Source organism: Moschus berezovskii, chromosome 14 (genome assembly GCF_049115385.1).
Source record: "Moschus berezovskii isolate FMDL1 chromosome 14, NW_MosBer_1.0, whole genome shotgun sequence".
Classification (NCBI taxonomy): Eukaryota; Metazoa; Chordata; class Mammalia; order Artiodactyla; family Moschidae; genus Moschus; species Moschus berezovskii.
The window spans coordinates 50,731,096-50,870,636 of NC_142473.1; the positions used below are offsets into that span (position 1 = coordinate 50,731,096).

The 139,541-nt window shown below is 49.5% G+C and overlaps 6 protein-coding genes across 10 annotated transcripts in view; 4 read left to right on the forward strand and 2 right to left on the reverse strand.

Moving 5' to 3' along the window:
- The first annotated feature begins 5,547 nt into the window (after positions 1–5,547).
- On the forward strand, positions 5,548–42,585 carry DCHS1 (dachsous cadherin-related 1). The gene is made up of 21 exons (XM_055423483.2): positions 5,548–5,803; positions 20,384–22,294; positions 28,044–28,232; positions 28,324–28,555; positions 28,664–28,900; positions 29,226–30,251; positions 30,473–30,666; positions 31,347–31,443; positions 31,548–31,705; positions 31,911–32,775; positions 32,865–33,104; positions 33,198–33,323; positions 33,844–34,053; positions 35,906–36,784; positions 36,909–37,022; positions 37,192–37,403; positions 37,492–37,646; positions 37,846–37,976; positions 38,092–38,375; positions 38,717–38,855; positions 39,511–42,585. Exons 2-21 carry the CDS (start codon positions 20,504–20,506, stop codon positions 42,120–42,122), a joined length of 9,891 nt encoding a protein of 3,296 aa, XP_055279458.2. The 5' UTR covers positions 5,548–5,803; positions 20,384–20,503; the 3' UTR covers positions 42,123–42,585.
- Positions 42,586–43,330: 745 nt separating this feature from the next.
- TPP1 (tripeptidyl peptidase 1) lies at positions 43,331–51,537 on the forward strand. The gene is made up of 13 exons (XM_055423485.2): positions 43,331–43,447; positions 43,561–43,632; positions 43,879–44,018; positions 45,265–45,415; positions 45,641–45,768; positions 45,926–46,104; positions 46,287–46,485; positions 46,632–46,820; positions 47,052–47,121; positions 47,548–47,668; positions 47,753–47,911; positions 48,078–48,203; positions 48,402–51,537. Exons 1-13 carry the CDS (start codon positions 43,404–43,406, stop codon positions 48,540–48,542), a joined length of 1,719 nt encoding a protein of 572 aa, XP_055279460.2. The 5' UTR covers positions 43,331–43,403; the 3' UTR covers positions 48,543–51,537.
- Positions 51,538–52,405: 868 nt separating this feature from the next.
- TAF10 (TATA-box binding protein associated factor 10) lies at positions 52,406–53,828 on the forward strand. The gene is made up of 5 exons (XM_055423491.2): positions 52,406–52,675; positions 52,814–52,968; positions 53,209–53,273; positions 53,360–53,474; positions 53,658–53,828. Exons 1-5 carry the CDS (start codon positions 52,444–52,446, stop codon positions 53,745–53,747), a joined length of 657 nt encoding a protein of 218 aa, XP_055279466.1. The 5' UTR covers positions 52,406–52,443; the 3' UTR covers positions 53,748–53,828.
- On the reverse strand, positions 53,796–60,622 carry ILK (integrin linked kinase). 4 transcript variants are annotated; one of them, XM_055423487.2, is made up of 13 exons: positions 60,523–60,622; positions 59,949–60,061; positions 56,389–56,554; positions 56,127–56,222; positions 55,849–55,945; positions 55,673–55,756; positions 55,488–55,573; positions 55,261–55,370; positions 55,023–55,150; positions 54,809–54,930; positions 54,614–54,713; positions 54,389–54,519; positions 53,796–54,207 (listed from the first exon to the last, which is right to left on the reverse strand). In XM_055423487.2, the coding sequence occupies exons 2-13, from the start codon at positions 60,035–60,037 to the stop codon at positions 54,058–54,060; spliced, it is 1,359 nt and encodes a 452-aa protein (XP_055279462.1). In that variant the 5' UTR covers positions 60,038–60,061; positions 60,523–60,622; the 3' UTR covers positions 53,796–54,057. The 4 variants fall into 4 exon arrangements, with proteins under 4 accessions (XP_055279462.1, XP_055279465.1, XP_055279463.1 ...); XM_055423490.2 differs by having other exon boundaries at positions 59,949–60,066; positions 60,523–60,603; XM_055423488.2 differs by having other exon boundaries at positions 59,949–60,128; positions 60,523–60,601.
- Positions 60,623–60,692: 70 nt separating this feature from the next.
- RRP8 (ribosomal RNA processing 8) lies at positions 60,693–75,361 on the forward strand. Its single transcript, XM_055423486.2, has 7 exons — positions 60,693–60,931; positions 62,094–62,463; positions 62,689–63,145; positions 63,227–63,356; positions 63,484–63,590; positions 63,673–63,769; positions 63,996–75,361. The coding sequence occupies exons 1-7, from the start codon at positions 60,836–60,838 to the stop codon at positions 64,113–64,115; spliced, it is 1,377 nt and encodes a 458-aa protein (XP_055279461.2). The 5' UTR covers positions 60,693–60,835; the 3' UTR covers positions 64,116–75,361.
- Positions 75,362–87,202: 11,841 nt separating this feature from the next.
- Positions 87,203–139,541, reverse strand: part of DNHD1 (dynein heavy chain domain 1) — a 67,300-nt gene continuing 14,961 nt past the window's right edge. The window contains exons 7-44 of one of the 2 annotated variants that reach the window (XM_088843118.1): positions 132,406–132,660; positions 132,160–132,297; positions 131,966–132,017; positions 129,002–129,267; positions 128,668–128,911; positions 123,414–123,571; positions 122,801–122,926; positions 122,440–122,716; positions 120,521–120,648; positions 120,223–120,421; positions 119,738–119,832; positions 118,988–119,195; positions 117,074–117,199; positions 116,678–116,775; positions 113,680–116,575; positions 113,305–113,479; positions 112,941–113,133; positions 112,411–112,699; positions 106,389–107,970; positions 105,989–106,197; positions 105,585–105,789; positions 105,406–105,508; positions 101,443–101,592; positions 101,017–101,199; positions 100,454–100,885; positions 99,767–100,238; positions 92,639–92,911; positions 92,276–92,428; positions 91,920–92,098; positions 91,031–91,798; positions 90,836–90,937; positions 90,450–90,636; positions 90,162–90,284; positions 89,872–90,073; positions 89,028–89,119; positions 88,716–88,865; positions 87,714–88,501; positions 87,203–87,553 (exon numbers count right to left, since the gene is read on the reverse strand). In XM_088843118.1, the coding sequence (XP_088699244.1) occupies positions 87,203–87,553; positions 87,714–88,501; positions 88,716–88,865; positions 89,028–89,119; positions 89,872–90,073; positions 90,162–90,284; positions 90,450–90,636; positions 90,836–90,937; positions 91,031–91,798; positions 91,920–92,098; positions 92,276–92,428; positions 92,639–92,911; positions 99,767–100,238; positions 100,454–100,885; positions 101,017–101,199; positions 101,443–101,592; positions 105,406–105,508; positions 105,585–105,789; positions 105,989–106,197; positions 106,389–107,970; positions 112,411–112,699; positions 112,941–113,133; positions 113,305–113,479; positions 113,680–116,575; positions 116,678–116,775; positions 117,074–117,199; positions 118,988–119,195; positions 119,738–119,832; positions 120,223–120,421; positions 120,521–120,648; positions 122,440–122,716; positions 122,801–122,926; positions 123,414–123,571; positions 128,668–128,911; positions 129,002–129,267; positions 131,966–132,017; positions 132,160–132,297; positions 132,406–132,660 (12,627 nt within the window). Of the gene's footprint in view, positions 87,554–87,713; positions 88,502–88,715; positions 88,866–89,027; positions 89,120–89,871; positions 90,074–90,161; positions 90,285–90,449; positions 90,637–90,835; positions 91,799–91,919; positions 92,099–92,275; positions 92,429–92,638; positions 92,912–99,766; positions 100,239–100,453; positions 100,886–101,016; positions 101,200–101,442; positions 101,593–105,405; positions 105,509–105,584; positions 105,790–105,988; positions 106,198–106,388; positions 107,971–112,410; positions 112,700–112,940; positions 113,134–113,304; positions 113,480–113,679; positions 116,576–116,677; positions 116,776–117,073; positions 117,200–118,987; positions 119,196–119,737; positions 119,833–120,222; positions 120,422–120,520; positions 120,649–122,439; positions 122,717–122,800; positions 122,927–123,413; positions 123,572–128,667; positions 128,912–129,001; positions 129,268–131,965; positions 132,018–132,159; positions 132,298–132,405; positions 132,661–139,541 lie in introns of both variants that reach the window. The other variant, XM_088843117.1, reaches the window with a different exon arrangement.

Here is a 139,541-nt window from a genome sequence, read left to right on the forward strand (position 1 = left end):
AGACCCTGAATGCTGGGAAAAATTGAAGGTGGGAGGAGAAGGGGACGACAGAAGATAAGATGGTTGGATGGCATCACTGACTCAATGGACATGAGTTTGAGTAATCTCCGGGAGTTGGTGATGGACAGGGAGGCCTGGCATGCTGCAGTCCATGGGGTCGCAAAGAGTCAGACACAACTGACCAACTGAACTGAACTGACAACCCAGGCAGTTGAAACTGACTCTTGGCCATTCTCTTTTGATCCTCAGTAGTGCAGCCAACGGAGAAGGCAATGGCAAGCCACTCCAGTACTCTTGCCTAGAAAATCGCATGGACAGAGGAGCCTGGTGGGCTGCCGTCCATGGGGTCACTACTAGTCGGACATGACTGAGCGACTTCACTTTCACTTTTCACTTCCACACATTGGAGAAGGAAATGGCAACCCACTCCAGTGTTCTTGCCTGGAGAATCCCAGGGACGGCAGAGCCTGGTCGGCTGCCATCTATGGGGTCACCCAGAGTCGGACACGACTGAAGCGACTTAGCAGCAGCAGCAGCAGTGCAGCCAAAATGATGCTGATGTCTCATCACCTGATCATTTTTACTTCCCTTATTAAATAAACTTTACAATGGTTCAGAGCTTGTACTATATACATGAAATGTAATATCCTCCATGATTTGGCTCTATTTACCTTTCTTGTTTTCTCCTTTCACACTAGCCCATATGCCTTACACCCCAGCCAAGCCAATGTACTCAGGAACTACCAGTATTTACCACCTGTATACCAACCTCCATGGCCAAAGGCTATTTTCTTTCATACCCTTCTGATTTTGAACATGGTGCTATTTATTCTGCCCGAAAGTCCTTTATCCAACTTCTCCCTCTGCTATGCTTATACTCATCTTTCAAGATCCAGTTCCAGCGTCATCTTTGTGACACTATTTGCTGACATCCCAACCCTGGACTGGATTCAGAATCCCCTCTGTGCCCACATTTTCCCCTCTATGTGGAAAATTCTGAAAGAGATGGGAATACCAGACCACCTGACCTGCCTCTTGAAAAATCTGTATGCAGGTCAGGAAGCAACAGTTAGAACTGGACATGGAACAACAGACTGGTTCCAAATAGAGAAAGAAGTATCTCAAGGCTGTATATTGTCACCATGCTTATTTAACTTATATGCAGAGTACATCATGAGAAACGCTTGGCAGGATGAAGCACAAGCTGGAATCAAGATTGCCAGGAGAAATATCAATAACCTCAGATAACACCACCCTTATGGCAGAAAGTGAAGAACTAAAGAGCCTCTTGATGAAAGTGAAAGAAGAGAGTGAAAAAGTTGGCTTAAAGCTCAACATTCAGAAAACTAAGATCATGGCATCTGGTCCCATCACTTCATGGCAAATCGATGAGGAAACAATGGAAACAGTGACAGACTTTATTTTCTGGGCTCCAAAATCACTGCAGATGGTGACTGCAGCCATGAAATTAAAAGATGCTTACTCCTTGGAAGAAAAGTTATGACCAACCTAGACAGCATATTAAAAAGCAGAGACATTACTTTGCCAACAAAGGTCCGTCTAGTCAAGGCTATGGTTTTTCCAGTGGTCATGGATGGCTGTGAGAGTTGACTATAAAGAAAGCTGAGCACCAAAGAATTGATGCTTTTGAACTGTGGCATTGGATAAGACTCTTGAGAGTCCCTTGGACTGCAAGGAGATCCAACCAGTCCATCCTAAAGGAAATCAGTCCTGTATATTCATTGGAAGGACTGATGCTGAAGCTGAAACTTCAATACTTTGGCCACCTGCTGCGAAGAACTGACTCATTGGAAAAGACCCCGATGCTGGGAAAGATTGAAGGCGGGAGGAGAAGAGGACGACAGAGGAAGAGATGGTTGGATGGTATCACTTACTCAGTGGACATGAGTTTGAGTAATCTCCGGGAGTTGGTGATGGACAGGGAGGCCTGGCATGCTGCAGTCCATGCGGTCACAAAGAATCGGACACAACTGAGCATCTGAACTGAACTGAACTATGCCCGCAATCCCATGCTTTCCTCTATCATTATACTACCCAGTGCCAATGTACAAATCTGTCTTCACAGCTTCTGAATGCTCCTTAGTCATATCCTAACAATGTATCCTAAGCATAAACCTGGTACATAGTGGCCATTAATACGTATCTTCAATAAAGAGAGATAAGAAAATTTAGGTTCTCTTATTTGAAAAACTCTGGCCCCCTAAAACACCCGTCCCTTGCCCCTGCAATAGATCTCTCTACTCCCTGTAGTCTGGCCTTTTAAAAGAACAGGCTGTACTGCACGTCTTCAGTTCCTCATCCCTTACCCAACTCCTTTACTGAGTGCTGACTAATTTCCACCCTACCACTCGCCCTACCTTGTTGTCCCCAAGGTCACCAATGCTCTCCCTCTGGCCAAATCCAGTGGATACTTTTCAGTCCTTGCCTCCCTGGCCTCCTCTGTGTCATTCAACCCTGATCAGCACTCCTTGCCTCATGACTTCTTTCATAGCCTTTTACTTGACTTCGTTGGCACTGCATCTTCCCTTTCTTCTCCCTCTCTGGCCACTTCTTCTCACTCTCCTTTGAAGACTGTGATTCTTCTCCTCAACCTTTAAGTGCTAGAACTTCTTAGAATCTGTCTCAGGCCCCCTTCTCTTCCCAATGTACATTCTGTCCCTGGGAAATCTCATTCACTCCCTTAGCTTCATTTACCACTTATCACATTTCCCCTATAAGCCAACCCAAACCTAAGATGACTTCTCATTTTCCCAGTGAGAAAACCCAGAAAGCTTTTTGACCAAACTGAAAACATGTACCTTCAGGGATGAGGCGTAACCAAAATTCTACTTCTATCACTTAATGGACTTTATTATACATATATTTAAATTCATATATCATCACAAAGGGCTTCTCAGGTGATGCTAATGGTACAGAATACTGCCAATGCAGGAGACACAAGAGATGCAGGTTCAATCCCTGGGTAAGGAAGATATCCTGGAGTAAGAAATGGCATCCCACTCCAGTATTCTTGCCTGGAAAATTGCATGGGCAGAGAAGCCTGGCAGGCTACAGTCCATGGGGTCGCAAAGAGTTGGACGCAACTGAGCAACTGAGCACAGCACAGAATCATCATGAAATATAAATATTTATAAATAATACATTGATTTATAAATATGGCTTTCTTTCCATACTCATAATTCAATAAACAATTTAGTGCATCTTTTAACACGAATTACTCAAAACAGTATCTTCCTCATTATTAGGCTCACTTTTTCAGCCATCTTATCTATTTTCCAAAACAGATGACCTTCTCTTCAGTCTAAGTGCAGAATTTGGGCGAGGACACAGCACAGTTTGAATCCACATGTAATGCAGTCATTGGAAACTTTATCCCAAGTTACAGGCCCCATTTGCATCACGCTAAGGCAGTTAGTGTTTGGCTTGCATCCTGCAAGAGTATATTCATGACCTCTAAAAATCACTTAATTTTTTTGCTTTTTAAAAATAACTTTTTAGATTTTTTTTTACTGAAGTGTAATATTCATATAGAAAATGGTCTAAGACATAAGTGTTTGGCTTAATGAATAGCCACGGAGTAAAACATCCATATAGCATCACTCAGGCCAAGAGAATATTTCCAGCAGCCTAGAACCCCTCCTAAATACTGCAGTATTGCTTTTTAAAGCACTGTTTATAAAACATCCTTAGAAACATCCAACACATGCAGTTGTGAAGCTGTATTACCAGGAATAGTTATCAAAGCTAGGACTATCGATTCTGTGGCAAGTGACCTATACAGGCAACCATTATTGAGGACATTTCAGGTTAACGGGTCTTGCCCGAACAGTAAAAATAGATAGCGTTTATGGACCACTTTACTATGTACCAAGTATATTTACATATATTAAATAATTTAACCCTAAGTCCTGCTTTGTAGATGAGAAAACTGAGTCAAAGACAGGTTAAGTGATTTTCTAAAAGCCACACAGCTTGTAAATGGCAGGGTCTGGACCCCAAGTCAGGCAGTCTGGCTCCAGAGTCCACAAGCTTAGTCACCATACCATACTGCCCTATCCAGTGGTTTGTTGTTCAAAATAAAGTAAATGAGAGCAAACCCTGTAATATGAGAGACTTAGTAAGGACTCAAGTATAAGGTTACTCCCTCTTTCCTTTGGTATGATTTTGGAAAAACAAAACAGCAAAAACCTCACCCTATATTCAAGCTTATATGGTATTTGCAGATGATTCCCAAATATTTATGTCCATCCCAGACCACTCTTCTAAGCTGCAGACCTACCTAGCCAACAGGCACCTCAAAGTCAGCAGCCCAAATCAAAAGTCATCATCTTCCTAAACCAGACTTCTGCAAACTAGTCTTCCTCCTTTTGTCCAACGCAGTGAATGTCACCACCAAACCCAGCTGCCCAAGCCAGAAACCTGGATGCTATCAAGGATTCCAGCGTCTTCACTCCTCTTGAGAAAAATCACAGTCCCTTCTGCTTTAATTGAAACTGCTCTCTCTCCCCAGAAGTTCCTGATTTCTTTGTACCATTTGCACAAGTCTCAAGTACAGAATACCTTTAGACAGAGAAGAGTGGTCAAAACTCTTCTAGTTCTTTAACACTATCAACCTCCATCTGATGGACTAATTTTCATTTTCTCTCCCAGTTGGCCCCTCAAGACCCTTCCCACCTCCCTGCCCCGTTTCCATCTCGCTTTCCTTTTCTGAGAAGTATATACCCTGAGTGAGAACACCCACCCTAAATCTCCTCGTTCCAGTCCCTTCCATCTGGACCCTCAACTCTGAAATGAAAGAGGAAGCGAGGAAGGGAGAATTAGGCGACCAAAAAGGGAAAAGGAATAGAGCATGGGATAAACAGAAGTGATCAGGAGAGAACGGAGAGATTCAGATGGAAGAAGAGGATGGGGAAAGAGAGATGACAGAGGAAATTGGGAGGTAAGGGGATGCGGGGAGGAAACACAGAGAAAGGGAGAAGGGGTTGGGGAAGAGAGGTGGGGAGACGGGAAAGGAGAAGGGCAAGCAAAGGACACGGGGAGAACCGGTGCGGAGAAGAGGTGAGGAGAGAGGATCCAGGAGAAGGGTCGGAGGATGAGGGCTGGAGAGCAAAGAATGGGGAGATCGGACGGGGAGAAGGGAGAGGGGAATGGGGAGAAAAGGGTTCAGAGGGGAGGAGAATAGAACAGTGAGGCAGAAGAGGGGACGGTGGGGGAATAGGGGGCGGGAAAGAAGATGGAAAAGCTAGACGAGAAGAAGGGGATGCGGAGAACGGGACGGGAAAGGGGGACCGGGCGCTTGCACCCGGAGAAGGGAAGGGACGGGGACGCGGGGACGGCGCGGCGCTGGGGCCGGCTCCGGCCGGGGATGGGGCCGGGAAGTCGAGGGGCGGAGGGAGGCCGGGCTGGGGGGGCCGCGGCGGGGAGCGCGGGCGGGGGCGGAGGCGGGGGCTCGCGGGCGGAGGGGCGGGGGCTCGGGTTACCGCGCGCAGGCCGGGGGAGGGGCGGGCAGGGGGCGCGGGGCCGCGGCGGCGGAGCTCGCATCCTCCGCGGGGCCGCTGTGGAGGAGGCGGCGCCCCGGCGGCGGCGGCGGCGGCGGACGGACCGACCGACGGGCGGGGGCGCGCGGACCGACGGCCGGGCGCCCGGAGCTGCTCGCGGACTGGGAGACAGCGGCGGCCGACGATGCGCAGCCCCAGGCCCCGCGCGGGCGGGCGCTGCCCGGGGGGCTGACCGCGCCGGACGGCGCCCCGGGACCGGGCGAGGGAGCCCGCGCCGCGCGGAGGTTAGTGCCCGCGGCTGCCCGGCCCGTCCGGCCGCGCCCGCCGGCCCGCCGGCCTCTCCCGGGCGGCGGCGGCGGCGACGGAGCCGGGGGCTTTGTTCTGAGCCGGAGACAATGGGGGAGGGGGGGCCTGGGCCTGCGGGGCGAGGGCGAGCGTGGACGGGAACGTGGGGGCAGGGCTGGGGGTCTGTGTGCTGCGTGTGTCACCGCGTCGGCTGTGTGGCGGCGTGAGTGTGCGGACGTGTGGGCAGGGTGTGTGTGTGCGCCTCCGAGCGTGAGTGTGAGCGCGAGTGCATCGCCTGGTGTGAGTCAGTGCGTGTCACGGGGAAGTTCTGTGTCTGCGTGTGTGTGTCTGGCCGTGTGTACGTGCGTGTCACTGTGATGGGGTGTGGATCAGAGTGAGTGTGTGTTTGGTGAGGGAGTGTGTGTGTGTGTGTGTGTGTGTGGCCCGCCTCTGTGGGAGCCATGTGTCAGAATGTGGAGGATGGGTGTGTGACAGACAAACTGAGACAAAGAAACTGAGGGGGGAGAAGTAAAGAGGAACAGAGAAGAGACAGGCCAAGCCCAAACTGGAGGCCTGTCACCCAGACTGTGTTGAGTTTGTGTCCAGGATGCCTAGATCAGAATCCCGCACAGGGGACAGAGGGAGGTCACCACCAGCCTCGCCCCACGTGGAGGGGGTGGGGAAGGGGAGGTCCAGAAGCACAATGAACTCAGTGTGGCGTGGGCTGGGCCCGCAGCCACGGGGTCATAGGCCAGAAAAATATTGTTGCTAATGTCAACTCCTCAAATACCCACAGGGGACACAGTCACAGTCACAGTCTCTCCACAAGAGATGCCTTCACAGCCATCACACGCCCCCCCCGGAAGCACTGTCAGAGCCAACACACGTTTACAGACGGTGCTCTCAGAATAGCGCACACCCACAGCAGAAACGGTGCAGCCAACACATTCCCACAGGACCTCTGTCAAAGCCAGCACACAGCGTGGGGGACACGGTTGCTGCTAGCACCTTTCCTGAGACACTGCCGGAGCAACATGCATCCACTGGGAACCTGTCACAGCCCACCAACATCTAGGTTGTACTTGAGGGCTGTCTGTACACAGCAGGTGTCTCAGAGACCTGACACTAGCGGGATGCTGTGTTGCAGTCCCTCTTACCCACACCTTTTTGTGCATCCCACAAGAAACACTTCTGGTGTCATGCACATGCCACAGACTGAGCGGTCCCGACTGCTGAATAAACTCCCGTTAGCTTATGGTGCTCACACCAAGGCTTCTCCTCACCCTTAGACCCCCCAGGGTTACCCTCTGGTTCCTTGAAAATGTGGGGACTTAGATCAGTTTTCCCCTCACCCCGCATCCTGCCATGGTTCTAAGTGTCCCTCCAAGTGTAGCCTCACAGTTTCTTGAGTTCTTCAGCTCCTATTATCGTCTCCTCTCCCAGGACCACTCAGTGCAGCTGGTCTGTCTCTGAAATTTTGTACCTACATTCCTCTCTGCCCACAGCCTCCTGAGTACTTTGAGCTCCCTGATGCCCTCACTCCCATTCCACTTACCCTTCAACCTCACAGTGATCCCTTGCCCTTAACCTTTTTGCTTTTTCCCAATCTTCTCCTTTCTGGCTTTATACTCTCCTTCCAGTTTATATGTCCAGGACCATCACGTCACCCACTCTTTGACCACTCTGTTCTGTTGTTATTGTCTTTAGACTACCCATCCCACAAAGTCTCAACCCAGCTGGAATGATTCCCCAACCACACCAAGTGATGCTTCTATAAATTCATGCTTCTAAAAATTGCACCCTCAACTGGGCCCTCCGTAAATAAGCAAATAGATGAAATATTTTCTAGTTTTTTACATCCCTTAACCTTATATCCCTCCCCACTGGATCATTTATTCTGCGAACACCTGTTAAGCACCTACTCTGTGCCAAGCAGTGTGATAGGCGCTAGCATTACAAGGGTGAACAAAATAGACATAGTCCTTGCCTTTATGGAGCTTACAGGCCATGAGTGAGCACTGTGACATGGCAGCACATAGTAGGCCAACCTGAGCCCTTGAAGGGGGAACTAGAAGAGGTTTTTGGAAGGAAGTGACATTGAAGCTTATGCTTGATAGATAAGTAGGAGGCTACCAAGCAAAGGAGAGGCGGTGGTGAGGTGGAGTGTGTGGAGAGTATGCCAAACCAAGGGAGCAGCACTGGAAAACCCACATTAAGGAAGTATTGTATGTCTGAGGGGGGAAGCAATGCAATGAGCCTGGCACTGATAGCACAACGTGAGGGTAGGTCAGAGAGTCTGCGAGAGGTGAGGAAGGGTTCGTTAGGTCGTGCACTTCTCGTAGGTCACATGAGTGCTTACCGGACCCAGGGATGATTGCAAGTCACCAAATCATTTGAAGCTGTGCTGTGATATGATCAGATTTGTCTTACAGAGACCACTCGGACAGCAGCGTGGAGACTAGAGGGGGGCATCTGAAAGGAAGGGGATAGTTGACTGTTGTAGGAACCCAGGAGGGGATAATGCTGGGCTGAACTGGAAGAATGGCAGTAGAGGTCGAGATAATAGGTAGCTTCAAGAATTCTTTAAGCAGTAGGGTCAGAAGGACTCAGTGACAGAATGGATACCGAGGCTGAAGGAGAGGGAGGAAGGAAGGAAGGAAGAGTAGACATGACAAACAGACCTGGTCTGTCGGCCACTCAGAAGGTTGAGGCCATCCAGTTTGAATTCCCTCAGCTGTTGCAGATCCCATCCACTTCGGGCTTAGGGGAAGACCTCACTCGACGAGTTACTCTTGAGTCTTATCCATGTGTCTGGTTTCTCCCTGTGCACTCGTTCCTCCTGTGAGCACATGAAGAGCCTCCAGGCTCTCCTACTTTCCTGCACCCTGAAATACCTGACTAGCTAAGACGCTTTCTCGCTTTGCTTCGCCGCCGTGTTTTGTGAAAAACTCTTCTGCATTGAACTGTTCCTACCTCCTGACCTCCCATTTATTCCTGCCCCATCTATGTAACTGCTCTCCCTAAGAGAACATGACTTCTCATTTGCCAAATTTAGGGACTTTTTTCGAAAGTCCTCAACTGCTTGACCTCTTGGCAGGGTCCAACATTGTTGACTGTTATTTCCTCTTTGAATCATTCATGTCGTATGCCTTTTGAACCACTATTTTATTCTGTCAACATTTGATGAACTCTCATGTCCCAGCCACACTGCTCAGTGGTGAGAATATGATGATGGAAGACACTGTTCCTACCCTCGGCAAAGGAGACAGGCAAATAAGCAGATGATGATACAGTAGGGTGGGATCTGTGCACCCCTCTCTCAAACCACCTCCTGACTGCTCCTTCTCTGTCTACTTTGCGGGCTCCTTTGGGTGGCACCTGGGGCTTCCCTGGTGGCGCTAGTGGTAAAGAACCCGCCTGCCAATACAGGAGACAAGATACGGGTTTGATCCCTGAGTCAGGAAGATCCCCTGGAAGAGAAAATGGCAAACCGCTTCAGTATTCTTGTCTGGAAGATCCCATGGATGGAGGAGCCTGGCAGGCTACAGTCCATGGGGTCGCAAAGAGTTGGACACAACCGAGCGACTGAGCACGCATGCGCGCTGTGTGTGATTGGGTGACCCCTAGGTGTTACGATTTATTAGAGTTCTGACTTGGACCTTCTTATCATCTCACTGTATACACCCCTCTGGGTGATCTATATCATTCATTCCAGGGCTTTAATTATCATCTGAATAAGCTGATGACTCCCAAAAAGCTATTTCTTCCAGATCTCTCTTCAGACCCCCAGACCTGCAGACTTGCTTCCTTTTGGATTTTTACTATTGAGCCCATACTATAGAGTCCCCTAACATGTCCCAGACCTGATCTCATCATTCCTTCCTCCCCAAAACCACCATCTCCACTCAGTTAACAAGCTACAAAGCCAGAAATTAACTGTAGCCACTCCCTTCTCTACATGTCCTATAACCTAGAAACACTGGGACCTGTTGGTTCTCCTTCCTTCCCAGCTTTCTCTGATGTGCCATCCCCTTTTATCCATGGGCTCAGCTACTGCCTTCATCTCACCATCTTTTCACATGAATTACGGCAAGAGCCTCCTAACTTGTCTCCCTAGACGTCTACTCCTCCCTCTTCCAATCCAACCTTTTCCCTAAAATGCAATTCCAGACATAGCATTCCCTGCTTAGCGTTCTTTAGTATCCTTACACTATCTTGGGCGAGATTTCTACATTAAGGAGGCTTCAGAGATCTGTCACGATCTGACTCCCCCCCAGCCTCCCCAGCCTCACAGCCTATCCCGTTTCCATAGTTCCCTCACATTGCAAGTCCCAGCCATACTGAATTCCTTGTCGTTCTCCAAAGACGCTGCATTCTTCCATGCTTCTGGCCCTTTAGACATACTGCTCTCTGCCTGAAAAGCCCTTTACTCCCTTTGTCTCCTGGCTGACCCCTTCCCATCCTCAGCTGTCTTCTCACACTCTCCCTCTCCTGACCACCAGACCAGCTTGGAATCCTCTTGTCTCACTGTTGTCATTGCCTCTTTACTTTTTCTCTCTCTGCCTGGGCTGGGGCGTCCTTAATGGCAAGGTTGCATGTTATTCGTCTTCACATCCCCCAGGTTCCTCTGGAGACGCTTGGCGATGAACAAATGAATGAATGAGGCACCTCACAGCGCCTCCCTCACTCTCATCTGCTCTTCAAAAGACTGACTCCTGGTCTCAGCTGCCCACACAACAGAGTATCTCCACACATGCCCACTCACCCAGTAGAGACGTCTCCAGTCCCTTCCCCAACAAGTTGTCCTTCCTCCCCCTACGCTTTCCTCTTCTCTCTCTTTCACCTGGGCTTCTCTTTTCCTGGATCCTCTTCCTCGCCTCCGATCTGTACTTTATTTCTCTTTCATTCAGCTTCCAAATATTTAATAAACACCAGAAATTTGCAGATCCAAATTTATTGGACCATGTGGTTGTTGGGGTTCTTGGAGGGAGTGGAAGCCGAGGAAGCTGTGACATGCTATCAGGCCACAGGAGTACAGTGCTGCTCCGTCCATTGTACTCCACCAGGCCCCCTTCCTAGGAGGTGTCACAGGCTGCTCCTTCTGCTAACAGCCCCTCACACATACCACTCTGTGCCCTCCCATTCCTGGCACCCAGGCCCTTCCCCATATCAGGTTCCCAGATACTTGTGCCCTCTTCCTCTTTTTTTCTGTCAGTAGGAACAGAAGTAAGATCAGACTTTCTGATGCCCTGGCACCTGCAAGCAGAAGCCCCTCTGATGGGTTCAAGCTATTGGATCCCATCGCCTTCCTGGTTTCCTGCTGCCTGCCCCTCCCTTCAGCTCAGGTGTCTGTGTTTCCAGGTAATCCTCTTCCTTCTGGGCATTTCAGCCTCTGCCACTTAGGAGGGGCTTCTCAGTTCCTCTGTCCCCTGTTGAGAGGGCATCTCTTCCTAGCAGTCCACCTGGAACCCCCGGGCGTGTTGTTTGTTTTTCTGTCTAAGTTGCTCAGTGGAGGGAGCTGTTTCTTCTCAGAGCCTGGACCACACTCTCATATTCTTGGTGAGGAAGGAGGAAAGGGAGGAAAGGAAGGAGGAAAGGAGGGCTATACTTCACACCTTCCAGTCACACCGTTTATCACCTGGATCACCTTAGCTTCCCTGAGCTTCCCTTTCCTCAGTTGCATATGGAGGTAACAGTAGAGTTGTTTCGAGGATTGAGAAAGAAAACAGTTATTAAATGTTCAGCTCTTAATTTAGTTCATTTTACTTCCTCAATCTGAGTCCGTCTACTTCTCTTCTTCTTTTCAACGTCTCATGTTCCCAAACTCGTTCTTCCCTCTACATCTCCAACTTCTCTGCCTTCTCACCGGCCTCCTGTGTAGCCTGGACTCTCCTTGTGAGAGTTAGACTTAAGACCAGGCTCTTGCTGCTCATCCCACCACCCCAGCTCCCTCACCCTGCCCTGCCCATCCCTGCCCAAGCCTCCCAACCTGTGAACACCATGAAGGCAGGGATGAGATCTATCCAGGTACTGCTATGTCTCTACTGCTTAGGATGGTGTTTGGCACATTGTAGGTCTTCAGTAGATACTAACTGAATAAATGTATCAATGAATTATTGCACATGCATGCCCTGGACCCATCCCTCCTATTTTTCCCTTTGTCTTCTAGAAACCTCCAAGCCTCCTCTGGTCATTTCCCCTCTCACCACCTGACCTCACGCCCGCCTGACCCTCAACCTGGACTCGTAGCTCCCTTGTCACTGATCACCTCTGATCCACCTTGTGTACAGGCTGGAATTACTCTCCTACCCAGAGTTCTCCTCAGGCACCTTCCCTGTTCAGTTGCCTGGCCACTTCCATGACGCTTTATCAGGCTGCTCCAGGTCCTCCAGCAGAGAAGCAATGTTGTAGATGAGAAAGCACTAACTTTGGAGTCTGTCGGAGCTGTCTTCCAGATATTTCTCTGCTACCTGCTCTGACTTTTTGTTTCCTCACCTGTAGAATAACACTTATCCCAGGGTTATTGTGAATGTCTGGCACACAGTAGCAGCCAACATTCATTGAGCCTTCACTGTGTGCCAGCCATCATGCTAAGTTTTCGTGGCAGTCTTTCATTTAACTCCCTTATCACCTATATAAAGCAGGCACTTTGATCGCCGTTTTGCAAAAGAGAAAACTCAGGCCTGGAAAGATTAAACAATTTTCCCAGGATTACACCATAAGCGGCAGAGTCTGAATTTGACTCAGCAGAGCCCATCTTCCTAACCGCTGTAGTAATAGCTCATGCTTGTGCACTTATAAAATGCCTACTCTATGCCACACACTATTCTAACTGCAAATACACTGTAGTGGCGTTATTGTTCCTGTTTTATAAACGAGCAAATGGAATTTGAACATTTAAATGGCTCACCAAAGGTTACATAACCAGCAAGTGAGATGCTGGAGAGAAATCCCGGAGTTGGTTTGGCCCAAGTCCAGTCTTCAGCACTGTCCTGTGCTTCCTCGCCATGATGCATTGCCTCTGTTTTCTAGGCGTGCAGTTAGCACATGTTGACGGATGACTCTATGCTGACATCTTGTCTATGGCTAGTTCATTGATTCCCTGTCGTTTCCCATTGCAGGAGGCTTGCTCCCTTAGGAGTCTCCTGAAATGATTCTCCCCAAAATCACTATGACCTTATTACTGCTAAAGCCAACGTTCACTTCTCAGTCTTCATCTGACTTGGCCTCTCAGCAGCATTGGACACTACTGACCCCTCCATCCTTATTGAAATGCTCTCTCCTTAACTTCTGAGATATGGCCTCCTCTTTCTTCTCCAAGAAGAAAAGCTCTCCTTGGCTGCCCCTTGAATGTACTCTTCCCCAGGGTTCTGTCCTAGTTTCTCTTTTCTCTCCACACATCCTAGCTGATGGGTCTCCGCACCCATGGCTCTCAGTTACTCCTTGGTTGGTCTAAATCCATATCTCCAAACAGACCTCTCTCTTCAGCTCCAGACCTTCAAATCCAACTGTGTGAGGGACATCCCCATGGGAAGACCCCAACAGGCACCCCCAGAACAGCTCTCCCTTGTGGTATCCTAATGGCCCCACATTAGTAATCAGACCAGCACTGACTGGAGTCAGTCTGGAGCCCTTCTATTCCCTCACCCATCCTGAAGGGTCGGTGGCCAAGTCTTGTCAACCTCACCTCCTCACATTTTCCTTCTGTGTCTACCCTGTCCCACTGCCACTGGCCTGGGCTACAAACACCTTGTCCTTGGCGCCCCTCCTCCCGTGGGCTCTCTTCTCCAGGTCTCCATTGTCTTGCTAGGTCTCTCCCTTCAGCTCCCCTGTAATTTCTGCCTTGCTCCATCTTTCCCTTCTCCGTGAATCTCAGGCAGTGTGGAGTGCATACTCCTGGGATAAGATCAAGGCTATGTCAGAAGGAGGACAAAAATAATCACTTTAGGTTTTGGTAAGCTAAATCTAGATGCTAAAACTTCAGAGATAACCACAAGAAATAGAGAAATAAAATGGATAACTTTAAAGCCAGTGAAGTGATAAAGACATACTGCTGCTGCTGCTGCTGCTGCTAAGTCACTTCAGTCGTGTCCCCTATGTGTGACCCCATAGACGGAAGCCCACCAGGCTCCCCCATCCCTGGGATTCTCCAGGCAAGAACACTGGAGTGGGTTGCCATTTCCTTCTCCAGTGTGTGAAAGTGGAAAGTGAAAAGTGAAAGTGAAGTCGCTCAGTCGTGTCCGACCCTTAGCGACCCCACGGACTGCAGCCTACCAGGCTCCTCCATCCATGGGATTTTCTAGGCAATAGTACTGGAGTGGCTTGCCATTGCCTTCTCCGAAAGACATACTAGAAATGATAAAAACCTAATTCTGAAGAGTAGCTTTTCAGAAGGAGGGAGAAGCCATGCAACTAGAGTGGGTACAATCCGCAATTAGATTAGTAATCGTTAAATAAATAAATGTTTTATTTTAAAAAAAAGAAAAGGCTGTGTTAACTCAGGAGAGTTGTTTCACTCCCAGCCCCAGTTTCCTCACTGAAAGGTGGGACGCCTCCCTGACCCGGGCTGTTAGGATGATTAAGATGATTAAATAAGGCACCATCTATGAATTGCCAGCACACTAACAGCTCAGAGAAGAAATTTTCCTTCTGCCCTCTCTGCTCACATCCGTCCCAGCCTCTCCCTGAGGTGCCTAATGGGAACCAGTCCTCGGGAGGGACAGAGCCAGGCCCGGGCACTGCCCAGCTGCCCATCCATGAGGTTGTCCAGGGGACATCCAGGGAAGCCAGCTTGTCAGCCTTCTCCTCTTCCTCCTGTCCTCACTCCTCCTTTGCTCTTTTCTGCTCCCCACACCCGCTCCCCAGCCCCAGCTCCTTCCTTTATTCATGCTCCCCCCTCACTCCAGCCCAGCTGTTCCCGGCTCTGACTTACCTCCCCTTTCTGTGTGAACTCCTCACTCTTTCCTTTGCTGACACACACTCACTCTCCCCAGTCATCCCCTGTGGGAATGCTCGCCTCTCTCCCTTTCTCCTTTATGCCTGGCCCTGTACCTCCACCTCCCTTTGCCCAAGGCTGCCCTCTTCTTCCTCCACTTCTGGGCCAGTCTGCCTTTTGCAGCCCCCTCCTCACCCTGTTGTCTTTCTGGTCCCTGCCCCTTCCTGGCCCTGGGACAGGAAGTTGAGGGAGGAGGCCTGCGAGGTGCCAGCTCCCCCAGCCTGCTTCCCCTCTGCACCTCGGGCCACTCCTCTGCTTCCTCCTGGAGCACCCTTCCCTTATGGTCCCCCTGCAACTCCCCCACAGCCCACCTCTTTCCTCTCCCATGTTCCCGCTGCTCCCAGGTCCTATAGACGCACAGGCAGTGTGTGTGTGTGTGTGTGTGTGTTGGGGGGGAGGGTGTGGATTGACATCACATTGCAGGCCCCAATGAACAGTCTCGCCCCTCCCCCTCCTAATGAGAACCAGCTGTGGTTCCAGAGGCCCAGATGTGGGGCTAGAGGGGGAGAGCAGGATGGAGCCAGAGGACAGAGTAACAGGCCCGGGACGGGGCGAGGGCATGTAGCAAGGAGATCTGGGCGGGGGAAGCAGTATGACCAGTCTAGGGGGAGAAAGAAGACAGATCTGGGTAGGAGGCAGGACAGACTGGGAAAACAGACAAGATGGATGGTTTAGACCCGATCTGGGGGAAGGGGTGGGACAGACCTGGAGAGGGAAAGAGACAGGAACAGGGAGGAGGAGCAAGTCTTGGGGAAGAAGCAGTGAGAAACCCTGGACGGATGGGGAGATGGTGCTGAGAAGAGAGTTGGAGAGAGGATGAGACAGTCTCGGGAGAGAGTCTGGAGTTCGAGTTTGGAGCTGGAAGCCCTGGAGCAGGAAGTGATGAGGCACAGTCCAGACAGGCCCCAGGGACCTCAAGGTCACAGCTGCAGCCGCAGAGCTGACCACGAGTGCCCCGGCAGCGTGTGTGAGAGCGTGCCGGCGTGTGGGTGGGTCTGCCAGCGGGAGTCTGTGCAGGGGTGAATGTGGTCTGTCTGTGTCCATGAGAGGAAGGGTGTGTGTGAGTGTGAGTGTGTGTGTGTGTGTCCTTGTCTACGTGAGGCCTGTGGGAAAGTGTCTTTCTGTGCGTATGTGTCTGTGTGGACAAAAGCATGCCTGTGTGTGTCTGTATGTGTGCTGCATGTGTTAGGAGTGGAGGAAGGTTCCAAGTGAATGAATGTGTGTATGTGAGTGATAACCTGCTTCTCTGTATGTGTGAGGAAGGGTATCTCTGTATATGTGAGAGTAGCTTCTGTCTATGTGAGTGTGAGTGTGTATGGAGTGTGCCGGTCTGCCCATACTCGAGTCTGTGCATCTGTGTGCCTGGGTATATGTGAGCCTGTGACTTCATGAGGAGGGCACCTTTGTGCGTCCACTGTGAGGGTGTATGCGGGAGTTTGCATTGGACAGGGACCCAGGATGGCACCAGGAGTGCACTGAGGTCTGCATGACTTGGGAGAAGGGACATCTGCCTGGGCCTGGATGCCTCCTCCTCAAGGCTGATCACTCACCTGAGTGTTAACTCACACCATTCATGCATCTTTTCATTCAGAAAACCTGCTGATCATGTACCATGCCCTGTGCTACACAAAACAGTGATTAAGATACAGTCCTGGCCCTCAAACAGCTGACATTCTGTCTCTAGGTGCAGAGAACCCTAATACAGAATGTAAGAAGTACACTGACCTCACTGTCCCTTATCTTCTCTGCCCATCCTGCTTTCTCTGCACTGACTGATTAAATGAATAGGACCCGTTCCAACCCTTGACCCTTACCCCAGTCTCTAGGCCTAGATTCCCGATCCTGGCCGCTGCACCACCTCTGTACACTGAGCCTCTCCCCTCTCTGGTCAGGCCTGTGTTCACTCCACCCTTCTTGTTCTGAATTCCTCTGATCTGTTATTCTGTCTGCAGCTCCTTAGGCTTTGCAGACTTGAGCTCTGGGAAGATGGGTCTTAGTGAACCCTCCAACTCTGAAGCCAGGATGAGGAGCCTCATCGGGAATGGTGCTGGGAACCCAGGCGAGAGCCCCCACAAAGTGCCCAACTCTGGGCTCCCATTTCCATCACCTGTGATTTTCACAAAACCGCAGATAGTAGGCATTACCATGGCCATTATACGGTTTAGGAAAATAACATTCAGACTGGACTCAAACTGCAGGGTGCCAGCTCTTTTCATTGCCTCACACAGATGGGAAAGATGGGGTTGGAAGTATAAGTAGAGGGTCAGAAGTTCTTATCCCCGGGAAAGACAGGAAGTCCTGGAGCAGAGCAAATCTCGAAAGACCAAAGGACACACTTCAGTAGCCACTTCTGTGGCCACACTTCTGACTGTGGTGCCTCAGGGGCACAGGCTCACGAGGGTCTGTGTGTGGCAGAGTTGGCATGTCCAGGGACATTTCCCTTCTCTCAGTAGGTGAAGGTGGTAGTGTGCAGTTATGAGATTCTGGCCATTCATCCTGCACTGATTGCCGGCTCTCACGATACCTCTACCAAATGCTGGACAGAGACCCTCAGGCTGCTGCCCTTAGGGATCTTCTGATTCAGTGTGGAAGGAGAGGACAATCGGGCAGACACATGAGCAAAACAGGGCTGCTCTGCAGTTTGTTGTCAGTGTGCATACAAAGCAGTGAGAGCCCAGTAGGGTACACAGTAGGCACTGCAGGGAGGTCAAAGAGGTATCACGGAAACCTCCACAGAAGACAGCATCTTGAAGTTCGAGAGGACCTTTAAAGGATATCTCAGGACGAGAGCATAGTTCATACAAGGCAAGAAGTTGCGGGGGGAGCAGGTGAGGGGTTCAGTGTAGGAACGCAGGGTGCGGTGGGGCAAAGTGAGGGTGAGGCATAGTGGAGAGACGGCGGGGCTCAGGTCAGGAAGGTATATTAAGGGGGGTTGGGCTTTGTCTTGTGAATGGACGTTCTATACCTAGTGTCCATGAACCCTTAAAACTGCAGACACAGTTTGGGTGTATGCATCTGCTTTCTTTTTATCCAGAGTGGGCAGCAGTTTTCTGCCATCAGTAACGGCAAACCAGTGGAAACCTTTTGTCAGGGGTGGTTTGGTGAGAGTTGTGAGGATAGCTCCAGTCAGCAGGACGTGGATTAAGGGGTCCAATCCAGGAGGCACAGGGAGGGTAAAGGACTGCAGAAGGAATCAAAAGGAGAGATGACACTGGACAGCAGCAGTGTGAAAACAGGAAAGGGCAGGCTTGAGGCGTGTCTCACTGAGATAGGTTTTGACTGAAGAAGAGCAAGGAAAGCAAGGAGAGTTTCTGAGTGGTGATGCTGTTCACAGGAAAGGGAAGGGAGGAAGAAAATCAGGTTGAGCTGAAGGTTAGGAATACCTTGTAAAGGAGGCTGTTTTCTTGGGGGTTACGTGTCTCCAGCACTCTCCAGAGCTGGAGATTGTAAAGTCATCAGCAAATAGACATAAAATCATCAATACTAAAGCTGAAGCTCCAATACTTTGGCCATTTGATGCAAAGAGCCAACTCATTGGAAAAGACCCTGATGCTGAGGAAGATTGAGGGCAGGAGGATAAGATGGTTAGATAGCATCACCAACTCAATGGACATGAGTTTGAGCAAACTCCAGGAGATAGTGAAGGACAGGGAAGCCTGGAGTGCTGCAGTCCATGGGGTCACAATGAGTCAGACACAACTGAGCAACTGAACAACAAAGAAAACAAAATGACTGATAACATTTTTAATTGAAGGCATGGGAGGGGATAAGACCACCGAGGCAATGTGAAAAGTGGGAAAACGTGCAGCCCTGGACTGAGTCCTGAGGGGCACCAGTTTTTAAGGGCAGAGGAAGAACTTGCCCAGGAGACTGAAGAGTGGACATAGGAGTACAATGGAAGCAAGAGATGGGGTGTCACCATGTGAAGCCAAGAGGGCTAGGCTTCAAGAAGCCAGTGATCAGTGATTCAGTGTTCCAGAATGATGCAACAAGAAGATGAAAAAGTGTCCATTGGATGCAGAGTGCAGCGATGGTTGGAAACTTAGTGAAAGCAGGGTCACGGGAGAGGAAGCGAGGAAGCCTCTCTGCGTAGATGGAGGAGGGTGTGAGCAGTGAGAAACTGGGGGAAGTGAACAAACCTTTCTCCACTGATTCTGCTCTCACTCAGTCACTAAAGGCCTTCCTGGGACTTTAGGCCTCCTTCTCCTTGAATATCAGCAGTATTTGAAACGCTGTCTCCCTTAGCATTGTTGGCACCACCCTTCTCTGGATTTCTTTCTCCCTCTTTGGCCAGTTAAGGATGCCTTTGTTCAGCTAATGGTTCGGGCCAGAAATTTGCCCATCATCCTTGACTCTTCCCACTCCCTCATCCTCTGCCTTCAAGCCGTCGTCAAGCCCTGGCCATTCTACCTGCTAAACCTCCCACAGAGCTATCCACTTCTCCCCATGTTCATTGCTGACACTCATCCAAGTCTCCATCAGAGCCACACCCTGGCTTGGTGTGTTGTGAGGGCTGTCCTAAGATAACTTCCCCATCTGTGTGATCCTGTGTTCACAAAGGGGCAGCAGTGGTGATTTTCACAAGATGTAAATCATGTTACAGTACCCTCTCTTTGATTGCTTTCATGGCTTCCATTTGTCCTCAGCATAAAGTCCAAATCATCAGTATGGCCTCTGAGCCCCTGCCCCATTTCATACCCTCTGCCTCAGCCCTCTACACCTCACACACATGCCCTACCCACCCCCAGACAGACACTCTCAGCCCTTTCTTGACAGTAGACGCTAAGCCTCCCTTTCTGTTCCTTCTTCTGAGTCTTCTCTCATTTCTCTGTTCCCCTTCTCTACCCACCGTTGTCTAGCTAACACCTACATTAAGTAGATCCTGACTTGAATGCTGTTTCCTCGGAGAACCACTTGCTGACTCCGACTGATCAGCCCCTCCTTGCTCTCACAGCTCCCTGCACCTCTCCCTCGAAGCCTACATCACACTAATTACTTGTCCAGTTCCTGGACTGTTTTCTTTATTCACTGGTATGTCTTCAGTTTCTGCACATAGCAGGTACTCAATCTCTTGTTGAATAGAGTAGAGAGGGAAGTAGAGCCAAAGGGGGTGTTTGGGGGGAGTGGCTGAAAGGAGACAGAGAGAGGAAGGGAGAGACTTCAGCATATTTAAATGTTAATAGAAGACTGGCAGAGAGGAAAAGGTTGAGGTTCAGATGATATTGCCAAGCACATGGTAATTGAGGTATTAGTCCTGAATGAGAAGAAAAATGGGAAAGAACTGGTCACATGTTTAAGTCTAGAGATGGAAGGAAGGGAATCTGAAGGCATTCAGACCTGAACAATAGGAATAAAACAGTCTGCTGGGGGATGGTAGGGGGCAGGAATCAGGATGGATAGGACCTGTCAGCTAAAGGCTGCAGTGGATCCTGAGACGCTTCCTGGGCCCAAGATGCTGTGAGGCAGCATGAGGGCCCTGCAGGGGGCTGAACACACTTCAGTCCTGGTGTGGCCTGGACCCTAGCCTCCCTGGACTGTTGATTCCTCCTCCATCATGACTTTTTTCCTTCTGATTTTCTCCCAGGTCAGAGAGCGTGAGCTGGAGCCAGGGTCCAAGTTGGACCTGATCCAAAACCTGAGATCAAGCTGCTCCTGGAGCCTGGCCTGGAGCTGGATCCCAAGGCACAGCTGGACTGGCCCTGCCATGCAGAAGGAGAGGGGCACTGCACCTTCGTGCCCGGGCATGCAGATCCCCAGGCCCCTCCCCCTGCTATCATTGCTGATGCTGCTGCTCCTGGGGGCGGGGGCGCCAGGTGCCTGGGGTCAGGCTGGGAGCTTGGACCTGCAGATTGATGAGGAGCAGCCAGCGGGCACGCTGATCGGGGACATCAGTGCAGGGCTTCCAGCGGGCACAGCAGCACCTCCCATGTACTTCATCTCTGCCCAGGAGGGCAGCGGGGTGGGCACGGACCTGGCCATCGACGAACACAGTGGGGTGGTCCGTACAGCCCGTGTCTTGGACCGCGAGCGGCGGGATCGCTACCGCTTCACTGCAGTCACCCCCGACGGCGCCACTGTGGAAGTTACCGTACGAGTGGCCGACATCAATGACCACGCTCCGGCCTTCCCACAGGCTCGGGCTGTCCTGCAGATACCTGAGCATACAGCACTTGGCACCCGCTACCCACTGGAGCCTGCCCGTGATGCCGACGCCGGCCGTCTGGGAACCCAGGGCTATGCCCTGTCTGGTGATGGGGCTGGAGAGACCTTCCGGCTGGAGACACGCCCTGGTCCGGATGGGGCCCCAGTGCCTGAGCTGGTAGTTGCCGGAGAGCTGGACCGAGAGAACCGCTCACACTACATGCTGCAACTGGAGGCCTACGACGGCGGTTCACCCCCTCGGAGGGCCCAGGCCCTGCTGGACGTGACACTGCTAGACATCAATGACCACGCCCCAGCTTTTAATCAGAGCCGCTACCACGCTGCGGTGTCCGAGAGCCTGGCCCCTGGCAGTCCTGTCTTGCGGGTGTATGCCTCTGATGCCGATGCAGGTGCCAATGGGGCTGTAACTTACGAGATCAACCGGAGGCAGAGCGAGGGTGACGGGCCCTTCTCCATTGATGCGCACACGGGGCTGCTGCGGCTGGAGCGGCCGCTGGACTTTGAGCAACGTCGGGTCCACGAACTGGTGGTGCAGGCTCGGGATGGAGGGGCTCACCCTGAGCTAGGCTCGGCCTTTGTGACTGTGCATGTGCGAGACGCCAATGACAATCAGCCCTCCATGACTGTCATCTTCCTGAGTGCAGATGGCTCCCCCCGTGTATCTGAGGCTGCCCCCCCGGGCCAGCTTGTTGCTCGGATCTCTGTGTCAGACCCAGATGATGGTGACTTTGCTCATGTCAACGTGTCCCTGGAGGGTGGAGAGGGCCACTTTGCGCTCAGCACCCAGGACAGCGTCATCTACCTGGTGTGTGTGGCTCGGCGGCTGGATCGGGAGGAGCGCGACGCCTACAACTTGAGAGTTACCGCCACGGACTCAGGCTCACCCCCACTGCGGGCTGAGGCTGCCTTTGTGCTACACGTCACTGATGTCAACGACAATGCGCCTGCCTTTGACCGCCAGCTCTACCGACCCGAGCCTCTGCCTGAGGTTGCCCTCCCTGGCAGCTTCGTGGTGCGGGTGACGGCCCGGGATCCTGACCAGGGTACCAACGGTCAGGTCACCTACAGCCTGGCCCCAGGGGCCCACACCCGCTGGTTCTCCATAGACCCCACCTCAGGCATTGTCACTACAGCTGCTTTGCTGGACTATGAGTTGGAACCTCAGCCACAGCTAATCGTGGTGGCCACGGATGGGGGCTTGCCCCCTCTCTCTTCCTCTGCCACAGTGAGCGTGGTCTTGCAAGATGTGAATGATAACGAGCCGCAGTTCCAGAGGACTTTCTACAATGCCTCTCTGCCTGAGGGCACTCAGCCGGGAACCTGCTTCCTACAGGTGGGTAAGCCCCCCAGCACACAGCACAGTGGTGCTGTGGGCGGGAGTGGATCAGAGGGTCATAGGAGACCTCAGAGCAGGAACCAAGCCTTGCAAGTGCTAGCTGTTGATGGTGACATTTGCCAGAGGGTTCAGTCTTATTCAGTGAGCTGCACAGTCTGTGCAGAGGGTGAGGGTTACTGAGAAGATGAGGAAGCAAGGTGCAGGAGCTGGGCTAGGTGATCTTGGGACTGAGAGAGTTAAGATTGGATATAGAGAAATGTGTCTTGTTGTGTGAGGAAGTGAGAGGGGACTCTTCAAGGTTTCAAAGCTGTTCTGCAGGGCAGAGATGGAGATTCTGCACACCCACATGGCTCCTGTTCCCCAGGGGCAATGCCAGCATTTACAGAGCCCTCCAACCCTAGTCCAGTGCTGGACTGTCCTGGCAGATACACCCATCCATGCCCTTGGAGCTGAGCCCTAATGCAACTTGGGATCAGGCACAGGGATGAGAAATTCCAGGAAGTATTCAGTGAGATTCCAATATCCAGGAAGACCTCTCAGAGGACGAGGCAGGAGCCCTGGACAGGCTGAGGGAGCCACAGACTTCCTGCAAGTCAAGCCTGGAGGAGATGGGTGGGGAGGCATGCAACTGGAAAGGCAGGCCAAAGCTAGATTGCAGAAGTCCTTGGACACCAAGCTGTGAGGGGTTAGGACTTTACTTGGAAGACAGAGAGGGTCACTGAACTTCTTTGGTCCAGAAAAGGCAAGATCAGATTGTTTTGTTTTTGTTTAAGATTTTATGTTTGGGAGGCAGTTTTTGATTCATAGCACTATTAAGTGGAAGGTGTAGATTTTCCATATGCCCCTGCCCCGACACACACGGTCAGCATCCCCCACCAGAGTGGTACATTTGCGGCAACAGATGAATCTGCATAACCATGATTATCACTCAAGTCCATAGCTTACATTAGAGTTCACTCCTGGTATTGTACCTTCTATGGGTTTGGATAAAAGTATATTGCATGTGTATAGTGGACATATATAATGACATACAGTATAACACATAGAGAGCAGTTTCACTCCCCTAAAAACCCTGTTCCCTCATCCTTCCCTCCTCACTACAGATTGTTTCTGTTTGGTTTTTTGTTTGTTGTTGTTGTTGGGTTTTATTTGGCTTGCCACATGGCACGTGGGCTCTTAGTTCCCCAACCAGGAATTGAACCCATGTCCCATGCAGTGGAAACATGGAGTCTTAACCACTGAACCGCCAGGGAAATCTCATGTTTTATGTTTGTTTGTTTGTTTGGAAGCTAACTTGCTTTAAGGGTGAAAACAGATTAGATCAATGGTAAGTAATACATTGAAAACTTAACTTAGCACTGTAGGCCTGGCGCTGTGCTGGGTCCTGAGAACAAAGAAAGGAGACAGTCTTGTTCCCAGGCAGGTCACAGTCTAGACAAGGAGATACACCAGTAGCTAGTGATGTATCAGGTGGCATATGAAGCGCTATGGAAGCCTAGAGGCAGACCTTTGCAGAAGCAGTGATACTTTGCCAAGGGGATAATATGGGGTGTATGGACAGGAACTCCAAGCCCACGGAAGAAGCTGCAGGACATCATGATATGTGTTCATGGGCAGCATTGTTCAGGTTGGCCTCAACTCTGCTTATGAGAGAGTTATGGGGAGACAAGAGAGTGGACAGGGACCGGATCATCAGCTTTGACTTTATTTTAAAAATCATGGGGAACCAACGAGAGGTTCTAGGCAAATCTGAAATGTCTTCTGGAAAGATTGCTGTAGCTCTCCCACAGAATTATGGATGCAGGAGAGGAGACTGGAGGCAGGGAGGTCTCTTAGGAGGAAATGTTTATATCTCAGAAGACCGCTGAGCATCTTCTAGGAGCTGCTGTTTGCCTAGACTTTCAGGCCAGTGCCTGGGCCTGGCTGACCTCCCATTTTTCCAGACTCTGGGTGCTTGCCTGCCTACTGCTGTCCAGCTTCCACCCACTCTCCCATGTGTTTACTCCTCCTCTTGGCCCAAGACCAATGGGCTGTGGCTTCTAACTTCCCTCCTCACTAGTGCCTGAAGCAAGAGGGCATCTCTCCAGGTGGTTTCCTGGGGTTTTTACTAGTAGTAATCATAGGGAAGCAGGGGTGAGAATGACCACTGGGTGTTTATAACCTTTGCAAGAAGTCTTAATATTTGATTCATTCAATATTCATTTGAATATCTGTCATTAGTGACACAGAATACAGTAATGATTGAGTTACTTCCACCTAATTCATGGAGTTTACAGTTTAGAGGGGAGATTCATATGCAAAGAAACTGTTTTACTGCGATAAAAGAAACTTCCATATGGAGATGTATACAAGTTACAAATGAGAAGTTTGAATGTTTTCCCAAAGGAAAGGACCTTTGAGCTGAGACAAAGGATAAGCAGGAGCTGACGAGGGAACCAGATAAGGGAAGGGTTCCATACAGAGGTGACATGCAGAGAGAAGAGTAAGAGCCTGACCTGTCTGACTTGTTCAAGGGCCTACAAGTGGCTCAGTGTCTCTGGAGTTTAAGGTGTGAGATGGAAGAGTGGGAGATGAGACTGCAGGAGGCCAGACAGTGAGAAGTGAAGCCAAGCCAAGGAGTGTGAGCATTTTTCTTTAGAGGACACTGAAGCTTTTTGAGTAGAGGAATAATTTGATCATATTTATTCTCTCAAAAGATGCTTTTATTAGTGCAGAGCAGTGGTTGACAACAGCTGGTGATTTTGCCCTCTGGAGGGGACATTTGTCAACATCTAGAGACATTTTTGGTCGTCACAACTGGTGGGATCGATCTATACCTAGTGGATAGCATGCATACGAGCTCAGTCGCTCAGTTGTGTCTGACTCTTTGAAACCCCATGAACTGCAGCCTGCCGGCTCTTCTGGGATTTTCTAGGCAAGATTACTGGAGTGGGTTGCATTTCCTCCTCCAGGGGACCTTTCTGACTCAGGGATCAAACCCATGTCTCCTGCATCTCCTGCATTAACAGGCAGATTCTTTACCACTGAGCCAACTGGGAAGCCCATTTAGTAGATAGAGATGCTGCCAAGCATTCTAAAATGCACATGACAGCACCACAACAAAGAAATATTTGGTCCAAAATGTCAGTCACGTGGAGGTTGAGAAGTCCTGGTGTAGAGGACAAGACTGGAGGGTCAGACCCCTATCAAAAGGGGACTGTAGTAGCCCAGGGGAGAGACGACTCAGACCTGAGTCAGAACAGTGATAATGGTAATGGAGAGGAATAGACAAATAAGAAGGATAATGAGGATTTACTTGGTCCCCAGTTGATTGATATGTCGGCAGAGGAAAAGGGAAGAACAGATTTCTGGCTTGAGCAGCTGCGTAGATGGAAGAATCATTAGAGAGAGGTTGGAGTGATCATGAGTTTAGTTTAGGACAGGTTGGATTTAAGGTGCCTGTGGGACATCCAACTGGAGATGTTGAGCAGGCATCTGGATGTACAAGTTGGGAGCACAGAGGAGTGGTCTGGGTCAAAGTACAGATCGTCATCAGAGCCACAGCAGTGGAAGAGAAGGCACTCAGAGAGTGTGTAGAAGAAGACGCCGAGGAAAGTTTCCAGGGAACAACAGTGTATAACAGACAGAGTAAGGGGAGGTGGAGGAAGGCTGGGCAGTGGGGAAGCAGTGACAGGAGAAGCAGGAGAGACAGGAAGTCAGCATGGAGCAGATGCAGTAAGTTTGTGGTCCAGTAGGAATTTTAGAGAGTTCACACATGAAGGTCTTTATTTCCTCCTTGCATTAATGCATTTGATGAGAGCTGGGGTGGGGGGTGGGGGGCATGGAAACCAGAGGAGAGAGGTGGGATTAGTTACAGCTTTCAGGCAGAGCTGGAGAGGGAGCTGACCAAGGTTGGACTGTGAAGAGGGGCTGAGAGCCTGCTGACAATGGAGGCTGTGCCTGTGCAGTGAAACCTCTGAGCAGGGGCTGCACAGGCCAGAAAACTCACTTCTGCCTTGGTCATTTCCAGTCACTGGCCCCTGTGCCTTTTGGGGTCACTTCCTGACAGCCTCCTTGACCACTATTGATTGCTTTCTTCCTGCAGTGAGTCAGAGGGCAGAGGTCTTTAACAGCTTCTGGAGATGGTGCCGCAGCTGTGCTGCTGACCACCAGATGGATGCGGGGGGAAGTTTGTCTCCTGGGATATCCGGGCCCATGGCCACAGTAAAGAGTTGGAGCAGGAGCTGCTTCCAGGGCTCAGCATGGCAAGGTCTTAGTGTCTCTTGGGAGGGTAAACAATGGCACAAATCACTTCTGTCAAGGGCCTGGGCAACAATCAGAAGTCCTTGGCTCGGCTTCTGTCTGAGCAACATTTTCTGGCTAAGAAAGGGGAACTCTCCAGCTTCCTTTTCATAGCATATCATGACCCTGAGGCCCTCATAGCCACAAAGAGTACTTTGTCACAGCTACAGCAGTCTGCACCAGCTAACCTACCGTTGAGGGCCTAATGTGCACCCAATTTATAAAACTTGCTTTGAAAGAAGTTTTTGTTGTAAGGCAGGGCAATCCAAATGTCTGTTTACTCAATGAACAAATTTACATAGAGTACCTACTGTGCGCCTGGCCCTGTCTTAAGCTCTGAAGCTTTGGAATGGCGTTTCCTGCTGATCTGACTCTGAAATGTTCAGAGGCTCCTGACTTTGGTGTCCAATCATAAACCCTACCTGAGCCAGTCTGGGAGATGTTTGAGAACTTAATGACTTCAATATTGCCCTATAGACCTACAGTTCTCTGTCTCTCATTTCCAATGAGATTGGCTCCAGAGATGAAGGGTGCATAAGCCACATCCATAAATGCATAGAGCAGACCCTCAGCAGCCCAGCGATCAATCAGAACCCACTTAATGACCAAACTCAGTAAAGAGCAGGCCATAACTCCATAGGTCAGCCAGTTCTCTGCTTGGAGTGGACTTGGTAATGGTTATTAACTTGCTGTCACCCACCTGAAACTTGCTGTCACAGCCCTTAGCACTTTCCTTTTAAATACAGTTGGTCCTCATCCATCTGCAGATCCTGTATTTGTGAATTCGCCAGCTGTCTAAAATTTCTTTGTAATCCTTGAATCCACACTCATGGAGATTTCACTGTCATTCCCGGACATGTGCAGAAGGATGGAAAATTCAAGTCTCGTTGAGCACATTCCGGCTGAGGTCAAACAAGGCAATGCCCTGCCTTCGTGTTTCAGCTCTTATGCTGTAAACAAGGGTCCTTCTCGTGGTCTATTTGGTGCCACATTTTTCACATTTTTGTGCTTTCTGTTTGGTGATTTTGCTGTTTAAAATGGTCCCCAACTGTAGTGCTGAAGTGCTTTCTGTGTTCTTAAAAGCAAGAGGGTTGTGCTGTGCCTTATAGAGAAAATACACGTCAGTTTCACTTAGATATGAATTGTGCCATTGGCCCTGAGTTCAGTGTTAGTCAACCCACAAAATATATTAAATAAGGTTCTTTTAAACAGAAACACACATAAAACAAAGTTATATATCGATCAGTTGACAAAAATGTGATCAGAGGCTCATAGGAACCTAACACAAGTGGTGAGATTTAAGCTGGGCTTAGAGTTTAGCCCGTGACCTACTAGTCCCTTCTGTGTATCCACCATCCGAAGACTGGGCACCAACTGACCAAGGGTCTGCTCCTTCTAACTACTACTTAACTATGGCTTTTCTGGCCAAAAAGATGGGGCATTACTCACCCCAGCCTCTCCCCAGGTGACAGCCACAGATGCAGACAGTGGCCCATTTGGCCTCCTCTCCTATTCCTTGGGTGCCGGACTTGGGACCTCAGGGTCTCCCCCGTTCCGCATCGATGCCCACAGTGGCGACGTGTGCACGACCCGGACCCTGGACCGCGATCAGGGGCCCTCAAGCTTTGACTTCACAGTGACAGCTGTGGATGGGGTGAGTGGGTAGACTGTGGGCAGGTTGGGGGGAGGGCACTCAGCAGGGCCAATCAAGACCCACCTGGCTTAATGGCTGCATGTCTCACTAGGGAGGCCTCAAGTCTATTGTATATGTGAAGGTGTTTGTGTCAGACGAGAATGACAACCCACCTCAGTTTTATCCACGGGAGTATGCTGCCAGTCTGAGCGCCCAGAGTGCACAAGGCACAGCTGTGCTGAGGGTACGTGCCCATGACCCTGATCAGGGACCCCATGGGCGACTCTCCTACCACATCCTGGCTGGCAACAGTCCCCCGCTCTTTGCCTTGGACGAGCACTCAGGTGAGGATCCTCCCATTCCCAGGGCTTGCCTCCCCACCTGCCCTCAACCCCAACCCTTGCAATGCTATTCTGTTTCCTTATGCATCTCCACTTCTGTCCCTCCTCCAGGGCTATTGACGGTAGCCTGGCCCTTGGCCAGACGGGCCAGTTCCATGGTGCAGCTGGAGATCGGGGCTCGGGATGGAGGTGGCCTGCAGGCAGAGCCCAGTGCCCGAGTCAACATCAGCATTGTGCCTGGAACTCCTGTACCACCAGTATTTGAGCAGCTTCAGTATGTCTTTTCTGTGCCAGAGGATGTGGCACCAGGCACCAGTGTGGGCATAGTCCAGGCACACAATCCACCAGGTATCCCTTATCATCATATCCACGTGGTGCCGTACCCAGACACCCCAGTGTAACCCTCGGGTATCACACCACTGACAGTCCCAATACAAAACACTCTGGTTCTAGTCCCCGCCACCTCCTTGGGTGTGGTGCAGGCACTCTGCTTCATCCCCAGGTACATGAATATCACCCTAGTGCCACCCAGCTTCTCTGGCAACACCTGCCTCTCCCCTAATACTTTGAAAGGCCCAGATGTGGACACTACCTAGCCCTTTTGGGGATCAGAGTCTGGGCTCCAACTTAGAAGGTGTCCTCATCTCTTTTCTGACTGCTCTCTCTTCCCTAGGTCGCTTGGGGCCTGTGACCCTTGCCCTGTCGGGGGGGGATCCCCGAGGACTCTTCTCCCTAGATGGGGCCACTGGGCTGTTACAGACGCTTCGCCCTCTGGACCGGGAGCTGCTGGGACCAGTGCTGGAGCTGGAGGTGCGGGCAGGCAGTGGAGTGCCGCCGGCTTTCACTGTAGCTCGGGTGCGCGTGCTGCTGGAAGACGTGAACGACAACTCCCCTGCCTTCCCTGCGCCTGAAGACACAGTGCTGCTACCATCAAGCACTGCCCCAGGGACCCTCATCTATACACTTCGGGCTCTGGACTCCGACTCGGGTGTTAACAGTCGAGTCACATTTACCCTGCTTGCTGGCGGTGGTGGGGTCTTCACTGTAGACCCCACCACAGGCCACATACGGCTTATGGGACCTCTGGGGCCTCCAGGGGGGCCAGCCCATGAACTGGAGCTGGAAGCCCGGGATGGAGGCTCCCCACCTCGCACCAGCCACTTTCGACTGCGGGTGGTGGTACAGGACTTGGGGACCCGTGGGCTGGCTCCCCACTTCGACAGCTCTACCTACCGTGTAGACCTGCCCTCAGGTACCACCCCTGGAACTCAAGTCCTGCAAGTGCAGGCTCGAGCACCAGATGGGGGCCCTGTCACCTACCACCTTGCAGCAGATGGGCCAGGTAGCCCCTTTGGCCTGGAACCACAAAGTGGATGGCTGTGGGTGCGGGCAGCACTGGACCATGAGGCCCAGGAGTTGTACACACTGAAAGTAATGGCAGTGTCTGGATCCAAAGCTGAGTTGGGGCAGCAGACAGCCACGGCCACCGTGAGGGTCAGCATCCTCAACCAGAATGACCACAGTCCCCGCTTGTCTGAGGAGCCCACCTTCCTGGCTGTGACTGAGAACCAGCCCCCAGGGACAAGTGTGGGGCGGGTCTTTGCCACTGACCGAGACTCAGGACTCAACGGACGTCTGACCTACAGCCTGCGACAGCTGTCAGAAGACAGCAAGGCCTTCCGCATCCACCCCCAGACTGGTGAGCACTGGGACCCAAAATCTGAGATCCCATAGCCTCATCCTCAGAGTGGTGAATACTCAGACACGATCCCTGGAGCCTGGTTGTGGGGAGCAGGACTGAGCCCGGAGTTTTCCCCGGGCATTCCTTTCCACACTCCCCCAACCCCAGCCTCTCACAGACCCCAGGCTCTTCATCTCTGGCTACCCCATACATGGTCTCTGTCTATCCTGCACTTGCAGGAGAGGTGACGACACTCCAGACTCTGGACCGCGAGCGGCAGAGCAGCTACCAGCTTCTGGTGCAGGTTCAGGATGCGGGGAGCCCAGCCCGCAGCACCACAGGCACCGTGCACATCGCAGTGCTTGACCTCAATGACAACAGCCCCACCTTCCTGCAGGCCTCAGGGGCTGCTGGTGGAGGCCTCCCCATACAGGTATGTGAAGGTGCTGGGCCCTGCCTTGAAGAAGTAAGAGAATATGTGGGTGTCCGCTTAGAACTCTGCTGCTGCTGCTGCCTCTAAGTCGCTTCAGTCGTGTCCGATTCTGTGCGACCCCATAGACGGCAGCCCACCAGGCTCCCCCATCCCTGGGATTCTCCAGGCAAGAACACTGGAGTGGGTTGCCATTTCCTTCTCCAATGGGTGAAAGTGAAAAGTGAAAGTGAAGTCGCTCAGTCATGTCCGACGCTTAGAACTCTGCTGCTGCTGCTGCTAAGTCACTTCAGTCGTGTCCAACTCTGTGTGACCCCATAGACGGAAGCCCACTAAGCTCCCCCATCCCTGGGATTCTCCAGGCAAGAACACTGGAGTGAGTTGCCATTTCCTTCTCCAATGTGTGAAAGTGAAGTCGCTCAGTCGTGTCCGACGCTTAGCGACCCCACGGACTGCAGCCTACCAGGCTCCTCCATCCATGGGATTTTCTAGGCAATAGTACTGGAGTGGCTTGCCATTGCCTTCTCTGCTTAGAACTCTAGAAGTAGGTAAAAGAAACTGCATCTTGGAACAGGTGTGAGAGTAGAAAGGGGGCTCTGTCTGCACAGAGGTTAGGGGAACGTATCCTGGGTTGTCTCAAGAACGGAGGGAGACAACTGTAGATGAGTCATGTGTTCCCACAGATACCAGATGGTGTGCCTCCAGGAACATTGGTGACAACTCTGCAGGCCAAGGATCCAGATGAGGGGGAGAATGGAACCATCCTGTACATGCTAACTGGTATATGGGGAGTGCAGAGAAGGGAGTTGGTGGTGGATGGCCTGTCCTCATGACATGCCCAGCTCTGGAATGGAAGTCCTCACCCTTGCTCTGCCCGTCCCCAGGTCCTGGCTCAGAGCTCTTCTCTCTGCACCCTCACTCGGGAGAGCTGCTCACCGCAGCACCCCTGATCCGAGCAGAGCGGCCACACTACGTGCTGACACTGAGCGCTCATGACCAAGGCAGCCCCCCTCGGAGCTCCAGCCTCCAGCTGCTGGTGCAGGTATGGCTGCCCTTCCTCCAATCTGTCCAGGTCTCCTTGGCCACCAACGTGGGCACCCCCTCCCAGAGTGACATCTTCCTAAGCCCTTGTACCCTCTCCTCTAGACAGGCTACTTTGACCGTCCCTCCTGCTACTCAGCAAGCCAGCCCAGATTCCCTTTTACTGGGTACCCCTGATTCCGTCCTCCTTCCCGTGTCCACAACAGGTGCTTCCCTCCACTCGCTCGGCTGAGCCTCCACTGGAACCCTCAGAGCCAGACCCGGTGGTGCCTGTGCCTGTCGTGCTGACCGTGACAGCAGCCGAGGGGCTCCGGCCTGGCTCCCTGTTGGGCTCCGTGGCGCCGCCGGAGCAGGCGGGGGTGGGCGCCCTTACCTACACACTGGTGGGCGGCGCCGACCCAGAGGGTACCTTTGCGCTGGACGCGACCTCGGGATGCTTGTACCTGGCGCGTCCCCTGGACTTCGAGGCGGGTCCAGCTTGGCGCGCGCTCACGGTGCGCGCCGAGGGCCCGGGCGGCGCGGGCGCGCGGCTGCTGCGAGTGCAGGTGCGCGTGCAGGACGAGAACGAGCATGCGCCGGCCTTCGCGCGCGACCCGCTGGCGCTGGCGCTCCCGGAGAACCCCGAGCCGGGCGCGACCTTGTACACTTTCCGCGCGTCGGACGCCGACGGCCCAGGCCCCAACAGCGATGTGCGCTACCGCCTGCTGCGCCAGGAGCCGCCTGCGCCCGCGCTTCGCCTGGACGCGCGCACCGGGGCGCTCAGCGCCCCGCGAGGCCTGGATCGGGAGAGCACTCCCGCTCTGCTGCTGCTCGTGGAAGCCACTGACCGGCCCGCCAACGCCAGCCGCCGCCGCACAGCACGCGTTTCCGCACGCGTGTTTGTCACGGATGAGAATGACAACGCTCCAGTCTTTGCTTCGCCCTCGCGTGTGCGCCTCCCTGAGGATCAGCCGCCCGGGCCCACGGCGCTGCACGTGGTAGCCCGGGACCCCGACCTGGGCGAAGCCGCACGGGTGTCCTATCGCCTGGCAGCTGGCGCGGACGGCTGTTTCCGGCTACACCCCAGCACCGGTGAGTTGGACCGCTGGGAGGGACGGGGATGAGGAGGATGCTAATACTGAGCGAGCGTTTCCTTCCAACCTGCCCTACCGCTCACCCAGGAGCGCTGTCCGTGGTGCGGTCTCTGGACCGCGAACAGCGAGCCGAGTACGTGCTGACTGTGGTGGCCGCCGACCACGGCTCCCCACCGCGCTCGGCCACGCAGCTTCTGACCGTCAGTGTCGCCGATGTCAACGACGAGGCACCCGCTTTCCAACAGCAGGAGTACAGCGTCCTCTTGCGGGAGAACAGCCCGCCTGGAACATCTCTGCTCACTCTGCATGCAACCGACCCCGATCTGGGTAAGCGTGGGGGAATGAGTTGGAAAAGGGAGAGACTGGGTCAAGAAAGGGTATATTCACCCTGTGATCTTACCCCACGCTGGCGCTCCTCAGGAGCCAACGGGCAAGTGACTTATGGAGGCATCTCTGGCGAAAACTTCTCCCTGGACCCAGACACTGGGGTCCTTACCACTCTTCGGGCCCTGGATCGGGAGGAGCAGGAGGAGATCAACCTGACAGGTATACACTGACAGGTTCCCCAAAGCCTGAAGTGGCATAGACACCAGTGTTACATTGGCACGACCCCCAAAGTACCTTCAAGAAACCTCTACCTCTTACAGCACAGCTTGTATTTTTAATTCTTTGGGGGAGTTTGTCAGAGTACAAGGTGAAGGACTTCTAGGCTGTCACCACTGTGGTTACACTAACTGTCAAATACATGTTGCAGCTGTGCCTTCTGGGATTCCCTTAGAGTACACTGTAGCCATTTAACAGAGGCGTCCATGGATACTGAGTACCAAAGAGGTTAGCTCAGGCTAACACAGCTTGGAAGTGGCAGAGCTGGGACTTGAACCCAGATCTCGTTACCTCATTTAGTGCCTTTCCTGTTACACCACCACATATATGTATGCGTGCCTGTGTGCTTGTGGGGTGTGAAAAGGTGGACATATTCTGATTTTTGTGTGTACCTGGTGAACACATGTGGTGTGGATTGCTCCATGGGAGCAGGATAAATCTCATTGACTTTGCTTCCCAACAGTGTATGCCCGGGACGGGGGCTCACCTCCACTGTTGACCCATGTCACAGTGCGAGTGGCTGTGGAGGATGAGAATGACCATGCCCCAACCTTTGGGAGTGCCCATCTCTCCCTGGAGGTGCCCGAGGGCCAGGACCCCCAGACCCTTACCACGCTGCGGGCCTCTGACCCAGATGTGGGAGCCAACGGGCAGCTGCAGTACCGCATCCTGGGTGAGAACCTTCCTGTACCTACTTGCCCAGGGCTACTTCTTGTTGGCCTGGGTCCCCTTTTCCTTCTCTTTAGGTTTCTGGGTCTCCAAGCATCTCTTTCTATGCCCCTCCAGTACTTGATCTCCCTCTTTGTCTCTTTTTACCTTCCTGTATCTTTTCTTTCTTGATTGTCTCTCCCTATAGAGTAGTTGTTCGCAAACCTTTTCATCTCAGGAACCTTAACATTATTTTTTTAACTTTTTATTTTATATTGGAGTACAGTTCTATGGACATGAGTTTGAGTGAACTCCGGGAGTTGGTGATGGACAGGGAGGCCTGGCGTGCTGTGATTCATGGGGTCGCAAAGAGTCAGACACGACTGAGTGACTGAACTGAACTGAACTCAACAGTTGATTAACAATGTTGTGATAGTTTCAGGTGTAGAGCAAAGTGACTCAGTTGTCATATACATGTAATCTGTTCTTTTTCAAATTCCTTTCCCATTTAGGTTATTACATAGTGTTGAGTAGAGTTCCTTGGGCTGTACAGTTGGTCCTTGTTGGTTATCCATTTTAAATACAGTAGCGTATACTTGTCAATTGCAAACTCCCTAACCATCCCCTCTCCCCACCCTTCCCTTCTAAGGTCTCTAAGTCTGTGAGTCTGTTTCTGTTTTGTAAATAAATTAATTTGCATCATTTCTTTTTAGGTTCCACATATAAGTGATACGTATTTCTCTTCCCTGTCTGACTTTCTTCACTCAGTATGACAACCTCTCGATCCATCCGTGTTGCTGCAAATGGCATTATTTCATTTTTAATGGCTGAATAATATTCTATTGTATATACGTACCACATCTTCTTTACCCATTCATCTGTGGATGAAAATTTAGGTTGCTTCCATGCCTTGGCTACTGTAAACAGTGCTGCAGTGAACATTGAGGGATGCGTGATCCTTTTGGACCATATTTTTCTCCAGATATGTGCCCAGGAATAGGATTGAAGGATCGTGTGGTATCTCTATTTTTAGTTTTTAAAGGAGCCTCGATACTGTTCTGCATAGTGGCTGTACCAGTTTACATTCCCACCAACAGTGTAGGACGGAGGAGCCCTTATATCTTAATTTTTAAGAACTGTAAAGAACTTTGGGTTATATGATATCAGCATTTATTTATGTAATAAAATATGATATAATAATTGAACATATAAAATATATAATAAACACATATCATTATTTACCGCATTTGGTATTAAAACTGAGAACATTTTAAAATATTCCAAAACAAGCCGATGAAGCATACCACTTGCTGTGTTTCTGCATAGGCCTAAGGAGATTTACTGTCCATTTTGTTGGACAATAATGAGGTTGCAAAGATTAAAGCAGGTATGACTGAACACAAGCTAACAAAAGTTGAGTGAATCTATTAAAATACGTTTATGCTTTAAAATTTCTACCTAGAATATTCTGGAAATCACAACATTACATAAGCACACATTCCATTAACCATCCAAGTTATGACATCATCACATGTCGTGTAGCATCTGGACTCCACTCTGCATTTGTGAGTTGATGAGAATGAAAAAGTCATATAATGTCTTAGTATTGCTGTGAAAATAGTTCTGACCTTATGTACTCCCAAAAGGGTCTCAGGAGGATCCTTGGGGCCCCCAGACCACACTTTGAGAAAAACTATTTAATAGCCTCTTTCTTTACCTTCTGTGTTTCTCTTTCTCTGCCTTTATTTACTTTCCCTCCCCCGCTCTTCTCCCTCTCTCTCTCCCTCTCTCTCCCTTTCTTTTCCATGGCCTGTAAATCACCCCCTCTCCCATGGGCTGACATATGTATGTTTCTGTGTGCATGCCCTTCTCTGCAGATGGGGACCCCTCAGGAGCCTTTGTCCTGGACCTAGCTTCTGGGGAGTTTGGCACCATGAGGCCACTAGACCGGGAGATGGAGCCAGCGTTCCAGCTGCAGATAGAAGCCCGGGATGGAGGCCAGCCAGCTCTCAGCGCTACGCTGCTTGTGACAGTGACAGTGCTGGATGCCAATGACCACGCCCCAGCCTTCCCTGTGCCCTCCTACTCTGTGGAGGTGCCTGAGGATGCACCTGCAGGGACCCTGCTGCTGCAGCTGCAGGCTCATGATCCTGATGCTGGGGCCAATGGCCGTGTGACCTACTACCTGGGTACAGGTGCAGCAGGAGCCTTCCTGCTAGAGCCCAGCTCTGGGGAATTGCGCACAGCCGCCACCCTTGACAGAGAGCAGTGTCCCAGCTATGCCTTTACAGTGAATGCAGTGGACAGTGCAGCTGCTGGGCCCCTAAGCACCACGGTGCCCGTCACAATCACAGTGCGTGATGTCAATGACCACGCGCCCACCTTCCCCACCAGTCCCCTGAGGCTGCGCCTGCCCCGCCCAGGCCCTGTCCTCAGCCCTCCAACTCTGCCTCTGGCCACTCTGCGAGCTGAAGACCGTGACGCTGGTGCCAATGCCTCCATCCTGTACCGGCTGGCAGGCACACCACCTCCTGGCACCACCGTGGACTCTTACACTGGTGAAATCCGTGTGTCCCGCTCCCCTGTATCTCTGAGCCCCCGAGATCGTGTCCTCTTCATTGTGGCAACTGACCTTGGCCGTCCAGCTCGCTCTGCCACTGGTGTGGTCATTGTTGGGCTGCAAGGGGAGTCTGAGCATGGACCCCGCTTTCCCCGGGCCAATAGTGAAGCCATGCTCCGTGAGAATGCGCCCCCAGGTGGGTCCCTAACCATGTCTCCCAGCTTTGTATCCCTGGATGGGCTGGGGTTGCTCACTGAAAATCCTCCCCAAACTACCTCAGTCTAGTGCTCACACTTCAACCAATGCCCTCCTCTCTTTAGGGACTCCCGTTGTCTCCCCCAAGGCTGTCCATGCTGGGGGCTCAAGCGGACCCATCACATACAGCATTCTCAGTGGGAATGAGAAAGGGACATTCTCCATCCAGCCTAGTACAGGTAAGGGGCAGGAGCAGGGGGCTCTGGGGGACAGGTTCCTGGGGAAGCTCCTCTTTGGGCTCCAGGAGACTCTGGTTGAGGAGGGACTGCCCTGGAGTGGTGGGCCTCAGAGACAGAGGCGCTAGGGCAAACAAGAGGTCTGTCAGTGATCCATTCTGCCTTCCCCTAGGAGCCATCACAGTCCGCTCAGCAGAGGGGCTGGATTTTGAGGCAAACCCACGGCTGCGACTGGTGCTGCAGGCGGAGAGTGGAGGAGCCTATGCCTTCTCCGTGCTGACTCTAACCCTGCAAGATGCCAATGACAACGCGCCCCGCTTCCTGCAGCCCCACTACGTGGCCTTCCTGCCAGAGTCCAGACCCTTGGAGGGACCCCTGCTGCAGGTGTGGGGTGTGATAGGAAGATGGGGGCAGGGCTGGGCAGACTTTGTCTGCCACCAGCCCAGTGCCAGCAGCCTCCTACTCCCACCAGGTGGAAGCAGATGACCTGGACCAAGGCCCCGGTGGACAGATCTCCTACAGTCTGGCCGCATCCCAGCCAGCCCGGGGATTGTTCCATGTAGACCCAGCCACGGGCACCATCACCACCACAGCTATCCTGGACCGCGAGATCTGGGCCGAAACACGGTGAAGCTTAGCTCTGTAGACCCTGAGACTTCTTCCTGGGTCCATGCAGTTTTGAATCCTGCATTAAATCCCCTTCAATTCCTAGGCCACATCCTGAGTTCCCCACTTCCACCCCTGCCACCTGTCCTGAGCCCTCCTGTCCCTGCCCAGGGTTCTCGCTTATCCCAGACCCCACCCCCTGATTGCGCTCTGTGTTCAGGCTGGTGCTGATGGCCACAGACAGAGGAAGCCCAGCCCTGGTGGGCTCAGCTACCCTGACGGTGATGGTCATCGACACCAATGACAATCGCCCCACCATCCCCCAGCCCTGGGAGCTCCGAGTGTCAGAAGGTGAGGACTGGGTCAAGTGAGAGGTATAAAGGGTGGTAGGGAAGCATCATTTCCCACCATGGGGCTCCAGGACTATCTGCGACTATAACAAACACACTCATGCCATGTATTGCAGATACACTGTTGGGCTCGGAGATCGCACAGGTAACGGGGAATGATGTGGACTCAGGACCAGTGCTGTGGTATGTTCTGAGCCCTTCTGGGCCCCAGGACCCCTTCAGTGTCGGCCGCTATGGAGGCCGCCTATCCCTCACGGGCCCCTTGGATTTTGAGCAGCGCGACCGCTACCACCTGCAGCTCCTGGCACACGACGGGCCTCACGAGGGCCGGGCCAACCTCACAGTGCTCGTGGAGGATGTCAATGACAACGCACCTGCCTTCTCACAGACTCTCTACCAGGTGCCAGTGCTCCCACCTCTGGGCCCAGGGTTGTTCATGATGGAGGGAAGTGACAAAGCTAGAAGGAGCTGGGGTGTGCTGTATGTTGGAACTGACTTGGGGATAGAGCTTGGGGGATATAAAGGTCCCATCTCAAACCAGCCTTCTAAGTCCTAGGACCTGTGTCTGGGTTCTGCATCCAGGGCCCAGAAATGGGGAAAGGGGGACAATATTAGGGGTATAAGGGCTCCAAGCTGGAACGGGTGCCAGCAGAGCTCATGGGACCAAGCTGCAGAACACAGGCTGTGTGAGCAGCAAGGCAGCTGAGAAGCTCAGCCGTAAACCCTTGTCTTATACCTCAGGTGATGCTGCTTGAGCACACACCCCCGGGCAGTGCCATTCTCTCCGTCTCGGCCACTGACCGGGACTCGGGCGCCAACGGTCATGTCTCCTACCACCTGGCTTCCCCTGCTGAGGGCTTCAGCATTGACCCCAACAACGGTGTGTCCTTCCTGGCGTCAACCCCTTATCCTTGACTGTGCTGGGGCATATTTTGACCTCATCCCTCAAATTTCTTGCCTGAACTCCTAATTCCTGGATCTCTGACCTAGGGGGGACATTTTCCCCCTTTAGTATCTTTTTTTAAAATTATTTATTTTTGGCCGTACTGGGTCTTCGTTGTTGCTCGCAGGCTTTTGTGTAGTGGCAGTGGTCCGGGGCTACTTTTCATTGCAGTGCATGGGCTTCTCATTGTGGTGGCCTCTTTCATTGTGGAGCATGGGCTCCAGGCACACAGGCTTCAGTAGTTGCATCACGCAGGATCCGTAGCTGTGGCGCACAGGCTTTGGTTGCCCAGGGCATGTGGGATCTTCTCGGACCAGGGATCAAACCCTTCCATGTCCCCTGCATTGGCAGGTGGATTCTTATCCACTGGGCCACCAGGGAAGTCCCCCTTTGTCTCTGTTTTAAGCATTGTCCTGACTGCATGTCTAGAAGCCATTCCCTGAATCCTGGAGCCCCTTCCATAATCTCCCAGCACACAGGCCACTCCCTGGAATCTGACTTCCAAGGCCATTTCCCTGTCCCCAGAGGGTCATTCTGCTCACCCACAGCCTCTGCTGATGGCATATTTCTCTTCATTCCATTTACATCTCAGGGACCCTGTTCACAACAATGGGGACAGTGGCCTTGGGCCATGAAGGGCCAGGCATGGTGGACGTGGTGCTGGAAGCCCGAGACCACGGAGTGCCAGGTCGGGCCACCCGCGCCACAGTGCACGTGCAGCTGCAGGATCAGAACGACCATGCCCCGAGCTTCACGCTGCCACACTACCGTGTGGCTGTGACTGAGGATCTGCCACCCGGCTCCACCCTGCTCACCCTGGAGGCCACAGATGCCGATGGGAGCCGCAGCCATGCGGCCGTGGATTACAGCATTGTCAGTGGCAACCGGGGCCGAGTCTTCCAGCTGGAACCCCGGCTGGCGGAGGCTGGGGAGGGTGATGGACTAGGCCCCCGGGCCCTGGGCTGCCTGGTGTTGCTTGAGCCTCTAGACTTTGAAAGCCTAACCCAGTATAACCTAACTGTGGCTGCAACTGACCGGGGGCAGCCACCTCGAAGTTCGGCTGTGCCAGTCACCGTCACCGTGCTGGATGTCAACGACAACCCACCTGTCTTCGCCCGAGCGGCCTACCGTGTGGCGGTGCCTGAGGACACGCCTGTGGGGGCCGAGCTGCTGCATGTGGAGGCCTCCGATGCTGATCCGGGCCCCCATGGCCTTGTGCGCTTCACCCTCAGCTCAGGCGACCCTCTGGGGCTCTTTGAGCTGGATGAGAGCTCCGGGGACTTGCGACTGGCCCGCCCCTTGGACTGTGAGACCCAGGCTCGACATCAGCTTGTAGTGCAGGCTGCCGACCCTGCCGGGGCACACTTTGCTCTGGCACCAGTGACCATCGAGGTCCAGGATGTGAATGACCACGGCCCCTCCTTCCCTCTGAACTTGCTCAGCACCAGTCTGGCTGAGAACCAGCCTCCAGGCACTCTTGTGACCACCCTGCACGCAATCGATGGGGATGCCGGGGCTTTTGGAAGGCTCCACTACAGCCTGCTGGAGGCTGGGCCGGGGCCTGAGGGCCGCGAGGCGTTTGCACTGAACAGCTCAACTGGGGAGCTACGGGCACGAGTGGCCTTTGACTACGAGCACACTGGCAGCTTCCAGCTGCTGGTGGGTGCTACGGATGCTGGGAACCTGTCCGCCTCAGTCACTGTGTCAGTGCTGGTGACCGGTGAGGATGAGTATGACCCAGTGTTCCTGGCTCCAGCTTTCCACTTCCAGGTGCCAGAAGGTGCACGGCGTGGCCACAGCCTGGGTCACGTGCAGGCCACAGACGAGGATGGAGGTGCTGACGGCCTGGTGCTGTACTCTCTGGCCGCCTCGTCCCCCTATTTTGGTATCAACCAGACTACAGGTGCCCTGTACCTGCGGGTGGACAGCCGGGCACCAGGCAGTGGAACAGGCACCTCCGGGGGTGGGGGCCGGACCCGACGCGAGGCGCCGCGGGAGCTGAGGCTGGAGGTGGTGGCACGGGGGCCTCTGCCTGGTTCTCGGAGTGCCACAGTGCCCGTAACTGTGGACATCACCCACACCGCGCTGGGCCTGGCACCTGACCTCAACCTGCTCTTGGTGGGAGCTGTGGCGGCCTCTCTGGGAGTCGTGGTGGTGCTTGCCGTGGCAGCCCTTGTCCTGGGACTGGTGCGGGCCCGGAGTCGCAAAGCTGAGGCGGCGCCTGGCCCAATGTCCCAGGCAGCACCCCTGGCCAGCGGCTCGCTGCAGAAGCTAGGCCGAGAGCCACCCAGCCCGCCGCCCTCAGAGCACCTGTATCACCAGACTCTCCCCAGCTACGGTGGGCCAGGAGCTGGAGGACCCTACCCCCGCGGTGGCTCCCTGGACCCTTCACACTCAAGCGGCCGAGGCTCAGCGGAGGCTGCGGAAGATGACGAGATCCGCATGATCAACGAGTTCCCCCGCGTGGCCAGTGTGGCCTCCTCCCTGGCTGCCCGCGGCCCTGACTCCGGCATCCAGCAGGATGCAGATGGACTGAGTGACACGTCCTGCGAGCCACCTGCCCCTGACACCTGGTATAAGGGCCGTAAGGCAGGGCTGCTGCTGCCAGGTGCAGGAGCCACTCTGTACCGAGAAGACGGCCCCCCAGCCACTACCACCACCTTCCTGGGGGGCTGTGGCCTAAGCCCCGCACCCACAGGGGACTATGGCTTTCCAGCAGATGGCAAGCCCTGTGTGGCGGGAGCGCTGACGGCCATTGTGGCCGGCGAGGAAGAGCTCCGTGGCAGCTACAACTGGGACTACCTGCTGAGCTGGTGCCCTCAGTTCCAGCCGCTAGCCAGTGTCTTCACAGAGATCGCCCGGCTCAAGGATGAAGCTCGGCCGTGTCCCCCGGCGCCCCGTATTGACCCACCACCCCTCATCACTGCCGTGGCCCACCCAGGAGCCAAGTCTGTGCCCCCCAAGCCAGCCAGCACGGCTGCAACCCGGGCTGTCTTCCCACCAGCCTCTCACCGCTCCCCCATCAGCCACGAAGGTTCCCTGTCCTCGGCGGCCATGTCCCCCAGCTTCTCACCATCACTGTCTCCTCTGGCCGCTCGCTCACCCGTCGTCTCACCATTCGGGGTGGCCCAGGGCCCCTCAGCCTCAGCTCTGAGCGCAGAGTCTGGCCTGGAGCCACCAGACGACACCGAGCTCCATATCTAGGTGTGGCCCGGACCGGGCCCCGACCTGGGATGCGCACAGTGTCCCCAATGCAGGCCCCATCTGAGCCTGCCCGGGCAGCCTCGGACCATGATTGGCCACGGGGGAGGCCAGCTCCCCACCCCAGAGTCCTCCAGTAGGGGCAGGTCTCACGTCTTGCCCCAGCCCTGGCAGAGCCCCAGTACCGCAAGGCCCAGTTGGGCACTGACCTGTGGCCAGGTCCGACGCAGGGAGAGAGATGAGGAAGGAGGCAGCAGCCCCAGGGTTCCCCTCAGTGAGGGCTTCTTGCCCTGTGCCAGCACCCTGAGATGGAGCTGAGACTTTATTTATTGGGGGGTAGGGGAGTGGGGGCAGCCCCTGCAACTTTGTTCGGGCCCAGCTCCTTTGGGTTCCACTGACACCCCTGCCCCTGCCCAGAATCAAGTGCCAATTCTCACTCTGGAGCCTTAATAAACTGCAGTTTGTATCCAGTGTCCGGATCTGTTCTCTGGGCCCATAGGGACGGGGCAGTGATGGAAAGGCTCCTGACACCTTGTAGACGCCTCAGGAGGCACAGAGTGGGATGGACATAGGGGTGTCTAGGGTGGGGATGAGTGGGGATGGCACTGGGAACCCAAGCCTAGCCTGAGGCTGTCACATCTCTCTGCAGTCGACCTTTCCCTCTAACATGGGCAGGACGCCAGATGAAGGCAGACAGCAGGAGCTTGCTTGTGGCAGCAATCTAGAGGAATTGGCTGGCTGGGAAGACCTTGGAGATGACCAGCTCTAGACTTGAGGGTCTTCAAAGAGGTGGGGGTGGATACAAGAGCAGCCAAGTGGTTTATTTGTTTTTCGTGGGGTCATTATATACACTATAATATATTCGTATATAATAACAGCTCACATTTGTTGAGCTTCTGCCACATGAGGCTCTTTGAGGGGTTTGCTTGCTTTATCTCTGTAAATTTTCAGTGCAATCCGCTGAGGCAGAGCACTTTTAACCTAACAGTCTCGTATTCTACACGAAGAAACCAAGGCTCCAAGAAGCTGTGACTTTCCTGATATCATACGTCTTGTAAGGACCTGGATCTCTGGGTCTATGGGCCTCCGGAGCCCCTTTCTTAAGCACTGCCTACACTGTGGTGAGTCCTGGAGTGTTTGACCGTCCACAGAGGGAGCATCCGAGTGGCCGCCCCGCCCCTTCTCCAGCATTCAGGACCACCCATTTGAAGGCGGGGCAAGCACGTCACTAGTTCCTAGGCCGAGGTGGTGGTGGAGGACTACAGGGTTCATGTGATCTGTCACATGACAGTGGACGAGCCGAAAGGCAGAATGGGACCCCGATCCTGGTGAGAAACTGGGGGGCTCTGGGAGAAGGGGATCACATTGGAGGGAGTTTATGTTGGAGGGTGGGAACGGCAGCAGTCCAGCTCCTGCTGAAACCCGTGTGCTGTCCCTGCAGCCTCCTAGGGCTCTTTGCCCTCTTTGTCGCCAGCAATTGCAGTTACAGCCCGGAGCCTGACCAGCAGAGGAGGTGAGTTGACTTAGCACTGACCGCCCCTTCCCCATGGCTTGTCCTGCATCTATTATCCTGGTTCCAGCCTCCCTCACCGGCTTACCAGCATCTGGTACCCGCCTCCATAGTTCCTAGGCTCTGTCTGATCATCCACCTCCTGTGATTCAAATCTGCTTCCGGAATCTTCCCCCAAATCCAGGTCTAATGCTGAACCTTCCCATCCCCACTTTAATAATGAAGGCTGTGTGACCCCTGACCCTGCAGGCTGCCACCTGGCTGGGTGTCCCTGGGCCGTGCGGACCCTGAGGAAGAGCTGACTCTTACATTTGCCCTGAGACAGCAAAACGTGAAGAGACTATCAGAGCTGGTGCAGGCTGTGTCGGATCCTGGCTCTCCTCGATACGGTGCCTGGCGGGACCGCGGGGCAGGATGTGGGAGGCGGTGGAGGGACACGGGGCTGGGCTGAGCATGGGACGGTGCAGGTCATGTCAAGGGCATGCTCTTGTGGCCTGCGGAGGGGGTGGTATAGGACAGATGAATGGCAGTGATCCTCACTGAAGAGTTTCTGAATAAAAAGGTGAATGGGAAGTAGACTGTCCAAAACTAACTCACATTTCTTCCCTCCAAAACTTTCCACCTGTGTTTATCAGGCTAAAAAACTGAAAGTGGGTATGGTTAAGAGCATAGGCTTGGTGATCAAACCTGAATTTAAATTGTGACTCTACTGCTTACCAGCTGCCAGACAAATGGGGAAGTAGCATCCAGTACATGTAAGTTTAGCTCACTACCTCAGATTTCACCTCCAACCCCTGCTAAATTCACTCTCATTTACTCCTCCACTCAAACACTAAAGCTGTCAGTTCCAACTCTGAAAAGTCCAGTCTCTCATCATTCCTTGTTGCCACCAACTCAGCTGATTACTCTCTCACCTGGACTGCTGCCCACCCCCCTCGCTGGTCTGCCATCCCTTCCCCTCCAATCCACTCTCTTTACTTCACACTCTGCTCCAAGAGTTGGTGTTTTGCTCCAGTGGTCAAACTGCACCGTGTGCTTCCTCCGAGGAAACCCTTTGGGGTGGGGAAGGAGAGGGAGTAGTAAGCGTGTAAGGGGGCAATCTAAGGTTCACCCAGGAGGTGTGTGCATGATCCATGCAGAACAGTGACTCACCATCATGATTAGCTTAAAATCAGTAAGTATGAAGATATCTAAATGAGATATCATCTTATAACTGGTCCTGAAAGTTTTGAAAACTTTTATTGGAAATAAACTTAAAATTCCACTGGCAGTCCAGTGGTTAGGACTCAGTGCTCTCACTGCTGCAGCCTGGATTCTATCCCTGGTTGGGGAACTAAGATTCCACAAGCTGTGTGGCATGCCCCCCAACCCCCAAAAGAACATTTTTAATCTATTAATCTCATTTGTTTTTCATGATCATGCGGTATCTGCAACCTACTCTCCTTTAGGATAAATCCATATTCCCCCAAGTTGAGCCTACACCTGTATGGCCTGCCTTTTTACTAGAAGCTTCCCACCCATCCCTCAAGCCCCTGCTCCAATTTCCCTAGGAAGTCCCAGTGTCTCCTGGTTGAAGTCCAAAAAGTTCAATTTGGAAAAGCAATGAACGAAGGCAATTCTCCTGAACCCCTGCAGGCAAGTACCTGACCCTAGAGGATGTGGCTGAACTGGTCCGGCCATCACCATTGACCCTCCACACGGTCCATAAATGGCTTTTGGCAGCTGGAGCCCGGAATTGCCACTCAGTGACCACACAGGACTTTCTGACTTGCTGGCTGAGTGTCCGGTGAGAGGGGATAATTGCCTCATAGAGGGTATTGATCACCCCATCAGGGAGATTTGTCTCCCTACCAGGGGGAGGGAGCCGAGAGTTTGCAGGTGCTGTGCGTGAAAATGCTTGGGGAGATAACAACTAACTACCTGGTGATGCTCAGGCAGCCTCTTCTGCTCTGCTCCATGCTTTCTGACCTGTTTTCTGACCTGTGCTTTCTCCATGTTTTCTGACCTCCAGGCAGGCAGAGCTGCTGCTCTCTGGGGCTGAGTTTCATCACTATATGGGAGGACCTGCAGAGACCCATGCTGTGAGGTCCCCACATCCCTACCGGCTCCCAAAGGCCTTGGCCCCGCATGTGGACTTTGGTAACACCCAGTGGAGCTGGTGGAGGTTGGAGGGGCAGAGCCAGGGATGGGAGAAGTTTAGGTGCCACAGGGGGTGCGAGTGGGGGTGGGATCACAGTGGTAAAATGAGGGCTGGAGTCTAAAAGATCTCTTCCTCAAGCCTGACTCCTCCCCACAGTGGGGGGGCTGCATCGTTTTCCTCCTACATCAACCCTGAGGCAACGCCCTGAGCCACAGGTGCTGGGGACTGTTGGCCTGCACCTGGGAGTGACCCCATCCGTGATCCGTAAGCGTTACAACTTGACGGCACAAGATGTGGGCTCTGGCACAACCAACAACAGTCAAGCCTGTGCTCAGGTGAGCCATGCAGGGAGCCTCAGCATCCTCACAGCCTCCTCAAGGTGCCTGACCAGCCTGGGGCTGACTCTCCGACTCTAACCCCTGGGCTCTCTCATCCCGTGATCTGGGACAGCATTCCCTGACCTGACCCTTGGGGCTGTGTCTTCTGACCCATGAATCTCCTCTGACTCCCTCTGTAGTTCCTGGAGCAGTATTTCCACGATTCAGATCTGGCTGAGTTCATGCGCCTCTTCGGTGGGGACTTTGCACACCAGGCATCGGTAGCCCGTGTGGTCGGACAACAGGGCCGGGGCCGGGCCGGGATTGAGGCCAGCCTAGACGTGGAGTACCTCATGAGCGCTGGTGCCAACATCTCTACCTGGGTGTACAGTAGCCCTGGTACTGCCTAGGGGACTGACTGGTGGGGACAGAATTGGGGGGAGTAGTGATCTTTGCTCCCTCAAGGGAATTCCATGAGCTAGAGGGAGATCCCGATAACTTCCCAAATGATTGCCCTTGTGCCCCCCTCTCCAAAAAACATGCAGGCCGGCATGAGTCACAGGAGCCTTTCCTGCAGTGGCTTCTGCTGCTCAGTAACGAGTCAGCTCTGCCATACGTGCACACCGTGAGCTACGGCGATGACGAGGACTCCCTCAGCAGCACCTATATCCAGCGGGTCAACACTGAGCTCATGAAGGCGGCTGCTCGGGGTCTTACCCTGCTCTTTGCCTCAGGTGACCTCCTACTCCAATCCACCACCACCCACGCCCACTCAGGATGAGAACTTTGACCCCACAGTAACTCCTGGACCTGATCTCTAACTCATAATCTGAACTCAACCTGGACCACTGAGCTGACCTCAACTGTGACCTCTTGCAGTAATAACTAACACGTGAATTTCCTCTTTGACATCTGAACCCACATTCCAAGCTCTGACTAATGAAACTGAATGTTCTCTCTCCCAGGTGACAGTGGGGCCGGGTGTTGGTCTGTCTCTGGCAGACACCAGTTCCGTCCCAGCTTCCCTGCCTCCAGGTAAGCACCCAAGCCCACCACTAACTTGTGACCTCATGGTCTAGAACCTTTGCCTTGACCCCACCAGGTGCTCCTGTGGGTCAGCATTCAGCTGTACCTGCTCTGATTGTGATCATGCAGAATTTTCAGTCTCTGCTCTGGTTCCTGCACTCCCTCTTCTTCCCGAAGTTCCCAGGCCCCGAATCTGAGTAGGACACAGCTCCCAGTGTTCTGGAGATTTGGTGGAGGTTTTGTAGGGAGAAGTGTGCATAGTCACCTCAGACCATGCCTTGAGGGCCACAAACCTCTCAGTCTTCCCCATGTACATACTTCACCAGAGTGCTTTCCCAGTCCCTCCAGCAAGACCCAGGTCACACTCACCCAGCCCTACACATTTTGGAGGTGTCTTAGAACTGCTACATTCTGAGTGCTGTCATCTGCCCTCAGTCCCTATGTCACCACGGTGGGAGGCACATCCTTCCAGAACCCTTTCCGAGTCACAGATGAGGTCGTTGACTACATCAGTGGTGGCGGCTTCAGCAATGTGTTCCCACGGCCTTCGTACCAGGTACGTGTGTGTTTGTGTTGGTGGAGGAGAGACAGGTGGAATCCTCAGTTCAGCAGATGGCACTGACTCAACAGTATCTTTCAGGAGGAAGCTGTAAGCCGGTACCTGAGCTCCAGTGCCCACTTGCCACCATCCAGTTACTTCAATGCCAGTGGCCGCGCCTACCCAGACGTGGCTGCACTCTCTGATGGCTACTGGGTGGTCAGCAACCATGTGCCCATTCCATGGGTGTCTGGTACCTCGGTGAGAATCAGTCTGGCTCCAAACCTCCACCCAGAAATACCCTACCTTCCAACCCCAAGACCTTGCATCCAGAACCCCTGACTCCTCAGAGACCTCCAACCCATCCCTCCCAAAAAGTCCAGCCACTCTGAATCCCTAACCTCTACTTGCACCCTCACCCTTGCAGGCCTCTACGCCAGTGTTTGGGGGACTCCTATCCCTGATAAATGAACACAGAATCCTCAGAGGCCTACCCCCTCTCGGTTTTCTCAACCCAAGGCTCTACCAGCTGCGTGGGGCAGGACTCTTTGATGTGAGTATGGAAGGGAGGGTTGTGGCCATTTTCATATGAAATAACATTATTCATACTTGTAAGAGTATGTTGACTGCTAAGATGAACTTGAGGGCAATTCTGATGGGGTGACATAGCCTCTGGAATGTGAATACACGGTAAGGGGCTGTAGTCTGTTAATATCAGCAGGTCCAGATCTGATGCCCACCCTCTCCCTAGGTAACCCGTGGCTGCCATGAGTCCTGTCTGAATGAAGAGGTGGAGGGTCAAGGTTTCTGCTCTGGCCCTGGCTGGGATCCTGTGACAGGCTGGGGAACACCCAACTTCCCAGCTCTGCTGAAGACACTAATGAACCCTTGACCCTCTCCTGCTAGAAGGGTGGGCCTGTCCTCTGCCCCACAGCAGGTGGCTTGGTCCCTTATTCTGCAGAGTTGGAAGCCCTGTTGAACCCTCAACTGTTGACTGCCACAGACAGCTTATCTCCCTAACCCAGAAATGCTGTGAGCTTGACTTGACTCCCAACCCTACCTGTTCCATCATACTCAGGTCCCCCTTACCCTGCCCCAGGTTCCTCAACAGGTGCCATAACCAGCACTATTTGGGAGCATCCCCTGCATACAACCACTCCCACCCCCACCCCCCGGGGCCCCCTGCTCCGTTTCTTTTCTTTTCAACCAGGCTTTTCCAGCGTGTTTTCTACACTGTCTGTGTACACTATTCCACTGCATCCTCACTCCTCAATTCATTGCCATGAGACCTCTACTCTTATGTTTCATTCTCTCCTTCGCTGAGAACTACTCCCAACCTTTGTTTTGTGGACTCTCTGTCATTAGAAGCCTACTGCCTCTTCTTTCTTCGCTTGCAGGGCTTGGCTTCTTCTCTGAACACTCCCTCTTCTTCCTTCATTCCCTTTTCCCTCTTTCTCTTTCTCTGCTTCCTCATTAAATGTTGTTGTATTTTGTTGGCTTGGTTTTTAACCAAAATTTTATAACTCTTGGTTTTTATTTTATCAAAGTATATGGACACATTGTCAAATAGTTCTTTAAGTCTTACTGCAAAAAAAAATAGCCACCCCTTGTGTATCTACCACCATTTCCTGCTACTTGAAGCAATCATTTCAACTGTTTCTGTTGATTCTTTGGTGCGTGCTAAGTCGCTTCGGTTGTCTCCAACTCTTTGTGACCCCATGGACTGTAGCCTGCCAGGCTCCTTTGTCTAGAGTTCTCCAGGTAAGAATGCTGGGGTGGGTTGCCAGGCTTCCTCCAGGGGATCTCTCTGACCCAGGGATTGAACCTGCATCTCTTAAATCTCCTGCATTGGCAGGCATGTTCTCCACCATTAGTGCCACCTAGGAAGCCCTGATTCTTTGGTATCTACTGGTTTATCTCTAAATAACATGCTCATATTGCTGTTTATTTATCCCCCCCCCAAGTTTTAGCCATTACTGACTTCCTATTAGCTTATGATCATTCTTCTGCCTTGTCCCAATCACTCAAAATCCCCACCACCCATTCTTTCATCCTTCCAATACAATTCTGTTTTTGTTTGAGCTGCATACAGGATTTGCTGCTGCTGCTGCGTCACTTCAGTCGTGTCCGACTCTGTGTGACCCCATAGATGGAAGCCCCCCAGGCTCCCCCTTCCCTGGGATTCTCCAGGCAAGAACACTGGAGTGGGTTGCCATTTCCTTCTCCAATGTGTGAAAGTGAAAAGTTAAAGTGAAGTCGCTCAGTCGTGTCTGACCCTTAGCGACCCCACGGACTGCAGCCTACCGGGCTCCTCCATCCATGGGATTTTCTAGGCAAGAGTACAGGATTTGCTAATCCTGTGTAAATGCTAATCACACCTAATCCATGTAGTATCATTGCTCTGTCCTTTGTCTTTTGCTCTTCTCACTTGACTCACAGTCCACTGGAACAAATCAATAACTGGCATCCACAGCCATCACCATCTCACTAAATCAGACTTTCCATCCTATAGTGATTGATACCTCAAAAGCAAGATGTGTAATTCTCAATATTTCATCTCCCTTCTTCCCAATCCCAAACTGTTCTCTTTTGTTTCTTATTTATAAATGACACTATGTTTGACAATTCCAACTGAGCCAGAAGCCTAAAGTGTCATCTAAAGTTCCCATTTTCTTCACCTCCTCCCATCATCACCTTGTCAACAAGTCCTACTGACTCTATCTCTTAAATACATCTTTATCAACCCAAAAGTTCTTCCAATTTTATTTCCAAAGTGTATCTTGAATTCATCTACTTCTCTCCAGCTCCACTGCTACTTCATTAGCTGTGAGCCATATTCCCTGTCCTCTGAACTGAGGCCCTTGCAAGAAGTGTCCTTACATCCTGCCTTTCCCTAAACCATCTACCAGTTGTTTATTCGATAAATTGTGTCTGACTCTTTCGCGACCCCATGGACTATAGCCTACCAAGTTCCTCTGTCCATGGGACTTCCCAGGCAAGAATAGAGTGGATTGCCACTTCCTTCTCCAGGGTTCTTCCTGACCCAGGGATGGAACATGGGTATCTTGCATTGGCAGATGGGTTCTTTACCACTGAGCCACAACGGAAGCCCCCAAACCAACTACCAGTTCAGTTCAGTTCAGTTCAGTCGCTCATTCGTGTCCGTCCAACTACCAGAGTAAGATGCAAATCTCATGAGGTCATCTACTTGATTAAGACTCTTCAAAGGTTACTGCAGATAGGTCAGGTTTTTTATCGTGACTTACAAACCTATCTCCTTACTTGCTATTTGCTTCCGAGTAACAAACTGTTTATTCTTCCCTGTCTCCCCGCCCCATGCACTTTCATTCACTGTTGCTCAAGATATTCTTCGCCCTAACATTACCCCTGGCTCCCTGTGGCTGGTTGAGGTCCAGAATTATTTCAAGACTCAGTTCACCTTCTCTTGTGAATCTTTTGGCTCCCTGAAGCTAGCTGATGTGAGTATGACAGAAAAATCCTAGATTCTTGGTTCTGATATAGACTAGAGAGAGCCTGGGGCAAGTAAGTTCAACTCTCTGAGACTTTTTCCTCATCTGTTAAGTGAGGATATTGATACCTGCCTCTAATATTCAGGAAATCATTAAGTGGAATAAACTTAATGGAATGCCTAATACACAGATGTAGACAGCAACTATTAGTTCCCTTCCTCCCTTGCACTGCACACCCTGTGTCTACCTCCAGTATTTTAACTCCTATATATTGGTGAAATGGCCAGTTTAACTGTTTGCCTCCCTTTCCAAGACCACAGGTGCCTAGAGGACTAGAACCTTGTCCAACTTAACTTGGTATTTGCAGACCCTAGCTCAGGACTGACAAAATTAAATAAATTTTTGCTGCGTTGAAAACCCCACTCTTTCACTAGCCATGATTTTACATAAGTTGTTTATTAAGACTGAAAGACAGCCATCCCTCTGTATCCTCGGGTTTTGCATCCACAGATTCACCCAACCATGAACTGAAGATATATATATTTTTAAATCCAATTATAAAAAACGAAACTTTTTTCGTTTGACCATGAATTGACCATGCACCAGTAAACTATTTACATCGCACTGGACATTATAAGCAATCTAGAGATGATTTAGAGTATACAGTGCAAATACTATGCCATTTCATATAACGGACTTGAGCATCCACGGATTTTGGTATACAGGGGTTGGGGACGCGAGTGGGGGGAGTCCTGGTTCCGATCCTACCAACCCCTCACCACCTATGCGGGCGGTGGACTGTACCTCTCTCCCCATCTGAAGCAGCACTGTGTCAGCTGTCCGGTTACCTTCACCTTGGGCAGCTGGCGGGGAAAGAGGTCATCCAACTCCACTACAAACCCTTAAAAGGCTGGATAAAGGAGCCAGAAAATATGCAGATTGGCAGGCGACCAACAGTCGGGAAGTGTCGGGGCGATGAGCCCCAAAGCAAGGATTTTAGGCGTCAGGCTGGGTGAGGGGCCCCAAACCCAGAGAAGAGAATTCTCGACATTGAAGGCTTCCCATCCCAGCGGATCCACACTGGAGAACCGCGGATCCGGACGCGGACTGTCCGCGCTGGCGCAGTCCCGCAACACTTGGTCTCCGCCCTCGGCCTTTGTCACGTACCGGCTGGACGGGCGGGTAATAAAGGAAGGCGGCCTAAGGGAGGGGCGAACGTGGCGTGGGAGGGGCGAGTCGTGGGGCGCGTGACGTCTCCCTGGCGTGTGCGTAACGTGAACGGAAGCGGAAGCGGCTCTGTTCGCCGCCTCTCCCACCGGCCCGATGAGCTGCAGCGGCTCCGGCGCGGACCCCGAGGCGGCGCCGGGCTCCGCCGCCTCGGCCCCGGGCCCGGCGCCCGCGGTCTCGGCCCCCGCCGCGCTGCCCGCCGGCACCGCCGCGGAGAACAAGGCCAGCCCCGCGGGGACAGCAGGGGGGCCTGGGGCTGGAGCCGCGGCAGGGGGCACTGGAGCCGTGGCGGCGCGGGCCGGGGAGCCTGCCGAGCGGCGCGGGGCGGGTGAGGGCCGGGACGGGTGAGGCCGAGGGCCGCGCTTTGGGCTGGGCCCAGCGGCGGGTGAGGGCAGAGGGTAAGGCAGACTTAGCGGAGCCCTCGAGCCTCCCACCTCCGTGTCTCAGTTTGCTGGTTTTCCTCCAGCTCCGGTGACGACTGGCGGCGCGGCGCCCCCGGAGGGGGCCATGTCTAACGGGGTTTACGTGCTGCCAAGCGCGGCCAACGGAGAGGTGAAGCCGGTGGTGTCCAGCACGCCTCTAGTGGACTTCCTGATGCAGCTGGAGGATTACACGCCTACGGTGGGCTTCCCGCCTGAACAAGGCTTCTGACTCGCTGTCATGCCAGCTTCTGCCACACCATCTGGATTTGCAGCGTCCTCTTGTGTTTATTTCCCTTCCTAGCTTTTGTTATTTTTCCCTTCTTCTCACCCAAACTGGAAGCTTCCTGATAGCCAGGCCTGCCCTCCATTTCCCTTACCCCGACTCTCAGCCCCGCAGTACACAGAGCTAACGCTAACAGTCGTTTAATTGATTTCTCAGATCCCTGATGCAGTGACTGGTTACTACCTGAACCGTGCTGGCTTTGAAGCTTCCGACCCACGCATGTGAGTAAACTCAGGGCAGGTTAGTGTTGGGTGCTTGTGTAGAGTTTGTTGTCTGTGCCCTTCTCATACCATTTTTTTCTCTCTAGAATTCGGCTCATCTCCCTAGCTGCCCAGAAATTCATCTCAGATATTGCCAACGATGCCCTACAGCACTGCAAAATGAAGGGCACAGCCTCTGGCAGCTCCCGAAGCAAGAGCAAGGTGTGAGGGGAGGCTCCTTGATTCAGTAATTATCTCCTACAGCAGCAGAGACTTAAATTATCCTGAAACCCCTTTGAGGGAAATTAAGCCTTAGGGGAGGTGAAAGACCTACTCAGGGTCACCCACTTGGGATTGAAATCTGGAATTCCTGTGTTCAGCTGGTGTTCTTCCCTCTTCCCTCAGGACCGCAAGTATACTCTAACCATGGAGGACTTGACCCCTGCCCTCAGCGAGTATGGCATCAATGTGAAGAAGCCGCACTACTTCACCTGAGCCACCCAAGCTAAATGTTCTTGTCTGTTCTCTTGTCCCCACACCAGCCTGTTTTCATAATAAACTTTATTGTGACAGGCAGGGCTGATCCCTCCCATGCTGGGAGACACCGTGTGGCAAGTGACAAAGCTTTGAGCCCATTCCCTTTTGGGGCCACGGTGGCAGGGATGGGGGCAGGGGACGGGCCCCACGGCTGGGGCAGTACCATGACTCGTGGCAGGGGAGGTGACCAGAGGCCTGCTGCTGTGGGGGGCACGCTCCCCTAACCGTGTCCTAACGCCTCAGGGGTTCAGACAAGGACTTTCCAGCTCTACTTGTCCTGCATCTTCTCCAGGATAGGCACAATCATGTCAAACTTGGGCCGCTTAGCAGGGTCTTCATTCATGCAGATCTTCATGAGCTTACATACGTGGGGGGAAATGCCTGGTGGGATGGTAGGCCGAAGGCCTTCCAATGCCACCTGCAAACACAAGAAAAAACAAGGTGAGTCTCAGAACTTGAGTCTCATGTGGGGAGAGATGTCTAGCTCTCAGGACAGGATTCTGTATATTTGAATCAATGTGGCAGGAGCCCAGCCCCACTACAATTATTGTCACTACCACCACAATTACCCCCCCAAGTATATCCAGTTATGCTCTCACCTTCATTCCAATTTCCATGTTGGAGAGGTCAGCAAAGGGTACTTCCCGTGTCACCAGTTCCCACAGAAGCACTGCAAAACTCCACATATCTGCTGAGCGTCTGTTTGTGTCTTCAGGCTTCTTTTGCAGAGCTGGAGGGACAGGACTTATCTGTTCCAGCTGCTTGTCCTGTCTCTGTTCCCTTCCATTACTACTGAGCTGCCCCTTCTCTGCCCCATCACTCACCTTCAGGAGCCACCCAGGCAGGTGCATACATGCGCCCGGGGCACTGGAAGGAGAACTTGACGTCGGCCATACTGATTCGAGCAGTCATGTCCTCATCAATCTGAGGAAGAGAAGATAGTTGTGTGGAAGGAGGTAAGTCCTATTCTAGGGAAAGGACCTGTGGGGCTTGGGCCGGGAGTGAAGTTGTGATCTCACCATTACACTACGGCTGTTGAGTGCATGTCGTGGGATGAGGGGCTCTAGTGTGTGTAGGAAGGCCATGCCCCTTGCCATGTCCAGTGCAAACTTCACAGCCTGGCTCTGGTCCACAACGAAGTCTAAGTGAGAAGGCAAGAGTTAAATCATTTGGAGAGGCTCACAGACTTTCTTTCACACCCAGGTACAATGAGATTTGGCACCCCCTACTCACTCGTGCCTTCATGTAGCACATTGTACAGGGATCCGTATGGCATCCAGTGTGTGATAAGGGTGGGGTGAGGAGCAGGTGGAGACTGGCAGGCACCAAGCACTGGGAGCACATTGGGATGTGAGAAAATCCTAGAAGAGGCAGAGAGTGTCCCTGGCTGAGATCCAGCATAAAAGATCTCCCTCTGGGTGCTGGACAGGGTTCCTTGAAATCAAGGCTTCCAGTTTAGGCCTTGCCCCACCTGAGCCGGGGACACTCCTCATTGAAGTCCCTACTCTTCCTCGTACTCCAGTCTCGAACCTTTAGCATCTTCACGACAATGTCATTGCCCTGCCAGCGGCCCTTCCATAGCTGAGGGACAGATAAGGGTTAGAAGGCTTTAACTAAGGCCACTGTTTTCTTGCCCACTAACTGGAGGAGAAAACAGGTGCACAACAGGTAACATGGTGGGGTGGGGTGGGGAGTTACCTCTCCAGAGTGATTCTCGTTGAGCTTCGCCAGGAAGTTGAGCTGTTTGAAGTCAATGCCGGAGTGTTTGTTCAGAGTCCCATTTCCTGAGAGTGTGGGCAGGTCAGGTACCCAGCTTCCCTCTTTCCCAGCCCCAGGAGTCCAGGACTATTCTCTCTCCACCCCTCCCCTCACAGCTGACTCACGGGGCCGAGTGCGGGTAGTCCCCTTCCAGAATGTGTCCTTGTATGGAATACGGTTCAGATTCTGGCCCATCTTTTCTGCCCGCTCTGGGGAAGAAAGACAAAGTCTTGACCTCAGCTGTTGTATGGAAAGAGACAGGCTAGGACAAGACGAGGACAAGCGGTGGGTGGGGACAGACCTCGGAGCAGCTCTCTCAGGGGTGCCTTGGCTTTGTCCACAGGCATTTCTCCATACTTGTTACAGATGCTGACAAGGGCCCCATTCGCCACGAGGTCCTGGAATTAGATGGCTGTGATGATTGCATTCTCAACTAACCATGAATGCAGATGCGGTACAAACCTTGTGAATGTTGTACACAGGACAGTACTCAGAGGATGGGTTGAGGGTTCCAGAGTCTCCCACTCAAGCTCAGACTTCCTTCCCACCCATCCCAGAGCTCAGGGCCTGAGGACTCACCTCTGCCACCTGATCCTGGCCCCAGAAACAGGCGTAGTGCAGGGGCACATTCCCATGCTCATTCACCGCATTGATGTCAGCTTTGTACTGCAGCAGCTGGTCCCCGTGGCCAAACAGAAAGAGGTAGAAGGTACAGTCAGTCCCAAATGAGAGATGTGTACTGGGGCATGCAAGGAGGGAGATGAGTACACATACTTTGTACATTATGTTACAGTGCCTGTGTCTTACTTCCAGGCATGTGCGTCAAAGGGTTCATACGTACCTTCTGTACAATATCACGGTGCCCATGACTGGCTGCCAGGTGCAGAGGGGTATCATCCCCACGGTTCATCACATTGATTCGTGCCCCCCGCATGATCAGCATCTCAACCACAGCAGATCGACCTTCTCGGCAGGCCCAGTGCAAGGGGGAGAAGCCATGATCGTCCCTTTGAGGAAGGCACAAGGGTCATTGATTTGGAAGTAGGATGGGGGCAAAGGCTTTGACACAGGAAAAACTTAATATTCACTCTGCATACTCTCCCTGGGAATCCTTACCTCTAGAACTTTGATTCTCATTCATGCCAGCAACTCCCAAAGCTGTCCAGTCCAGACCTTCCCCTGAGTTTCAAACCCAACCAACCACTACCTGAAATCCCAACAAATTCGTATGATTCACTGTTTTCATTTCCCTCTAGGCTTTCTTCCTTGGCACGTTCTATCTCATTAAATAGTAACATTCTTCATCTGGTTTCCTCTGCACCCCTTTGGCAACATCTGTTGGTTCTTTCTGTTTTCACCACATCTTGTATACTGCCTTACTACATACAGTACTTGTCACACTGGATTGTAAAAATCTGTTAAATGGGCTGTCTTTTCTATTACTAAAGCCTCTTGAGAATTGACAGCAGCTGTTCAGTGCGTGTTAATAGGAAGGAAGGGAAGCTTTGAGAAGAAAAGCCACAGTTTATGGAAGAGGAAGCAAGCTTAATGATTGGTTTTGGTTCTGATACTGAAATTAAAATCTAAAAAGGGAATGGAATTAAAATGATGGTTTGGAGGGGTTTATAATGAAAAGGAGAAATGCTTTGGGTAAATCATTCATGAGGCAGATACAGCCACATAAGACAGGATTCTTCTCAAGCAGTCCTAGGTACAGAAAACAAGAAAATGAGAATGACTTAATTAGAAAGCTGTACTTAACTTTTTTCTTTTCCCAAGAACTTCTCTATTTTATAAAGTTAAAGAAATGTACAAACAACAAAAAAACCACATTTGAGTGGAAGCTAGGCCTGCCTGACAGCCTGGGGCCATAAAAGGAAATTCCCTCCAGTCCTGGGCTGCAGATCCAAGGGGCGGAGCAAGGGGGCGGTCCGTGGTCTGGGCCGTCAGCCTCCGGATGCCTTAGTGTTGCGGTCACTTCCCGTGTGGGGGCTCCAGGCGGGGCCTGAAGCCGATCAGGGGTATGATCACCCCAGGCCATACAGATGTCCCCAAAGCCAAAGTGGGTGGTGGGTGTGACCTTTAACTTACTGATTGCCCTCTACAGCTGCCCTCATCTGTTCACAAAGATAGCCAAAAGCTTTCCTGGGAGGTATTCCCCTCCCTCTTCCTAAAGCAATCACCACCCCTTACTTAGTCAGTTTTGCATCCCAGCTCTTTAATTTGTGCCCCAGTTTATCAGCCTCTGGCAGTCTATGGCCCCAGAGAAGGCCAGAGCCTGAGAGCAAAAGTATGGGCACAAGGGTTCTGCCCACTGCCAGGCTCCGGTCACCTCAGAGCCTGAACTTGAATCTCAAAGAGACCAGCAGGAAACTGACACTTACTTCATATCCAGCATATAGCCAATCGGGGCCCCGAAGCCTATCCACTCATACCTGCACCACTTTCACTAATACCACTCTTTCACCTTTCGGCAGCAGTCTTCCTAGATGCCAGCTTCATTGGAAAAAGTTACCTTCCCTTTATGATGCCACCAACAAAATAGTAGCTGTGCTGTCTGTTTTTATCAGAGCACCGTTTGAAGAATTATATGAAAAATGGAACGAGTGTGAATTATAGAGAAATAGCGTAGAGTCTAATGGGGACCGATAAAGCCTGGATGAAAGTGACAGGTGATCCTTAACTCTCAAACCTAAAATCTATTTTCTCCTCACCTTAAAAAAAGTTCCACCATCCTGAATCAGCATCACTACTGCTTTTCTTGCATTCCTGTCTCAGCCAACCTTAAAGAACTTGCCTACGTTCACTTTCTCTCAACCTGCGCAGAAGACCACTGCCTTGAGGGCAAGCATTATGTCTGATTCTGGATTTCTAGCACCCAGTGCATGTTCAGTATAGTTCCTTAAATGAAGGAACCAAGTACAGTCTGGTTTTTTCACTTGTTTTCCTCTGAAACAGCTCTCACAGAGATCATTAAATATATAATTAACTGTAAATTCAATGGTTACACTGATACTCAAGTTCTTTGACCTCGTAGCGGCCTAGAGTACCACTGACCACTCTCCTTTCATTGAAACTTACTCACTTCTTTAAGCCTTACTAACATATTTTCCTGTTTCTTCTTCAACCTCTAGTTGCTCCTTTTTGGTCTTGTAGGTTTCTCATCCCCTGTTTCATATCCACCTCTTCAGGTGCTATCTACATGTGTCTCTATGTGTGCGCGCGTGTGCGTGTACATGCTTAGTCATGTCTGACTTTGCAACCCCATTGACCCGCCTGCCAGGCTGTGTGTCTGTGTGCATGCATGCATGTGTGCGTACACAGTCATGTCTGACTTTGCAACCCCATGGACCAGCCTGCCAGGCTCCTCTGTCCATGGGATTTCTCAGGCAAGAATACTGGAGTGGGTTGCCATTTCCTGCTCCAGGGGATCTTCCAGACCCAGGGGTTGAACCGCGTCTCCTGTGCCTCCTGCACTGGCAAGTAGATTCTTTACTGCTGAGCCACCTGGGAAGCCCATCTTCATGCTAATATCTCCCAAATCTTTGTCTCCAAGTCAGATCTCTCTCCTGAAATCCAGCAGCTTACTCCACATTTCCACTTTATTGTCACTTAAATGTGTCCAGAGTGGAACTCACCACCCTTCAGCCCTGTCCGTCTCAATAAAAGGAACCACCATCTATCCAAGCCAGAACCCTGATCATCATCTTTGACCTTCCTCACTTTCCACACCAAGTTGCACCAATTCTTTATCTGAAAGATTTCAGGAATTTGATCACTTTTTTCTTTTTTGCCTGCCCCCATTCTAGTTTAAGCCATCATCACTTGAGATGGGCTAGGCAGTTAGTTGCCTCTCTTCACATCACCACTTGCTCTTCACAAAGTATCCAAGATGACACTTAACAAATGGACAATCTCATCGTACCATTACATGGCTCTAAACCCTTGCCCTTGCAATAAAAACATTATTATAGCCTAAATACTCTTCCATGATCTGACTGACCCTTGCAGACCTTTCCAGTCTTAACTTCTGTCATTCTACACTTGTGCTTAGAGCTTTAGCCCACAGAAGCCCAGCGGTTTTCTCTCCACTAGCCATATGGAGCTCTGGACAGTTTCTGGCACTCTGCTCTGTGTCTTGCCCCCTAACTTTTGCCCATGAGGTTCAATGAGGTTAGAAAAGTTCTCTGCAGTCTCTGCCTGTGAAATTCTTATTCAGTCAAGATTCAGCTCAAACAACAGCTTCCGGTGTGGAGACCCTCTGCCCCGCTGACAGGCTGTGCTTAACCCTCATCACACTGAATAGAAAAGTTAGCCGCCCGCACCAGAAGTGAGCACCCCCCATCGCGGAGAGGAGCATGTCTTTGCCCTTCCTCTCGCCCCCCAGCCACCCCAGCTCACCCCTGGTTGAGGTCGTTCTCCGTGTTGTCCAGCCACAGGCGGACCGCAACCGCGTTGCCCTCCCGGCACTGAGTGAAAATGTCGTCCATAGCAGCGTCCCGGCACAGAGTCCCCTAGACTGGGAAAGTGTGGGAACTGCAGAAGGATCTAGGGGGGCGGGTGAGCCCCAGGCTTTGTCCCCTACAGGAGAGAAGTGTGGTGTTGGGCTAGGGGCCTGGGCTCTGCGTCCCCAGCTACTGGATGTCTAAAAGGAGTTAGGGAGGCAGCGGGTGATCCTGGACTGTGTCCCTTGAGCGCGAGGGAAAGGCGGATCAAGCGAAGTAGGAGTTGATTAAAAGGTAGTGTCTCCCGGAGGGATGTCACGAGAGCAAGCACAGAGACCCTACCCGCGAACAGAGCTGGGGGAGGTTGGGGGGGGCGGAGTTTAGGCGCCGTATACCCTGGAGGAGGCGATCGGAGGTCCTTGCCGGGGATGGCCCTCGTTCCCCACTCGGAACCGAGTAGGTGGAGTGAGGGGTGACCGCCTGGTAGAGGTCGAGCCTTGGGGAGGGGGCACGGGGGCCCCCACACTCACCGGGACTCGGGCTAGAGGAGCCTTCTCCGGGGAACTCCCGTCCGGCCGCGCCCGCCGCCCGGCCCCGCCCCTGGCCCTCTCAGGCCCGCGCGGGCCTCCTTCTCCCAGCCCCTCCCTCCCGCCTTCCTTGCCCTTCTAGCCCACCAGTGTCTGAACTCGATGGTCTTCGGCACTGCGCCGGCTGCTCTAGCCACTTCATCTCTCACTCTTTGGTTTCCTGCCCTGTTCCGGAGTCACTCAGCGGTCTGATTCCTAGACTCTGTCAGCACGTGGAGAAGCGCGTGGATCCCGCAACCTTGCGCTCCCTAGCCCCATGTTCGAGGAGCCGGAGTGGGCCGAGGAGGCCCCTGTCGCGGACCTCGGGTCTGTAGCCTTAGGGCTTCGGCCCACGGCAGCCTCTCAAATCAAGGTGAGTGGCCCCGCAGGGGTACTCAGAACAGACTGCTGGATTCCGGAGCTGGGGCGCGCCGCGTGTGTAATTAGGGGGAGGCGGGCCGCCTGCAGCCTCCCCAAATCCGGAACTTCGAAAAGAAAGTGACGTTGGAACTGAGAGAGAATTGGTGAGGAGAAGTTAGTGAAGCAAAGAGGGTTTCTTGGAAGGAAAGACATCTGGAGAGACCCGGGCGCAAGGGAGCATGACACAGAATGAGAGGCAGTGTGGTAGAAATTGGAGGGCTACGTTAGAATATTTGCACATGTTAAAGATAGAAGCCAATGGAGTGTTTTAGCAGGGGAATGATTTCAGATTTGCATTTTGAAAAGGTCACTGGTTGCCGTGTGGAGATTGGAAAGAGCAAAAGTGAATGACAGTGAAGGGCTGTCAGTACTACTGTTCAAAGGGAGCTGGTGCTGAGGGAGTACCGAGAATCTCCAGGATGAGTAACCCGTCCAGTAGGACTTCAATCCAGAACGGCCTCCCAGACAGTAGACCTCCTTTAAGCCTCCGCCGATGTGAGGGCTGCTGCGCTTGTTCAGGCTCTTTCTGTCCTTCAGTCACCCTGTGAAGTGAAATCTGCCTGCTTTATTCCCTCTTCTTCAACCCCTCGACCCATTGCTGTAATCCCCACCACTGGCCTCTGTCTGCAGTTTGTCCCTTTCAGTGTTTTTCTGTTTGTTTTTTTCTCTTTCAGTTCTTTACACTACAATTGGAGACATCTTTAATACACACATGTGTGATCATGTCACTCTTATTTTCAAAGATCTTCCTACTTTTTATAAAAAGGTATTAGCTAGAGGTAGAAACCTGAGATTGAGGGTTGGAACTCCTGGTCACTAGCCTCGGTCCTGTAGCTTGTGGCCTTACAGTGTTTCTCTGGGAACCCCGTCACCTCATGTATACAATGAAGAGAGTGAGGTGGGTGGTTTCTCTGCTCTCCAGCCTCCCAAAGGTTGGGATGGTGATTTTGAAAGTTCTTCAGGCCCTGGCAGTCTTCGTGATAAGCTAGGTAAATTGATTGGGAATAATCCAGATGCCTATAAGCAGCATCTGAATGAAGTCCCCATCTCTCTTCTTACTCCCTAGGCCCCATCCATTCTCCTTGCCCCTGCTTTCATCCCTTGTTTTCCCCCAGGGCTCCAGTCGCCGCCAGCTCTTGGCCACATTACGGGCCCTGGAGGTAGCATCTGTTCCCCAGCAGCCCCCTAGCCTGCCTGGCAGTGACTCGGAGGAGGAGGAGGAGGTAGTGGAAACAAAGAAGAAACGCCCAAAAAAGGGCTTGTTTGCTGGTGCGTCCAGTAAAGTAGAAGAGAAAAGGAAGAAGAAACGTCACACACAGGGCCCACCTAGCAGGGACTCCAAGGAAGAGGAAGTGGAAAGGAAGAACTGCCACAAAGGGGCTCTTCTGGGCCGTGACTTGGCTGAAGAAGAGAAACAAAAGAGGAAATGCCGGAAACAGATCCCTTCAAATCTTGCCCAGCCCCTGGACAGTGTTGACCAAACAGGTAGTATATGTGGGATGGTGAGGGCTGGGGGCGTGGGCGTCAGCTGATCCTACATATGACAGAGTTCCTCTGCCACCAGTAGTTTGGGGTTAGGGAATAAGAAGTACTTTCATGTAGACCACAGTTTCTGTCCTAGGGACAGGGGTATGGCCAGGATGCCGTGCTAAGCCTCTGAATTCAGGGCATCTTGCTCCCCAGTATGCCTTTCTGTCTCTCTTTCTTCAGATTCTAAAGCTTGGAATTCTAGTGCTACAAGTGACCCCACCAAGCCAACCTGTGAGACCCCTTCCTCTAATCCTCCCCATACCTTGAGTCGCAAGCAATGGCGGAACCGGCAGAAGAACAAGCGTAGACAGAAGAACAAGTTTCGGCCGCCTCAGCCACCAGAGCAGGCCCCAGCCCCAGCCCCAGCCCCAGCCTCTGCAGAGGTGCCTTCTGCCCCCAGTCCAGATAGCCATGGAGCCCGGGCAGAGGCTCTTCGAGCCCGCATGGCCCAGCGTCTGGATGGTGCCCGGTTCCGCTACCTCAATGAACAGCTGTACTCAGGGCCCAGCAGTGCTGCTCAGCGCCTCTTCCAGGAAGACCCTGAGGCCTTTCTCCTCTACCACCGTGGCTTCCAGAACCAAGTCAAGAAGTGGCCACTGCAGCCCGTAGACTGCATCGCCAGGGATCTTCGCCAGCGGTTAGTGAAAATTGGGAAGCTAGGTGTGTCAGTCCCAGGCTCAGACCAGACCAGTGAGCTCTTCCTCCCTTCCGTTCCCAGGCCTGCGTCCCTGGTGGTAGCTGACTTTGGCTGTGGGGACTGCCGCCTGGCTTCAAGTATCCGGAACCCCGTGCACTGCTTTGACTTGGCCTCTCTGGACCCCCGGGTCACTGTGTGTGACATGGCCCAGGTAAGCCCCTCTCTCCTGCCACGTAACACACTCTGCCCGCCCTGCATCCTTGTGTGCACCCCTAGCATTCGGTGCTGGCTTTCTCCTTCCCATAAGGTGTGCTCTGTACAACATTCTCACTCCACAGGTGCCTCTGGAGGATGAATCTATAGATGTGGCTGTGTTCTGCCTTTCACTGATGGGAACCAACATCAGAGACTTCCTGCAGGAGGCAAATCGAGTGCTGAAGCCAGGGTAGGTGCTCCCAGGACACAGATGCATGGCTGTGCACATGCGCAAGTCGGTGTACTTACCCAGAACTTTCCGTCCTTCTCAGGGGTCTCCTGAAAGTGGCTGAGGTCAGCAGCCGCTTTGAAGATGTTCGGACTTTTCTGGGGGCTGTCACCAAACTTGGCTTCAAGGTCATCTCCAAGGTAGGACCCCAGGAAGTCTGTCCTATTTTTGTCACATGTGTGGCCCTTCAGGCTAATAATGGTGTTCAGGAAGGAGGTCATTGTCAGACACAGATGTTTGCTCCTTGAAGGCTTGAGTAGTGGGAGAGGGCTGGGAAGCTTTCTGAGCAGGGTTGGGGCCTGGACGGAGGTGATTTGAAGAGCTGGGGTGAGGACTTAGAGCTCACTGGGTCTTTTCTTTCCCTAGGATCTGACCAACAGCCACTTCTTCTTGTTTGACTTTGAAAAGACCGGGCCCCCTCGGGTAGGGCCCAAGACTCAGCTCTCAGGCCTGAAGCTTCAGCCTTGTCTCTACAAGCGCAGGTGACCTTTGGAACCCTCCTTAAACGGGGAGGCAAATCTTGAACTCCAGACTCGGTACTGTGAAGACTGTATCCAGCCAGACTGTGACCCGGGGCCTGGTACCACCCCTACTCCATCTCAAGAACAAAATGTAATGAAATTCTTGGCTCAACCCTGCTGTGATGAAGGCTTCTTGGTTCTAGGAAGCATAAAGTCATTGGGGCTAGCTAAAGAGTAGGGAGTTCATTGTGAGACCACAGGAGTGGTGGGAATTACGGATCCCCTCAGTGTCATGGAAACTACATGGTTTGGAATTCAAGGCATCTTTGGGTTTGGTGTCTGTTTCCATCTCTCAGAAGCCATACAAGCTTTCTGTCCTGGCATCTCCAGTCTCTATTCTGATTTTCCTATCTGCACATCGGATCCCTCTGCTCACCCAAAGCTTCTACGGCTTTGGTCTGCTCGGGCCTTTAAGACTGCAGGCAGGCATTGCTTCTTGGCTCTAGGGCAGCTTGGCTCTAGAGCAAGTGCAGCAGCCCTCACATCAGCAGAGGCAACTTGGCTCTAGTCCACCAACATCATCTGGACATCTCAGTCAAGATGGTTTGATTGTCCTTGTACTGAGTGCTTTTTTCCCCTGATTGTCATCTCCATCTTTGGAGCTGAATGGCCCTAACCCTCCCAGCCTCTGTTATTCTGTTGGGCCCTGGTGTTTGTCTGGCTGAGAGCACAGATATTGGAATCAGGTAGGCCTGCCGTTGACTGCCAAGAGCCTTTGACTCTTTGAATGTCCTGCTACTCATTTGGTAAATGATAGAATTACTGACTCATAGGATTGTTGTATGGGTTAATGAGGAAATCTGTAGCCAAGGCTCGGCACATAGGAGGTGCTCAGTAACTTGCTGTGGCTGTTGTGTGTTGTAAGCCTTACTGTTTCTGAAGACCTTCCCTAAGCAGGATTAAGGTTGAAGAGTAAAGGATGAATTTGTTTGATTGAGGAAGACTCTGGGTGAGCTCAAGATAGGCCTTTCAACAGCCTTATTTTATAAGATTTTTAGAAATTCTTAATTGTGAGCAGTTGTTTGAGTAGGAGTGATGTGGGAGCTGGGTCTCCATAAATCACAACTGACTGATGCCATTTGGGGTGGGAACTGGCAGAAGAGTGTGTCTGTTGTTTCTGTCTTGCAGTGGACCCAGATCAGCACATCCTGGGCCAATCTATGGGCAGAGAAGACTAGTTCTGGGAGAAGATGACTGGGATGACAAGTCCTTGGCCTCTTCCCAAAGGCATCTGCCATGGGCCAAGGAATAAGATGCAGTCTCTTCTGCCGATTTCTAAGGGCTCCCCTGCTGGCTCAGACGGTAAAGACTTATTTCCAAGAACAAGAACTGAGAGGAACCACTGGCACACAGGTTCCGGGACTCTGCACCAGTTGAGTGCCTCCAGTAAGGGGGTGTTTTGAGGCAGGTTGTGCAGGCCAGAGGGAATGTTTGGAGGCTGGGCTGTGAACCATCCAGCAGACACTGTTCAGTGCCTTTGCACGCGCTTCTCGCTGCTGAATACTCATCTGACTAGCAGGGTCTTACTCATCCTTCCAGACAGCCTAGTTGTTTCCTATGCCATTGCTCCCAAAGCAGAACTAATTTCTTCATCTGCATTCTCAAAGCACTACAGGAAGAGGTCAACTGCAGGGTTTAAATACTGTGTGGCGATTGTTTTGTACATTAGGCTGCAGTCTTCTCAGCTCATATTTATCTTTGTATTTCCAGAGCTGGTCACTTGAGATCCGTCTAAGGAGGTGATAAAGATGACAGGGTTCGTGGACCAGTGAGAAGCAGGGGTATTGCAGAAACCCAAGTTTGGCCACATGATGAGGTCACTAGTGACGGTGCAAGGAGTGGGCAGGCGGGAAAACTTCAGTTGGTAGAACTGGTGGGACGTTGAGGCTTGGTGAGAGAAAGGAATCTGAAGCAGATCTTGGGTTTCTGGCTTAAGCAACTGTTTGCACTGGTGATGCCATTCAAAATGTTGGGATTTTGGTACCTAGATGTTCATTTGGAAGCGAGACATAAACTCAGCAGCCAGGGGAGATAATTCAAGTAATAAGATATCCAGAGTAAGAAAACGAGAAGAGAAAATGGCTTGGAAGAGAACTCTGAGGAGCATTTAATGTATAAGTAAAGGAAAATGAACCACTGGTAACAAGAGAAGGTAGGGCCAGAGATGGAATAAAACCAGGAGAGTGGATTTCTTAATGTGGAAGGAATGGGAAGGTTTTTGGCTGTCGGATGCTGTTGAAAGGTCTGTTAAAATGAGAGAGAGGTCAGATTGTGGCAGGGAGAGGATTTCTGCGTAATGTTGAGGGGTTTGAATTTATAGTGGTATTATTCATGAATATATAGCTACACCAGTTGGCCCAATGGTGTGGTTATCTCTGCCTGCTCAGGAATCTAGGTGTAACTGTAGAAAAAATGAGTACGAAGGGATCATCCCAGAGAAGGCAATGGCAAGCCACTCCAGTGTTCTTGCCTGGAGAATCCCAGGGACGGCGGAGCCTGGTTGGCTGCCGTCTATGGGGTCGCACAGAGTCAGACATGACTGAAGCGACTTAGCAGCAGCAGCAGCAGCAAGAGATCATCCAGAGTTGAAACCGTACCACACAATTGAAATTGAGCAAAGGAGTTTCAGACCATCCACAAGTTAGTGATGTCTGTGCTGGGCCATGGAACTTTGTAGAACAACTGAATGGAGTGAAGACAGTAGTAGGTAGTTGCACTGGGGGTAATTTAAAAAGTAACCTGGGAAGATGGAAGGCTATGGTCAGAAACTGGAATGTCTGAATAGTTCATACTGGAAGCAGAGTAGCCCCGGGCAGTGGCCAAGTTTAAGAGGTTAGTTATAGGAGTGAGTGCTTGAGAGGAGTGCACGGGAGGTTGCCTGGAGATTGCTTCTTGCATGGGGGGCTCAGATATTGGGAGTGGGTCTGCATGGACTTTGAAGTTCTCCAAGAAGATGATAGAAGTTAGCAAGGAACAGTGCCAATGTCTTGAAGAAAGGGGCAGATTCAGGAAATCTCCAGACAGAGTAGGAGAGGCTGGTTAGCACGAATTCAGAAGGACAGAGGGTCACACAGCCTATTAGAGAGACTTCCATTTGAGGGATGATGTGAGTCTGGTGAGTGGAGCTGGCTGCCAGGCAGCCATGACAATACCCTGACAGTCTTCTTCAACTTCCCGGAATTCTCTGGGGATTATAGGGGAAGCAACTGTTGCGGCAGCTTCATGGGGTAGGAACCTCTTGGGATCATGGGGAGGCAAGCCATAAAGTCTAAGGACATCTGCCTCATAGAACATACATCACCTTTTTACAGTGTCATATCCCTGTTTCCTCCCAGGTCTTACGTATTTTCTTAGATCTTGATTAGTTTTTCCTGTTTTGTTCTCATGCTCAACAGGACAGCTGGGGTCTGCCTTCCTCGGTCTTTTGCTTTCCTTCCCTTTCTTAAAATTTGGATTCTTTCTTTGCCTGTTCTGGCTCCAGCCACCTGAATAAACATCTTTCTGGGTCTGACTCAGGCCCTTGACTCCCCCTATGTCAGGCCAGCGTCCACCTGCTTTTCCATCAATTCTGAAAGCAGGACTTCTGAGTCTGGGTCATTGCTGCTCCATTATCAGCTTCAGGACCATCTCTCGTTTAAGCCTGGGCTTCAGTGTCTGATGTCTGATATTGAGAGCCTAGACTGAAGAAAGAACAGTGTATGCTCCCTTAAGAAAAAACAGCATACCGGCTGTTTAAGGAACAATGAGATCTGTTTAAGGTACAATTTGAGAATAGGATGAAGGAGTAGCAGTCATAGTAAGAGGTAAATGGGAGTGGGAAAGAGTCTTAACTGGAGACTCCACTGGGAGCATTCAGGAAGCCAGAGGTATTTATTCCTAAAGCCAAGAAATGGTACACCTGGAGACTGACTCCTGCCCTGGAAATGCAGAGGGCAAGCAGAGGCTCACTTTCAGTGGTGGAGCCAGGGGCGTGCTGCTGCTTTTGCAGTGGTCTGTGTTCCTAGAATTTGCTGAGGCAAACCATGCAGGAGTGTATCCTGTGCACCTTGTAGCAGGGGAAGCATCGGGTGGTCTAGAGTGCTGTCCAGTAGGACCATTGAAGAGGTAAGGATGCACAGAGAAGTTCGGAGTGTGCCATCTGGACTAAGGAGGGAATTGTAGGATACCACCCAGAATAAAGCTGCACCCACCAGGGTAAAGGGGACTGCAGAAAAAGGACAGCAAGATGCCCCCTTTAAATCTGTGAGGCCCATGGGACCCAGAAATATCCAACTGGGCAAAAGCTGTCTTATCCTCTTCCTTCTCTGCAGTTGGGCCCAGAGCAGTCAGCAGCTATTAGGTGCAGAGGACATGAGAAGAGCAGAGAGCCTAGAGATCATCCCTGCCCCTTCTCCAGTGCAGGCTTCTTGACGTTAGTGGGACAGAGCTGAGAGGTGAAAACAGCTAAAGCCAGAAGAGGTGCAGGTTATTTATTGTTGCATAGAATTAGATGTTGTAATCACTTGAGATTGGGTTTGTATCTTACACTGATGCTAAGAATCTGTGAACTGAGAATGAGCCATAAGTCACAGGCTTGCCACAGCTTTTCTCTGAATGAAAAAAGGAGCGGTGGTGGGAGACAAGAATAAAGTTGGGTTTGGTTAGCAGCCTGTGCTCATGCTTCCTCAGCATCCGTTTTAGAGGTTGACTACCCCTGCAGTCACTGGTGTGCTCCAGCTTTTGTTCTTGTAACACAGTCCTAAGGGAACACGGTTCCCAAAGAAAAAACATGATCTTGGCAGAGACACAGGTCAGCTCCAGTCACTCAATCGCTTGCATAATTGCACACAGCCCTTTGCAGATTTTCACAGAGACTTCTAGGTTGTCCTCCATCCCCAGTGGCTTCCCAGGCTGGCCGCCTGGTTCTGACTACTACAATCACCACATGACTGGCCCAGTTGCTTCCACTCCTGTTCCCAGAGCAATTCAGTTGCCGCACAGCCAAGTGAGCCTTTTTAGAATGTAAGTCAGGTATGTCACTTCTCTGTTTAAAACTCTTCAATGGATTCTCACTGCTCTGAGAATGAAAGGCAGACTCCTTTCCAGGGCCTCAGTGATCTTGCCCAGGCCTCCCTCTCCAACTGCATCTTAATCTACTCCTTCCACATGAAAAACTCTAGCTGCACAGGCTTTCTTTTCATTCCTCAAGCGTTCCAAGCCATTTCTACTTCTGGGTCTTTATAATTGCCACTTCGTCTTCCCAGGGCAATTTTCCCTGGTGAGTTCATTTTCATCTTCCAGATCTTCACACTAGCATCAAATTTTCCATAAAAAGCAGGCTAGATCTCACCAGAATGTCCTTATCCTGGTCACATAGTTACATTTCCCAGCTCTTTGCCTCAAGGTGAGGCAGTGTGCATAGTCCTTCCCAGTGGAAAGTAAGTAGAAGTGATGTTTCACTACCAGACAGGGCAGTTAAAGAGTGGATGACCCTTCTCTGTATTCTCCACCCCTTCATCTGCCTTTCAAGGTGACCTTGAAGCAGGTGTTTTGAAGATGGAGTCAGAGAGTAGACCTCTGAATGTCTGAGCTGCAGCTTAGAGGAAAATTTCTTGACCAAGAGCATCCACATTGGTTTTTACAAGGAATAGCCTCTTTTGCATGAATTTAGTGAGTTTGGGAACTGTTACAGTCGTTAGCATTATATGCCCTGGCTAATATATCTTCTCTGGACATCCTGTCCACCTTAGTCTTGATCACAAAACAAGGAAACCTGTGTTTCCTTCAGGGTGCTTCAGACATTTAATTATTTTACCAGATGCCAGTTTACACTATCCCTTGTCCTGTGAGTTGAACTCCTAATTGGGGGAAAAATGCTCACGTGAGGAAATTGAGAGATTGATTTTATCAGTTACATTTTGATTGTGAACCCCTTCCCCCAAAAAAAATCCCCCTAAAGAATATCTCAGGTTAGATTTTTTATCTCATAAAACTAGAAACCTGATGGTTGTTGGCACTGGCTCAGGAATTCAAGGATCTTAGCAGTTAGATCTGTGTGGTTCTCTTGGTCTCTTGATTCTCATGGTCACAAGAGACACCTTGTGATTTGATTAATCGGAAACACCCTACTTACTTAGCTTTCTCAGGAGTCTCACAGATTGCCACAGCCCCTGTCTTTTTGGTCTTACTTCAAGGGTCCTTCTACATTGTTAATACTCTGGTGTAAACATGTTCCATTATTCCCTAGAATATGACTGAGATCAGTCTGAAATACTAACATTTTAAATACATTTGTCTTCCCCACCCCTTCCCACATCTCAGTGACTTGTCAGCAACTCCTTCAGTTCAAAGCTGTTCTCCCTCCAGCTCAGTGGGGGCGGGGAAACCTTCACGGTTCTGTTTATTTCATTCATTCTTTACCTCCTCTGTCACGTCTAGGATTGGAATGGGGAAGGGTATATTAGAGGCAAAAAGGCTAAACTTTTGGTTTAGTTTGGCTTTATCAGTGTGTTCTACTAAGACAGGCATTTAAATGTTGGTTCAGTGTGTGAGGTGTTGGGGTTCTTTGAAGCCACCCCCTGCCCCTTGGAGACTTTTGCACTAACTGGCTCTGACCTCAGAGCCAGCCCACACCCCTCAGCTTCTGACCCTGACACTGTATCGCTAGCCCCCTAGTGCTAAAGAACCTCACCCTGGCCGGCAGCCCTCCTGGGAGAGGTCTCAACAAACATCTTAAGAGTGGTTACCTTTCTGGGAGCCCCCAGGAAGCTCCCGCATGTTTGTCCTGCCAAAGGGCAGAAGTGCAGCCCGACTAGCAGCTGACTCCTCTCCCCTCACCTTGCCCCAGCTAGCCTGACTCTGACCTCTCCATTCTCTGTGGTTCCAGCCCCTTACAAGTGTCTTGGGTTGCTGCTGCTGCTGCTAAGTCACTTCAGTCGTGTCCGACTCTGTGTGACCCCATAGACGGAAGCCCACCAGGCTCCCCCGTCCCTGGGATTCTCCAGGCAAGAACACTGGAGTGGGTTGCCATTTCCTTCTCCAATGTGTGAAAGTGAAAATTGAAAGTGAAGTCGCTCAGTGGTGTCCAACCCTTAGCGACCCCATGGACTGCAGCCTACCAGGCTCCTCCGTCCATGGGATTTTCTAGGCAATAGTACTGGAGTGGCTTGCCATTGCCTTCTCCGGTGTCTTGGGTTACTTTCTCCCAACAAGCCTCCACCCCATTGGCCTTGTTGGAACTGGGGCTATAAGTTTCTGAGTGCAGCAAGCCTCCCGCTAGAGAATGTAATGCTGAATGAATATAAGGTCTCTCCCTGTCATGGGAATACAAAATGACTACAAGTGGTCCTCTTAGAGCCCTGCTCACCTGATTGAGGTTAGAGGGAACAGCACTGCTTCTTTGCCTTTCAGGGGGACGTTCTCTCTATTCCTCCAAATTCCCATCAATGAAGCTGGTGTTTCTAACTTCATGTACAGTAGGAGGGTTAGTGAGCTCTGGATCAGCTTTATTATCTAAGAGTGAATCCTGTGTTGGGCTTCCCCAGTGGCTCTTCGTTAAAGGATCCACCTGCAATGCAGGAGATGTGGCAGGAGCTGCAGGTTTGATTCCTCGGTCAGGATACCCTGGAGAAGAAAATGGCAACCCACTCCAGTATTCTTACTTGGAAAATCTCATGGACAGAGGAGCCTGGCGGGCTACAGTCCATGGGGTCACAAAGAGTCAGATGTGACTTAGTGACTGAACAACATATCCTATATAGATATATGTAGGGCCTTTATTTAATATCCTCTTATTGTGCAAGTATTTTAAAAAGATATTTATTTATTTGGTTGCCTCGGGTTTTAGTTGTGGTATATGGGATCTTTCATTCCGGCTTCTCTCTAGTTGTGGTTTCCAAGCTTAGTTGCCCCGCAGCGTGTGGAATCTTAGTTCCCACACCAGCATTGAACCCATGTTCCTTGCATTGGAAGGCAGATTCTTAACCACTGGACCACCAGGGAAGCCCTTGCACAAGCATTTTTATAAAATGTGAATTGTTCCTGTGTGTGTACTTAACTTACAGAGTACTATCAACAAATTTTGTCTTATTTCATACTTTTTTCTTCACTGAACTATATTTTTAATATCCATCCATGTATCTATCAGGACTCAGTCAGGAAAATAGAAACCACGCTAAATGTTTCAATTCAGTTCAGTTCAGTTCAGTTCAGTCGCTCAGTCCTGTCCGACTCTCCGCGACCCCATGAATTACAGCACGCCAGGCCTCCCTGTCCATCACCAACTCCCAGAGTACACTCAACTCATGTCCACAGAGTCGGTGATGCCATCCAGCCATCTCATTCTCCGTCGTCCCCTTCTCCTCCCGCCCCCAACCTTTCCCAGCATCAGAGTCTTTTCCAGTGAGTCAACTCATCGCATGAGGTGGCCAAAGTATTGCAGTTTCAGCTTTAGCATCAGTCCCATAGAGGACATTTAATGCAGAGAATTGATTCCTAGTGACAAAAGCTGAGTCAAAAGAAAGTGCTTGATGTAATTAAAAATTGAGAATTGGAGAAATCAGATAATGTCCAAAGGCCTGGGAAAACCAAGTGGAAGAAACGATGTGATTATCAGAAACCAGGAGCTCAGAGAAGTGGCCCCTTTTGACTGGTCAATACTCAGACTTTTGTGGGGGAGTTTCCCTCCACATAGCTGGTGCTTGGACTTCTGAGGAAGGACATGGCCTTGAGGGTGGGGGCGCACCATCTGACTCTTCTCTGGCTGGCATGCCAGAAACTGATCTGCTGCTGGTATCTCAGAAGTGTAGCAAAGGTGCTGCGGAGTGCAGAAGAAGCTGGTAGCCAGAGCCAGCTGTCTGCAGCTGAAGTACTGCAACAGCAGCTGGAAAACAGGAATGAAGACCCTCCCCGCTGTGTTTCACTTTCAGTTTCCCTTTATGGCATCTCTGGCAGAACCTCATGGAACTACCTGGCAGTGGGTTCTGGGAAATACAGTTTGCAGAGTCACAGCTGCAGCAACACAACTCCAGAGTGTGTGTGTGGGGGTTGAGAGGGAGGCACAGAGAGTGCAGGAGCCAAAAGAAAACAGATGAATAACCAGAGCATTCCACGTATGAACAGCCGCTCACACATCTAGATTGCTGTTCCTGTCAGCTCTGAAGTATTTCCTAATAAGCATCCTCCATAGTGAGCTTATCCATTCTTCTGGCTTTCTCAGATTCTTTGCCATCTAGATAAATTAAAACCCTTGCAGTTCAGGGTTCCGAGTACAAAATAAGTTCCCCCAATGATATGCCCTCTGAGATCTGGGAGGTAAGTATGTGTTCCTGCTGCTTGGCTGCTGCCAGAGGCAGGTTTAGATGTTGGCTTTCTGCAGCAGCATTTGCATCGAAGCCAAAGACAAACGGATGCATACTGTCGTGGCTAAAGTTCACCATAGAACTGGAGGTTCAATAGGTAAAATAAATCTACTTTGTACAAGTTTGGCTTTGATGGTTAACAGGAAAAATTATTGGAAGGATATCAATAAGTTACTCAGAGAACTAATGGAAAGTCCAGGGAGTGAGGCTTAGAGAACAGCCAGGAGCCAGGGGAGGATGAACAGCTGCAAAAACTAAGGTCAACTTTAGAGTCATCATGGTTAGGATGGCATTGCTGGCACCATTGCTACTTGACTTTTTCCTCACTCTTGTCGGTCATAGAGTGATGCTGAGAACTGAATTTGTCCTCTGAAGTTCGTGGCACTGTTAGGATTGGTTCATGAAATGCCCCTCTCCTGTTCTTTGTTATTTTGTTTGTTTCCTTTATTCCTGATTCATACTTCAGTCCCTCTTATAGCTTCACAACATGTTTGTTGTGTTCCCCTGAACACTGTGTATCCTTGGCAGAATAGATGGTTGTTTTGGTATATGTGTGTTCTGGCAGAGACTGCCAGCTGATCCTCACACCCGTTTTCTTCTTTGTGGGAAATCAGCTGGACTCTTTCCCAGCTTCCCTTATTCTTAAGTGTGATCAAGTGGATGATAGTAGAACTAAGGTGTGCTACTACTATGATCTGGGTCCTTAAATTTCCCTATGCACGGTCCCCCATGCTATTTTCAGTTTGGCCTTTGAGCATATGACCTTGAAAGAGCCAAAAGATGAAGGAGCCTGATCACCACTCAGAGGAGAGCCCTACCCACCAATTAGCATCTGTTTTGGATGTCTCATGAGTGAGAAATAAATTTCTATCTTTTTCAGCCAGTGACTAGTGATCTTTCTTTAAAATCCCTTTTAATCGAACACATCAGAAAAGTAAACAAAACAGGGCCATAAAGAAAAGTAAACAAAAATGTTAAGTTTATCACAAGGCCAGTGCCCAGGTAGGCACCGCCTAGACGGAGAAAGTGCTAACAACACCCAGAAGTCTCTTTTATGTCACCTCCCAAACGTGAGCAGCTTTCTTCTCTCGACATTACAGAATTGCCGCCATCCTGACTTCCATAGCATTGATTTCCTTGCTTTCCTTTATAGTCTTACTAGTTGAGCTGTGTAGTTGCTCAGTCGTGTCCAACTCTGCATCCCCATGGACTGCGCACCAGGCTCCTCTGTCCATGGGATTCTTCAGGCAAGAATACTGGGGTGGGTTGCCGTTTCCTTCTCCAGGGGATCTTCCTGACCCAAGGATCAAACCCACATCTCTTACATCCCCTGCACTGGTAGGAGTGTTCTTTACCACTAGTGCCACCTGGCTGAAATACAACCAATTTTTGCATGTTGACTGTGGAGCAGCACCCTTGCAAAGTAACCTCACTTACTCTAGTAATTTATCTGTATTATTTTCTACACATATTATCCTCATAATATGTGATTATCATATCAGTTTATTTCATGCTTTCTAATTCTGTATCATTTATTCTTATCCATGATGTACTCCAGGAGGTCCATCGTTCAAGTGATGTTGGTAGATATCTTTGAATCATTCTCAGACTTGAAGGAAGAACTCTCGGTGTTTCATCACCGGGTGTGATATTTGAAATGAGATTCTGATTAATGGCTGTCAGATTAATAATATGCTCTACCTGCTATTACTTGTATTATGAATCGAATTTTGAATTTTGTCAAATGCTGCTTCTGAATTGAGATGATCATGTATTTTTAAAAATTGTGTCAGTGTAGCAAGTGAAAAGATTTATTTATTTTATATGTGAAAATAACCTTAAGTTTTTGGAATAAAATCAGCTTAGTTGATTACACCCGCTTTACATATTGGTGAAATCAGTTTAATAGGACTTTTTAATCTGTGCTCATGAGTGAACATAAATGATGCCTTCCTGTAAATCTTCCTTTTCCCACACAGTGCAGTGTTTTTAAGTTCTTTTCATGTTGCTCTGTGTACTATAACTCACTTTTAACACCGTCTTCAAATGTTCTAATGACTTCCCATCTTATAGCCCAGAGTTCTTACTATAGCTAAAAAGGCCCTGTCTTGTTTGGATTCCAAATATCCCTCGAACACTTACCCCCTTTACACACACCCTTCCAGCCATACTGTCCATTTTGCTATTTATTGAATATTCTGGGTATGCCCCTGCCGTTGTACTGTTTCGTCTACCTGGAATATTATTTCCACAGATATCTTTATGGCCCACTTCCACACTATTCAGTCTATCAGATTATCCCTCTAACCAATACTTATTTTTCCTCCCAGTACTTTCTACTGCCTTAACCCTGCTTAGTGTTTCTTCACATTTTAGGTTATACATATTTATTTGTTTATATAGTTACTGTGTATTTCCGTGCGCTTCCAAGAGAGCAGGGACTTCTCTGTCTTATTTAATACTGTATCCCTGATAGTACATACTTGCATCCAACATCTGTTTTGTGTTCCAGTGTGTATCTGTTTACAACATTTAGCTTAGCCATTCCTCTAAAGACCTTTAGATTATTCAAGTCCTTGTGACTGCAAACATTTTGGGGAAGGATTTTCCTTTAATATTCTCTTAAAAGTAATATGAGTCTTTGTTCCAGATTTCAAGTTAATTGGTCAGACCAGTTATCATGGACGGACTATAGCCTACCAGGTACCTCTGTCCATGGGATTTTCCAGGCAAGAATACTGGAGTGGGTTGCCATTTCCTTCTCCAATCCCACAATTAACAAACTCTAAATAAAATACAACTCTGAACAAAATACAAACAAAAACCAACTATTTCAAGGCCCTGGAAAGTGAACAAAAGCAGGCAGAAAGCAGAGGAGAATTTACCCATGAAAGACTAGCTGTAATGGATAAGAATTGTGATCTTTGTGGTCTTTCTGTCTGAAGGTTTTCCTTCCCCACCCCATTTTCCAGCCCCACCCTATCCCCAAGTTCCAGAAGCAGAAAACCACAGCCTTACTTGCTCAGAATAGCAGAGGACAGAGTCCAGGGCTGGTAAAACTGCTGGAAATGTAAGAGCAGAAATCTTGGAAGAGAGAGAGTGGTATAAGGGGTGAAACCAAAATTTGGACATAAACTCAGCCCACATCCTTGGATGACCACTAAATTACACATGCATAGTGGAGATTCAGGGGACCTAGCAAAAATAGCTGGCAGAATCCAGTGAGGAGTCTACCTTTGAATGATAGAAATGCATTGGGGAAAGGTTTGCAAATTTGCTGCTTTATTGCCTGAGTGCATTCCTCAGTCCATGTCCAACTTGGGATGACAGCTAATGTGTCAGAAGACAGGGTTTGGCAATGGAGAGAAGCTGGAAATTTAAAAGGAGAGTCCCAGAAGCAAAAGAACTATAGAGGAGATGTGCCCGTACATCTGTGCAAATCTTTGACAAGTGACTAAATTGTGTAAATGCAGGTGAGATGCTCTGAGGCCAGGCTGAAAAAGCAGCTGCTAGAAGCCAAAAAAAGTAAGCAGGTATATCAACTGTTGCATACATATTCCAGGAAATATGAAATTTGCATTTTGAGCCCACACCCCCTCCATCCCAAAAGTTCTATAACAACACCAACAGCGAGTTGTCAGAGCATAACAGAATGCAATTTCCCATTTGGTTCTTGTAGTTTCTATGTGTCTACAGCATGTTATCTATAATATCCAGTTTTCTCCCCAAATTACAAGACATGCAAATAAACAGGAAATTATAGCCCAATTATAATTATAAAAATATGAAATTATAAGCAGTAACTTATACTCCAGGTAAAAGAAACTCAATAGAAACTGACTCTAGTGGGCTCTGATATCGGATTTAGCTGTCACATAGTTCAAAGTAGCTGTTAATAATGTGTCCAAATAATGAAAATATGTCTAAGAAATTTAAGGAAATTAAGACCTCAGTGAATACACAGATGGGGAACCTTGCCAGAAACATAGAAACTACAAGAAAGAACCAAATGGAAAATATCAGTAAAATTACAAACTTCTAGCAGGACTAACTGGAGAAGGCAATGGCACCCCACTCCAGTGCTCTTGCCTGGAAAATCCCATGGATGGAGGAGCCTGGTAGGCTGTAGTCCGTGGGGTTGCTAAGAGTCAGACAAGACTGAGCGACTTCACTTTCCCTTTTCACTTGCATGCGTTGGAGAAGGAAATGGCAACCTACTCCAGTGTTCTTGCCTGGAGAATCCCAGGGACGGGGAGCCTGGTGGGCTGCCGTCTATGGGGTCGCACAGAGTCGGACACGACTGAAGCGACTCAGCAGCAGCAGCAGCAGGACTAACAGAGAAAAGACACAGATTATCAATATCAGGAATGAAGCAACAAATACCACTACAGACTGTGTAGACAGATACATAAAGGAATGCTGCAAACAACTCTCTGGAGGTTTATTTAACAACTTTGTTGAAATGGAACAATTGTCCTCCCCCTAAGGACACCAGAATACAATTCATGCAGTATGAAATAAATAGCCCTGTAACAATTAATGAAATTAAATTTGTAATTCTAAAACTTCCAAGAAAAAAATCTCCAGGCCTTGATTGTCTCACTGAGAAATGTTTCAAACCAAATGTTTCAAGAGGAAATAACGCAGATTTTTCATAATCTTTTTCAGAAAATAGAAGGGAACACTTCCCAATTCATTTTAAGAAACTTTTGCTCTGATACCAAAACCAGAGAGAGAGAATGTAAACACAGACCAAAACCCTGATTAATATAAATGTAAAAATTCTTAACAAGATGTTAGCAAATACAATCCAGCAATATATAAAAATATATTCCATAGCCCAGAAGAGTTTATTTCAGGAATGCAAGGGGCTAGTTCAATAGTAGAAAATCAGTCAATGTAACCCACCATATTTAAAGGCTAAAGAAAAATTATAAGATTACATCAACTGATGATAAACAAGGATTTGACAAAATTCAACAACCATTCATAATCTCAGAAAACTACAGAGGGAAACTTGTTCAACTTCATGAAGAGCATCTATTTTTTAAAAATCTGCTAACATACTTAATGGGTTTTTTAAAAAAAAAACAACTTTATGTTTCTCCCCTAAAACTGAAAAAAATGCAGGGGTCTCCACTTTTACCATTCTTATTCATAGACAGTCCCAAGGAATCTATAAAAAATTCCTAGAATAAGTGAGTTGAGCATCGTAACAAGATAAAAGGTAGACCACAAAAGTTAACTGCATGTCTATGCCATTTCCTGGTGGCTTGGACAATAATCTACCTGCAATGCAAGAGACTGGGGTTCAATCCCTGGGTGGGAAAGATCCCCTGGAGGAGGAAATGGCAACCTACTCCAGTATTCTTGCCTGGAGAATTCCATGTACAGAAGAGCCTGGCAGGCTGTAGTCCATGGGGTCACAGAGTCGGACACAACTGAATGATTAACACACAAAAATTAATTGCATTTCTATACACTAGAAATACACATGCAGACACAAACATTTTAAATACCATTTACATTTGCTTGAAAAGAAATTAAGTACTTAACTATAAATAATACATTTGTAGGATTTCTATGCTAAAAACTGTACAGTGGTGATGAAAGAAATCAAAGATCGAAAAAAATGGGCTTCCAGGTGGCACTACTGCTGCTACTGCTGCTAAGTCACTTCAGTCGTGTCCGACTTTGTGTGACCCCATAGATGGAAGCCCACCAGGCTCCCCCGTCCCTGGGATTCTCCAGGCAAGAACACTGGAGTGGGTTGCCATTTCCTTCTCCAATGTGTAAAAGTGAAAAGTGAAAGTGAAGTCGCTCAGTCGTGTCCCACCCTTAGCGACCCCACGGACTGCAGCCTACCAGGCTCCTCCATCCATGGCATTTTCTAGGCAATAGTACTGGAGTGGCTTGCCATTGCCTTCTCCCCAGGTGGCACTAGTGGTAAAGAATCTGCCTGCCTGTCAGTGCAAGAGATGTCAGAGATGCTGGCTTGATCCTTGAGTCGGGAACATCCCATGGACAGAGGACAGTCCATGGGGCTGCAACGTGCTGGATGCGACCAAAGCAACGCTATGCATGCAAGCAAACAAATGGAAAGACATACCACGTTCTTGGATTGCAAAAGTAGTAAAGGCGGCAGTTGTGTATCCACATGGGTACACATGGATAAGATGATTCTAAAATTTGTATGACCATACACCAAAATAAACTCAAAATGGATTAAAGATCTAAATGTAAGACCAGAAACTATAAAACTCCTAGAGGAGAACGTAGGCAAAACACTCTCCGACATAAATCACAGCAGGATCCTCCAAGACCCACCTCCCAGAATATTGGAAATAAAAGCAAAAATAAACAAATGGGACCTAATTAAAATCAAAAGCTTCTGCACAGCAAAGGAAACTCTAAGCAAGGTGAGAAGACAACCTTCGGAATGGGAGACAATGATAGCAAATGAAGCAACTGATAAAGGATTAATCTCCAAATTATACAAGCAGCTCCTGCAGCTTAATTCCAGAAAACTAAGTGACCCAATCAAAAAATGGGCCAAAGAACTAAACAGACATTTCTCCAAAGAAGACATAAAGATGGCTAATAAACACATGAAAAAATGCTCAACATCCCTCGTCATCAGAGAGATGCAAATCAAAACCACAATGAGATACCATTTCACACCAGTCAGAATGGCTGCTATCCAAAAGTCTACATGCAATAAGTGCTGGAGAGGGTGTGGAGAGAAGGGAACCCTCTTACACTGTTGGTGGGAATGCAGGCTGGTGCAGCCACTGTGGAGAACAGTGTGGAGATTCCTCGGAAAACTGGAAATAGAACTGCCATGTGATCCAGCGATCGCACTCCTGGGCATACACACCGGGGAAACCAGAATTGAAAGAGACACATGTACTCCAATGTTCATTGCAGCACTGTTTATAATAGCCAGGACATGGAAGCAACCTAGATGTCCATCTGCAGATGAATGGATAGGAAAGCTTTGGTACATATACACAATGGAGTATTTCTCAGCCATCAAAAAGAATGCATTTGAATCAGTTTTAATGAGGTGGATGAAATTGGAGCCAATTATGCAGAGTGAAGTAAGCCAGAAAGAAGAACATCAATACCGTATATTAACGCATATATATGGAATTTAGAAAAATGGTAACCTGAACCCTGTATAAGAGACTGCAAAAGAGACATAGGCATTTAGAACAGTCTTTGGGACTCTGTGGGAGAGGGTGAAGGTGGAATGATTGGAGAGAATGGAATTGTAGCATGTATATTATCATAAGTGACCAGTCCAGGTTCGACGCATAAATTTTCCTCTGTTCAAAAAAAAAAAAATTAAAAAAAAAAAAATTTGTATGGAAAGGCAAAGGAACTAGAATAGGTAGACAGTTTTGAAAAAGAAGAACAAAGTAGGAGGAATCAGTTTACCCAGTTTCGAGACTTACTACATAGCTACAGTAATCAAGACTGTGTGGTATTGGTGGAGGGGGATATAGATACAAAATCAATAGAACGGAGAACCCAGAAACAAACCAATACAACCATGCCCAGCTGATTTTGACTAAAGTGCAAACACAGTTCAATGGGGGAAAGATAGTCTTTTCAACAAATGGAACTGGAGAACTTGAACATCCACAGGCAAAAATAAATATATACATACACACATACGTAAATCTTAATCTGTCTTGACCTAGTCTCACACCTTGTACAAAAATCATCTCTAAATGGATCACGGACTTAAGTGTAAAATGATAAAATGATATATAGTGATAAAACTCGAAAAGAAACACAGAAGAAAGTCTCTGATATCTAAGGTGAGGCAAAGAGTTTTAAACTTGGCATCAAAAGCATAATTCATAAAAGAGGAAACTGATACACTGAGATTTCACCAAAATTTAAAATCTTCACTCTGGAAGACCCTATTAAGATAGGAAGCTACAGACCAAGAGAAAATATTTGCAAACCACATATCTGACTAAATATCAAGAATATATAAATAACTCTGAAAACTCAGGTGTCAAAAACCTGATAGCCTTATATCTACTAAAGAAAATGACTTTGTTATTAAAAACTTCCTCAGCAAAATAAAATCTCCAGGCCCAGATGGCTTTACTGTGAAATCACATCAACCACTTAAATAATATTCATCTGACACAAACTCTTTTAGTAAGCAGAGTAGGACAGAACACTTCTCAATTCTTTTTGTGTGAGCCTAAGACAAACCCAGAAGCAAAATTACTAGGATATACTATATTTAATTAATTTCACTAATGATGCCAAAGTGCCCCCCAGAATACACCAATATACCCATCTACCAACAATACACAAGGACTCTTGTTTTCCACTGTCTACTCAACATTTCTTAGATTAAAAGCAATAAGAGTGCCACAGAGAGAATGGATTCTGGAGACAAATGCCTGGATTCCATAACTGGCTCTGAATATTTTATAATAAGCTATAAAGGGAGTATAACCTTTAAAAACTGTGAGTCACTGTATTATATACCTGTAATTTACATAATATTGTACATCAGCAATATTTCAGTTTATAAAAGTGCAAAAAAAAAAGTGTTGGTGGGGGGATTGACTTGCAGGATTGTTAAAAAGATTAAAAGAGATAAGCAATTTGAAAGTGACTATTCCAGTACCTGGCATAAGGCATGAAGGATCTGCTCCCCAGAATGAGTTAATCTGTTCAATCTAAAAGGACTAAACCACGCAAAAGACCCATATCTCTACATCCAGTGCTGGCACCAACCAGTCTTCCATCAGACTCATACTGCCCAGGGATGGGCTAACCGTTCATCCACGACCAAGGAGGGGCCTCCTTCACCCGATTCACATACATCTGGAGAAAGCTGTATTGAGTGGGGACACTCGAATCCCCTTCTAATCAATGGTTCAGATCCTCAGGGTTGATGGTGACTTCAGTTCAGTTCAGTCACTCAGTCGTGTCCGACTCTTTGTGACCCCATGGACTGCAGCACGCCAGGCTTCCCTGTCCATCACCAACTCCTGGAGCTTGCTCAAACTCATGTCCATCGAGTCGGTGATGTCATCCAACCATCTCATCTTCTGTCGTCCCCTTCTCCTGCCTTCAATCTTTTCCACCGTCAGGTCTTTTCCAGTGAGTCAGTGCTTCGCATCAGGTGGCCAAAGTATTGGAGCATCAGTCCTTCCAATGAATATTCAAGATGGTGACTGATGGTGACTGTGCTGGATGCTTACTCTATTCTTCCATGCAGAAAAAGTTTCAGTGTAAGGTAATGCTTAGGTTCCATGCAAGAGGATTTGTCATCTTGAAGTTTTTAAAAGTACTCTTATTCAAAATACCATTCCTTGAATGGCTCTCAAGCACAGGCTTATAGTCATATGGTCTAAAATGTGTCCAATTTTCTCTCACAAAGTGAGAAAAGTATGTCAAGTAGAGTGAGAACTTGAAAACTGAGTAAGGGTATACTTTACTCAAAATAAGACCCAGATATTATTTGGTTGTAATCAGTCAGTTCAGTTCAGTCGCTCAGTCGTGTCCGACTCTCCGCGACCCCATGAATCACAGCACACCAGGCCTCCCTGTCCATCACCAGCTTCCGGAGTTCACTCAAACTCATGTCCACAGAGTTGATACTACAGACTAAATCTTCTTAAAGAAATATATATAAACAATAAAGGTAAAAAACAAACTGGTTCCTACTTTGTAACGTTGAATAACTGCCTGAATCTGTATCTTGGTTTCCTGACCTGTGGTATAGAATAATAATATTATGGTACCTAACTTATAGCTACCAGGGCTTCTTAGGCATTAGTGGATGAACTGGCACTTTCTTTTTTTCTGTTTCAAACATTTCCCATATATATGCTATTTCTGAATAAGGATTTTCAAATTGAAAAGCTGAAAAAAATATAAATGTTTCAGGTGAGCTGCAGAGCACTAGTCAATGAAATTTTTGGTCTTTGGATTATTAATGCATATACAGTACAGAGCCAGATCACAAATTTCCTCACAAATTTGGATATGCAGGTAAGATTTAGCTCCTTTCTCAGTTACTGGTCTGATTTCCCTCACAAGTCTCACTCCCATCCTCCCAGAAGAGGCTAGAAATGAATTTTGTTCAGTCTCTTTAGGTTTCATTTGTTCGCTTTGAAATACGTTCTAAAATTCTGAGCATTCTTCCTTTGTTCCTCTCCAAAGTGGCAGCTGGGTGTTGTGAGGAGGGCTTATGTGGCATTTTGATGTCGGAAGAAATGGGTCCCTGGCCTCATACTGGCTCTTGGGCATGCACACGCTGGAATCCTCTGGGTAGGGTTGGCCTAGTTCCACACCTGGGCGTCCTGCCAGAATTTGCTTCTAAAGCTCATGAATTCGTGGTCTTGTCTTTTTCAGCTGTCGGGGCCTTTTGCCCCTCCCCGCCAACTTGGCCTCCTCTCAACAACTCTTGTTTGCTGCTGCAGACCCCAGTGATTCTCTGCCTCATATGCCCTCAAGCTTAACAGATCTCTATTCGGTTTCTGCACTACGCAGGGATCAAGGGACACTTCTTCCTGTCCATGCCACTCTGCCTTCTTATTGCTCTTGTGGCCACAGTACGTCAGTGTTGCAGAGCAGTTCCCTTCTAAAATCACAGCTAGGGAAAAGAGGAAAAGCCCCCTGGCCCTTAGTACCTCAGTTTACTTCTAAAGTCCCAGATCATGTTTATTTTATCATATTCCTCCCTCCCTTGACTCCACTTCTTCATCCCACACCCCTCACCCCGCCACCTGATCTTTCAGGACAGGATGGGACTTATCTCTTCCCTTTGTCACATGTCTTACTTCTTCCTTCCTTTCATTGTTCGAGACTTTACTTCCCTAATGAGATTTTTTTTTTTTAAGTTTGGGTTTTTTTTGTGTTTTTTTTTTGCCACACCACAGGACATGTGGGATCTTAGTTCCCTGACCAGGGATCAAACCTGGGCCCCATCAGTGAAAACACAGTCCTATTCACTGGACCACCAGGGGATTCCCCCTGAGATTTTAATTTATCTGATAGACAATTTCAACTGTGAAATTGTTGAATCTGGAATATTTTTACATTCAGTCATTGTATTTGGGCTATATTGTCACTTGCTACTTGTCTAAGTTGGCACTTATAACCTCTGATTGTCTAAGTTTAATGACAATTTGCTGTGCATAATTCAAGAATGAATTTCAGTCAGTTATGCATCAGTAAAATGAAATTTTTTTTTAAAAAAAGAAATACTTGGTTTAAAAAAAATACATTTTGGTCTTGAGAATGATGTAGATTTATAGAAAATATTCTGGTCTAACCAATTGCAGATGGTTTTACTTGTGTATCACTGTTGTTCCCTGTTCCCAATGGGGAAAATGGTATTGATGGACACATGGTACACATGGAAAATAGTACATATGGACAGGGAGTTCATTTATCCAAAAGGACTTCTTTAATACTCTGCTAATCTCCTCACCTGAAGGAATAACCTTGTCCCTGGTTATAAAAAAGAAAAGGGAAGAGTTTCTGAAGAAAGAGGGAGCTTTTGCCTCTTTGCTCAGCCTTCTTAAAGGACATCAGTTGCACTGCAGTCTCTAGCAAGTGGGGTAACTGAAGAGCCTGTGCACTGATGCTCAGTATACATCCCTGCATTTCCTCCCACCACATCACTCGTACCTAATCATACAGCAAGGGAGTTAATTTGTACCTAGTAAATTCTGGTGCCTGGGGCAAGGAGAGGAGCTGGTGTTGGCTTTTAACTGGTGTTGTCTGCTACATTCTAACCCAACTTTTATCCGAGAGGTTTGCACTGGGGTAGAAAGCAATCATGAAACTAATAATAACTGAACATATCAAAGCAGAATTCCTGATTGCCTACCTCCAACCTGTCTCTCTCTCTCTCAAATTTCTCACCTCACTTAATGACACCATGATCCACCCAGTTGCTCAAGTCATCCTGGATTTGCCCTTTTCCCTCACATTCAATCTGTCGGTAAGTTCTGCTGACTTTGCCTCCAGAATATTTCCTAAATCCATCAATTCTCCTTCTCCATGGTTATGACCTTAGTCCAAACTCAATCATCTCCCACTTGATTTACTTCAATAACCCCCAAACAAATCTTCCTTCTTGTTACTCTGGATTTCCTTTCACCCATCCACCCACCATGGCTTTTCCCATGTAGCACAGTGGTAAAGAATCTGCCTGCCACTTCAGGAGATGCAAGAGACACGGGGTTTGGTCCCTGGGTCAGGAAGATCCCCTGGAGTAGAAAATGGAAACCCACTCCAGTATTCTTGCCTGGGAAAAATCCATGGACAGAGCCTTGTGGGCTATAGTCCATGGGTTGCAAAGACTCAGACGCAACTGTTCAACTGAGCACACATACACATCCACCCACCATAAAACAGCCAGAATGATCTTTGACAAAGATAATTTCCCATCTAGTACTCTCCAATAGATTCCTTTTTACCCTTTTAAAAATACAAGCTCATCATCACGATCTGCTCCAGTTTATACCTTTCCATACTTTCAGCTCACTTTGCCCCTCACTCACAGTGTTACAGCTGCATGTTCTGTTCCTTGAACACCCCAGGTTGTTCTTGCCTCAAACTCTTCGCATCTACTGAAGGCTCTATCTGAAAGATAGGTACTCCTAGATTTTCTCCTTCTAGATCTAGCAGATCTACTCCTAGATCTTCAGATAGCTCCCTTTCAAATATTCAGCAAGCCTTCCTTGACCACCCAAACTAGATTAACTGCTCCCCTCCAGTCACACTCCAACACATCAGCCTGCTTTGTTTTCTTTATAGCACTTAAAAATCATCAAATTTAACTCATTTATATGTTGGCCTTTTTATTGTCTCCCAGCATTAGAACCGGAGAAGGCAATGGCACCCCACTCCAGTACTCTTGCCTGGAAGATCCCATGGACGGAGGAGCCTGGTGGGCTGCAGTCCATGGGGTCGCTAAGAGTCGGAAACGACTGAGCTACTTCACTTTCAATTTTCACTTTCATGCATTGGAGGAGGAAATGGCAACCCACTCCAGTGTTCTTGCCTGGAGAACCCAGGGACGGGGGAGCCTGGTGGGCTGCCATCTGCGGGGTCACACAGAGTCGGACACAACTGAAGCGACTTAGCAGCAGCAGCAGAAGAATAACCTCATCAGTGCCTGGAAGACCACCTCATTCAGAGGAGGGCTCATAAATGACCATCGAATGAACACAGGCCCTTGTGTCTTATTTTGCTTTTGTTTCTTCGTGTGTGTGCTGAGAATACATCTTGCAGGGATGACTAGCTGGGCAGAACTGGGGCATTCCCAGTAGTCCTACTAAGTGCCTGAAGAAATGATCTTGAGGTCTAATGTTCTCCCTTTAAAAATCTCCCTTGTGGGTTTAGCACAGAGCTGAGAGCACAATTTTGAGCTGGGCAGGGATTCAAAGTCCTATGTGTTAGCCATCCTGAGATCTGTCTAGCCCCTTGGAGACAGGACTAACCCCAGGTCCATCTCCCCACAGTGTCCCCACACTTGCCTCTCCCCAAGTGCCAGGCACACAGCCTGTTCCACCTTCAGTGTGAATACTCCTCCTCTTTCTCAGATGAACACACTGTTTTCCCCTCCGTGTGTCACTTTGCCTGTGTGAGCACACCTACATCCCTTATAAGTCTCAGAAACATTTCACCAAATCAGTCCAACTTTATTTTGGCTGAGGGCTCAGGACAACGGAGGGCTGCACACGTGGACTCTCCTTTGGATGCAGGTGGCAGGGCTGAGCTTGGTGGGCAGGGGCAGGTGCATCAGGACCTTCCTCCTGTGTAGCCTGGTGGTGCCCAGGGGCCCTTCCAAGTACACAGGACAGGAATACACTGCCAGGCCGCCTCGGGGTGGCAGGTCACTGGCCCCTAGGGCCTGGGCACTGACGCTGACGGGAGGCAGAGGGCTGGGTTGACTGGAGGAGCTGTCCTGCAAGGCCCCTGCTACCGGGTCCCACTTGGCATTGTGAAGCTGAAGTCCGATCAGCAGCAGCCCCATCTCCGGAACCGTGGGATGTGGGCCGTTCGCCACCTGGGGGCGCCAGAAACCGGTCAGGCAAGGCTAAGAAACTAAGGGGTCCCGGTGGATCAGAGAAGCAGGGGAGCTAAGGTGAGGGGCTTAGCTACACTGCGAGGTGTAACCAGGGGCTTGAAGGGTCGGAACTGGAAACGAAGGGGCAGCACGAAGATACCTGGAAGTGCAGAGGACTGATCAGCTCCTGACGTTTGTGGGGGAGTTGACCGGAGCTGGAGGCTTGGCAAGCTAGGAAATTTGTCGGGGCGACCACAGCAAAGGTAGCTTCCCAACGCAGGGACAGCAGCAGGCGGCGCGGGTGGCAAAAGGCTGACAGGTGAAAGATGCGTTCTGGTACTTGGGTTCCCACACCCAGGTAGCGAACCAACAGCTGCCCGCGGCGCGACAGCTGTCGCAGCCAGAGCCAGGGCGGCTGCGGCCCGGCAGGCGCGTGGGGTCGCCACGGCGGGGGTAGGCGGCCGGTCCAGAGAGCCTGAGCCACCGCGGCACAGCGCCGCGCGGCACACGGGGGCGCGCCCTTCAGCTGCTGCAGCAGGCAATCCAGGTCCCTCTGCAGCGCGCCCACCAGCTGGCTCAGCTCCAGCACCTCCATCTTGAGGAAGCCCTCCAGCGGCAGCGGCGCACTCAGCCCCAGCTCCCCGAACCCCACGCCAGACTCTTCTTGGCGCGTGGTCTCGGTCAGCTGAGCCTGCAGTGACTCCAGTCTGCGCTTGGCTTGCACTAGGCGTTGCCGCAGCCGCCTCTCGGCACGCCGCGAGGTCCCGCGGGCCGCGGGCACCCAAGTAGCTGAACACCGCTGCAGCGCACTCAGGATGGCTCGGCTCTGGCGTCGCAACAGCCAGGTCTGGGAGCCAGCACTCAGTCCGCAGGTCCGGGGTTCCGGCGGTGTGGGCAGTAGGTGCATCTGAGCCTTGCACTCCTCCAGAGCATCCAGCTCCTGTAGTTCTTAGGGGTTGGAGAGGAAGGGTGAGAGATAAGGACCATCTCTTTCCACCCCAGACCCAAGGAGGAGGCTTTCTGACACTTGAACCCATCATTAGCCCATAACTGTGTGAATATCCTCCTTTCTAATCCTTTATTGGTACCTTTATTTCCCTTGAGCAAGGTGACATTACTGTGCTGCTTCCCGCCCCAACACAGATACCTGACTGCAGCTCACCTGGGCCAGGCATCAGAGTGGCCAGCAGATACTGAGGTGTGTGTGGCTGGGCTCCATTCCCGCTGCTGGAGCTCAGGCAGGCTCGCGTGAGGCTAATCAGGACTTCCCTGTCCTTGTCATCTCCCACAGGACCCCCATAGAAAACTGAAGCTGAGGGTGAGGTCAGAGCCCCTCAGTTTCAGCCCCTCCCATTTCCACCACCTCCCAAATGGAAGTAGTACATTTTGTCCCATCTCAGTGCTCCCCCAGCCCACTCCCTTCTGGGCTCTCCTGGGGGCTGGTGACTAGGAGAGGGGACAGGAGGAGTCTCACCGGCCAGCTCCCTCATGGCAACACTAGGATTGCTAAGGCTGGCCCACAGCTGGTCTTGGATCTGCAGGACGTGGGTCAGGGTCACTTGACTCCTGAGGGTGGAGAGCAGGAAGTTAGATTTCAAAACTGTCTATATGCTGAGGATTTTCACATCTTTCTCTCCAGCCCAAACTTCTCTCCTGAGCTCTAGACCCATGAGGCTTACTAGTCATTGCCACTTAGCACCTCAAATTTCCTTTCAACTGAAATCATCATTTCCCCACACCCAGTTGTCCAACGCCGAAATCTGAAGCTCATCCTTGACTCTTCCTTCTTCCTCACCCCATATTTACTCTCTCCCCACTGTGACTATTCTAGTCCCAACCACTTACACCATGATCTCGTTTCTCGATACTGCCAGAGCCTCCCAAAACGATTCTGCTTGCCTCCAGCCCACCCCATCTAGTCCATTCTACACACTGCTGCCAGACTGATCTTTCCAACAAACAAATGGGATCATGTTTCTTCTATTTAAAGCCCTTTAGTGGCTTCCCACTGTCCTCAGGATCCAATCAGTCCCACAAGCCTTTCCTCTCCCCACTGACCTCCAGCATGTCTACCTCAGCCACGCTGAAGCCTTCTCTCTCCTGCTAAGCTTACTTCCCTCTGCTCAGAAAGGCCTCATCTCCTCCTGATCTGCCTCTGCTGTCAGGACTCAATTCAAAGCAAGATTCCAAAGTCCTTGGAGAAGCCTTCCTTGACTTCTCCTTGCCCTCATATTTTGGAGCTCCCCAGAGATGAATCCCAGCATGTGGAAAATATTCAGTGTTTGCTAAGCGACTGACAGAGCAGGATGGTCCCTCACCAGTGCCCCCTGTGAGCCTGCAACTTCATTCCATAGAGCTGCCGGTGTAGCAGGAGGCTATGTAGGAGAAGCAGAGGCAGCACCCTGCTTGGGGGTTGCACAGAGAGTCCTTGCTGGACTAGCTCTGTACTGTCGACCAGGACGTGGCCCAGCTCCAGGGACTGGTCCCAGAAAACAGGCATGGAGTGCTGAGTGAGCACGGCTGGGGAGGAAGGAAAGTGCTGAGTCAGCACAATGCAGTAGCCCTCTGGGCTCCAATCCAAGAGCCTATGGGGAAGCTCCTTCCTCACCTGGTAAGGAAGCAGTAGCTTCTGCAGACACAGTAAGCCAAAGACGGAAATCCCTGTGGATAGCAGCCACATTCCCATTTGCTTGTTGAGCAAAAAGCAGTTCTAACTCCAGGTCCGAGACCTCTAGGGGTCAGACATGGGGCTGAGATCAATTGCTGGATAGGGATCAGACTTGAGGCTAAGGGGTCATACAAAGGGGATGAGGGGATAGACCATGAGACCCAAGTTCAAGCTCAGGCCCAAGTGCAGGATAAAGTCCTAGAAGCCATCTCTAGACAGCAAACCCACCCTTGGCTCCATCCAACACTCCCAGCAAGGGCTGCAGCAGCTGTTTTGGCCAGTGAGGCATAAGATGACAGTTCTCCAGCACCAGCCATTCCCCCCTGAGCATAGCCTTGTGGAGAGAGCTGATCACTGTGGAGACTGGGTCCCAGGTTTCAGAGCCCAGAGCTATCACCTTCAGATGCTTCTTCCCCTGGAGACAAACAACAAAACGTCAGAGTAACTCAAAGAGATCCTAGGATGACCCAAAGGACCCAGAGTAATGCCACAGATGACCCAGAAAGTCCCTGAATAATCCAGAAAGATTCATGAGAATGCTGGGGGCGGGAGCCTACCACCCACCCCAACCCTAAGAGCCCCGTCACTCTGTGGCCAAGAGGCTAGGCTCAAACCTGCTTATGTCTGGCAGCCAGTTTCTGGATAACGGCCAGGTGATGCAGGGTGGCAGTGGGATGACCGGGTGGTGGCAACAAGATCAGTATGGGCTGAGTAGCCTGAGTGTGTTCAAACGGGATGGTGTGGGCACTCAGGTTTTCATCCAGGGGCCGGCCCAGGAGACTGGTGGTGAAGGTTGCCAGGGTGCTGACCAGGCACTCAGGTCGCAGCACACGCCACAGGATCAGCTTCTGGAGGAGGCTCAGTGGGTGAGCCCCCGGCCCTGGTGCAGGGCCCAGCACACTGGATGATAGTGACAGGTAAGCCTGCCAAACACTGGCATGGCCCACTAGGGATGCGCACAGCCCAGCAAACGGGGGCAGCACCTCTAACATCTTACATTCGTGCCAGGTTCTCAGCCCTAGCCAGGCCGGTCGAGCCACACCTGGGACTGGTTTCTCACAGCCTGTGCTGGGAGAGACTGCCAGTCCAGGCCAGAGGGCCAGCCTCTCCAGCTCCGGCGCCTTCCTTGCCACTCGCAACAGAGCCAAAGCACCCAAGACACCCACCAAGGGTACTCGGGTCAGGCCCAGTGTAGCCACGGTGCTGCCTAGTAACTGGTGGGTCAGCTGTCTCTTCAGTTGCAGCAGGCGGCAGGTTACTTCCTCCCGCTGGTGAATCTCACCCTTTATGCTGTTCAGAGCCTGCTTGGTGGCAGCCAGACAATCCTCTGGATTCATACGGAAAAGTGGTAGTAGGTTCTGCAGTGAGCTGAGAGCCTTTATGATGGTCATGCCATGCCAGACCACACGCCGATAGGGTGCCCACAGTGCCACCTCCTTCAGCCTCAGCTCTTCTAGGTCCTCTAAATGGGCACGCAGCTGACACAGCTCCGCCTGGGCCCTCACCACGTCTCGCAGGAACTTGGCTGGTTTCTGACGCTGTGGGCCCTGGAGCAGTAGCATCGTCAGCAGCCGCTCCTACAAACAGTAACTTATTGCATGGATCTGGTCCTTCTCCACGTAGTTTCCCGGTCAGCGACATTCATCTCCACCCCCATGCTGGGGCCCATCACAACCCATAGACTGAATCTCCAAGTACCTCAACAACCCCTGCAGCTTCCCAGGAGTCCAGGAATCTGACGGTCAGGTCCCACCAGTGGTTCTCGAGCTCAGGACGCTCCATGCACAAGATTTCCCGCAGCATCCGTTCTTCTAGGATTTCTGTGTTCACGCCCAGGTCCAGCACATTCAGCCCCTTCAGCAACTCACAGCCTAGCACTTGGAGTCACACGGGAGAAATGCTTAACCCCTTCCCTTTGGCAGAGCCAGGGGTGAGGGGCCCAGGGAGTGTGGCTACCGGCTATGGTCCTGAGCTTGCTTTAGGTCAGATTGAGTGAAGCTCGAGCCCTGGAGTGTCCACAAAGGTGTGCAGGCAACTCACCCATTGGGCCTCACCTTTTTCCAAGGCATTGAGGGGGACAGCAGTACTCAGATAGAGGCAGAAGCCAGGCTGCACCTGGGGTGGACTCAGCTGTTCCCGCTGAAGTAGCCCTTGCAGTTCTGGGCAGTCTAGGCCCAGCTCCATGTTTGTCAGTAGCACGGGCAGGCCTGTGCGGGGCAGACATGGACAACTTACCCACCATGTCAGCACCTGGGTGCCCCCGTGCACTAAGTCTGGCTCCAACCCGGGGTTCTTCCAGAGGATTAGTGCCTAGGGTGAAGGTAGGGGTGGAGGTCAGACTGGAGGTTGAGAGGCCTGTGGGGCCACTGACTAGGGGAGGACACAGGAGACCTTGGGCGGAGGGCATGCGTTCTCACCACGGGCAGCTGCCTCCTGGAGCTGAGGCCCCAGCTCTGGGCTGGCACCTGAGAAGACTTGGAGGTCGGGAGGGGGTGGGGACTGAGTTTCCTCCTCATCCTGCTGTTCTTTCTCCTCTTGCTCCTGCTGCCCTTCCTTTTCTTCCTTCGTCTCCTTGATCCTTTCTTCTGCCTTCTGCTCCTTTGTTTTATCACACTCATCACTATCATCATCTTCATCTTCCATGTTCTCCTCTTTAGACTCTTCTTTTTCATTTCTCCCAAAGCCCTTCCCTGCGGCAGGAAGATGAAAAGGCGCTCTTCTCAGGGTGCCCTGGAAGAGCAGGTGCTCTCCCCAGGAGCCCTATTCACCCAAGGACTCCAGCTCATGAAGCAAGGTCTGGTCTGCAGGAAGACACCTTAGGAAAGTCACTTAAGCTCTCTAAGACTCAATTTCCTCATCTGCAAAATGGGTTGATATTAATGCATTACTACCACCACATAGGGTGAAGACGATGTGAAACAATGCACAGAGAGCACTCCACTGGCATCTGGCAAGCACTCAGTGGAGGGCAGCTCTCAGTAACTATAAAATTCCAGGGAGGGGTTCTAGTCACCCCTGAAACGAGCTCCATTTCTGCCTTTCTGTAGGGTGGCTACAAGAGTCAGTGCATTTCCCTTTTTGCCTGAGCTAATTCTGTCACTAACAACTGTAAAAGTCACCACTAGCATCCCATGCCTGGAAGTATCGATTTGTAAAAGAAAGTCCGTAAACTGTGGCCTTGGCCACAACACAGGCAGTGCTATGGACACAGGTGGTTGGTTGGCCAACAGCTATCTGCAGTCACCTTCTCTTTTGCCTCCTCTACTGCAGGAGCTGGAAAAGATGAATAGTTTTTTGTTTTATGTTGGGAAATTTAAAAATAAGTTTTTTTAAAAAATTAAGAAATGGGCAAGTAGACAGACCCACAATTTGATGTGCTTGTTTCCTATTGCTTAACAAATAACCCCAAACTTAATAGCTAAAAACAATACACATTTATTATCTCTCAGTTTAGTAGGTTAGAAACCTGACCAGATCTGCTCAGAGTTATACTGGGCTAAAATTGAGACTAAAATCACAGGTTTCAGTGCTCAACTTGGATGTTGAGCACTTGGACTTGGGTGTTCTTCCAGGCTTACCATTTTATGGGTTTTGTTTGTTTTTGTTGTTTTATTAAAGTACAGTTACTTGGTTTATAGTGCTGTTAGTTTCAGGTATACAGCAAAATGATTCAAATATATATATGTGTATTCTTTTTCAGATTCTATCCATTATCGGTTATTACAAGATATTGAATATAGTTCCCTGTGGTATATGTTTATCTATTGTATCTGTAGTAGTATACATCAGATAATATCTGCTAATTCCAAACTCCTAATTTATCCTCCCCCTCCTTTCCCTTTAGTAACCACAACTTTATTTTCTATAAATATGTCTGTTTTGTAAATAAATTCATTTGTATCATTTTTTTTAGATTCCACATATAAGTGATATATGCTATTTGTGCATCTGGCTATCCAGATTTATGGAAGATCTTTTATTTTTCTGATGAAAGGAACAGATATTGGCTAGGAGCACCTCTGACATGATGCTTGGAGGGATAGCATTTAATAGCAAATATGGTGGCTTTAAAACAATAGAAATTTATTCTCTTAGTGGCCTTGAGACCAGAAATCCAAAATCAAGGTGTTGGCAAGATTGCACTCCTCTGAAGGCTTTAAGGAAGATTTCTTTCTTGCCTCTTCCAGCTTCTGGTGGTTCTAGGAGTTCCTTGGCTTGTGGCTACATAACTCCACTGTCTTTCCCTTCACATGGCCTTCCTCTGTGAACCTATGCCTTGTCTTCTATCTCTTATAAGGACACTTATCATTGGATTTAGGCCAACCCTGGAAATCTAGGATGGTCTCATTGCAAACCCTTAATTATATCTACAAAGACTCCTTTTCCAAAAAAGATCACATTCATAGGTTCTGGAGACTAGGATGAGGATATATCTTTTGGGTGGGCACCATCCAACCCACTACAATGTGATAAATTACTATACCAAGGGTCATAGATCAGAAAGCTAGAAGATTCTGGGTGCTTGGAGGCAACACTGAAGCCCTATACCTGCTTATCCTGGTCCTTTTTATTGGATAAGAAGGACTTATCCAATAAAATAAGTCCATTTGTTTAAGCCATGGTGAGTGGGATTTTTGTTACAGGTAGTAAGCAGCAGTGAGGATTTTTCTTTTCCTTACCGGTAAGGTGGCTAGGCTATGTGTAGCTAAAAAGCTGGCTTATCTCATGGGACTTGGCCCCTGTGCTCACTGAACTTTAGTGGACTTAGTAGAAGATGCTGGAGCAAGCTGGCTACACCTCTTCTTAGTGAAACAATCTCCAGAAAGAACTTCAAGGGAATCCTTTCTTCTCATATCAAGCAGTGTTAGATCACACATGATCAGATACTCATGCACCTTGCTGACTTCTAAAAAATGATTCTGCACATCATATCACATGGAATAGGAAATCACGGGCTATTGGAAAATCAGGGATGTCTCCAGGATCATCACAAGCACTTCTCTCCGTGCATTCCCTGCCTGACAAGAGTCCTCTCTCTCTCCATTTTGATCCACATACTTCCAAGTAGGGGCTGCATTCCATGGCCAGTCAGCCTAAGCTCCCCCCAATACTATTTTCTCACTACAGCCCTGAGGTGAGGGCCAAGGTTTAGATGGATGACAGTTATACCAAGGCTTAGTGGAATCGGTGGAGTCCCCAGAACCAATGTTAAGAGACAGAAGCCAGAAGTTGCGGCTTAAATTCAACAACGAGAATATATCAAGAGTTCTGGCATCAGTTAATAGAGTCTTTACAAATGAAATCTGGAGGGAAAAAGATGAGAGATTTTAGGGGGTTAGCCAGAAATTCCCCCATCTGGTAGTAAGTGTTTGCTTAATTTTACAGCACATCCTAAGCCCCCATACCCATTCCAATAGGAAGTGGACATTTACGGTATAACGGCTACCAACAGGGTATTCTTGCCTGACCTTCCTCTCACAGATACTTCTGGGAGACAATGGGCAAGGAAAATTATACTGTTTATCAGAACTCAGGGCAGCTGAACTGGCTGTCTAGGAACTCACTCCAATGAATTCAATTAGCCAGTGAAATGATGCTAATTTTTTACCTTCTGTCTGGCATTCCACAGTATATGCTAGAGACCAATATAATGTGTATTTCTTACCCTTTCCAAATTTCTAAAGAGAAGTTTATTATAGTTATCTTGATTTGATTTTGCTTCTCTTTGCTTATCAGGTGTATTCTTAAGATGAGATTCACCTAATCTAGGATAGTTTACAGAACCATGAAAAGCCATATCCAGATCTGATCAAGAGATTATTCAGAGTTTCAGGACTCAGAATTGGATATAGCAGCTAGATGTTTATTTAGGGTGTCTCTTATTAGAGAGGGCTGTGGTCCATGTGATCAGATCGACTAGTTTTCTTTGATTATGATTTCAGTGTGTCTGCCCTCTGATGCCCCCTCGCAAAAAGAATAGCAAGGAGAGATAAGAAAGCCTTCTTCTGCGATCAATGCAAAGAAATAGAGAAAAGCAACAGAATAGGAAAAACAAGAGATCTCTTCAAGAAAATTAGAGATACCAAGGGAACATTTCATGCAAAGATGAGCTTGATAAAGGACAGAAATGGTATGGACCTAACAGAAGCAGATCGGAGAAGGCAATAGCAAGCCACTCCAGTACTCATGCCTAGAAAATCCCATGGATGGAGGAGCCTGGTAGGCTGCAGTCCATGGGGTCGCTAAGGGTCAGACACAACTGAGCGACTTCACTTTCACACATTGGAGAAGGAAATGGCAACACACTCCAGTGTTCTTGCCTGGAGAATCCCAGGGACGGGGGAGCCTGGTGGGCTTCCGTCTATGGGGTCACACAGAGTCGGACACGACTGAAGTGACTTAGCAGGAGCAGCAGCAGCAACAGAAGCAGAAGATATTAAGAAGAGGTGGCAAGAATACACAGAAGAACTGTACAAAAAAGATCTTCACGACCAAGATAATCACAATGGCGTGATCACTGACCTAGAGCCAGACATCTTGGAATGTGAAGTCAAATGGGCCTTAGAAAGCATCACCACGAACAAAGCTAGTGGCGGTGATGGAATTCCAGTGGAGCTATTTCAAATCCTGAAAGATGATGCTGTGAAAGTGCTGCACTCAATATGCCAGCAGATTTGGAAAACTCAGCAGTGGCCACAGGACTGGAAAAGGTCAGTCTTCATTCCAATCCCAAAGAAAGGCAATGCCAAAGAATGTTCGAACTACTGCACAATTGCACTCATCTCACACGTTAGTAAAGTCATGCTCAAAATTCTCCAAGCCAGGCTTCAGCAGTACGTGAACCATGAGCTTCCAGATGTTCAAGCAGGTTTTAGAAAAGGCAGAGGCACCAGAGATCAAATTGCCAACATCCGCTAGATCATGGAGAAAGCAAGAGAGTTCCAGAAAAACGTCTATTTCTGCTTCATTGACTATGCCAAAGCCTTTGACTGTGTGGATCACAATAAACTGTGGAACATTCTGAAAGAGATGGGCATACCAGACCACCTGATCTACCTCTTGAGAAATCTGTATGCAGGTCAGGAAGCAACAGTTAGAACTGGACATGGAACAACAGACTGGTTCCAAATAGGAAAAGGAGTACGTCGAGGCTGTATATTGTCACCCTGCCTATTTAACTTATATGAAGAGTGCATCATGAGGAACGCTGGGCTGGAAGAAGCACAAGCTGGAATCAAGATTGCCAAGAGAGATATCAATAACCTCAGATATGCAGATGACACCACCTTACGGCAGAAAGTGAAGAGGAACTTGTTACTCTCTTGATGAAAGTGAAAGAGGAGAGTGAAAAGGTTGGCTTGAAGCTCAACATTCAGAAAACAAAAATCATGGCATCTGGTCCCATCACTTCATGGGAAATAAATGGAGAAACAGTGGAAACAGTGTCAGACTATTTTTTGGGGCTCCAAAATCACTGCGGATGCTGACTGCAGCCATGAAATTAAAAGATGCTTACTCCTTGGAAGGAAAGTTATGACCAACCTTGATAGTATATTAAAAAGCAGAGACATTACTTTGCCAACCGAGGTCCGTCTAGTCAAGACTATGGTTTTTCCCGTGGTCATGTATGGATGTGAGAGTTGGACTGTGAAGAAAGCTGATCGCCGAAGAATTGATGCTTTTGAACTGTGGTGCTGGAGAAGACTCTTGAGAGTCCCTTGGACTGCAAGGAGATCCAACCAGTCCATTCTAAAGGAGATCAGTCCTGGGTGTTCATTGGAAGGACTGATGCTAAAGCTGAAACTGCAATACTTTGGCCACCTCATGTGACGAGTTGACTCACTGGAAAAGACTGATGCTGGGAAGGATTGGGGGCGGGAGGAGCAGGGGATGACAGAGAATGAGATGGCTGGATGGCATCACCGACTCGATGGACATGAGTGTGAGTGAACTCCGGGAGTTGGTGATGGACAGGGAGGCCTGGCGTGCTGTGATTCATGGGGTCGCAAAGAGTCGGACACGACTGAGCGACTGAACTGAACTGAACTGAACTTATTAGAGAGGGGGTAAATTAATTTACAGCTTCACGTGTGCTAGCTGTATAGTGGATGTTTTTGTAATGGTGTATGGGCACAACAGAAAGTCATATACTGGACAGCCAAGGGATGGACTGTAATATTGATAGCAGTAAGACACTGGTAGTAATAATGACTACTGACTCAATGGACATGAATTTGAGCCAACTCTGGGAGACAGTGAAGGACAGGGAAGCCTGGCATGCTGTAGTCCATGGGGTCACCAAGAGTTGGACATGACTCAGTGACTAAACAGCAACAACAACAAATAATGACTAATATTTTTGAGAACTTATTATACATTAGGCACTGTGTGAACTCTTTTTTCGTGAATTATCTTAATTCTCACAACACTTCATGAGATGGCTATAAGACCCTGATTTTATTGGCAAACAAACTTAGGCTTTCAGTTCAGTTCAGTCACTCGAGTCGTGTCCAACTCTTTGCGACCCCATGGACTGCAGCACGCCAGGCCTCCCTGTCCATCACCAACTCCCAGAGTTTACCCAAACTCATCTCCTTTGAGTCGGTGATGCCATCCGGCCATCTCATCCTCTGTCGTCCCCTTCTCCTCCTGCCTTCAATCTTTCCTAGCATCAGGGGTCAGCTCTTCGCATGAGGTGGCCAAAGTATTGGAGTTTCAGCTTCAACATCAGTCCTTCCAATAAACACTCAGGACTGATCTCCTTTAGGGTGGACTGATTGGATCTCCTTATAATCCAAGGGACTCTCAAGAGTCTTCTCCAATACCACAGTTCAAAAGCATCAATTCTTTGGCACTCAGCTTTCTTTATAGTCCAACTCTCACATCCATACATGACCACTGGAAAAACCATAGCCTTGACCAGACGGACCTTTGTTGGCAAAGTAATGTCTCTGCTTTTTAATATTTTTTAAACTTAGGATTTAGAGAGACTAAATACCTTGCCTTAGGTCACACAGCTAGCAAAGTGCAAACATTTCACCCAGGAAGCCTGCTTACAGAGCCCTGGTTACAGAGCACTTTGTTATACACCTTCTGTTCTAGAAGTCTGTTATTTTTACCAGTACAACCTTCAGCCCCTTCTTCTGGGAAATAAACACTCTTCCTTTCTTCCCCTAGGAAATGCTCCGTCTGATGCTCTATCCAGATGGGTCCCTGATCCAAGCAGAACCAATGGAGATATTGCCCCAGAATTCCTGATAAATTGGAATAGGAAAGCTCTGAGTCATAGTCCAAGGTTCTAATAGTGCTGAGCAGACCAGGAAGTGGAAGATTATGGTCAGCCACATAGATTCACAATCATTGCAGTATGGGCCCAGAAATATACATGTGACCTGATTTATTAATATCATATTGGCTGAAGAAATCTGGGATACCCTAGCCATGAATATTTAGTGTCTTCATTGTGAAAGGGAAGATTGCATGTGACTGAGAGTGTTGAGCAGCTCAGATACCAAGAAGTGTTTGTTTATTATCCCAGGATTTACCTGTGCCATTGGTGGGACCGGTGGCCAAGCGTCCAGCCTCTTCCAGAGGCAGTGGCTTCAGCCACATGAGGGCCTCGTTGCCAGGGTCAAGCAGCAGGGGCCAACGGCAACTGAAGTAGTGCGTGCAACTTCGCAAAAGCAGCGCTGCCAGGCGGGCTGACTTTGCCTGGGGCTTCATGTCTCGGTCCCACTGGAACTGTTCAGATTCGGAGCTCAACAAGGACACAAGGCTGAAGGGAGAGCGTATGGAGAGCAGGGGATGCTTTGGCAACGTGGTGACAGATTTCTGCATCTGCTTCAGTGCCTGTGCCACGTCATCTGGGCCCAGTGGCTCCTGACAGCCCCTGCAGAGAGCCAGCCACTTGTCCAACAGCTCCTGGCGTCGCACTGGTGGGAAGGGACCCAGGTAGTTGATGGCAGCTGAACACAAGAGGGCATCTCCGAGCACCGTGGAGGAGTGACCCTTCAACTTCTGGTGTGGAAGGGAAGACCAGATGGCGTGTAGCCCAGTGGGGAGGGTTGAGGTAGAAGGTCTGGTGGAGAGGGAGCGAGGCAGGGTGTGGGGGAAAGCGTGGCAAGGAGGGCAGAGTGGGACAGAGGGAGGCGGTGAGGGCATGGGGAGGGGCAGAGGAGTGGTCTGCAGTGCAGAAATGAGCTTTAGGGGGCATTCTAGAAGGAGCTGGTTACCTGGAGCTCTGTAGTCCAGGAATGCATAGGCATGAGCAGGGCAGCCTCAACCGGCCACTTGTGATGTTGGCCACACTGAGCCTGCCCCAGATTCTCGACCACACGCTTGTGGCAAGTTTGGGCATTTTCCAGATTCTTGGACAGGGCCAAACTGTGCTCTAGAAGCTCCTGGGCCTGGAACTGGTACTGGCCCAGGCGGGCCTGCTCCCGAGCCAGTGTCAGCTCCACCTGCCGCAGCAGCAGGCCCGTGGGCAGTCCTCGGCGCTGTGCCAGCCCGTAGCACAGAACGGCCCAGAGCCAGGCTGCCAGGCTTGCTACAGGTATGCTCACTGCCCGCAAGTCTGCGTCACTCATGCCTGGAGCTTTCAGAGCCAGGTTTAACTTGATCATCTCTGCGTCTGTCATCTTCTCCTTGGGGAAGAACACCAGCTCCTGGGGGAGTGTGTGTTAAGAGGGGTGGGGGACGACATGGATGCTCTGACCTTGCCCCAAGAGCCTCGCTCTGCCAAGTTGCCGCTTTATGCCTCCATTTCTCCTCCTCCGTGGAGCCCCACATTTCTTACCTGATAAAAATCCTCAGAGCACAGCAGCTGCTTGGCACTGGCCCAGCCTGTTTCACGGTGGAAGAGGTCACACAGAGCATCGGTCACCTGGACCACAGACTCTGGTGGTGCTCGATAGCTTCGTATCTCCTCAAAGTCAGTCACCTGCAACTGGCTCAGGGGCCCCAGAAATGCCTTGCCCATCTAAATGAGGAGAGACGTGCAGTTCAAGTGAGCTCCCAGAATGTCCTCTCTTCCTTCAAGGTATTTCCAGGAGGGACCTTCTTCTCCTAGGGTCTCCAAGGGACCACACCCCAAGCCATTCTGTTACCTTTGTCCCAGGAGACTCCATGACAAGTCAACCCATCCTCTCCTCTGGGCATCCTATGAGAGGCTGTCCCCTTCCAAGAGGGGATCAGTGCAGGACAGGTGGTAGGAAGAGCTCACCTGCTCTAGGAAAGCCTCATACTGAGCCCGCAGGGCATCCCGCTGCTTGGTCAGGTTCTCAATGAGGTTCTCCTGCTGCCGACACTCTGTCAGCTGCCGCTTGTACAGAATCTTGCTTTGGTCTAGCTGATGATTCAGTCTGCCAAGGCTCTGTGAACAGAGTTTAGGCTCTGCAGCTCCAGATCTTGGGTCAGGTGGGACTACCGCATCAGAAGACCCCACATGGGCTTGGACTCAGGCATACTCCTGACAGTTGTATGACCAAGTTGATCATTAGGGTGACCAAGTTGAATTCCAAGTAGGCTACAGATACGTGCTGAGCTCTGAAACTGTCATTCTCCAGTCTGTGAGTTATACATCTAGTCAGGCAGCCTCACTGAGAGGGTTGGGAGCTTCTGACCTACCATACAGGCCTAGGCAATCTGAATCCAAAGCCTACATGCTTAACCACTGGGTGACACTCTATCTTACTTGACCCGCTAGTGGCGTTTGTCACAGAAGAAGCCCCTCCCTGTTGAAACATTCTCCTCCCTTGACTTTCATGAGACTGTGGTCTTCTTTGGCTTCTGTGGCTGCTCTTCCTCATTCTCTTCCTCTGTTATCCCTTAAATATTTCTCAAAAAGTTTTCAGGGCCCCCTTGTCTTATCATCTTTCTGTGTACCTCCCTAAGCTCACTGGCTCTGATTGTCACTTATATTTCAACAACTCCAAATCCTTACATCTAGCCAGATTCCTCCCCAAGACCCACACCTCCATATCCATCTGCTTAGTGGGAATTTCCTCTTCAGTGTCTCACAGACCCCCCCAGACTCCGCGTATACAGGAATCAGTGTATTGGCTATGGCTCCTCAGATCTCTTGCAATCCTAGTCATCTCTTCATGTATTCTTCTCTCAGAGATTTGTAGCAAAATACATCCCAGTTTCCCAAGGAAGACACCTGATGGTTACCCTGACTCCACCTCTTCTAGTCCCCAAAATCAAACCCATCTTCAAGCAAGGCCTTTCTGTTCTATCTCCAATATGTTTCTCGTGTCTACTTCCATCCCCAAAACCATGACTCACACCCATGCTCTCTCACTCCTGACCTTTTGCACTTTTCCTAACTCCTACTCCCCCTCCTCGAATCTGCTTTTCATGCTGCAAGCCTATTTGGTTTTCTCAAAGGCAGGTATCATATCATGTTATCATAACACTTGCCACTGTTGCATTTAGTTTACAATACCTCCGTGACCAGGAGGCTGCTGTTCATCTTTCCAACCTCATTTGCTTTTCCTTTCCCAGCAGTGTGCTCTCCAGCCATTCCTGACTTTCAGTTCCTCCAACCTGGCACACACACTCTTGCCTCTGGGCCTTCGCACCTGCTGTTACTTCAGCCCGCGACGTTCTTCCCACCCCTTTTCACACCAAATCTCACCTGAGCTTCAGGTATCAACCTTGACGCACTTCATTCTTGTGTTTACACATTTAAGGAATGCTTTTGGTGCTTATCAATGCCTCAGTGCTGCACAGCGTGGTACTATGCTTTCTCTAGGAAGTTTTTTTTTTTTTACTTTTTAATTTTTTTAATTATGAAAATATGATAACACATTTACCACACATTTGGAAAATACAGAACAATGGTACACATAGTTCCACTATATATTTCAATTATTTTTCAGGTAGATAAATTAAGATTTTTAGTTGGAGTTCAATATCAAGCTCTCAAAAATTAATAGAATAAATATATAGAGAAGTATAAGGATACAGTAGACCTGAAAAGCACTATGAACCAATCCAGCATAAGACTTATACAATTTTAGGAAGTCCTTCTTGATACTTCAGAGCATCCTGGACTTGCTCTGTCATAATGCATTGTTTTAGAATTACTTGCACGAGCCTATATCCTCCAGCAAACTAGGCACCAAGAAGGACCAGGAGAGTGCTTTATCTTTATTAGGAGGCCATCTACTATTAATACATGATGACATTTATTGGGCTCTTGCTATGTGCCAGCACTTTGAAGTACTTTACACGTAAAGGCCTCATTTAATCCTCATCCTAACCTCTCTGGATCTGAGTTTTTTCATCTGTAAAATGGAAGAAAGAATAGCCTCCTTAGAAAAGTGAAGGTGAGAATTCTATCTACCTAGATGTAAGCATAAACGTCTCCTGCATTGCAGGCGGATTCTTTACCAACTGAGCCATGAGGGAAGAAGCCAGCATAGATGTAGACCTGGACAAAAGTATTAATGAGTGCTCACACAAAAAATATGGAATTCAATTAAGTTTTGCTGAGCACAGTCATAAATAAATTAACCAACTGAATATGAAAGGGAAGAGAGATGGAGGAGTCCAAGATGACTCTGGGGTTCAGCTTAAGTGACTAAGTGGAGGGCAGTGCCATTTCCTGCAGTGGGCAACTCTGAAACAAGTACACACAGTTATGGCTGTTAGGTGAATGCCTCTGAGACTGTGAACATCTCTTATCCAGCTTTTGGGCTTCTTATGTTCTGATCCAGGGATCAGAGAATAATAGCTCCCCTAAACCATATCAAAAATCCCTGGTATTAATCATTTGGGGGAAAAGCAAGACCCAAGACAGAAAACTGGAATTTGGAAATCCTGGGAAAGAGGACTCCCGTTCATCAATGAACTTCTTAATTTTTTGCATCTCAGCTGAGTCTTAATTTTTAATCTAAGCTAGTGATCCTCCGTGGTGAATGGTAGGAGGGCAACAGTACTATGATGACTCCACAGGGCACAGTGAAAACCGTGTATGTAGATCCTATATAAGCCATGCCCCTGGGGTTGTGCAACACTGAAGGGCAGCCCTGAGGACCCCCGTCAGAAGAGGAGGGTTAGCCATGGCGAGCTGGAAGACCTGAAACCCCAGGAGAAAGTAAGTCATATCATCTGCTTGTGAACTGACCACTAGTAACTCTCTCACTGTAGTTACTCCTGAACCTTCATCAAAGTTTTGTGTAAGCAGGAAAGGGAAAAAAAACTGCAATATCAGAATTCCTCTTATTAAAAATGAAACAAAACCAAAAAAAATATCTATTTTAGGAAAGCATTTTTAACTAAGAGTGTTTGACTACAGAACATGTAATGATGCCACTGCTAGATATGAGCAGTTTGTTTATTCAAAGAAGAAAATTGCTCTGTGTAAGAAAGCAAAAGGATTTAGAGTAATGACTGGAAAAAAAATCTCTTGTTACATGAGCACTGTTTTTGGGAAGCTCTAAAGGAAAAATAGGGTGACTGAATATCATTGGGAGCAGTGCTGGGGAGATGGGACAGGGAGAGAAAACTCTGTCACTGGGAAATGCCCTGTAGAGGAAGGTGATGGGAAAACAGGACACTGAGATCTAGCAAACCATTTAAACCTATTCCTTGTTCTGTTCTAGAATGTAAATTGCCCCCACTGCCATCACCCATCTGCATTTCCCCACCGTACCTATTTATTTTTGTAAATAGAGTGTATAAATTTTTTGTAAATAAATGTATAAATTTGTATATTTGGTGTACTGTGGAAGGACACACTGCAGGAACAAAGGGGTATGGGAAGAGAGGACAGCTACATGAGGTGTGCCAACCATCAGTGAGCAATAGATAATCCAGGAGAAGAGGATTAAAGTGAGAGGCGACCATGAGGATGTAATCCTGCCCCATCCCCAGTGGGAATCTCTGCAGAGTTTGGGGAGCATACTGAACCTCACACAGTCAAGGTACTAGGGACAACCAGAAGCAGACACTTGGGTTTCATGCATTTAGAGGAATCAGCCTGGTCTCAGATGTGCCACAGGGAACTTTGAGCCTGAACTCTAGAGGAGGCGGCAGTAGGGATTAGAGACAGCCCCTGGGGGAAGTGGGGCTCTCAGGAGACCAGAACTAAGGTTCAGTCTGGTTGGTTTCTGCAAAGTCATTGTTTGGGCTCCTGCTTTGACCTACTGTTCACGCCTCAAACTCTTCTCCCCCTTACCTTATGGGAGCCTTTCAGCTGCTCCTCCAAGTTGAAGACCAGGGTGGTGTGGGCACTGTGCTTCTCAATCAGCATCTTCAGATTTTCCAGGGCATTCTGTATCCTGAAGACACCATGTGCCAGTGAGTGGACCTGAGGGAGTGGAAGGAGATACAGGGGAGGGAATGGGGGTCACTCACCGCTGGGCCCTGTTCTTAATGCGCAGGGTCATCCATTGCTGCTGCAGTACGAAGGTGTCCAGGAAGTCCAGGAAGGTCTTGGGGGTGACGAGTGGCAATTCAGGGCACAGGTGCCCTTGGTAGCTGGCCGCCGAAAGGTGGATGAGAGCCATGGCTTTGGCCACGCTGGGAACTGAGGCCTGGATGTCTGGGAACCTCAAGGAGTCTGCAACAGGCATGGCTTTAGCCTGGACTTGTGAGCTCGTAGGGGAAGAAAGGAAAGGGACCCTCTCTCCTCGCTCAGGAAGGAGGGCAGAAAAGGTGAAGGGAGGCTCAACCAGGTTCTAGAGAGAGACTGACCCAAGTAACAGTCCTCTTCAGAACCTGGTCTAGATGAGGGGTGAGGACAGGTAAAGAGGGCTCACCGTCATCAAGGGGTGGGCTCTGAGCACCCTTCAGGTGATGCTGGGCCACAGCGACCAGGGAATCTTGGTCCCAGGGTTCATAGCGGTCAATGCAGGCGATGGCCAGTTGAAGGAGCCTCAGGAAAAGGGTGGAGGGTAGCTGTTTGTGGGCCTGGTCGTCTCCGATCAGGATGAACATGTGCAGGTGGCTGCGCACCTGGTGGCAGAACCTGTGGGGCAGGAGCTCTGATACCGTCCTCTCCATCCCTGTTTGCCCACCCAGGTCCCCGCCCCAGCCTGACCCCTCAGCCCTGCTCTTCTGTGCCCCCTCAGTAGCCCTTAAGTTTTGTGGGGCCTTTTGGCCTTCGGCCAGGGTGGAGCCAGGGCAGAGCGACCCCTGGCTTGGGGGTCTTGGCCTTACCTCTGCAAGAGTATTTCCTTCTTGATGTTCTTGACGCTAAGGCTGTCCCTGGGGAGATGTCCTTCAATGTTTTCCAGATCTGCCTCTGTGTACAGGTCAGGAAAACTGCCTGAGGTTGCCAGGGCCAGCAGGCGATGAAGGGTAGTAAGGTTCACACCCTTGGGCACCAGCAGGGCCACCGGCTGGCCTAACGTGCCAGCATGCCAGCTGGCCTCCCTTAGACACCGGAGAATGGCCTCCTCTGAGCCACACGGCAGACGGAAGAGGCGGGTCTGACAAATGCCGGCAGCCAGAGTGATGGCAGTACAGCGCCCAGTCCCCTGAGCCCCTGCAAGCAGGAGGGCATGCTGCTGGGGCCTGGCCAACACCCGGACCAGGCGGGCCACGTGCTGGGCCATCGAGGGGCACCGGGCAAGGTGGGGGCTCAGCCGCAGCTGAGCGGCTGAGGTGGCCAGCTGCTCCTCCAGGCTCACCCACTGGCGTTCCAGGTACAAGCTGGAGCTCTCAGAGTTGGACTCCAGTATCAGTTCCTGACTGAAGACCAGGTCTGAGGGCTTCTCCTGGGGCCGGAGTAGCAGCACTGGGAGCAACAAGGGTGAGACCATGTCTTCTTGGGCTGCCTTCTTAGATTTATTCGACTGGAGCTTGTAGCTGGAGATCCTTGTGCCTTCCTCCTGGCTCATCTTCTGACTCACGCTTCCCATGGTCATCTTCTTTACTGGTGCTCCGGGAGGTGCTGAATCATTGCACGGCGAGCCTGTGGTGACCGAAAGGTCGTACGGGGCCTCCTCCTCCTCCGTCTCACTCCCGCTGTTGCTCTGGTCCTCCCACTGAGCCAGCTCCCCTTCGGATTCCACCTCAGGCACCTTCTCTTCCTCCTCCTCCTCCTCATAACCCTTGGCCAGGCTCTGGGGTGTCGGCCCACAGCAGAAGACGTTCTGAGCTACCTCTAGGAGCAGTCTGGCACAGAAGGAGCGTTCCCTGGGGCTGTCCAGCCGGTCACAAAACGTTCTCTGTGCCTCATGCAACCAGAGGCGCGTGATGTTGCGCGTGGCCATCATGATCATCAGGCGGGTGCCGCGCAAGCCAGACACCCGGCGCAGGTGCTCCTGATGGTTGAGAGAGTCCACAAAACCCCGGGAGCCCACCCTGACGGGCAGCAGCTGCAGGCTGCCCAGAAGCTGGCTCACAGAGTGCATGGAGAAGCGGTAGTGAGGGCGCAGGGGTGAGGGCATAAAGCAGTTGCCCACTGCCTCCCAGGCCTCGAAGGAGGCCCGAACCAGGGCTCTTGCTAGAGCACTCTCCCGCTCCACAGAGGGGAAGCGCTCGAGCCAGGCCTGCATGCTGGGCATGTGCCTGCTCAGCAGCGTGGCCTGGGTCACGCTGCCCAGGGCCAGCACCGTGAAGAGCCGAGAGAGGCGTGGGCACAGCGGCCGCTCGCAGAAGCCTGGCACCGTGGCAGTGGCCAGGAAGTTGACTCCAGGCTGCAGCGTCTGCAGCTCCAAGGTGTTTTGGGTATACACAGTGCCGTCTATGGCCTGACGCAGAGTCTCCAACAGTGGCTGACAGCTCTTCTCTGGGTCTGGGGGCCATGAACAGAGAAAACCTGCGTGAGGCCGAACGACAGTGTCACCCTGCTCCTCCTCTCCCTGCCTCTATGGGTCTGCTCCTGGCACACATGGGGTTCTGAGGAAGTTTATGCATCTGGGGTGTTGGAACTGGGTCATGTCTGAGTACATTGTTCTCTCTCCCTAGAAGTGAGTGATTTTTTTTTTCTTCTTCCCCAAATCCTACCTCTAAGACCAATTACATATTCATTAACTGAAGGTTAGTGAACAGAAAGGCTTGGAAACCTGATCTGACCATAGTAGAGGGAAAAGTGCAGTCGCCACAGTCAGAGATAATGGAGTTATATCTCATGCAGGCTTTTATAAAGTCAACTTTATTGAGAAATTATTTCTATAAAATAAAATGTACACATTGTAGAAGTTCAAGGAGTTCTGACAAACATATATGCCCGTGTAACCACCACCCCAATATTTAGGACACTTTCATCACCCCAGGAAGTTTCCTCTTGCCCCGCTGCAGTCAGTCCCCTATCACACTGTCCCAGGACTTTCTATCTGGTCTGATGTCTATCATTATGGACTAGCTTTGCCTATTCTAGAACTTCATACAAAGGGAATCATACAGTATGTGGTTTACCACGTCTGGCCTCTTTCACTCAGAGTGATTCTGAGATTCATCCATATTTTGCGTGTGTCAGTAATTTGTTCTGTTTCATTTCTGAGTGATATTCCATTATGAAAATATCACAGTTTGTAGATCCACTGACACTGATGGACTTTTATGTTGTTTTGAGGTTTTGACTATTCAGAATAATGCTGCTATGAACATACATGTGCAAGTTTGAGAACAGACACGTGCTTTCATTTCACTTTGGTGAATACCTGTGAGCAGAACTGCTGGGTTGTATAGTAAACCTACATTTAATAGGTAAACAACTGTCACACTTTTTCCCTGTAGTTGTATCACTTGCTACCAGCAAAGTGTGAAGGTTTCAGCTGCTCCACATTTCACAATTACTATCAGTCTTTCTACTTAGAATCTTTCTAGTAGGTGTGAAGCACTGTCTCACAGGTTTTACATTTGGAGTTCACCGATGCATAACCGTATCAAACACATTTTCACGTGCTATTCGTCACTCATATATTTTTCTTTTGTAAAGTGTCCATTCAAAATTTTTTGTCCATTTTTTAAATGGAGTTTTTCTTACTGAGTTGTAAGAGCTTTTTTATGTTTTCAAGGTACAAGAGCTTTGTTAAAAATATGTATCATGAATTTTTTCTATGGATTTTTTTTTCATTTTCATAAGTGTCTCTTGAATGGCATAGGTTTTACATTTTGGTGAAATATAGTTGTATCCTAAGAAATCATTGCTTCTAGCCAAGTTCACACACATTTTTCTTCAATATTTTTTCAAGATTTATAGTTTTAATTTTTATACTTGTCTATAATCTATTTATAATTGATTTTTGTGAATGTTGTGAGGTAGGATTCAAGATTCTTTTTTTTCCCTCACACATACATACAGCTGTTTCTACCCCAAGAACTATTCTTTCCCCCCGTGAATTATCTTGGAGCACTTGTTGAAAACCAAATGACCATAAATGACCATATATCAGATTCATGATTCTGTTCCATTAGGCTGTATCCATGTCCTTATACCGATATTGGTATTCATTACTTGATTACTGTAACTGTACACAGTAAGTCTTAAAATCACTAATTTAAACCCTCCAACTTTCTTATTTTTCGAAGTTGTTTTGGCCCTTCTAGGTCTTTCGCGTTTCCATGTAAGTCTTAGAGTCTGTCAGTTTCTAAAAAATAAAAAACAAAAACAAACAAACAAAAAAAAACGACTTCCTAGTTTAGACTGGGACTTCATTGAATTTGTAGATCAATTTGGGGAGAATGAGCACCTTAACACTAGTGACTCCTCTGATCTAAGAACATGATATATTTCTACATTTACTTAATTCTCTTTAATCTCGGCAGTATTTACTAATTTTCAGTGTGTATCTTTCACTAAGTTTATTCCTAAATACTTTAAGCTTTTAAATGATATTTTAAATGATACTTAAATTTTTTATTTCTGATTGTTTGTCATTAGGATATAGAAATAATCATGATTTCAATAGATTGATTTTGTATGCTGTGGGCCTGCTAAATTCACTTATTTATTCTAATAATTTTGTAGTTTTGTTTTTGCTTTTGGTAGATCCTTATGACTCTCCATGTCGGAGAAGGCAATGGCACCCCACTCCAGTACTCTTGCCTGGAAAATACCATGGATGGATGAGCCTGGTGGGCTGCAGTCCATGGGGTTGCTAAGAGTCAGACATGACTGAGTGACTTCACTTTCACTTTTCACTTTCATGCATTGGAGGAAATGGCAACCCACTCCAGTGTTCTTGCCTGGAGAATCCCAGGGACGGGGGACCCTGGTGGGCTGCCATCTGTGGGGTTGCACAGAGTCGGACATGACTGAAGCGACTCAGCAGCAGCAGCAGGACTCTCCATGTAGTAAATCATGTTATATGCTAGTAGAGATAGTATTACTCTGTCTTTTCTAATTTTAAAGGCTTTTCCTTCTTTCTCTTATTGTACTGATAGCAGTGTCTGTTCACTATTGAAAAGAAGCAGTGAGAGTGGACACTCTTGCCTTGTGACTGATCTTATGGAAAAATGTTCAATATTTCACAATTAAGTATGTAATTAGCTATAGATTTCAATAGATGCCCTTCATCAAATTGAGAAAATTCCTTTCTATTCTTAGTTTGCTGAGAGTTACCATAAATAGTGTTGAATTTTATCAAATGCTTTTTATCTACTAGGATGCTCCTATACTTTTCTGTTATTCTAATGTCATGCATTACAGTGACTAATTTTTGAATGTTGAGTCAACTTGCATTCTTGAGATATACCCCACTTGATGATAATGTGTTGCTGAATTTTACTTAATATCTCATTAGGATTTGTTTTGCATTTATATTTATGAAAGATCATGGCCTATAATTTATTTTCTTGAAATATCTTTCAGAACTTGGTATTAGGATTTGGTGGCCTTATCAAATGAGTTGAAAAGTATTTACTCCATTTTCTGAAAAACTGTAGGTTTCCATTTTTTCCCCTAAATATTGGATATAACCGAACTGTGTAATAACCATCCAGGACTGGGAATGTTTATTATGAATTCAAATTTTTAATAGATCTATAGGGCTATTCTGTTCCTATTCTTTTTCTTGAGTCAAATTTTGATAAGGTGTGTTTTTCAAGGCATCTATCCATTTCATCTGAATTACTAAATTTATTACTGTAAGTTTTTCTACAATATTCCCTTGTTCTTTTTAATATCTTTAAAATAAAATCTCTTTCATTCCTGATATTGATAATTTATATTTTCCTATTTTATTTCTTGATTTGTGTTACTTCGGGATTGATTTTATCTTTTTAAAATTTTTGCTTTGCTGATATTTTCTATTGTTTGTGCTTTTTATTCTATTTCATTGATTGCTGGTCTGATCTTTATTATTTATCTCCTTCTAATCAGTTTAACTTGCTCTTCTTTTCCTAGATTCTTAAGCTGAAAATATAGATCACTGATTTCAAATTTTCTTTTCTAATCAGGCATTTAAAGCTGTAAACTCTCTGAGCACTGCTTTAACTACATTCCACAAATTTTGATGTGTTGTGTTTTCATTATTATTCAGTTCAAAATAGTTTCTAATTTCCCTTTGAGTTTCTTCTTTTATGCATGAGTTATCGAGAAGTGTGCTGTTTAATTTCCATAATTGGGGGATTTCTAGTATCTTACTGGTTTTTATTGCTACAGTCAGAGAAAGTATTCTGTAGAAGTTAATCCTTTGAAACTTATTGAGACTGATTTTATGCATAAGGTCTATCTTGGTGAATGTTCCATGTGCACTTGAAAAGAAAGTACATTTTGCGGTCAGTGGATATAATGTTCTCTAGAGTGTTCATTGGAAGGACTGATGCTAAAGCTGAAACTGCAATACTTTGGCCACCTCATGCGACGAGTTGACTCACTGGAAAAGACTCTGATGCTGGGAAAGGTTGGGGGCGGGAGGAGAAGGGGACGACCGAGAATTAGATGGCTGGATGGCATCACCAACTCTGTGGACATGAGTGTGAGTGAACTCCGGGAGTTGGTGATGGACAGGGAGGCCTAGCGTGCTGTGATTCATGGGGTCGCGGAGAGTCGGACACGACTGAGCGACTGAACTCAACTGAACTGAACTGAACTGAAATGTCAATATGGTCAATACTGCAAGGGATGCAAGGGACAAGATTATTCAGTGAGCATATGTAGACTGAGAAGACATTAAGAATGGAACATTCAAGTCTGGTCTGTAGGTGTAGTTCTGAGAGTCAATAAATATAGCTAAGGATTTTACAGTCAAGAGAAAGGACGATGACTCCTTCCCTCCTGACTCCTCACCGGAAGCAGCCAGGTGCAGATCCTCCAGCAGGAAGAGGAGAAAACCTTTAGAATCCAGGTGCCGCCCAATCCATGGGCTGGCTTGTGATTGGCCCTGGACTTCCCGGCTCAGCAGGAGGCGAAGGTGGGTGGTACTGACAGCGGGGTGAATGGGGCTGTTTATGTAAGGGTGCTGTGGCTCCACCAGCACTTCCACAAAGGTTGTCTTCCCTGTTGCTGCCTCTCCAGCCAGCAGCACTGGGTGTCCCTCTGACAGAAGCAGGTCCACCACGTACAAGAGCCGCTCAGTCTGCAGGACAGGAGCCAGGCTTACTGTGGCAGCTCCTGGTTAGCACAGTAATCTAGCTGAAAGTAAAGGTCTTAGGAGGCTTATATTAAAGCTGTATTTGCAGAACACTTAATGTATTCTTGTGATTTTAAAAACGTTTCAAGGAATGGAAGCAGGCAGCCCTCGGCTACGCGGAGGACATGTGCACCCCAGGATATCTCGTTGAGCCCCAACCCCAGCTTCGGCCCCACTGTCCTCACACCTGGGGAGAAGGGTAGAAGGTGCCCTGAGTTCCCTTGATGCGGCTGCCCAGGTATTGGCCAGTGAACGGGGCCAGTGTCCCATCTTCGGGGCATACATGTAGATCAAACACCGAGTCTGAGGGTGGCAGCTCAGAGTAGTTGGAGAGGCAACTAATCGAATCCCTCAGGAAGGTGTCATAGAGGGGCCAGAGCCTGCTCAAACGAACATATAGCTGAGAGTGTCCTATGGCTACAACAGTTCCATTACAGTCAGTTCATACACTCACACACCCCACCCTTCTCCAACAATGGCGCCAGGGTTTGGACACCCACGGGCCGTTCCATTTCCACCCTCTCCATCTCCCCCTCCACCCCTGTAGATACCTGGAGGGAAGGTGGGCTCCAAAGCCCCAGATCACAGCAAAAAGAAAGCTGCTGATGGCCAGCAGGTGCTCCCTGCGCTTACGAGGCACGGCATCACTGTCAGGCTGGTTCTGGGGCAGAGAGCTGGTTTTTGAGGCCGTGATGCTTCGAGCCACTGCACTAGAGCTGAGGTCCTCTGTGAAGGTCGCCACGGCCAGGAAAGGAGCCCCAGTAGGAAAACAGAGGAGGGGGCGGGGAAAGAGAGTAGAGTTGGCTATTACTTCTCACTTTCAGCCCCAAGACCCGAGTCCACCTAAGAACCTGGGCCACAAGCTCCAGCTTATATCCCCACGATCCTGAAGGCTACACAGCTCTCAAATCAGTCCTCGCCTTCACCTGGGGTATGTGCCTTCTCCTCCTCATCTATGCGCAGGTGTGGGTTGAGCAGACAACGCAAGATGCGGGCCAGGCTGGTGACTTCGGCCACACCTGGGCAAACAGCACGCTGTCCGTGTACCTGCAGCAGAGAGCTAACCCCCTGGCAGGTGAGGAACTGCAGCGTTGCGGGCACCAGCCCTTCAGCCAGGTGGCTGAGCTCGGCGACAGTCTGGGGCTGCAGGCGGTACTCACGGGGCAAGGCCGCCATCAGGACGCTCAGTATGCCCTGCCAAGTCTGTTCCCCGCCACACCACACCAGGGCACAACGGCCCACCACTGTGGGGGCCATGCCTGTGGTATCTCCCACTTCCATCAAAAGAAAAGTACCTGGGGGTCGTGCTATTTGCTGACCATTGGGGAGGCTAAGCTGTGGGGGTTCACCTAGGAGGCAAGTGATAGAGTCCAGCCAGGAAGAACTGGAAGCTCCATCACATATTATCCAGTGATGAATCCCCACTGATTCCTGTACCTGCCCCCTTGGGCCCACGGTCCTACACCGACTGGCTTCACGCAGCAGCCTGGGGAAGACACCATTGTGCCAGCAGGGGCCCTCCAGCCATCCCAGGAACTCCTGAGGGCTGAGGACGCCTGGATACAGGTGAGTAATTTCCACAGGCTGGCAGCTCTGGGTTGTGGGGTCCTCCATGGCCGCCAGCCGATTCTGGATCTTAAATAAGCTGTGCCAACACGTGGTCTTGCCACTGCCTGCCGGGCCCAGGAGCAAAATGCCCGAGGCCTGGCCCAGGGCCTGGCTCAGTTGATCCAGGGACCCCAAAATGTCAGGGCTGGGATGCAGGCCTCCCTGCCGTAACTCCTCCACCAGCAGTGACTTCCTCAGCCTGGGGGTCACAGGCTCTGCCAGCACCTGGGAGGCGGTGGGAAAGAGCCCACAGAGTAGCTTCTGGCGGTCCTGCAGGTGGGCCCCCTCCAGGAGGCTGAACAGTGGGGAGTGCAGCAAGGTGCGCAGCAGGGTGGCCTCCTCCACGGTGGCGAGGCCGCGGGGCTGCTCGGACTCGGGGTCCTCCTTGGTCACGTTCAGAGCCTGTATCGTGTCTTCTAGCACTTTCCTGAGGAGGGGTAGGCGGCAGGGCAGGGGCCCAGACACCAGCTCACGCTCTAGGGAGAAGAACTTGGATAGGCGGGTCGCGGTGCGGGAGGCATCCCGGATCCCTGCGCCCAGCAGGGTCAGCTCTGCCACTTGCTGCAGGTCGGGCAGGGTCAGCGCCACGGGCCGCAGCAGTTGGCGCAGGTTGGCAGGCATGGCAGGGCTCAAGGCCCGCAGCGTCAGGAGACAGCCGTAGCCAAGGCGCACATCCACCTGATGCCTCTCGAAGAATCTGCTGCCGAGGACCCAGGGGTGGGTGGGGTCAACGGTGCTGGTACTTCGGGAAGCTTCCTGGTACAGCGGGGCATAGAGGTGGTGCAGTTTGGCCAAGCGCTGGCCCAGGGCAGAGAGCAAGCCGAGGGGCAAGCGCTGAGCTGCTTCTAACAGCAGCCAGGCACCTCCCTGCAGGGCACCGCTCAGGTAGTTGCTCAGGCTGCGGGCCTCCATCTGTGGCAAGCAGGGCATCACCACCAGCTGGCGCCCCAGGGCCTGGGCCAGGCTCTTTACTATGGCTGCCTTGCCCACACCACTGGGGCCCAGTAGGGTCCCGCAGGCCACCTCTTCCAAGGCTAGTAACAGCACAAGGGCTGGCCGCTCAGGCAGCAGGCTGGGTAGGGACCCCAGTCTGGGACCCAGGTATTCATAATTGTACAGGAAAGACCGACCCAGCACATCTATCCAGCATGCAGCTGGAGACAGAAAAGTCTCAGTAGACACAACCGTCTTGAGACCCTCAAGGGGGCTTTGGGGGGCGGTGTGAGGGGAACCCAGGTGGTACTTGAGTTGGCGGACCCAGTGGAAGTCTGTCAGCGCGCTGACCTGGTGCTCCTGCAGCAGCTGGGCTGTGTCCCGGTGGGTCACTGCCATGACCAGCAGGGCACTGAGCAGGCTGGTCTGGCGGACAGAGGGCAGGGGCTGCTCACCCTGAAAGGCCCTCTGGGCCCGAAGAAAATGCACCAGTACCTCTAGCTTATGTACATGCATGGCGACCATGGCCAGGGTCCTCCCTTCAAGCAGAGCCTCCTCCATGCTGGCCCGCCATACCACCTCCTCCGCCACCAGCACACACTGCCACGGGAAGGCCTGGACTAAGTCCAGCCAGTGCTGGACACACATCTTCATGGGCAACTGGCTTTCCTGGGGCAACGGGTTTTCCTGCTTGAAGGCCTTGTATAGGGACGGGCCCAGAGCAAGACGGGCAGCCACGCAGTCCTGCAGCTTGTGCACCAGTGCCAAACGCAGACTCTCCTCCAGGGAAGCCAGCCACTTGGGGAGATCGGGATGCAGAGGAAGGGACCCCTGCAGCTTCACCTCCTCCCCACCCACCCCGAACACTGCGAGCGCCTCCACCTGAGTCTGTATGCTTGGGCTTGCCTCCGGGTCATCCGTGCCTTTGGCAGTTTCGCTGGACTCGAAGCTCACGGCACGCACATGAGGAAAGCAGCGTCGTGCCCACAGCTGGGCCTCGCAGGACTCCAGAGGGGCAGCCAGCAGGGCCACGAGCTCACTGTCGCTGAGGAAGAAGAGGCGGGGGAAGTGGGCGCGCACGGCATAGAGCACGCTCTCCAGTTCCACGATGATGCCCTCCAGGTCCATGGACCCCTCCTGCAGCAGCTGTTGCAGCTGTTGGCCTTGGAAAAGAGGGTTCCGCTTGGCACTGGGCACTATGAGCGACAGAACCAGGGGGTCAGCTACAGAGATCTGCATCAGGGTCCGATACTGCTCATCCATGGCCTCGAAACGGGTACTCTGTGGTGAGAGAGAGGGCAAGGGTGAGGGCAGCGCCCCCACTCCGACCCAGAGCCCTGCTGTTCAGCAGCACTGGTCCACCCTCCACAGCCACTTCCCTACCAGCTCAGGACTGGGAAACTGGATCTTCATCTCATGCAGAACTTTATTTAGGAAGATCCACTTCTGCTGGAAAGTAACCCACACCTGCAGCAGGGCACCTGTGAGGGCAGTCAGGGGAACAATGGAGGGAGACAAGGATTCTAGCTTCTGCAAGAGGGACCAGCCTCCTCCTGCCCTCTTGGGATGCCCTACCCCCCAAAAAAACTGCTTAGTAGGACCCCGGCACCTTGCATGAAGGAGAGAAAACCTGCAACGTGAATAAAGACTTGGTCATTAGCCCAAGAAGTGGCTCTGAAGGCGGTGCTGTCTTCCCCCACCCGGCATCTCTCTCCCCAGCCTTCTGAGTCATCTCCCGTTAGGTCCCACCTATCAGCCCAGCTAGATGCCTGCACTCACTCAGGCCATGCATGATGGTCACCCACTCCAGAGCAATTCTGTTTAAGTCTCCTGACTTCTGGATGGCCAGGATCTTGAACAACACCTGAAGGCTTTCATGGATAGAGTCCTGCAGGCTGCTGTAATCTAAGGAAGAGTGTACTTGAGTTGAGCTGAGCTGAGCTAGCAGTCAGATGGGGCAAGGGTGCAGGCGACTGATACCCAAAACACGCTGAAACTAATAGATTTCAAACTATTCTCTGAAAGATACAAACATTTTTTCCTCCACTAGTTGAACAATATGCTCACCAACAGTCAGAGTGTGTTTGCAAAACTGTTTATGTGAGTTCTGTTTATTATGTGAGTTATATTTTAATTATAGAATTTAATCTAGTATTATGTTAATCACTGAAATACAGGTGGGGAAAGAGTTGCTGGTTCTATAAAAACTATGGAAGCCTTCAGAAGTAAAGGTAAACTATTAAAAAATAAAGGCACGATATTAAATTAGGTATGCATGCTATTGCTTCAGTCTTGTCTGGCTCTTTGTTACCCTATAGACTGTAGCCCGCCAGGCTCCTCTGTCCAAGGGATTCTCCAGGCAAAAATACTGGAGTGGGTTGCCATGCCCTCCTCTAGAAGATCTTCCCAACTCAAGGATTGAACCCCCATCTCTTTACGTCTCCTACACTGCAGGCGGACTTTTTTTTTTTACCACTAGCACCACCTGGGAAGCCCAAATTAGGTATAGACAAGTCAATTTTTAAAAACTATGAAATTATAATAAAACTCTAGAAAAATTCTGGACTCAGAAAGCTTCATAAGTGTCTTCGTGTCACTTCTCAACTTTCAGAAGTGGAAAGTGGAAATAGCAGATAATGTATTAATACTACAAAGGCAGTGAGAAACCTCTATCAGTTGACCGCGAATCAAAGAAAAGCTCTTGTCTTTAGGTTAAAAGGTTAGTAAATAAATGTACATTATATGATTTAAGCTAAAATAAAAATTGTAAGCCATGTATGCATATTTTATGATCGACTGCCCTATTTAACGAACTTTTTTAATCCGCTGGCTGGGTGTTAATTAGACTGGATAAGAGGATTTCTCCATCACTGGCAGTTCCCTAATTATACCATTTTGGGTGCCTGGACATACACTGCTCCCTCTGTCCGGCAAACCCTTCCGCCCTTGCATGTTTAGTAAACTCGTACTCCTTCAGAAGTCAGCATGAGGCCTCTTCCTAAGGGAACGAAAGATTTCTGTCTCCTGCTCCTTTCCAGTCGCTCCTCTTTCTGATGGCTCAGTGGTAAAGAATCTGCCCGCCAAGCAGGAGACCTGGATTCAATCCCTGGGTTGGGAAGATCGCCTGGAGAAGGGACCAGCTACCCACTCCAGAATTCTGGCCTGGAGAATTCCATGGACTGTACACTCTGTGGGGTCGCAAAGAGTCAGACACGACTGAGCAGCTTTCACTTCCACCTTTTCACTGCTCCATCACACAACCATCTCTGTTCTCTTGTCCCTGTCTGGGAGTTCACAAGAAACAGCACTTTGGTCTGATAATCTCAAGAGTCTCCTGAATTTGGCTCAGAAGAGGCAGGTGAGTTTGATGAACGAAGGACAAAGGAATGAATGAGCTGGTGTAGCCTAGAGGACACAGCATTGAACACTGGGGAGATGTGATCATAAAGGGGAGACCTTTGCTGAAGAGGCCAGACATTGGGCAGGAGAGAGGGAGTGAGGGGCTCCCAAGAAGATTAAGACTGAGTGGGAGCTGCATGGAAGACACTGTCTCAGAACAGAGGGATGGTTCAGGCTGTTCAGGGGGACAGGGGCTCTGGCTAGAGAAGCCAGATCCTGCAGAGCTTGGCGGATGAATGAATATGCCCCTCACCCTGTCCTGCTGTCACTGGGCCCCTAAGGGCTGGGCCTCACCTGAGAGGATGAAGGTGCCGCTGTCCTTGCCCACCACCTGCCACTGAGGACTGCGGGGCGCGTGCCTCTTGGGGCGCTCAGAGACTGGGGACTCGTAGGGCACGTGCAGGATGAAGTTGAGCAGCCGCAGCTGGCGTGCTTCCCAGGCCCGCCGCAGCCGCAGGAGGGCCTCATGGGCATGATTCCTTATGTTTTCAGTCCTCCAGATCTGGAAGAGCCGGGACTTAGGAACCAGGACTGGGGGGATGGCTCAGGGGATAGCCCTAGAGCTTGGACTCGAGGGCCGGAGCTCAGGAAAGTGCAGGTCTCAGAGAGGGAGAGCGGGGTCATTGACTTCAAAGGCAAGCCGCCAGCATCACACTGTGACCTAGGGCTGCTGCCCTGAAACCCACTCTTTTGCAAAGGTCTGGCCGAGCAGACAATACTTCAATCAACTCATGCTCTTTGGGGACAGGGTAAGTATTGGGGGACATCTGCCATCCTGTGTGCCCACCACTTTGGGGCTGCCACCTACTTCCTTCCCCTGTAGAGGAGGGACATACTCTCAGTCACGGAGAGTCTGGAACCACCCATCAGATCCCCATACTCCCCAGGCAGGCTAGCAATCTCAACCCCGTCCCCACAGACCAATATCTGCTGTCCCCCTTGTCTCAAGAAGCTGCTGGGTATTAACTGGCTCTATTAGAGCTTAGCAAATAGGCCTTGGGCTTGAACTACCCCTCCTCGGTGGGGTTGTGGGGGAGGGCCCACCTGATTGATTCGATCTGTAAATTCCAGTAGCGGACAAGAGAGCAGCTGGCCCACTGTTACGAGCTCTATGCTGTAGAAACTGCTTAGCCCTAAGGCTGGAGGTGGAGGGACAGCAAGTCAGAGCAATACTCGGTCTTTGGCAGAGCCCAGCTGAGCCCAGCCGAGCCCAGCCCAGACAGCACATCTCAAAGCATGACATAGAGGCAGGGACCCAGAACCCAAGGTCCAGAGCACAATTCTGAGTACAGAACTAAGACTCCAGCCTAAGTCCAGCCCTGGGCAGCAGAAAGGATCCACGTGGTAGCGTGGGAGATTAAACATGCTTGTCTCTGTGAGGGGAAGGAGGCTATGGTCCATGGCGAAAGGTCGGGGCAGCCCAAGGAGGAAAGGTGCTTCCCCCAAAAAGCCACAGAGAAGTGAATTGTCCCATTGTTCTAACTTTATGTCCTTCCCTCCCCCAGCCCTCTGACTCTATCCAAACCCACCTCGCAGGAGTGCTTGGCCGTTGAGGTTCTGCACCTGGAGGCTGCCCAGCTTGGTCAGCAGGGGAAGGAGGCTGCGAAACTCCTCCAGCATGTGCATGCAGCGCTGCAGCACCGGGCTGTGCAGCCCCAGGGTCGCACTCACCCGGGCCGCCTCTGTCAGCCAGCCGTCCGTCTTCTCCTGGGCCAGCGCCAGATTGAACTGTAGGGGGAGAGGCACGCAGGCAGCTGGAGACCCTCCCACCCGCACCCCCGGAAATGCTTCACATCCGGGCAGGGGCTCCAAGGAGGGCGTCAGCACCTTGGCAAAAGCCATGCACTTCCATTCACTGATGTTTTCAGAGATGACTCGGTACAGATGCCAGATGCGCTGCTGCTGCACGATGGGGCGGGTCCCACAGACTGGCAAGGGCACAGGACTCTCGTCCCCTGTGGGACAGGCCCGGGGGTCAGGCATGATCAGTCAAGATCCATAATGACGGAAGGGAGGGTCCTGAAAGTGCAGGGGACGAGGTGTGGGGGTGGCGGGGGGATGGTGTCCAAAACTGTTCAGTACAATAAACCAAGGGAGAGTTAGTCCAAGGAAAGAAACTCTAGGAAAACGTGATAGGGATGAAAGGGAAGGCGTCCTCTTCTACTGATTAGAGTCCGTCTCACTTATGCCACTTCAGCCACACCACCCTTCACTACTGCTCAGATACATCAGACCTGCTCCCTCTTGCGGAGGGCCTTCAACTGGCAGCTCATTTTTTCTGGAACACTCTCCTCTAGAGAACTATATGGCTCACTCCCTTACCACATTCAAGTCCTTGATCGAACGTCAGTTTCTGAATGAGACCTAGGCAGTGCCCCCCCATTAAGAACTGCTATCCACCCTCCCTGACATTCTTGACTCTTCTTAATCCCAAGGACAGAGGAGCCAATTTTTTGACTTCAGAATCCAATATTTAGCCAAGCTGTGATATAAGGACATTATACAGTCATTCTCAGTCATAAGTAGCTTAGAAATTCTAAAACCTTCAACTCCCTTCTCAGAAAAAAAAAACAATTACTCAAAGAGTTACTGCAGCCATACAAGGAAGAAGTGAAAAAACTAAAAAGATGTGGTATTTTTAAAACTGGAAGTGGGTAAACAAAACCATTCAACCTTAGATGTCAAAATAGTTGTTAACATGGTTATAGAACAAAGCAAATGTCAAAGGTAGCAAGTAAAAGAAAAGACACAGAAAAGAAAATTTTAAAAGTAGCATTAATGGTCTAGATCTAAGATCCTAGATTGTTATATTAATAAAAAAAACTGGGAGTTTGGTGAAGAGACAGGGCTGGAAAAAGGAAATAAAATCAATGCTGTGTGCTTTTCTGGGTGAAACCACACAAGGCCAGAGTCCCCTACTCTACTTTTTCACAAACATCCCAACCACTAGCAGGAAAGGCCAAGGTCTGTGGTCTACATCAGCTAGAGCATGAGATGAGGGTCCCCCAGTACTTGACCAAAGGATGGTCCCAGAGTGTCTCCTCCCTGGGATTGGGGACCTCACAGTCAGAGATGGTAACAGCTGGCAGTTGGCTAAGAGTCAACTCAGAAGCAATGTGCCCTTGCAAGGGATACAAGTGAGCGACAAAAGTGACTGCGCCTGAGAAAAGAACCTGAAGCCCACAAAGTCATTCCCACCCAGAAGGGAACCAGCCTAGCCGCACACTGCACAGAAGGGCCAAGACCAAGAGTTCTGTCCAGGTTTCCTCCTCAGCGCCAGGGAAGCCCTCAGCAGCCATCTCTCTCCACCACACTGGCTGGAGGCAGTGGCCATGGAGCATGCACACCCGTTTTTATCTGGGACCTGCTGCCTGCTGTAGGCCTGAGTTGAACAGGGCTACACAAAGGCTAAGGGCTACGATGAGAACACATTTACATTTCTCTGCACAGGCTTTTAGCCCTCCTACCCCATCACATTCTGATGGAACACTCACCTATTTGCCTTCTCCTCCAGACCATGAGCTCCCATCTAAGCACAACGCTTATCCCCACCCTAAGCACAACACTTGACATACTCAATGGATTTAGATTTTGTCCTGCAATCTTTGCATATGAAAGAGACTAAAATGAAGGTATGTGATTCCCAAGACTTGCTTAGGATCACCCAGGACACAACCCAGGATCACACCACCCAGGATCACGCCACCCAAGGGTGGTGGTGGCGGAGGGAGCGGGACCCTGGGTACCAGTGAAGGTGGTGTAGGCGTGGTGCAGGTCACAGAGGCTGCTGACTGTGTTCTGGTACTGACGCTCCAGGGAGATGAGCTGGCGCTCGGTGCTCCTCTGCTCCTGTGCAGGGTCCATGAATGGACCAGACAGGGCCTTCTCAATCAGGCCCTCCAGCTCCGCCAGGGCCGCGGCCATCAGCTGCTGCAGCTTGGGCACGATGGCATGCCGCTTGCTGAGCAGGAACTCCGAGGCCTGGCTTTTCTCATACTGGAAGGACTCCCACGTGTCCATAAGCTGAGGGGCAGGCAGAGGGCAGTCAAGCAGAGGTGGTGGTGGTGGGGAGGAGCAGCGGGAGGGGCAGAGGAGATGCCTTCTCACCGAGATGTCCAGCGCCTCATCCTCAGCACTGAAGAGGCCAAAGTGGTTGCGGATGAGCTCATAGAGTGACCGCGTGTATTCCATTTGCTCCTCCAGCTCAGCGTACCGCTCGTTGGCCTCATTCACCTGCAGGGATGACAGCATGAGACCAGCACCCACACAGCCCTGTGCACCTCTCTGCACCCATCCTGAGGGGCACTCCCTCCTGCTAGAGGCTCCAGGTCCCAGCAGTTGCCTTTTAACCCACTGAGATCAGGGCAGTCCGGGATCAGATCCCCATCTGACCGTGGTCTCCCTGAACCCAGCACAGCTCCTCCCCCTCCCTGCCCTGAGGACAGGGCAATGGATCTCTACTTAAGCACACAGAGAGCAGAACTCTGTCTCTGAAAGCAGGACTGTCTCTCTGTCATGACATCAGGGCCTCCCCATTTCATGAGGATACAGAGGGCCATGCGAACAGGGTGAAACCTGGTGAGGGCAGGTCACACAGGAGAATGCAGTTTAAGGACATTGAGCCCCATTGGGAGCTCAGCAGAGACCCGAAGGGAATGTGCTTAGGACGTGAGTGGGATGGCCCTGGATAAGCTGGGAAGGAAGGATGGGGAGCGCCCACCTTCTGGGAGCACCATGCAATGGAGTGGATGTCTGAGTTGATGGTTTGGAAGGCCTTCAAGAAATCTGTGAGCTCTGTTATTAGCTGCTGACTGCGGCTGTGGCATTCATTCTGTACCTGTTCAAGAATGTCCTTCCTGATGTTTACCAGCTTGGATTCTGAAAACAGGAGAGAGTGAGGCGTGAGGGGCTGCAGTGTCAAGGGAGCATCCAGGGGAGGCTGGAGTGAGAGCAGGTTGAAGGGGAAGTCAGAGCATGAATTGGTTCCCTCAGTCCCTGAACACACACTGGACCCCTGCCTGGTGTCATTAGCTGCAGTTCGCTGGGGCCTGTGCTGGGCACCAGTAGACCAGGGTGATGAGTGAGACAGAAAGGTTCTCACTCAGACAAGCTCACAATATGGCAGTAAACACAAACTTATAAATGGACAATCATGTATCAGTGCAACAAATGCTCTTCAGCCAGCCCTCAACCTGGCTCAGTGAAGAGGAGGAAGCCTGAGGAGACTGGGGAAGCGTCCTCAGGGAAGGGGGCACTGGAGCTGACTGTACTAAGTGGTTAAGGCTCCCAAGGGCACACCCAGTGGATGAAAGCATGCGCAAAGGCAAGGGAACGCCATGTCCATGATAAGCAGAATGCCCACTGCAGATAATCAGTTTCTGTCTGAGGAGTCTTACTGCATCTGCTCTAGCAGAAGAAGGACCAAGAAGAGTGTGCACTTTGCCTTTTGCTTTTTAAGGATTAAAGGAAAGAAGCTTTCAGGTGGATTTGCAGCCAGAAGATAATCTTGGAAGCTGGCTTTGGCAATAAGAACAACTCCACTGTCACCAAGGACAGGAATAATACCAATATGATGGCTCATATGGTAGAGCAGGGATTCCATCTTGTTATATTTTATGCTTTGAAGGGTTAAAAGCAAATTGATTCATCTTTCATGAGCATCTCTGCAACTGGAAAGTGGGATAGTGAGTTCCAGGGGCATATAATTGAGACATACAAGGAAAGGATCCGATGGAGCTTTGAAGAAAGTAACCAGTAGCAATTGGCACCAAGAGCTGAAACTGAGAAAACCAAGACGAGGGAACCTCCAAGGGGTACTCAGGGTTGAACAGAACACAAAGATGTGAACTCATCCTTTTCCAAACCGTCCCTCTGGCCTCTGACAGTAACTGCTGCTGCTGCTGCTGCTAAGTCACTTCAGTCGTGTCCGACTCTGTGTGACCCCACAGACGGAAGCCCACCAGGCTCCCCCCATCCCTGGGATTCTCCAGGCAAGAACACTGGAGTGGGTTGCCATTTCCTTCTCCACTGACAGTAACTAGACCACGGCAATGGTGCTGCTTTCTGATCAGCAGCACCAGGTTGGTGAAGACCAAGAGCTCAACAGTGACACCATGTGGTAAGAAGGAGCAGTGACTGATAAAATACCAGGGTTCCTCGGGGTTGCAAGTTGGAGATGGATGGGAAAACACCTTTGAGAAATACTTAGGAGGCAGAAGAATGGAAAGGATTTGATGACAGGTTGGATGTGGTGGAGTTAGGGAGATGGGTGAGAAAAGTACGAACTCAAGTTTCTGTTGAGGCCAACTCATTATCATTCTCTATTAAAGGGAGCCCAGATAGAAGAGGAGCAAAGTCTCAGGATAAATACATAAAACTAGAAGGATGAAAGAAGGATGAAAGTGAACAGAAGGGAACAAGGTGAAATGAAAAAAAAAAATTAAGCATTTGCTGCATGCCATAGTCAATGAACTGTGGTGTTGGAGAAGACTCTTGAGAGTCCCTTGGACTGCAAGGAGATCCAACCAGTCCATTCTAAAGGAGATCAATCCTGGGTGTTCATTGGAAGGACTATTGAAACTGCAATACTTTGGCCACCTCATACAACGAGTTGACTCACTGGAAAAGACCCTGATGCTGGGAAGGTTGGGGGCGGGAGGAGAAGGGGACGACAGAGAATGAGATGGCTGGATGGCATCACCGACTCTGTGGACATGCGTTTGAGTATACTCCGGGAGTTGGTGATGGACAGGGAGGCCTGGCGTGCTGTGATTCATGGGGTCGTGGAGAGTCGGACACGACTGAGCGACTGAACTGAAATGAAATGAACTGATAGTCAGTGCTAGGAATCATGCAAATAGTGTCTCATTTAATCCTCCTTCCCATAACCCAGTGAGTGGCTACATTATTATGTCCATGTTACAAATAAAGAAACTGAAGCTCAGTGATATGAAGTCACGCAAACCAGTAAAATCAGAGCCGCAGTTCTGAACCCAGCGCTTTTCTCTCTCCATCTGTTCCTCTTAAAGAGGTCAGTTGACCTTGGATTAAGGACAAAGAAGTCAACAAATTAGAAAGAATACCAACTTCTTGAGCAAGAGTGGAGCAAAGCCCACTGCAACCAGGGTCAGAAAGAAAGCAGGCCAGTCACAGGCCCTCCTGCTTCTGCCTGGCCAGCCTAAACCCTCTGTACATTTAGGAGGGAGGGTGGGGATAGGAGTGGGGAGTTCTGTCACCCAGGAGATACCTAAGGAGGCCTGTGCTTTCATCTGTGGAGGGGCAAAGGCAGGGAGAGCTAGGCAAGCAAGCACTTTGAGGCCCAGCTCCAAGGCCTCCCACCTTCATAAACCAAGCAGGCCTAGAGGGCATGGGTCTGGAAGTACCTAGTCTCTGCAGGAAGCAGATACTGCCATCTGGGGTTGTTAGGTCACAAAATAGAACAACCTCTCAATTTCCTAGAGGAACCATTTTCCCAATCTACTGTGCTCTGTGTCTCTCGACAGCCATCTCCTGGGTGGAGGCACTTAGCCAGCAAACAGCAGTGTGAGACACGCTTCCCATAGGAAGGGAAGATGAGGAAAGAGGAATGAGACTACGTCTTAAACCAGACTTCTCAGAGATCCAGCGAGACCAACAACTGGGCCTTGGCCTCGGGTGGGAAGGTAGACACCTGAAGTGGGAAACTGAGATGGGCTGAGGGGGGAATAGACAGCACAGTGGGCCTGAGCTCCGCTTTCCATGTAATCACTTTGGGGAGATGACCCTCTTGCAGGCGCCCTTATACTCGTGTGACATGAGACAGTCACAGCAGAGCAGAAACCAGGGTGTGATGTGATGTGGCAGAAAGAGGATCAAATACAACGTTCCCAAGACCCCACAGCTCCCAGACGGCAGTGGACACAGGAGACAGCAGAGAGCTGATAGCCAGCAGGCCCAGATGGTGTTCCTGGGTTGAGAGGTGAGGGCCCTTCAGCAGAAGCTATGGGGGTGGCCAGCCTGGGACAAAGACTGGATGAAGGGTTCACTAAAACCCCGAGGACATGCGGGGTCAGCAGGAGCCAATGCAGAGCCAGGTCAGCAAGGGCGGACACTCTGGGCTCCTACCAGCCAAGAGAACACAGGCCAGCTACCCCAGCTCAGGACGCAGCTGCGCCGGAAGCAGCAAGGTCAGAAGGAGGGCAGAGACTTCAGGGAAGTCAACAGAAGCCAGCCAAGAAGAGCACATGGCCCCGAAGCCCTCTCCAATGCCAGGTGCCACCCTGGGGAGGAAAAGGAGCTGAGGATGCTTGAGAAACAGAACCCAGAACCGTGGTATGAATTTTGAATTGACCAATTACCCCAAATAGACTGAATTAGACCAAAGTCCTACTTTAAATGAAAAAAAAAATGTGTTCATTTTCAATTGGAATACAGTTGTCCTTAGGGGAATTGGTTCTAGGACCCCCAAGGATACCAAAATCCACACATGCTCAGTTCCCTTATAAAATGGCATAGTATTTGCATATAACCTATACATGTCCCCGTGTACTTTAAATCATCTCGGTGCTGTGTGCTAAGTCACTTCAGTCATGTCCGACTCTGTGCGACCCTATGGACTGTAGCCCATCAGGCTCCTCTGTCCATGGGACTCTCCAGGCATGGGTTGTCATGCCTTCCCCCAGGAGATCTTCCCAACCCAGGGATTGAGCCTGCATCCCTTATGTCTTCTGCATTGGTAGGCAGATTCTTTACCACTAGCACCGCATGCGAAGCCCCTTAAATCATCTCTAGTTTACTTATAAAACCTAAAACGATGTAAATGCTATGTAAATAGTTGTAAATACAGTGTAAATGCTACATAAACAGTTGTCGGTTCAACTTTTGCTTTTTTGGGACTTTCTGGAATTTTACCCACAGACATAGAACATACAGATATGGAGGGCCAACTGTCTGTTCTTTCACCATCAGCAGAATTTAAAGCTACAGAACAAGCCAAGATCAGTTAAAGAGAGTAACTTTTTATACATACAAATCGTGGTGTCAGTTTTGACTGCTACATGTGGAGAGAGGGCACCCTTGATTCCTGAGAATCTCAGGAAAGAAACTGAGTTCTCCTAGCCTAAGGCGCAAGCAAAGATCTTCCTCAGTCACATTTGGTCTGACGACTTCCACACCATAAGAACAGAAAATGTCGGGTGACACAGACAACTTTCCTGAGAAGTATGGGGGATGAGCTGGGCCAAAACAGATGGAGAGGCCGTCCCCTGTAGCAGACAGTTGGCAAAGGGAAGGATGGGACCTGGGCCTTTGGGAGGCTCTGCTAGTTCCTGCACCAAAGGTCTCTAGGGGACACTGAAGGCCCAAGGAGGGCCGTGTGGATAAGGTACAGAAGGGGAAGGAGAGAAGGGAGGATAGGACTTCGCTGGTGGTCCAGTGGTTAGGAAATATCTGCCAGTGCAGGGGACACAGGTTCCATCCCTGGACTCCACATGCCATGGGGAAACTGTACCCACATGCCACAACTAGTGAGGATGCAACTACCGGGCTTCACAGGTGGCTCAGTAGTTAAAGAAGCCTCCTGACAAACCAGGAGACAGGAGATGCAGGTTCGATCCCTCCCTGGGTCAGGAAGATCCCCTGGAGGAGGAAATGGCAACCCACTCCAGTATGCTTGCCTGGGAAATCCTGTGGACAGAGGAGGTTGGCAGAATACAGTTCATAAGGGTTGCAGAGAGTCAGACATGACTTAGCAACTGAGCACACACGCATGCTGCAAGTACTGATGCCCGCGTGGCTAGAACCTGTGCTCCACGGCAAGAGAGACCACCGCAGTGAAAAGCCCCTACTCAAGAGGGAGACCGAAACCCAAGAGTAGCCCCCACTCGCTGCAAGCAGAGAAAGGCCGCAGCAGGCAGCAACGAAGGCCCAGCTCGGCCACAAACGAATAAATAAATACAATTTTAAAAAAACAAGAAGGGAGGCTAAGCAGCACTCACCCATCTCTGCCCGTATATCGCAGCAGCTTAGAAGCAGCAGCTTGCCTCTTGTGATCAACTCTAGGGGTATCCTGGAGACTTGGGCCTGCCAAGCGTTCAGGCGAGTCACCAGCATCACGTAGTCCTTGACAGGATAACCTCTCATAGACTCCAACTTTTGACACCCCCAGGCTTGCAGGAACTCATAAATGCCTGTCATCCAGTGATAATCCCTGCAGAATTCCTGCACCTCCTGCAGCATGTCCTAGAGGCAGATGAGGGGCTTAGGGCAGAGGTGGGTGGCTGTGACAGGAACTGGCAGCCACCACCCTATTCCTTAAACCTCTGTCCTCACCTCCAGCAGGGCCTGTTGGATAGCCAGCGCCTGCTGGATTTGGGAGCTCTTGTCCAGGTCCTCTCGCAGCTGCTTATAATCAAGGGGTAAGTACTGGCCCCGAAGCCGGTGCCCATGGACCTCCAGGGCTTCAGTAACTGTGCGAGACTTCCAGGGCCACACCAATCCTATATTCGGGCCACAGAAGACGTCCACAGCATCGCTGGGCTGGCCCTGGAACTTGGGAATCACGAAGTCTGAGTCTGAGTAGTCCTCTTCATCTTCGTCTAGTGGGGGACATACCATGATTGTCCATGAGTGCCCTCCAGGGGCACACACAACCTCTCCCTCTACCCTGAGTGTGGACACACACATTACACACATTACACATTCTCTGTTCATGAGTGAGTTTACACATACATCTATATCATAAACATAGTGCCAGGGAATCTGTTAGGGTTCAGACACAGACAGCAAAATTTACTCTAGCTAGCATATGCAGTGAAAGCGTTAGTCGCTCAGTCGTGTCCAACTCTTTGCGACCCCATTGACTGTAGCCTGCCAGGCACCTCTGTCCATGGATTCTCCAGGCAAGAATACTGGATTGGGTAGCCATTCCCTTCTCCAGGGGATCTTCCCAATCCAGGGAAACCCAGTATAAGTAGCCCAGTATTAGCAATTATTTTATAAAATTATGTGAGCTGTGAATGACTGCAAGAACTGAAAAAACAAAACCACTCTAGGCCAAGTGTCTAGGGATTTGTGCCGCCTGGCAAATTGGGATGTCATCGCCATACCACCAGCTACATAAACACATGATCATAAATGATTACGAGCCCCACCAGCAGAACAGATGGCATGCGTCCTGCCTCTCTCCCCTACTTACCTCAATTCTGAACTGAAGTCACATATAGCTCTAAATAACCTATGACTCCCAGCCTCAAGGATTGGAGAAGGAAATGGCAATCCACTCCAGTGTTCTTGCCTGGAGAACCCCAGGGACAGGGGAGCCTGGCGGGCTGCCGTCTGTGGGGTCGCAGAGAGTCAGACACGACCGAAGCGACTTAGCAGCAGCAGCAGCCCAGCCTCAAGGAGGTCTGAGAAATGCAGTTTCAGAAATGCAGAACAGAGGAGGAGGTGGGGAAGGAAGCTGATCAAGCCAGTCCTCAGCACCTGTCTTAAGGAATATCCTTGAACCTAGCCTTCGCTTTAATTCTTCAGTTCAGTTCAGTCGCTCAGTCGTGTCCGACTCTCCGCAACCCCATGAATCACAGCACGCCAGGCCTCCCTGTCCATCACCAACTCCCGGAGTTCACTCAAACTCATGTCCACAGAGTCGGTGATGCCATCCAGCCATCTCATTCTCGGTCGTCCCCTTCTCCTCCAGCCCCCAACCTTTCCCAGCATCAGAGTCTTTTCCAGTGAGTCAACTCGTCTCACGAGATGGCCAAAGTATTGCAGTTTCAGCTTTAGCATCAGTCCTTCCAATGAACACCCAGGATCGATCTCCCCTAGAATGGACTGGTTGGATCTACTTGCGGTACAAGGGACTCTCAAGAGTCTTCTCCAGCACCACAGTTCAAAAGCATCAATTCTTCGGCGATCAGCTTTCTTTACAGTCCAACTCTCACATCCATACATGACCACAGGAAAAACCATAGCCTTGACTAGACGGATCTTTGTTGGCAAAGTAATATCTCTGCTTTTTAATATATTATCAAGGTTGGTCATAACTTTCCTTCTAAGGAGTAAGCGTCTTTTAATTTCATGGCTTTAATTCTTAGAAACTGGTTAATCGCCAACTTCGGTATTTGCGTTAAGATTTGCACAAAAAGGGAGAAGAGGCATCAAAATGTTCATAAATTAGACTCATACACCAAACATGTAAACACCACGGTGCTCCCTCCCCAGGGCAAGTCCTCAGATCTCTTCCCTTCCCTATCAGGACTCACTTTCTAGAACTAACCCAGTTTCATCATTTTAAATACCATCTATTTTCTCTGGAATTTGTGTCTAACTCAGATCCCTCCCTGAATCCCAATCCCATTAAAACAACTGCCTAGTCCACATCTCTACCTAGATGCCTACCATGCACCTCAAATTTTTAACAGCCCCAAATGGGCTCTGATCTCCACACACTCCCCTCCAAATTGCTCCTCATGCAGTCTACCAACTTCAGTAAATGGGAACTCCATTCTTTCAGGTTGTCCAGTCAAAAACTTTGAAGTTATCTTTGACTCTCTTCTCTCACATACAATGCACCCATCCATCACAAAATTCCACTGGCACACACACAAGGAGCAAAAACATGCCTCTACCCTCCTACCCCCCAACGTGTGTTCAGACCCAGGTTACAGCTGCTCCATCCATGTCCAGTGCTTGACTCTATGGCCATTAGGACATTGCACGTGCTTTTCTCCCTCCTTCCACCCTTCCTCCCCACTGCCTCTGTCAGTTCAGTTCAGTTCAGTCGCTCAGTCGTGTCTGACTCTTTGCGACCCCATGAATCACAGCACGCCAGGCCTCCCTGTCCATCACCAACTCCCGGAGTTCACTCAAAACTCATGTCCATCGAGTGGGTGATGCCATCCAACCATCTCATTCTCTGTCATCCCCTTCTCCTCCTGCCCCCAATCCCTCCCAGCATCAGAGTCTTTTCCAGTGAGTCAACTCTTCGCATGAGGTGGCCAAAGTATTGGAGTTTCAGCCTAAGCATCAGTCCTGCCAATGAACACCCAGGACTGGTCTCCTTTAGGATGGACTGGTTGGATCTCCTTGTAGTCCAAGGGACTCTCAAGAGTCTTCTCCAGCAACACAGTTCAAAAGCATCAATTCTTCGGCCCTCAGCTTTCTTCACAGTCCAACTCTCACATCCATACATGACCACTGGAAAAACCATAGCTTTGACTAGACGGACCTTTGTTGGCAAAGCAATGTCTCTGCTTTTTAATATGCTATCTAGGTTGGTCACAACTCTTTAAATACCTTCAATATACAGGGAATCCCAGAAGGTCTTCAGGTCTGTAGACTGTATTACCTTCATGCCAAAGTGCAAAGGGGCAAAAAGAGCAAACAATGAGGGTTCAGACCAGGCTGAGAGCTTCTGATTCTAGATGATAGGAACAGGGTATTCCCTGTAGGGAATTCCTCCAGTCAGCCCCCTGCCCAAGCCAGAATACCTTCAGGGCAGAGGCCTTCATTGACCTTAGGCCCTCAGTTAAAATCTGGATCATATTTTCAATACGGGGCTCATGAGACAGCTGACCATGACTGTCAAAGACCAGCTGTGCTGAGAGAAGGGGTTTCTGCCTTGGGGCCTGTAAAGAAAGGTCAGGAGAGGTTGTGGGGCCGAGGGCAGTACTTGCTCCCCGCCAGTCAGCCCCTGACTGCCTGCCCACCTTCCCACATGCTACCCACCACCTCACTTGCAGGATGTTGGCCACAAAAGAGGTTATCTCCTCCTCTATGATGGACACAAGGTTCTGGCAGATCATATAGTCTACCAAGCGGGCCAGCTGTCCCATCTGCAGCAACCAGGCCTCCGCCTGCTTCAGCTTCTGCTCCAGCTGCTGGCACTGCACCTTCTGAAGGTACACAGAGGTCTGGTCTGTCCTGATCCTCTTGCAGTTTTTCAGTCGCTCCTGCAGGCCCTGTTGCATGTGGTATGTATCCTCGTGGATCTGTCAGGAGAGTGGAAAGTTCACTGGAGAAAGGGGGATGGAGACCTAACTGGCCACCCACTGGTCTGTTGCAAAGCTCTTGGGTCTCAGAGTCTAAAACCTCAATCCTAGATATGCAGATGGAGGGCGGCTTCTTAGTAGAGACGGGCCCTGGAAATCTTTAAGTGACCAGAGAAGATGTGAAACGGAGAACATATATTGAGAGGCTGCAATGAGTTGATTTGAAAGGCCAGGCCTGTCTGCCAAATGCCCCCAGTGAAGTGAAAGTTGCTCAGTCTTGGAATTCTCTAAGCCAGAGTGGGTAGCTATTCCCTTCTCCAGGGGATCTTCCCAAACCAGGGATTGAACTCAGGTCTTCTGCATTGGAGGTGGATTCTTTACCATCTGAGCCACTAGGGAAGCCCAAGAATACTGGAGTGGGTAACCTATCCCTTCTCGAGCGAATTTTCCCAACTCAGGAATCAAACCAGGGTATCCTCCAATGCCCCGGGGGGGCAATTCAAATAGAAAGTTTGTGCCTGTGTAAATAGAGAGATTGGCCATGCATAGATTAGACAAAGAAAAAAAAAAAGATATTCAACAAATAAGGCTCAGCAATTATTTCAGGTTATGGTGTCCGGTCACTAGGCCTGGGTGATATGGCATCTGACCAGCATAACACAGCCTCCTGTGAGAGCAGAAGTGCTCTCTGGCCACTGACATAGACTTTCTAGTGGGGGATGGGAAATGTGGGATAAAAGCCTGGGAGCCTCTTTACGGGTTCATCTCACAACTGGGAAGTTCCTCAGCCTACAAGAGTGCTGTAGTTGCCACCTCTCTGGCCTGTCCTGATGAGGAACAGAGGGGAGACACCAGGAAGGTATGTTTGGCCAGATGGACCCTTTTGTCCCTGCTGCTCTCCTATCCTTTTTGATGCTCACCAGAGCTTGTGGTGAGAACTATGAGGTAGCTATGAATTGTATTCTGCTCACTCTGAGCTCAGATCCTAGTCTTCTGAGACCCAGACATAAGGCAGTTGAAACCTAAGTTAGGCATGTCGTATACACACCTGCCTTGGATACTTGGCGAGGTATCCTCTTCCATGCTCTAGCGATGCTCTCAATACCCAGTGGCTCCTGTACCATAGTCCTTAGTCCAGTGCACCATTATCAATTCGTGTGACTCGTCCACTACACTGAAAATTCTCCAAGGAATTTACTCCTTATTTGCTTCTGTCACACGTAACCCTAACTGCTTAACACAGAGCCTGGCATGGCTAGTTCCATTGTAAATGTTTGTAAAAAGAAGGTATCATCTCACATTGAGAGGACTTACTGAGTGACACCTAGGATAAAACCATGAACAACAAGGTCCTACTGTATAGCACAGGGAACTATATTCAATACCCTGGGATAAACTATAATGGCAAATAATATTTAAAAAAGAATGTACATATATGTGTGTGTGTGTGTGTGTAAAACTGAGTCACTTTGCTGTACAGCAGAGATTGGCACAACATTGTGAATCAACTATACATCAATAAAAATTAAATAATAAAAATAGAAAATGGAGATTCTAAAAAAAACACTAACAACAACAATAATTACTACAATAGAGTATAATCTATTTAAAACCTTACCACTAGGGACATTATATCAATGCAAAGAAATAGAAGAAAACAAGAGAATGGGAAGAACTAAAGATCTCGTCAAAAGAATTAGAGATACCAAAGGAATACTTCATGCAAAGATGGGTACAATAAAGGACTGAAACGTATGGACATAATGCAATTAGAAGATATTTAGAAGAGGTGGCAAGAATACACAGGAGAACTACACAAAAAAGATCTTCATGACCCAGATAACCATGATGGCGGGATCATTCACCTAGAGCCAGACACCCTGGAATATGAAGTCAAGTAGGCCTTAGCAAGTATCACTACGAACAAAGCTAGTGGAGGTGATGGAATTCCAGTTCAGCTATTTCAAATCCTAAAAGATGATTCTATGAAACTGCTGCTCTCAATATGCCAGCAAATTTGGAAAACTCAGCAGTGGCCACAGATTGGAAAAGGTCAGTTTTCATTTTAATCCCAAACAAAGGCAATGCCAAAGAATGTTCAAACTACCGCACAATAGGACTCATCTCACTCTAGCTAGCAAAGTAATGCTCAAAATTCTCCAAGCCAGGCTTCAATAGTACATGAAGCGTGAGAATCCAGATGTTCAAGCTGGATTTAGAAAAGGCAGAGGAACCATAGATCAAATTGCCAACATCTGTTGGATCATCAAAAAAGCAAGAGAGTTCCAGAAAAAAATCTACTTCTGCTTTATTGACTATGCCAAAGCCTTTGACTCTGTGGATCACAACAAACTGGAAAATTCTTCAAGAGATGGGAATACCAGAGCACCATACTTGCCTCCTGAGAAATCTGTATGCAGGTCAAGAAGCAACAGTTAGAACTGGACATGGAACAACAGACTGGTTCCAAATCGGGAAAGAAGTACATCAAGGGTGCATATTTTCACCCAGGTTATTTAACTTATGTGCAGAGTACATCATGTGAAATGCCAGGCTGGATGAAACACAAGTTGGAATCAATTTGGCCGGGAGAAATATCAATAACCTCAGATATGCAGATATGCAGAAATATCAATAACTTCAGATATGACACCACCCTTGTGGAAGAAAGCAAAGAAGAACTAAAGAGCCTCTTGATGAAAGTGAAAGAGGAGAGTGAAAAAGTTGGCTTAAAAATCAACATTCAGAAAACTAAGGTCATGGCATCTGATCCAATCACTTCACGGCAAATAGATGGGGAAACAATTAAAATAGTGACAGACTTTATTTTTCGGGGCTCCAAAATCACTGCAGATGGTGACTACAGCCATGAAATTAAAAGACATTTGCTCCTTGGAAGAAAAGCTATGATAAACCCAGACAGCATATTAAAAAGCAGAGACATTACTTTGCCAATGAAGGCCTGTCTAGTCAAATCCATGGTTTTTCCAGTAGTCATGTATGGATGTGAGAGTTGGACCATAAAGAAAGCTGAGCGCTGAAGAATTGATACTTTTGACTTGTGGTGTTGGAGAAGACACTTGAGAGTCCTTTGGACTGCAAGGAGATCAAACCAGTCAAACCTAAAGGAAATCAGTCCTGAATATTCATCGGAAGGACTGATGCTGAAGCTGAAACTCTAATACTCTGACCACCTGATATGAAGAACTGACTTACTAGAAAAGACCCTGATGCAGGGAAAGAGTGAAGGCAGAAGGAGAAGGGGATGACAGAGGATGAGAGGGTTGGATGGCATCACTGACTTGATGGACATGAGTTTGTGTAAGCTCCGGGAACTGGTGATGGACAGGAAAGCCTGGTGTGCTGCAGTCCATGGGGTCGCAAAGAGTCGGACATGGCTGAGTGACTGAACTGAACTGAGGGGCATTATCTTTAAAGTTCTAACGAGATTTCTAATGGGGCTTCTCTGATAAACTCAGTTGGTAAAGAAACCTTGTAAATCAACTATACTTCAAAAAATTAAAATAGAGAGAAAATGGAAATTCTTAAAAAAAACTAACAACAATAATAACTACAACAGAACATAATCAGTATCCATTTTTAAAACCTTACCACTAGGGGCAATATATTTAAAGTTCTAAGGAGATTTTAAAAACCTAGAATTCCATATCTAGCCACAGTATCACTGAAGTTTGAAGATGAATAAAGACATTTTTAGATACACAAGGACTCTAAAAATTTACCATCCACAGATTCTCTCTGGAAAAAAAAAAAGAAGTATATTTCTGACAGAAGAAAATGAATACAAGGCAATAAAGTGGTCTACAAGAAGTTGTAATGAGCAAAAAAATAAAAATAAAACCAAAAAATTTTGAAATATATTGTTGATTCTAAATGAGATGCCATAAAACAAAAATGTTTGTAACAATGTAGGACTAAAATTCCAGGAGATATCAAAAAAAGCATAATGAGAAGGGTGGAGGGTAGGGAGAGGAGAAAAAGAAAATTAGAAGAATGCCAAGGCTTTATTCTGCTTGGGAGAAAGATATAGATACAAACTCAACTTGGCATTCATTCAGTCAACAAATACTCACTGAGCACCTACTGTATGTCATACACTACAATAAGTAATAGAAACATACTAGTTAATGAAACAGATAAAAATTCCTACCATTGTGTTGGAGTACCTACCATAACATAATAAATAATATACAATAAACATAAATAGTAAATTTATATTGTATACAAAAATTATGAGAACTGTGGAAAAAAAAAAACAGCAGGAAACAAGGAATCAGGAGTGCTGGTTAGGGGACTTCCCTGAAGGTCCAGTGATTAAGAATCTGCCTTACAATTCAGAGATGCAGGTTCGAGCCCTGGTCAGGGAAGTAAGATCTCACATCCCAAGGAACAGTTAAGCCCACGCCTCAACTACTGAAGGAGGGAAGGAGGAAGGAAGGAAATGGGTTTATACCAGTAATGCAAAGGTGGTCTAACACTGACAATTCACCATATAAACAGACTCAAGGAGAAAAATTACATGATCATCTAAACAGAAGAAGAAGAAAAAAAAAATCACTGGACAAAATTCAATACCCATTCATGAAAAAAAACCTCTTAACTAGGAGTTGATGGAAACTTCCTTAAAAATTGATGAATATCTAAAACACTCACATATAATATCATTATTTGTTTCTAATCTATCTGAGTTATTCAATAATGCTACATTTTAATGGACAGCCGCATACTTTTATTTAGCACAGATTATAAGCTTGGTTCTATAACAGTTCAGTTGCCAGCTGTGATGATCACTGAATTCTGTCTTACTGCCCTTGCACCCCACCTTTGGGGTGACTGCCAACAGGGACTGGTTCCATTCCACTCCACATAGCAGCACAGGAAGTGGCAAGTGTTTCATTTGATTGTCCTTTCATTTTTTCCATGGTGATTTTTAAAAAGTTAATTTTAATATAGACACTTTTTTATGGCTTTTAATTTTTCTGTTTTAAGAAACCCTGGGATGATAAAAATATCTCATGTTACCTTCTGAAAGCTTTTTAAATTTTCTTTTTACACTTACTGTCTTTTACCCACCATGAATTAATTTTTGTGTATGGTATAGCAACTATCAGAAAATAGCAATGTTTTAAAATACCATTTATAATAGCAACAAAAAATGCCTAGTATCTAGCAATAAATCTAATGAACACAAATATGTTCAAGACCTCTACAGGAAACCTGCAAAATCTTGTCAAAAGTAATTAAAGAAACCAAAATAAATCAATACATCCATGTCATGGATTAGGAAACTAAATATTGTTACGATATCAATTCTCCCCCAAATTGATCTATAGATTTAAAGCAAGCAAATAAAAAAAAAAAATTCCAGTAAGGTATTTTTTTTTTGGAAATTAACAAGCTGATCTTAAAATGCATATAGGAATTAAAAGAACCTAGAATAGCTAGGGAAATCTTGAATAACAAAAAGCTGTAGGTCTTACAATACCAGATATTAAGACTTATTATGAAGCTACAATAATTAGAATAGACAAACAGATTAATGGAGCAGAAGAGAGTCCAGAAACAGGCCCACACATGCACAATCGTCTGATTTAAGAAGAAGACACCACTGTAATTTAGTAGGAAAGGAAAGTCTTTTCCATAAATGAGAAAAATAAAACTTGACTATCACCTCACACTATACAGGAAAAATAATTTGAAATGGGTCATACAACTGAATGTAAATGATAAGGTAATAAAATTTCTAGAAGAAAATATAGGAGAATACGGGATAGGCAAAGATTTCTTAAGCCAGAACCCAAAGGACACTAACCAAAAAATAATCATAAAATGAACTTCAAGAAAATAAGAACTTGTGCTCATCAAAAGACACTATTAAAACAGTAAAAAGGCAAACCACAGACTGGGATAAATGTCCACAATATTTATACATTTGATACCAGACTTATATGCAGAATATATAAAAGAACTACAAATTAACAGACAACCCAATCAAAACTGAACAAGAGTTAAATACGTCACAGAAGAGAGTACCAAAATGGCCAATAAACATTTGAAAGGATGCTCAACATCACTGGTGATCATAGAAACACAAACTAAAACCATACACTCACCAATCTGGTTAAAATTTAAAACCTCAACACTCTCAAGTGCTGATGAGATCACAGGACAACTAGAAGTCCGATGGGAATATAAACTGGTACAACTACTCTAGAAAACTGTCTGGCACTGTTAAACATACCTAAACCCTATTCTAGCAATTCCACACCTGGAATATATACCCCAAAGGAATGAGGGTTTATGTCGAACAAAACACATACAAACTTCATACGATTATTCACAATAGTAAAAAACTGGAACTAACACAAATATCCATCAACAAGAGAATTAACAAATAAATTGTGGCACATTTGTATAGTAAAATGCTACACAGCAATGCAAAAGAGTGAACCACCACCACCTACAGTGCTATGGATAAATCTCACGAACACAATGTGAGGTGAAAAAAAGCCAGACCAAAAAAGAGTACGTGAAATTTCAAATCAGACAAAATTAATCTATGGTGACAGAGGAGGTCATGACAGTGGTTACCTTTGTGGAGGCACTGATGAGAAAGTACCAGGGAACTTGCTGAGGTTCTATAGACAGTGTATATCTTGATCTGCTGGTAGTTATTATATGGGTGTATACATAAGGAAGGGTTTCCCCAATGGTTCAGCAGCACAGAATCCGCCTGCAGCGCAGGAGATGTGGGTTCAATCCCTGGGACAGGAAGATCCCCTGGAGCGGGAAATGTCAACCTCCTTCAGTATTCGTGCCTAGAAAATCCCCTGGACAGAGGAGCCTGGTGGGCTACAGTT

Excerpts from the sequence above, each read along its gene's own strand:
- TPP1 (XM_055423485.2), top strand. The coding sequence starts at position 43,404 with ATGACAGTGGACGAGCCGAAAGGCAGAATGGGACCCCGATCCTG. Across the intron at positions 46,486-46,631 it reads CTGGGTGTACAGTAGCCCTG|GCCGGCATGAGTCACAGGAG; the intron begins GTACTGCCTAGG and ends AAAAACATGCAG. Across the intron at positions 47,122-47,547 it reads CCCAGCTTCCCTGCCTCCAG|TCCCTATGTCACCACGGTGG; the intron begins GTAAGCACCCAA and ends ATCTGCCCTCAG.
- TAF10 (XM_055423491.2), top strand. The coding sequence starts at position 52,444 with ATGAGCTGCAGCGGCTCCGGCGCGGACCCCGAGGCGGCGCCGGGCTCC. Across the intron at positions 53,274-53,359 it reads GAAGCTTCCGACCCACGCAT|AATTCGGCTCATCTCCCTAG; the intron begins GTGAGTAAACTC and ends TTTTCTCTCTAG. Across the intron at positions 53,475-53,657 it reads GCTCCCGAAGCAAGAGCAAG|GACCGCAAGTATACTCTAAC; the intron begins GTGTGAGGGGAG and ends CTCTTCCCTCAG.
- ILK (XM_055423487.2), bottom strand. The coding sequence starts at position 60,037 with ATGGACGACATTTTCACTCAGTGCCGGGAGGGCAACGCGGTTGCGGTC. Across the intron at positions 55,946-56,126 it reads GCCAGGATCAGGTGGCAGAG|GACCTCGTGGCGAATGGGGC; the intron begins GTGAGTCCTCAG and ends ATCTAATTCCAG. Across the intron at positions 54,931-55,022 it reads TGTGCTACATGAAGGCACGA|ACTTCGTTGTGGACCAGAGC; the intron begins GTGAGTAGGGGG and ends CTTCTCACTTAG.
- RRP8 (XM_055423486.2), top strand. The coding sequence starts at position 60,836 with ATGTTCGAGGAGCCGGAGTGGGCCGAGGAGGCCCCTGTCGCGGACCTC. Across the intron at positions 63,146-63,226 it reads GCCAGGGATCTTCGCCAGCG|GCCTGCGTCCCTGGTGGTAG; the intron begins GTTAGTGAAAAT and ends TTCCGTTCCCAG. Across the intron at positions 63,591-63,672 it reads AATCGAGTGCTGAAGCCAGG|GGGTCTCCTGAAAGTGGCTG; the intron begins GTAGGTGCTCCC and ends CGTCCTTCTCAG.
- DCHS1 (XM_055423483.2), top strand. The coding sequence starts at position 20,504 with ATGCAGAAGGAGAGGGGCACTGCACCTTCGTGCCCGGGCATGCAGATC. Across the intron at positions 37,023-37,191 it reads CTCCATCCAGCCTAGTACAG|GAGCCATCACAGTCCGCTCA; the intron begins GTAAGGGGCAGG and ends GCCTTCCCCTAG. Across the intron at positions 38,856-39,510 it reads CAGCATTGACCCCAACAACG|GGACCCTGTTCACAACAATG; the intron begins GTGTGTCCTTCC and ends TTTACATCTCAG.